Below are 144,179 nucleotides of genomic sequence, written 5' to 3'. Positions count from 1 at the left end.
TGGAAATGGTGTGGGTAGGCCTTAGCGAATCCCATCATGCAGCTGTTGCCCTTGTAAAATGGACCTTTGCCAGTCCTCGGGTTTGACCACCAAAAAGATTCAACAGTGAAGGACATGAAGGACTTTAGACCTACACGTAGGTTGGTCTCAGGCATTGAATTTTGCCAGAAACTACATTTAACAAATGGCAACAGCTGGGTTCTCACAACTCGCTGATCCAAAACTAAACAAGCCACACTATGTTTGAAGGCACTGCATTAACAAATGATACATTCTTTGGGCCTTGGATTTCATTTGGGGTCTTTCAACTGAAGTGGGACCCCATCATCCAAAACATCATTAATGAGAACATCCTTCAAGGGGAAGGCCTCCTCATTTGCTTAGACCTCCGTGTCTGTACTAACCAACATTGTCATATATTATATGGGTTCCAGGCCCTGTTTGGATGGTGCAATCTAATTTACTAGCAACATATGATCCACCCGCAGGTCGTCATTACCGGTTCACCCAAACCGGTCTGAACCCACTGAATTCCACCACTACTTTTTTTCCAAGCCTGGATCTTGGGCTTGCCATCATCAACGGAGTACACTAAGAGCAAAAGCTCGCTTGAATTTACTGGTTAAACTAAAGAATCATAGTTTCCCAGGGTCCCTAGCCCCGTTAATTAAAGCTAAGGTTACCCCTATACTCTTGTATGAAGCAGAGGTTTGGGGTCTATACTCAACCACAGTTCTAGAACAGTCCCAGCATTTGAGATGTATTTTGGTTGCATATCTAAGAACATCTGTTGCAGCAGTTAGAGCTGAATAGAATAGAATCAAATTGAATAGAATTGAGTAGAATTGAATAGGAGTAGGGTATGGTATGGTACAGTTGGGTAGGGTAGAGTACAGTAGAGTAGAGTAGAGTAGAGTAGAGTAGAGTAGAGTAACCAATTTCGTATTTATTTTGTAGAATGACAATAAAGATTATACTTACTTACTTAGGGTAGAATAGAATAGAAAGAATAGAGTTGAGTAGAGTAGAGTAGAGTAGAGTAGAGTAGAACAGAACAGAACAGAACAGAACAGAACAGAACAGAATTCTTTATTGGCCAAGTGTGATTGGACACACAAGAATTTTGTCTTTGGTGCTTAAGCTCTCAGTGTACATAAAACAAAAGATACATTCATCACGAATCATAAGATGCAACACTTAATGATAATGAATCGGGGATTCATTCAATTCATACACACTCATGGCCATGTTTGCATGTGCACATGCACGCTTAAAAAGGACTGCTCCCCCCCCCACTCCGGGCTGCCAACCCAGAAAGATTGGGGATCTCTACCCCAAAATATTGTCATCCATTTCATATTTTAACTTTACATGGTGGAAAACTATGAGGAATCATCCACCAACCTTTGAAGAATCATTTCCTTAATCCATGGCCACCGATTAACAATTTCATGAAGTTGGAATGCTATTTTTGCAGATATCTATACCAGATTTCACATACACATTTTCTATCGTGTTGCAATGGGCCTCTAAAGAGCATCTCCCATCCATGTGAGTGTTTTTTTCAACTATGCTGAGAATAGGTTTAGTTCTGGACTGACTTCTAGAACACCGGTGTGCTTTGAACTGATTCGAAGGCCATCTGAATCCATTGATGTTCCAAATCTAATGCTAGGTCCAGGAATCTGGTTCTTCCGTTACTGCTGGAAGTCAACCAGATGGCTACAATGGTTTCTCAATTGAACACAGAGCAATGAATTGCCCCCCTCCCCCAAAAAATAGTTGCACCTTCTTTAAGCAACAACATAGCTTCTCTGCCCTTCCATGCTCATTTCATTGCCAGTATATTTGTTAGCTTGAAAAGCTAATCCAGGGGAAAGCCATTCACCTTGCTGGTTTGTATTTTGCTGTCAGCTCTTCCAAATGGCTCTTCCAAAAAGAATTAATCGGCTTGATCACGTGGATGAGTGGAGAAAGCAAACGTACGTTGAGCAGAAGTGGGTTTCACGCAGCCAATTCTGAAGCCGGCCAACAAAATCCTTGGCTATTGTACAAGTCATGTCATGAGAAGGATTTCAAACTGATGCCAAGAATTGTAGCAGTATGTGTATGTGAGTGAGTGAGTGAATATGGGCACAAGCACCCCTTGGGCAAAAGACACAACATTAGTTATGATTAACTGAGCTGATCCTTGTTGGCAATATATCCATATAAGGTTGACACCTTTCTCTTGCATTGTGTACATTTCTTGGAGGACGAGGATGAAGAGGAGTTTAATCACTGGAAATAAAGATGGACATAATGTCTGTATTTAAATAAAGGGTCGTGACCTGCCAGTCGCCAGCAGAGCTGGTGGAAGACTCAGACAGTGAGGAGGTTGGGGAGGAACATAGGCCAGTCCTGGAGTCTGGGGAAGGCTCCAACGAGTGCTCTGTGTCAGAAGCAGAGATGGGGCCAGGGCCATATGACAGTTATCAGATGCCTTCAGAGTCGGAGATCAGTGGGGCAGAAGAACAGCTGGAGCCTATTCCCAGTGTGTGCATGCACAGAGCTGCCAGGAGAAGGAAACAACTGAAGAACAGGGATCGACTCAGGAGTAAAGCCAAATTCCAAAGATGCACGGAACGCCGTTCCCTTCCCACCAAAGGTGGTTCCTATTTTTCTACTTGCATTTTTTTACATGCATACGAACTGCTAGGTTGGCAGAAGCTGGGACAAGTCACGGGAGCTCACTCCGTTATGCGGCACTAGGGATTCGCACCGCTGAACTGCAGACCTTTCTCATCGACAAGCTCAGCATCTTAGCCACTGAGCCACCGTGTCCCTCTGGGAAATTGATTAGCATACGACATAACCCTATTTTCGCTAGAAAGGCAAATACTGTTTGTAAATTAATACCAACAGCATCTTGCACATAACACTTAAGCATAAAAATTACAGTATCATGGGGTTTTTTTTTTCCCCATTTCCTTTGGGACATTTTAGTTATGCCTCGTTCTTTATTCCCCACCCTTCCTCGAAGGAATATATAATGCTGGAGTTGCTTCCGCCAAAAACTTCGTTCCTTCAAGGGAATTGAGGGCTTGAAGCCAAGGCTAACCAACCGTTATTTATTTATTTATGCAAATAAATCCTGGCCTATACCATGTTGATGCAAAAATCCATAAGGGATCCCATATTATTATGGTGGGCTCCTCCTTCCAAAATAATCAGTCTGTATTAATAATAGCAATAGCGGTGCCACTTAGACTTATATACCTCTTCAGTCTGACTATGTAAACCGCTTACAGAGGGCCGTGAAGCACTGCAAAGTGACATATAAGTTTAAGGGCTCTTGCTATTTAGATGAAACTGCTCCTTCAAAGAGCGAGCAAATGTATTTGCAACCCATCTGCTACCTTCAACTTTCCTCTTCTTCATTTGGCAAGTACAGATCAACGTTCAAAGCATTTATTTACTAATTAACTTCATAGACCGTTGCACCAAGAAGTCAGCTGAATCTTCCAAGTCCTTGGACTTTAGCCCCCAATCAACTTAATTTACGTAGCAGAGGGCAAAATAAAATTAAAAACAAAAATCAAAAGCACCTTACGGCGTACACATACAGTGAGGGGATAAATTAATTTCACTTGGACATGACGTGTGTGTGTGTGAGAGAGAGAGAGGGAGCACTTCACAGGGTAGATCTTGGTAACCCAATGTGAACATTTCAAAAGAGGCCGTTGAAATTTTACGCTTTCACGGAAAGGTGTGCTAGGAGAAACAAGCAGGAGTAACTCAGCTGTCTAAACATACCACCTCTTAGGGAAAACAGAGTAAATACTGCTTACAAGGCTATAAAAGGTGAGGGGGGGGAGACATATTTTCTCTCTTTTATACATTATTCTAGATGGATTGTCAGTGAATTTCTTTTCTTTCTTTTTCTCTTTCTCTTTCTCTCTTTCTTTCTTTGTAAAATGAAGACCCAAATTGTTGGGGGCATTATGCTGCCTCTGTAAACCACTTAGAGAGGTCTGCAAAAGCACGGCAAAGCAGCCTGCAAATCTTCTATTGCTATTTCTTTCCTTCCCTCATTCCCTCCTTCCTTCCTTCCTTCCTTCCTTCCTTCCTTCCTTCCTTCCTTCCTTCCTTCCTTCCTTCCTTCCTTCCTTCCTTCCTTCCTCCTTTCCTTCCTTCCTTCCTTCCTTCCTCCTCCTCCTCCTCTCCCTCCCTCCTCTCTCTCTCTCTCTCTCTCTCTCTCTCTCTCTCTCTCTCTCTCTCTCTTTTTTCTTTCATAATTTGCTACAGGAAGATTCCCTGAGCTGCTTTCTGTTAGTGCTATCTGATTCCTTCTAATTATTCTTTCAATTATCTGGCCTGGCTCAATCGTAATTTCTCTTATTCCTCCTAACTGTTTTTTAAATTGTCTTTTAAACGTTAAATTTTTTAATTGCATATTGGGTTCTTACAATTGGGGTATTTTAATGCTGATTTTTAACTGTCTATATGATGTAATTTGTTACCTCCTCCGTGTCCGTGTCCGTGTATGTGTATGTGTGTTTTGTATGTATGTCTATGTGTTTTTTATACATCTTCTATGTTTTATATGCTCCATTGTACGCCGCCCCGAGTCCTACTTGGAAAGGGAGCGGCTAATAAATTCAAATTATTATATTATTATTATTATAAGAGCTTTCTGAGCATGGCTTATGGAAAGCAGAGGTGAACTCAAAATGCCAGATGTTAAACACAGCAGAATCACTGTAGAGGAGAATGATTTTTATAGAGAAAAACACTAATAGATTGATCTATGAGCAGCAGGCAACAATATTCTCCTTTTAGACAGCAAAACAGCCATCAATTGACAATGAAAGGATTCTGGATAAAACAATTCTGGATAAAAGAGGGACCTTGGACAATAACTTAAACATGAGCCAGCAGTCAAGAAAGCTAATGCAATCCTTAGTTGTGTAACAGAGGCATGGAATCAAAATCACGGGAAGTATTCGTAAAGGTAAAGGTTCCCTTGGCACATACGTGCCAGTCGTTCCTGACTCTCTTTTCTCTCTCTCTCTCTTTCTCTATTTCTGTCTCTCTCCCTCCATCTCTCCCTTTCTCTCTTTGTGTATGTGTGTACCACAATCAGAAGAAGCAACAAAGTACAACCTAATGCAATTGTACTGAAATCAGAAAAAAAAATACAGAACGAAGAAGTGAGCGATATTTGTAGAAACCAAAAGAATCTCCACAGAATGGTAATTTTGACAGACTCATTAACATACTATTAAATCTAACCACATAAGCCATCCATCGTTCTCCTCTTCTCCATTTAATCCAAGGTTTTATTTCAATACGTGTTTATAAAATGTGCCTAGATTTTTAAATACTGTATCTTATCAGTGCATTGGAGTATTAAAGGCAGACGAAAGAAACAAACAGCAAGATAATCTATCAATGTTAATTACAGTTTCAAACGTTCGCCCTGTAAGGGGTGTCATTGTTTAACTTTCTTTCAAAATCAAATATATTGTGTAAAAAAGGGAAGGAAGAATCTCCATCTTTGCATTTGTTTCACAGTAATAATGTTTGGTTTTGAGGTAAATTATTTGGTTATTAAATTCTCCATTCTTTTGTTGTATGGTAAGGACTATCCTGTTTCCCTGAAAATAAGACCTCCCTGGATAATAAGCCCAATCGGGCATTTGAGCGCATGCACTAAAAAAAGCCCCCCCCCCCAAAAAAAATAAGCCCTCCCCGAAAATATTGCAATACAGCAGGTGACCACGCTCGCCGCCTCCTGCACCTCAAAAATAATAAGACCTCCCTGAAAATAAGGCCAACGTGGTACTATAATGTTGACTTTTGCTTTCTGGTAAAAATAATTTCCATTGTGGTTGAAAATGCAGCATTGCCACCTACTGGGGAATACCTGAACTGCACCAGATCTTGCCACCCAGTCAGTCTGACAGCTAAACAAAACAAAGCTGAATTCTTCTTTTTTAAAAAATAAAAAAAGTCCAAAATATCTATTTTCATTTGAAGAATAAGCCTTCCGATGATGAGGCACGCAGAGTTGAACTGAGCTGCATTCAACCTTCAGCTGAAGAATCCTTTAAGGTTTCCCAGCCTCTGTTCTCCAAATGTATGAAGTGAAAACTTGAGGGTTTAACTATAAAAAGTCACTCGGTTAAAAACAAAATTTCTGAGTAATGGGTACAGATAATCCTCGACTTACAGCAGTTTATTTAATGACTGCTCAAAGCTACAACGGCACTGAAAAAAATGACTTATGACACTTAGGACCATTTCAGCATCCCCATGATCCAAATTGAGATTCTTGGCAATCTGGCTCACATTTATGACAGTTGCAGTGACCCGAGGCCATGTGACACCCTCTTTTGCGACCTTCTGACAAGCAAAGTCAACAGGGAAGCCAGACTCACTTAATGACCGGGTTATTAATTTACCCACTGCAGTGATTCGCTTAACAAATGCGGGAAGAAAAATCGTAAAACTCCCTTAACAAATTTCTCACTTAACAACATGCATTTGGGGCTCGATTGTGGTCATAAGTTGAGGACTGCCTGCCAATTGCAATGGCAACCTCTGGAGAGGTTTCATGATGTCCTTGAACATCTATATCAAATGTTTGATAGATGGCATTTTGCACCCGCAAGATTGGCCAACATGTATAAAGGTAGATCTGTTAAATGTTGGAACTGCAATCAACCGTTGGGTTCATACTATCATATGTGGTGGAGTTGCCCAAAAGCTTAAAAATATTGGATGAAAATACATACTTGGTTGGGAAAAAAATGATAAAGCAGCATATAGACTTGAAACCAGAGACATTTTAGTTGGGCATCCTACTGGAAAAATATGATAAAAAGACTAATTATCTGGTTTTAAGTATACTAACTTCAGCCAGAATTGCATTTGCACAATAATGGAAAAACGATGAGATAATGTCAGATGGGAAATAAAAAAAAAAACATTGGACAGACTAACATTTATTTGGAGGGACATGGTAGCTCAGTGGCTAAGACGCTGAACTTGTCAATCAGAAAGGTCGGCAGTTTGGCAGTTCAAATCCCTAGTGCCGCATAATGGGGTGAGCTCCTGTTACTTGTCCCAGCTTCTGCCAACATAGCAGTTTGAAAGCACGGAAAAAATGCAAGTAGATAAATAGGAACCACCTTTGGTGGGAAGGTAACAGCGTTCTGTGCGTCTTTGGCATTTAGTCATGCCGGCCACATGACCACGGAGACGTCTTCAGACAGCGCTGGCATCTTTGGCTTTGAAACGGAGATGAGCACCGCCCTCTAGAGTTGGGAATGACTAGCACATGTGTGTGAGGGAAAGCTTTTTAACGCTTATTATTAAGGATAAAAAAAGAGATTGAATATTTGGTGACGTGGGATGTGTTTTATCAATGATTAGACAATAGAAACAGATGTTAGAAAGGAGGAGATATAAAAAGAGGAAATGTTATTGTGGAGAGAATAAAAAGATGATGAAATTATGTGTTATTGCTACTATACTGTTATATAGTTATATTATTAATATTATTGTGATGAATATAACGACAAATACGTGGATTATGACTGTTCAAATAACTATACCCAGATCGCACACTGTTTGACGGAAATGGAAAATAATATAAATAAAACAAACAAAACTTAAATGTTTAGGATGTCCTTGGAAACATGGGAAGTTCACCGATTTTATCTGCTGGAATATTTTTGTAGACATTCATTTTTCTGTTTTTTTTAAATAGATTGCCACTGTTTTTTTTTTAATGTTAAATGCCAACCAGAATCCGGTAGAGCCAAATTAATTCATTCGAATTCCAAATTCTGCTTTTTCTGTTACTTATTTGGGATCCTTCTTGCTGCACGCACAAACCGCAATGAGGAATCCCAGGAACATCACGGAGCCAAGGGTTATGAGCACAATTTGGACAATGTTCAGCAACTTGATCTTGTTGGTCACTTTCGATCGGAAAAGTTCTGCTTTCTCATCATCGATAACAGCCGTCTGGAGAAAGCGAGGGAAAAAATTCAGCATCATTCCAGGAGAAGACTACTTCCTCAATACAATCGGAATAGGAATAGAATAGAATAGATTGCAGAATAAAATGCAGAATAGAATAGAATAAAAGAGTTGGAAGGGACCTTGGAGGTCTTCTAGTCCAACCCCCTGCCTAGGCAGGAAACCCTATACCATTCCAGACAAATGGCTATCCAGCATCTTCTTAAAGACTTCCAGTGTTGGGGCATTCACAACTTCTGGAGGCAACTTCTGTTCCACTGATTAATTGTTCTAACTGTCAGGAAGTTTCTCCTCAGTTCTAAGTTGCTTCTCCCCTTGATTAGTTTCCACCCATTGCTTCTTGTTCTACCCTCAGGTGCCTTGGAGAATAGTTTGACTCCCTCTTCTTTGTGGCAACCCCTGAGATATTGGAAGACTGCTATCCTGTCTCCCCTAGTCCTTCTTTCTATTAAACTAGACATACCCAGTTCCTGCAACCGTTCTTCATATGTTTTAGTCTCCAATCCCCTAATCATCTTTGTTGCTCTTCTCTTCACTCTTTCTAGAGTCTCCACATCTTTTTTTACATCGTGGCAACCAGAACTGAATGCAGGATTCCAAGTGTGGCCTTACCAAGGGATTGTAAAGTGGTATTAACCCTTCACGTGATCTTGATTCTATCCCTCTGTTGATGCAGCCTAGAACTGTGTTGGCTTTTTTGGCAGCTGCTGCACACGGCTGGCTCCTATTTAAATGGTTGCCCACTAGGACTCCAAGATCCCTTTCACAGTTACTACTATTGGGCAAGGTACCACATATACTGAACCTCTGCATTTTATTTTCCTTGCCTAAATGTAGAACCTTACTCTTTTCACCATTGAATTTCATTTTGTTAGATAGTGCCCAATGTTCAAGTGTGTCAAGATCCTTTTGTGTCTTAAGCCTGTCTTCTGGAGTGTTGGCTATTCCTGCCAGCTTGGTGTCATCTGCTGATCATATATAGATGACCATATAAAACAGAGGTGTCAAACTCAAGGCCCAAGGGCAGTGGTGGGTTTAAAAATTTTTTAGAACTTCTTATGTAGGTATGGCCTCTTTTGTTGGAGTGGCTTGCCAGCCATGTGACCGGATGGGAGTGGCTTGCCAGCCATGTGACTGGATGGGAGTAGCTTGCCAGCCATGTGACTCGCTGGGCGTTGCCAACTTGTAAACTGTGGTGAAACTCACTTAACAACGCTCTTGCTTAGCAACCAAAACGTTGGCTCAGAAACTCCGGCATTTGAAGCACGCAAGACTTAAAGCTGTCAAGTTACAAGACCCTCGCACCTCTAACCCTTTAGAAAAAAAAAACCCAGTGGTGTTCAAACTTGACAGCTTTAAGACTTGTGGAATTTAACTCCTAGAATTCACTCTTCTCACTCTTCATCTTGATGATGTGCGGACGGGCGGGGGGAGGGAGCTGGAACCGGTTCTAAACAGCACGGTAGATTTATGGAACCTCTTCTACAGAAGATGTTAGAACCGGCAGGAACCCACCCCTTCCCAAGGGGCAGATTTGGCCCTCGGGGTGCTTAGATGTGGCCCGTAGGGACAACCTGGAAACAGTGAAGGACCCACCCATGGCCCGCGGTGCCTCTGCCAGTGTGCGACCCTCCCGAGCTCCCTTTTCACTAGCAGAGGGTTGCGGGAAGCTGGCGCAGCCAAAAACGTAACTCGGGAGCCCATTTTCACTGGCACAGGTACCCCTACCCAAGTGATATTGAACTGGCCATACCCCCCCCTGGCCTCTCCCAAGGTCAAACACAACCCTGATGTTGCCCTCACTGAAATCATGTTTGACACCCCTGATATAGAATCTTCTTTCTGGACGTTCCCCGTTTTTAGTTGGTTCAATCCGCGGTGATCCCAGGTTGATCAAAGATTGGTCAAGCCTACAAGGAAGGATGGCAGCAATTGAGAAATAAGCCTACTAACCTCATTCAACCACAAAACAGGAAAGTAAAAAGGATGCTTGATGTTTTTTAGTGCTCTGCAGGAAATAAAAGTAAGGAAAAAAAGCGACATTAGAACATTAGTTTAGGCCTGCTGTCTTCTGAGAGAAATGTTTTATAGATGCCATTTGCCCTAAGCGAGATTGCTCAAAATGTACCCAAATCTATCCCCCAAATGTTGGAGATGTAGCCACAAGTCTGGAACATTCCATCATATGTGGTCGAAGTGCCCCCATCACAAGGAAATACTGGTGTAAAATTCAGAAGTGGTTGGCAGAAATTACAGAGCAAAAGATAGAATTGAAACCGGAAGCGTTCTTATTAGGAATATTAAATCCTCAATACATAATATTGCACATACTCACTGCAGCTAGGATTGCCTTCACACAAAACTGGAAACCAATCAATACACCCGCACCTGAACAAACAATCCACTTTTTCCCAATAGAAAAGAATAACCCCCAAGACTTACGTGATATCTGAGTTTGGTTTCACCGATAAATTAATCTGCAGCCTTTTGGCAAAGCGCAAGGTGAATCCTGTGGTCTAAAAGAAAACAAAAACAGTGGATATTGTGGGTGGGTGGTTAATATTTAAATGCTAGCGGCATTGAAGAGAAAAAAATAATGCATTCAGATGCTGAGCTTGGAAAGGTTTTACCAGCATTGGACAAGCCTGACCCTCAATAGCCAGGAAGCCTGTCAGAGTTTTGGCAGTCTAATTAGTATTATGAAATAAATCCAGGAGCAAAACGCAGCCCACAGCACACACAGCTTTTATACAATTAATAGTGGTTTATATACAAATATATACAGACATATACATAGTAGATAAATTCCTTACCATTCAGCTGCAGACACAAGGAGAGAAATGAGATACACGATGAGAGAGAAACCCCCTCTAGTGGCCACCTATATATAAACACCTCTTAAAAAGGTAAACGACTTTACTTTTACCTAGAGTCTTGAAGAGGCGATATCATATATTGCTGAATCATTCTCATTGCATCAGCTTACAGTTTACAGCATACAACCTTACATCAGCTGGCAGCTCTTAAATCCTCATTACCTGACAAAGCCATAGCCATCTTGCTTGTTTCAAAGGTTTTCTTGCAATTAATTTAAACCGGATTTTCATCCATTTTGAAATTGACGTTTGCTTTTAAGGTCACTGCTAACTTTTGAAACGTGCTTAGAATCATCATCCTCTTTTAACGACCCCATAATCTCTTGCGGGATGGAGTCTGGGCAATTGAATGGAGCTTGAGTGTTTACTGCCCGGCTGCCCTTTGTGTTGCCAATGTGGAGTTTTATTCAGCAGATATATTCTCATTGTGCCCAGATCGAGAAATATCTGCCTCTACCTCGGATCGAACTCACAACATCCTGATTGTGAGGCGAGAGCTCCACCTCTAGGCCTCCACACCGCTCTTTTAATGTGCTTAGAAAAAGCAGCAAAATTACAACTCACAAACCCTTCTTGAAGTACAGGCTGATGGGCCCTTGGAAAATCTACATCCCACCTGCAGACCAAATGAACTACTAGGAGAAAATACAATAATACAATACAATAGTAGAGTTGGAAGGGACCTTGGAGGTCTTCTAGTCCAACCCCCTGCTTAGGCAGGAAACCCTATACCGTTTCAGACAAATAGTTATCCAACATCTTCTTAAAGACTTCCAGTGTTGGGGCATTTACAACTTCTGGAGGCAACTTCTGTTCCACTGATTAATTCTTCTAAATGTCAGGAAATTTCTCCTTAGTTCTAAGTTGCTTCTCTCCTTGGTTAGTTTCCACCCATTGCTTCTTGTTCTACCCTCAGGTGCCTTGGAGAATAGTTTGCCTCCCTCTTCTTTGTGGCAACCCCTGAGATATTGGAAGACTGCTATCCTGTCTCCCCTGGTCCTTCTTTTCATTCAACTAGACATACCCAGTTCCTGCAACCGTTCTTCATATGTTTTAGTCTCCAGTCCCCTAATCATCTTTGTTGCTCTTCTCTGCACTCTTTCTAGAGTCTCCACATCTTTTCTACATCGTGGCGACCAAAACATCCCACTTCATTGAACAAACTCCAAAATTAACTTCAAGGGTCAAATTTCACGACAGAGAAGGCCTGGATGTGGATTTAATTTGCAGTCACTTACTGGTTCTACATCCAGAAAGGTTTTGTGTTCTTCCACATCTGGCTTCAATCCATCAACAAAATTAAAAAGTTCCTTACTCGCATGTAGGAAATGGGGCAATGAGATGTAGACTGGTTTACCTATGGAAATAAAGTGAAAAATGAAGACAGTTGACAAGTTGGATTGTGAAGTTCCATTCTAGAAGCAAAGATCATGGAGATGATCCTTGGGACGGTAGCAAACCATTGTTGAACTTATTCCCCAAGTACAAGCTCTAGTAAGCTTGGTAGATTGGACATCATCTAAATCAAAACTTCAAACTGTGTTACTCACATTCAGGAAATGGTTGCAGTGGACCTGCAGTTGCAGTGAACTACAGCTATGTCACAATAACTGGAAGTGAAAGTCATAAGGAATAGAATCCTTACATAGAATAACAGAGTTGTAAGGGACCTTGGAGGTCTTCTAGTCCAACCCCCTGCTTAGGCAGGAAACTCTACACCACTTCAGACAAAAGGTTATCCAACATCTTCTTGAAAACTTCCAGTGTTGGAACATTCACAACTTCCGGAGGCAAGTTGTTCCACTGATTAATTGTTCTCACTGTCAAGAAATTTCTCCTTAGTTCTAAGTTGCTTCTCTCCTTAATCAGTTTCCGCCCATTGCTTCTTGTCCTGCCCTCAGGTGCTTTGGAGAATAGCTTGACTCCCTCTTCTTTGGGGCAGTCCCTCAAATATTGGAACACTGCTATCATGTCTCCTCTAGTTCTTTTTTTCATCAAACTAGACCTACCCAGTTCCTGCAACCATTCTTCGTATGTTTCAGCCTCCAGTCCCCTAATCCTCTTTCTTGTTCTTCTCTGCACTCTTTCTAGAGTCTCCACATCTTTTCTACATCCAAAACTGGATGCTGTATTCCAGGTGTGGCCTTACCAAGACATTATAAAGTGTTATTAACCCTTCACGTGATCTTGATTCTATCCCTCTGTTGATGCAGCCTAGAACTGTGTTGGCTTTTTTGGCAGCTGCTGCACACGGCTGGCTCCTATTTAAATGGTTGTCCACTAGGACTGCAAGATCCTTCTCACAGTTACTACTATTGAGCAAGGTACCACCTATACTGTACCTGTGCATTTCATTTTTGTTGCCTAAATGTAGAACCTTACCCTTTTCACCATTGAATTTCATTTTATTAGATAGTGCCCAATGTTCAAGTGTGTCAAGATCCTTCTGTATCTTAAGCCTGTCTTCTGGAGTGTTGGCTATTCCTGCCAGCTTGGTGTCATCTGCAAATCATCAACAACCACTCCAGAGGTTTTTAAAGAAGAGTTAATGATTTATCATTTGCTGCATTGATATGACCAGTGGGTTTTGCGAGAGAGTCTGTCAGTCTACACTCCATCCTCTTTCGCTTCACTGCATGGATTCTTAATTTTACAGCCCAGATTTCAATTGCTAATGCGCTCAGCATTTCTTGAATATATAATTTCTCCACACAGGAAACATGGGCTCTTTCTTTTTTTAACGAGGGCCGGGCTACACAAATGGCAGTGGTAACCAACTTGCATTTTGGATCACTGTGGAGCAAAAGATAGCCTAGCCTATCAGAGATACATTTTGATCCTTTGCATCAGCTCTGAAGGTCCATAGGTGGCCATGTTGGGTGTGGATAGAAACAGAAGAGTTCAGAAGTCAACTGACTGCACATGCAATCCAAAAAGTTTGAAGTTTTGATTTTGATGCAGCCAACAGTCACAAATAGTATAGCCAAGATAGGGCTCACTCTGTCAAGATCCAGCTGGATCTTGAGCCTGTCTTCTAGGGTGTTAGCTATTCCTGCCAACTTAGCATCTTCTGCAAATTTGATGAGTTCCCTCTCTATTCCCTCACCTAAGTCATTTATGAAGATATTGAAGAGTACCGGGCCTAAGATGGAATCTTGTGGTACCCCATTGCTTACTTCCCTCTATGTAGACGTAGACCCATTGAGGACTACTCATTGAGTATGGTTTGTCGGCCAGTTATGAGTCCATCTGGAGGTGATGCAATCTATCCCACTTTTTTCTTGCTTACCAAGAAGTCAGCTGTGGTCTACTTTGTCGAATGCCTTGCTGAAGTCCAAGTATAAGATTCCAGCTTCTGATACAATTCCAGTTTGATTTAACTCCATCCCACCCTTCCACCTTTTCTTCTGTTACCTTCTTTGCAGGAGCTGATACCCAGAATTCCATCTAATGTGCAGTTCTGACTCAGCTCCATGTCAGTGCAGAAGCAACCGTTGTCAGGATTGGTAACGGGTGACCCAAAAGCCAACGGAGGGATAACAAAGCGATAAAGCGGAATGTCTTTCACTGTCTTCTCGCTATCAAATGTTGCAGAGATTGACCTGTTTCGTAAAAAGAAAAATCATGAGTCGTGATCATATGCCATGATAAAAAAGTGATGCACCAATCAGTCATACAGGTCATTTTTATTTATTTATTTTATTAATCTAATTTATATGCTGCACCCTCTCCACCAAGGGACTCGGGGCGGTGTACAATTTACATGGTTGTCCCAAAAATGTTTTTCCCCAAAAAAATCTCAACTGGACTTTGTTGCTCCTTGAGATGTTTTGCTTCTCATCCAAGAAGAAGTTCTACAGAATTCTAGAACTGTCAGGTTTTCTTAGATGAGAAGGGAAACATCTTTAAAGAAAAATAAGGAAGTCCAGATGCCTCTTGGAAAAAAACACTTTTGGGAATGACTGTGAATATAGACAGTGACGTGCAGTCAGGCGAGGCAAGTGAGGCACAGCCTCACTGCTCTCATCATGAAAAGAAAAGAAAAATGTAAAAGGAAAAAGCTGAGCTAGTTGCTGCCTCACCGTGGATGACTCTGCTTAACTGTTAAAAAAAGCCTCTAAAAAAGCGCCCTCTACTATGAGGCAGGAGAACTGCATGCTTCCTCTAGTCTGACTTTAGGCCTTTTATGATCACTCCAGCAGAGTTAAGCAAGGGTTAAAAGCCTAAAAATTCCTGACGTAGGTGAGGACACGCAGTTCCCCTGCCTCATAGTAGAGGGCGCTTTTTTAGAGGCCTTTTTTAAACAGTTAAGCAGAGTCATCCATGGAAGCCAGGCAAAGAGCAATGCTGTAGCACACACACTTTCCCCCAGCCTCTTTCTTTTGGAAGGCTCGGATCGGCTCCCCTCTGGCTTCTCTGCCTCTCCTCTCACCCCAGCCTGCTAGCAGGAGATGAGTGGGTGGGCTTTGTTGCGTTCCAGGCATTTCCCACCCAGACAGCAGGCTGCATTTGCAATGGTGGAGGTGTTTGGGGAAGGCAGCAGGGGAATGGGGGGGATGGCAGAGGAGCTGCTTTCAAGCCACTGGAAAAGATATCCAATCCAACTTTTGTGTGTGTGTGTGTGTGTGTGTGTGTGTGTGTGTGTGTTTGAGAGTGAGTGAAAGAGGGAAGGGGGTAGGAGAGATAGTCCAATCCAACTTGTGTGTGTGTGTGTGTGTGTGAGAGAGAGAGAGAGAGAGGGGGGGGAGGAAAGGCGAGAGGGAGGAAGGAGGGGAAGGGAGAAGAAAAAGAAAATGAAAAAAGGAAACTTATTTCGCAAAGGAGAAAAACAAATGCTGTCGCTTTAAATCAGAACTGAGCATGCCTGGCTGTGGAATTCTGGGAGTTGAAGTCCACAAGTCTAAAAATATTTGAAACCCACCACTGGGTCAGTGCCTCACCAGCCATAAACCTCACCGCACGTCACTGTCTATAGACATCATTATTTGAGGAGGCAGAAGTTCTAAAAAGCCATATTAAAAGCAAATAGTGTGTCTGTGTGTGTGGGGGGGGGGGGGATTGCATGAGTTTGTTGAGAATCAGTGCCAGCTCTGGTTGGCTGTGTGGTTGATCTGGATTCTACCCACCCCGACAGCAAACAGCACCAGTTTGACTGGAGCAACACAAAAATCATTGGTCACGCCACCACCTGCCATGCACATCCGTTCATCGAAGACTGGCACTCCACAAGCAATTCCATCAACAGTCATATCGACCTACAACCAGCCTACAAACCCCTCAGAATCCAAATCAGCCAAAGAGAGATGGCACCGACCCTCTACCAACTCATGCAGTTTCACCCCACTGTTCTGACCTCGGCTTCCTAAGACAGTAAAAATCACACGCTTAGTCCCCCAAATCCTCTTTTATTTCAACGGCTGTGAATTGTGTTCCTTCACAGCCCGCAATGAGTCCCCAAATAGTTTGTAATGAGTTCGACAGTAATCTGCCAAAGTCTTTCGGGATAAGGCTGATAAGCACCCACCTTTATCTCCCTTGAAACGCTGCCAAAGACCTCATTGCCAATTAACTTTGCAAGGCCAAATGGAGCACAGAGTCAAAACGGAGCTTCAGAATTTAAACCGACCAGCATGAACACAGTTGTTTCCTGCAAAGGCTCATGTGCCTTTGCTCCTCCTTTATGCCCTAAGGGAGGGGCCAATCTCCTCCAAGCCTTACTCCTGAGTCAGCCCTTTTGTCTTAACTGTTCTTCCTTCTGGTAGCTCTGCGCATGCGCACACTGGGAACAGGCTCCCCCTGTTCCTCTGTCTCACTGGTGTCTGACTCCAGAGGCTGCAGAGGCAGCACATAACTCCCAGATGGCCTTGTCCCCTTCTCTGTCTCCAACACAGAACCTTCATCTGAGCCTTCTCCAGACTCCAGAACTGGCCCATGTTCCTCCCCAACCTCCTCACTGTCCGACTCTACTATCAGCTCTGCAGGCCCCTGGTGGACCACAACAACTACATGTATTTCTGAATCAAAGGAATCCCCCCCCCCCTCTTTGTTCAAGACCATTTACCTGCAAATATCTGAGGAAAAGAAATGGAGCACTTCACTCTTTTTGATGAAAGGGTGGAACGAAGCCGCATCTGTGAGTTACAATCAGAACATCTTGTGAATTTTGAGCCTTGCGGCTCATACAAAAATCCTGCATCTGAATTCAAAGTAAAAGATAAAGTTGACAACCACATAAATAGAACTAGATATTAAAGTTTCTTGACCATGTGGAACAGGGCAAGGATTAATTACTCTGTCTGCTTCACCAAGCTAAAACAAAGGAACCAGGATATTGATACAAATACTCCCTATTGCGACAATTGAGTAAGTTGAATGAATGTCCTGTCACAGTAGGGGAGAAGGTGTACGAGGCCTACATGACACAGGAAAGAGGTCTATGTGACACAGGAAGACAGTGTACTTTGGGTTGATCGATATTCTGGTTAAATAGTATAAAAGTGTGTAAACGACTGCCCTTCGGGGTTCAGATTTTGCTTAAGCTATCACTGCTGAACCTTGCGCAATAAACCTTTCCCTTTGACAAAGAGCTGGTCTGGTCTCATTTCTGCAACATGGTTTTGAAACTGCAGTTGGGTTGGCTTGATACGCTGTTCATCCTACTCAACTGTTCTGTTTGGATTAGGAGGAGCCAAAGCAGAATGTTCAGAATTTAAGAAATGAAGAATATTTTCTCCTTTTTACAACATGGAGGTCAACACTTTTCTGGAGTTTACACATCCTGAAGGCAAATTTGGACTTATAAAGAGCTTCAAGGTGGAAGCCTATTTATCAAGCATTAAGCCATGGCTTAGGGAGCTGCCCAAGATTGTGAAGTTTCTTTTAACCTTAACAATGAATACTTTAAAAAAAAATTAAGTTGTTTTCATTTTTTTTCCAATATAAACATACATATTTTATGAACTGCACATTGACTGGCTCAACTCTTTTTCAAACCATAATAAACAATAATCATATAAATAAATATGTATACTTCAAATCTTCCAACTTCTGCAATATTGGTCTCTTTCCACAATCCTTCATCATTCTTCTCACAATTCATTTAAACATAAATAGAATTTCTTTACGCCCTATATTCATTATCCCCAGCTAAGTAATATCCTTTGATATTTTAAAAATTACTCATTATTCCATCATAGTTCAATGTTTTGAATGTGTAGGGTTACTAATGACGCCAAATGTTAACAATATTTAATCAATCCCTGGAGTGATGAAAATTGATGGAGCAAGAGAACAAAATAGTGCCTTTTTTAAAAAAAAAGTGGCAAGTTAGGAAACATAATAGTTGTCAAAGCAATATACTAACAGTGAACAAGCTTAGTATTCCTCGGGTAGATGTTCTCTCTCTAAAGTTTGGCAGAGGTGGGCTGCAGACGGTTTGGATTGGTTCAGGGGAATTGGTAGTTCTGACTAGAGGTTGGCCCCGCCCACCCATTGCAGTGCCATCCCATCCTACAAAAGTGTGTTTTTGATGCTGCGTGCATGCACATTTTTGCGGGCTCACATTTCTGATTCTGGGTGAACCTCTGGTGTTGTATGGTTGTTTTTGGTCCCCATTTAGAAAACCTTGTTAGGTGTCCTTAACGCTTTTGCTGGAAGCCCCGATGAGACCAAATGAAGACATTTGAATGGTGAAGTCACCACGCAAATCCCATCCATATGTATTTGTGTCGTGGCCCTCCAGCAGCCAGCAGAGCTGGCAGCAGATTCGGACAGTGAGGAGGTTGGGGAGGAACCTGGGCCAGTCCTGGAGTCTGGGGAAGGCTCTGATGAGGGCTCTGTATCAGAAGTAGACAGGGGGCCAGGGCCGTCCAACAGTTATCAGCTGCTTTCAGAGTCGGAGATCAGAGGGGTGGAAGTACAGTTGGAGCCTGTTCCCAGTGTGTGCATGCGCAGAGTTGCCAGACAAAAGGAACAGCTGAAGAACAGGGGTCGACTTGGGAGTAAGGCCACAGGTGGACGATGAATGTCCCCTCCCATATGCAATAAAAGAGGAGCGACAGGGGAGTGGAGTTTGCAGGAGACAATTAGTTTGCTTAATTGGTTCGTGACTCTCCGAGAATCCTTGCCAGGTTTTGCAGATATCAGCCTGGCATCTCTCCAAGCCAGATAAGATCTGTGACTATAAATCCTCCCTTGAAAGACTTTGCTGGATGTGGATGAGCAGAATTCACAGTCAATTAATAAAAGGGGTGTTTGGTCGGGACCAGGAGTTTGCTCCATGCTCTTGGGAAGCCTCGGTCAGAACAACGTAGACTCCAGGAACGTACACAAAACACAACATTTGTCCCCTTTCTAGATCCTTAAAGTTTCTTAATCATTTAGCCAGCTAGAAATTACTTATGTGAAGACTCATAAATGTGTATCTTAGCTCACTTGCTTCTCCTCCTCTTTTTTTTTCCTTTGGGATCTTATCTTACCAAGTAGACGTTAGTTCCAACCTTGCATAGGTTTTAAGGCATGGCAAAATGTGTGCTGTGTGTTGTTCCCAGAAGTAAATATTCAATGTATTCCATTGACGCACTCACCGGTGCCATTCACCATACCACAATAACTTTCCCAGTATTCAACAGTCCTTAGAAAAGAAAAGAAAAAAATATGCAGTTCAGAGGATGCCATCCATGTAGTTTTCTTAGCTGAACATTTGTCTTCTGAATCTAAGGAAAGTGTGGGAATTCAAGGAAAGGGTGCATATTCTGTTGTCAAGGTCTTTTATAATCACACTAGCTGATAATCCAGCATTGACCAAGTATTTATTTATAGGGGGGGAGGGGAATTGTCCGGACCAAATGTAATTTCTGATGTTGGATTTTCCCCCTTACCAGAGGGAGCCCCCTTGTGGAGGACTGTGAAACCATTACCATGGCAACTCCAGTGCGCTGTACAGTAGAAGCCATTTTACGGCAGTACAGTAGATGCCATTTTAAAGCACAATAGGCTGTATCTTAACAGAACACCCCCGGGGTGGTGTCTTACCCCAAGAGCATTTCTTACCTCCAGAGAGTAAGTCACCTGTGTACCAAGTTTCGTTGAAATTGCTCCAGGCATTCCACATTCCAGAGTTATGCTGTGTATGTATGTATGCATGTGTGTGTGTATATGTGTGTATGTGTACATACAAACACACACACACACACATATATACACACACACACACATGCATACAAGGAGTTGGGAAAAAATAAGCATTTATGTTAGGATACAAGGTGTAAAGAGAATAAACAGCCTCCTGGAAAAGACAATATCAGGATAGTATTTGTATAGCATACATAAATCTGACTGACTAATGTTACATGACTCTCTTAAGTGGATTGGATGCTAAAACATATGAAGAACGGTTGCAGGAACTGGGTATGTCTAGTTTAAGGAAAAGAAGGACTAGGGGAGACATGATAGCAGTCTTCCAATATCTCAGGGGTTGCCACAAAGAAGAGGGAGTCAAACTATTCTCCAAGGCACCTGAGGACAGAACAAGAAGCAATGGGTGGGAACTAATCAAGGAGAGAAGCAACTTAGAACTAAGGAGAAATTTCACAAAACAAACACCTCACTAAACTGAACTGTTGTAAAGTTTGAAAAAAAAAAGTGAACAAATACAGCCGCATCTTCCCGAATGTGGTATACCTGTTATTTTTATAACTGTGTATAGTTCCCACCTTCCTTATGTCATCTTTCCCGCTGTAAATTCGGTAAGGACCATCAAATGTTCCATTGTACTTGAAAGAAAGAGAGAGAACAGGAAGTTTTTTTTTTTTCACCCTGTTTTATCAAGAGGAACTTTTTAGTCAAAAATCTGCTGTCCAAAATCTAAATTAGGTCTAAAGTTCTTAATTTTCTGTTTGTAGCAGGTGCTTTCACCCCTGTGCCTTGGACATGGAGATCTTAACTTTGGAAGTTGGACTGGGGTGGCAAACCAATGGCACGCTTGCCCCAGGAGACTTCTCTGCAGGCATGCGACCCCTTGCCCAGCTCAGCTTCACCGCATCTCCCACTGGCCAGCTCTCTGCTGCACATGTGGATACACAGATGCATGCAGTCGGTGGGGCATGCGTGTGAGGAAGTCATGCACACATGCGCAGGGGGAAGGATTGTGGGTGTGGGTACAATGGAGGACAAAAAGGTTAGCTCCCACTGAAGTAGGGGTTGCAGAAAAATGGAATATTCAAAACCCAATTCTTTCACTTCCAAAATAATCCTGGTAAATTTAGCTCCCAGGGGAAAAAAGTGGAAAAACAAAATTCAAACACCCATAAAAGACACTTTTTGCAGACCCAAAAATAACTTGTCTGCTGTGAAGTGACTCAAGTCACTTCACAGTATCAAGCTGGTGCCTTATATGGACACGTCAGAATTTAATTTTTATTTTTTTCCGCCTATAAGGTAGATTTTTCCAGTTTGTTTCCCCCCATCCAACCGGGATCCAGGACTGACCCTTCTAGATCACCTCTAGTCAGATAGACTGCTATTACCTCATGAAAGGAAACAAGGTAAGAAAATTACTTTATTTACCCCTATCAAAACCAAATCTGTTGCTATGACCTTCATGGAAGCAATTGATACCAGCAATGCCTTTGTATCTACAATAAAAATCTGCTGACTTTTGATCAGTCAGGCTAAGATGGAAATTATTGTTCTAATTTCAATGTTGTGAACCTTCTGAATTTTAAGGAAGTATTTATTACGCTGTTTTCCTGAAAATAAGACCTCCCTGGATAACAAGCCCCATCGGACTTTTGAGGGCATGCGCTAAAATAAGCCCTCCCTGAGAATATTGCAACCCAGCAGCAGCCATGAGGTGACCATGCTCGCCGCCTCCTGCACCCCAAAAATAATAAGACCTCCCCGAAAATAAGGCCAAGTCTTATTTTCGGGGAAACACAGTATATAGAAAAGCACAGATGTCTTTCTTAGAGTCGTTAATTTTCCCTTTGAGTTTATACTTACAGGATAGAATACACCAACGACTTTATTAATGGTTGGAACTGGAATTAATTTCAGGAAAGGATCTTCATAGCCCCAAAGTATTTCTTTTATGGTTCTAGTTTGGAGAAATTTTGATTTTGATAGTTGTATGAACGCATTCAGCAAATGAGCTAGATTCGGATACAAAACAGGGGCAGTCTACGGGAAACACAAATATGTTAACCAACTTTTGAAACTGAGATGAAAACAGATGAAAACAGAACATTTTCTAGTTTCAATGCTTAATACGTGCTAAAGAAATGGATATATGTCAATGCAACAGACAAGCATCACAGTTAAGTAATCAATATTTTTCCAGTTAAGTACCGCATATTTCAGACTATAAGATGCACTGGAGTATAAGACGCGCCATGATTTTGAAGAGGTAAATTTAAAAAAAAACATTTTTGCACTCTGCAGGCCTCCCAAACCCTCTGCAGGCCTTGGTTTTTGCAACAAAAAAGGGGGACATGCAGAGCTTTGGGAGGCTTGTAGAGTGCTCCTGGGGGCTTGTCCCCCCCCCAAAAAAAACAAGCAAAAAATGGCCCATTATTTTGGCAAAAAGAGGCTTTGGGAGGCTTGTAGAGTGCTTCCCAAACCCTCTGCACATCGATTTTTGCAAAGGGGGTGGGGTTTTGGTAGGCCAAAAATGATGTATTCAGTGTATAAGATGCACCCAGATTTTCACCCTCTTTTGGGGGGGGAAAAGGTGCATCTTATAGTCCCAAAAAGACAGTAGTCAGTACTTTTGTGTATCTTCACCATCATTTCTGACTGATACTTACACAGGAGATAGAAGATAAAATCAATTTTAAAAGTTTCTGGGAATAAAATAATAATTTCTGGTAAAAAATCAGAAGGCGGGAAAGAAAACACCAATAATAATGAAAGCCAGAAAGGTCGGCAGTTTGGCGGTTCGAACCCCTAGCGCCGCGTAAGGGAGTGAGCTCCCGTTCCTTGTCCCAGCTTCTGCCAACTAGCAGTTCAAAAGCACGTAAAAAATACAAGTAGAAAAATAGGGACCACCTTTGGTGGGAAAGTAACAGCCTTCCCTGCGCCTTCGGCATTTAGTCATGCCAGCCACATGACCACGGAGACATCTTCAGACAGCGCTGGCTCTTCAGCTTTGAAATAGAGATGACTGCCCTCTAGAGTCAGGAACAACTAGCACATATGTGCGAGGGGAACCTTTACCTTTACCTGTAATATCACTTTGACTGATAGATAATATTTCCATCATTTTGATGAAAAGTTAAGATAAAGATAGAATACTAAAAGAATTAGACAGATACGATTTCCCAATTTTGCTGAGCTACCTATCCTAGTCCCCTTTACTATTAACAAATTAACAACTATTAACTATTAACAACAGGTGGTAACGCTGTATTTATGGATTGCCCAATTCATTCATCCCCACCCCCCACCCCCAAAAAAAAGAATAAGAGAGAAGATCATTGCAGAATATGGAGAATACCCAAGTTCTAATTTTGCATTGATTTATTATTACAATACTCAGATGAATCTTATGAGAGAGTTTGCTTACCACAACAGCCAGGTTGACAGTGGTAATCTTGTCACTTTCCAACCCGTAAGACATATTAGGTTGAAAAAGAGCAATATTTGGCAGCGAGTAAGACAGAGTAGCATCATCATGTTCGGTGATGTTTTCTTTGGGCTTATATCGCATCCTTGAGGAAAAAGAGATGTTACTTCAGTCATTCAATGCCGGCCAAATCAGAAAAAAAAAAATAGAATTGCCACTCTCTTTGCCCGAAGATGAATGGATATTTGGCCATCCAATACTTTGCTTTCTTTTCCTGTCTTTCATCTCTACTACACACATACATACAACATGCGCACATCAATACAAATCATATGGTAAGGCCACACTTGGAATACTGCATCCAGTTTTGCTCATGATGTGATAAAAGATGTTGAGGCTCTAGAAAGAGTGCAGAGAAGAGCAACAAAGAGGATTAGGGGCAGTGATGGGAGTCAATTTTTTTTTACTACCGGTTCTGTAGGCGTGGCTTGTTGGGCGTGGCATGGCTTGGTGGGCGTGGCAAGGGAAGGATACTGCAAAAAACCCATTCTCTCCCCACCCCACTAACCTGCTTCCCAGCTCTATTCTCCTGTTCAGGGCAAAAAAAGAAGATCAGCTGGGAGGCAGCAGGGGCGGGGCCAGCCTATTTGCCATTTCTCCAAACTACTCAAAATTTCTGCTACCAGTTCTCCAGAACCTGTCAGAACTGGCTGAATACCAGCACTGACTAGAGGACTGGAGGCTAAAACATGAAGAATGGTTGCTGGGACTGGGTATGTTAGTTCGATGAAAAGAAGGACTAGGGGAGACATGATAGCAGTCTTCCAATATCTCAGGAGTTGCCACAAAGAAGAGGGAGTCAAACTATTCTCCAAGGCACCTGAGGGCAGGACAAGAAGCAATGGGTGGAAACTAATCAAGTTGAGAAGCAACTAAGAACTGAGGAGGAATTTCCTGACAGTCAGAACAATTAATCAGTGGAACAGAAGTTGCCTCCAGAAGTTGTGAATGCCCCAACACTGGAAGTCTTTAAGAAGAGGTTGGATAGCCATTTGTCTGAAGTGGTGTAGGGTTTCCTGCCTAGGAAGGGGGTTGGACTAGAAGACCTCTGAGGTCCCTTCCAACTCTGTTATTCTATTCTATTCTATTCCAAATTCTATTCCAGTTGACATTTGGAAAAAGCACCTTTAGGACAACCACGATCTGGCTGACTGAAAATATCCATACATACACAAAGCTGAGGTACACCACAATCTGTTCTCCAGAAGACAAAAATGGGGCATCAGATTTTGTTTGTCCTTTTAGAAAATCTTCATTCCTGAAAGACGTGGTCAATGTCTTCCATAAATGTGTTCAAAGAATTATGTCTATTCTATCTTGGCTCCTTGCATGCAAAGAATAGTAGGTCGAACTCTTCCACCTGTGCTCTCTAATCCCATGTCTTCATGACATCCTCAGGTCTTCACCTACCTGTAAGTGTAAGGACCTTTCTGCTTAAGGATTGGATTAGAACCGTTCTTCATCACCTCCTCTGGGTTCTGGACATCAAAGAACCAAAACTGTCGGTAGATGGGACTCCCTGGAACGACCCAATTCTCATAGGCAGTTGTGCCCTTTTCGATGACAGCTTCCTGCAAGGAATAAGAGCAAGCAGGATACATAAAGATATCTCACTTAGACTTATATACCACTTCACAATGCTTTACAGGTCGCTCTAAGTGGTTTACAGAGTCAGCCTCTTGCCCCCAACAATCTGGGTCCTCATTTTACCCGCCTCAAAAGGATGGAAGGCTGAGTCAACCTTGAGCCAGTCAGGATCAAACTGATGGCTGTGAGCAGTGAGTTAGTCAACCTTGAGCCGGTCAGGATTGAACTGATGGTTGTGAGCAATGAGTTAGCTTGCAATACTGCAGTCCAACCACTGTGCCATGATCGTTCTTAGCAATAGCACTTAGACTTACCATATATACCATTTCCACTGAGCTACGCTGGTGCAGTGGTTAGAGTGCAGTACTGCAGGCTACTTCTGCTGACTGCCTGCTGACTGCAATTTGGCAGTTCACCAGGGTCAAGGTTGACTCAGCCTTCCATCCTTCGGAGGTGGGTAAAATGAGGACCCAGATTGTTGGGGGCAAAAGGCTGACTCGCTTAGGCTGACTGTAAACCGCTTAGAGAGGGCTGTAAAGCACTGGGAAGCTGGATATAAGTCTAAGTGCTATTGCTATTGCTTCACAGTGCTTTTACAGCCCTCTCTAAGCGGTTTTGCAAAGTCAACTTATTTCCCCCAGCAATCTGGGTCCTCATTTTACCAACCTCAGAAGGACGGAAGGCTGAGTCAACCTTCAGCTGTTCAGGATCAAACTCCTGGCAGTGGGCAGAGTCAACTTGCCATGCTGCATTCTAACCATGTTGCTATTAACCATAAGTGTGTTTTAGGGGTTCAAAATCCTATATTTATATATATTGCTTTGTACAGTTCTTTTAATTCTATTTTTAACCTCCTCCATTCCAACTGTACATATTCAATTTTTATTGTATTTTGATATATTTTGCATGGACTGTACACCGCTCCGAGTCCCTTTTTGGGAGAGGGGGCGGTCTAGAAGCATGAATAATAATAAATAAATTCATATTTTTTTTCTAAGCGTTTGTTGCATTGCACTGGCCACCTGTCCCTGTCCCATGGACTTTGCAACTATTGGCATAAAAATTAAAATATGCTGATGGTTATTGAGAAAAGTTATATCTGCACTTGCTAAAACTCAACATTGACTTGTTGGCACATAATCAATCATTGATCAATGCCATCGTTCTCTCTTCCCCTTACAATACCATAGCCTTAGATAGTATTATCTCTCCAATCACTTCTTGCAACAGCAAATGTTCTTAAATCAGAGATAGTGTCCTTCCATATGTTGTTTTATCAGAACTTATGAGAGTTGAACTTCAACCTTTATAAGGAAGATAGTTGGATGCGATTATCTGCAATTGGATAATAATCCAAAGGAAATCATTTTAGAAGATGATTTATGAACTGCTTGACTTCTCTTAGGCTGATTTTGCTAAGTAGTTAGCAAGACGTTTAAGGAGATGATATTCTCATTACCCAAAAATGAAAGCGACTTTAATTATTATTCAGAAATCAACAAGCTAAGAATCCTCCCAAGTTTTTCTTCACAACAAACAAGAACCAGACATAGAATAGAATAATGAAGAAGAATAGAGAATAGAATAGAATAGAATGGAATGGAATGGAATGGAATAGATTAGAATAGAATCTTGGATAAGAAGCAAAATGTCTTCAAAATGAAAAAAAACAAGAAAGGTCCAGTTGCCTCATGAAAAAGCACCTTTGGGACAACCTTACCTGGGTGACTGAGAATCTCTTCAGACCCTTAGCTATACAATTTGGGATGAACACCTTTGGAATGGTGTGGGAGTAGGAATGGATTTCCAGAGGGGAAAAAAACTCCAGACTACAAGAACCATTTGCACCACCCAGTTGATCCTGAGGACACAGACAAACCTCCAAGTGCCCTCAAAGACCCTCTAAAAGGGTGCAAATGACCAGCTGTATGCGAGGAATAGAAATCCTTCCATTCCCCACCATCCTGTCAGAGCTGAAGAAGCTTCTTGGATGAGAAGCAAAACATTTTCAAAGGAAAAAACAAGGAAGTCCAGTTGCCTCCTGAAAAACCACCTTTGGGACTCAGAACTTACGGATTTTAATAAAAGCGTGTCCACGTTGTATTTCCACAGGTGTGGAAATAACTGGTGAGAACTTCTGATCCAGAAAGGTGATCGTTATTGACCAAACACAGTTGGATGACAACTGATATAATTCGCAAGATAAAGACAATAAAGATAAAGCCTTATCATAGCAAATTATGCTCAGCTGTCAACATTTACTGAACTCTGCTCTTGGCGTGCCCACTCCTTCTTTTTGGGCAGTTTCAGACGGATCTTTCTTTCTGAAGAATTGTGCAAGAAAATGCCAGGAAAATCTGAGGGACCCTTTACCTCCCTTTTCCTTGACACAATGATGCTGGTATAGAAAAGAACTGGTTTTCTTTTCTTTCTCTTTCTCTTTCTCCCTTCCTGTTTTCTGTCTTTCTTGTTTAGAAAAAGAAAAAAGAAGGCCAGTTCCTGACTCAGTTGCATTTAGGGCAATGTTGAAGGCGTAAAACCCTCACATGCAACAATGATGATACAGCTAGTAGACTATACAGAGAGGAGGAGGAGGAGGAGAAGAAGAGGAGGAGGAAAAGGAGGAGGAGGAGGAGAGGAGGAGGAGGAGGAGAAAAAGAAGAGGAGGAAGAAGAAGAGAAGGAGGAGGAAGAGCAAGAGGGAGAAGAAGAAGAAGAAGAAGAAGAAGAAGAAGAAGAAGAAGAAGAAGAAGAAGAAGAAGAAGAAGAAGAAGACTTGTGTATTAATATTACATTCTGTGCATGGATTTGATCTCAGATTTAACTATTAAATTTATTTCTTTCTCAAAGCCGGACTCATTTTTCTCGGGCTGTTATTCCTGCACTCTGCCTGCTCTTCATCTCTGTTTGTTTGCACAGAATATCAGGGCCCATCTTGCTAAGCAAGAGAGACATAGACCAGGAAGAGAGAAAGAAAAGAAAGGGGATAAAAAAACTCCCACTATTCTCTTTTTTGAAACTTAGCTACAAAAGTAAGGAGAAAATTTGTTGATATTCACAAGTCCTATTCCTGCGGAGCTTTTGAAACTCAAATGAATTGCTCCTTGAATAGATGTCTTCTGAGAAGCCAAGATGTTGGCAAGAAAGTGACAGTGTGGGTCTCCACCATTTCCTAGGAAACTAAGAAGCCATGCCAGGAGACACGTTGGCGCTTGCCATCCAGATCCTATCTTCAAAACAAGGAGTTGAAAAAGGGAGCCTCACCATCACTGAAGGTTGAACTGGCAAGCAATGCAATTTCATGAAAACAAGAGCTGAGACTCGGGCTCAGAACTTGAGGCTTTAAGCATGGATTCAAGATGACGCGAGATTTTCTCAGGAAGCAAGGGGAGGGGAATCCAGAAAGTGACTGAGATTGGAGAAGAGATTGAAAACGGCTGCTTAAATAATGACTCAGGTGAGGACAATCAATGGTTGTTGCAAGGAAAGTTCAGAAAATCCCTAGGCCCCAACCTGACACCGCCAGCTCTTTGAAATCTAGAAAGCTGCTCAGTTATTTCTCCAGAATAAATTGTGGTAACAACAAATATGTTGGAATACATGTTAGAATGCATTTTGCATTGCAGCAACTACAGAATTATTGAGCCAGTAGATGTCAGTGTTTAGTGTGCACCTATGTTTATAATCTATGGTTTCTTTATGTTCTGATGAGAGTTTCCAGTTTCCTGTTACAGCAGGGGCCAGCAACTTGCAACTCTGGAGCCGCATGTGGCCCTTTCATCCCTCTCCTGCAGTACCCTGTTGCCAATCAGCTCCACAATTGATAGGGCTTTTGGTTAGGACAGGTAGAGGAAAAAGGATGCTGCACTAGGAGGAGACTCTATGGTGAGGGAACCAGACTTCCAGTTGGCTCCAGAATTGAACGGGAGGCTTCTGGTTAGGACTTTTGTGGCTCTTTGAGTGTTTAAGGTTGCTGACCCCTGTGTTACAGTATTATAGTTGGGCAGTAAAGCACATGGTGACTGTGCTCTTTATTTGATCTGTGGTGTTTTATATAATGCAGGATTTCTAAGGAAATCAGAAGCCTCCCTGAAAAGAAACACACGTTAGCAGCTTGGTTGCCATATGAGCAAAATACTTGCAGGATAACGCAACATCCTAGTGGTCTAACTCAGATTAGGCAAGAGAAGGACACCAGTTAAACCAGAAGCAACTTAGTTTACTTTTTGATGAAGCTCTTGATAGGCATCAATGCTGGAGCTCCCCATAAAAAATTATATCCTAAAAGATTATCAGCAGCTAAAGTTACTGTTTTATTACATGCTGGATTTGGGCCAAGAGAATGCCTGTAGCATTCTCAGCTGTGTCTTAAAAAATACAATACATTTTAGAATTTTAAGGTTGTGAAGGCATACACATCACATCATGCTTAGTAGATATGTACAAATGTTCCCAATACCGTATAAAGAAAACTTATATAAATGTTGTATGGGTGGCATCTCCCACCTGAGAGAATAGCTAAAATGTTTAGAAATTTAGTACCAAATTGTTGGAAATGTGATTTTGAATCAGGCACATACTACCATATGTGGTGGCTGTGCCCAAAATCAAAAGGATATTGGTGAAAAATTCAAAGGTGGCTGATAGAGATAACCGAAGAGGAAATAGAATTCAAACCAGGACTATTTCTTTTGGGAATTATAAACGATAAATATAACAAGGTGGTAATGTACTTAATAATACATATTACTATGGCAGCAAGAATGGTCTTTGCCCAAAACTGGAAAAACACAGAAATTCCACAAGAAGAGGAAGTAATTAGGAAAATTCTGATTTGTGCTGAAATGGATAAATAGATGTGAGAATTGAAGAATAAAGACGAATCAGAATATTATAAGATCTGGGACAAATGTTATCGATGGTTGGAACAAAAAAGGAAAGACCCCAAATAAGCCATGACTAAGATTTATAGAATGGAGATTAGAATTGGAATTTCTGGGGAACTATTTTAAATTTAATTCTTTGGGGTATTTTTAGGGGTCGGTTTTTTTTAAAAAAATATTGTATTTTAAATGCTTTACTTGAATGTACAGTTTTTATAACCTCCTCCATGTAAGCATTTAGTTATTTAAGTATTTAAATATTTAAGTATTTGTTTATTTATCTATTTTTATGTATTCCATCGACTGTACACCGCCCCGAGTCCCTTTTGAGAGAGGGGGCGGTCTAGAAATATGAATAAAAGTAAAGTAAAAGTAAAAGAATTATGTATGAAATCATAACAGTGAAAATGTATAAGATAAAAACAAAGCCACATGGTTGGAAATACGATATTTTTGTATTTGTAAATGCTGAATAGACCAAATGTAAATGAGCATGGGGGTTATAATATTTAACTTTGTATCTTAGTATGTATAGCAAAATCTTCCCCAGGTTGGTTACACTGTCCAATGTTTTAATTTGTGCTCAATAAAAAAAACTTTAAAAATAAAAGAAATCTACAAATGTTCCAAGCTCAAATCAGCTCTTTTGCAGCTAAAAATTAAACTCTTTATTGTTCTGGAGTTTTATCTTGAGTTCTGGATGAAATTGCCATATTTCTTTCTATGTTGTTTTGAGTGTCTTGATCAATTGCAATTGATTGCTTAGAACATACAAGGTTGTGAGGGACCTTGAAGGTCTTCTAGACCAACCCCCTATTTGAGCAGGACAGCCTATACCATTCCGGACAAATCATTGTCCAATCTCTTCTTAAAAACTTCCAGTGTTGGAGCATTCAAAACTTCTGGAGGCAAATCATTCCACTGATTAATTGTTCTCACTATCAGGACATTTCTAATTGGCTCTAGGTTGCTTCTCTCCTTGATTAGTTTCCATCCATTGTGTCTTGTCCTGCCTTCGGGTGCTTTGGAAAATAGGTTGACCCCCCTCTTCTTCGTGGCAGCGCCTGAGATATTGGAACACTGCTATCCTGTAGTGTCTACTCCTTCCTTTCATTAAATTAGACATAATGCCTAATTCTGCTCTCCCCGGCTGCAAATGGATGGTCAAAGACCATCTCAACACCTCACTTATTCGTTTACTTTTCATCCAAACCCCCCCCCCCAAAAAAAAGTCCCCCCTCCATTTGGAGAATGAATCAGCCAGAAAATCAGCAGATGTTGCAGTTGAATAGCAGATAGATGGAGAAACAGTTACGGTTCCTGGTTGCAGCAGTGGTTGACATCGTAAGCAAAGGTTGAGAAGAAAGCATTGAAAATATAAAGAAAAATGCAGGAACTGGAGGCTGTTCTTACCTTTTCTACTGTGTCCCCAATGAGGTTATTTCCAACTGGGATTAAAATTCCCCCGAGGATGGCCAATGCTGCCCCAATGATGGCTCCCGTCAGCAAGCCACACTTCTGATTGCACCCCATGCTTCTTCACACCGTTGCAGGTCCCTGCAGCGGATCCTTCTGGTCCTTTGGCGTGCTGTTTTCTGAGGTTGGCTCAAAATATGCATCAGAGAGATCTATTCACGTTTTCCACAGAGGTTAAAGTACAAGTGTGAACGCTGAGTGGAAGATCGCAAACACCAAGAGTCAACGTAATTGAACCCCCGGCAAATTGAGATTGACAAAGCATTTTCGGTTTAATATCAGAGTTATTTTTTTCTTCTTTCTTATCAGTTGATTCAGAGGTAAAGATGAGTAAGCAATAATTTCAGACGGAATTGTCCCTCTCTTTCTAAAATAACTCCACGTTTTGATCCAGAAGCTGTGTGGGTGGTATGAATAGAACAGGACAGAATAGAATAGAAAATAGAAAATAGAAAATAATAGAAAATAGAAAATAATAGAAAATAATAGAAAATAATAGAAAATAAAAATAGAAAATAATAGAAAATAGAAAATAGAAAATAATAGAAAATAGAAAATAGAATAGAATAGAATAGATATTGGAATGAAGATAATAATAGAATAGAATAGATATTGGAATGAAGATAATAATAGAATAGGATAGGATAGGATATTGGAATGAAGATAAGAATAGAATAGAATAGAATAGAATAGAATGGAATGGAATAGAATAGAATAGGGTGGGGTGGGGTGGGATGGGATGGGATGGAATAGAATAGAATAGAATAGAATAGAATAGAATAGAATAACATAGTTGGAAGGGACCTTGGAGGTCTTCTAGTCCAACCCCCTGCTTAGGCAGGAAACCCTACATCACTTCAGACAAATGGTTATCTAACGTCTCTTTTAAAACTTCCAGTGTTGGAGCATTCACAACCTCTGGAGGCAAGTTGTTGACGGCCAATCCTAACTCATATTTTTTTTTCAGTGCAATTTTCAGAACAATTTACATTGAACAGCGCATGGGTGCGCACATTTCGAGTGGGTTGTGAACTGGCAGTCACGCCGGCAGCAACCCATCCCTGGTCTGTGTGTGTGGGGGTCATGGCTGTGTGCTCATTTGTGTTTCCTGAGACTTTGAATTTCTATAACCCATGAGCTAACATGGATGTACTTTAAGTTTCGCCTGGCGGGCTTTATGTTCCTTTATTGGACTCACTGTTTGAGCAGCTTGCTGTTTGTGTTACGGACTAATTGGCCACTGTCTGTGCAATTAATCTGTGGATTCTGTGGCAACGCAGATGCTGCTTCCAACAACGCCTCCCTCTGCCTGATATGCCAAATAGCTCCCGGTGCAGCCCATCAGGAGGGGTGGGGCCTTTTCCTGAGCAATTATAAAGTTATAAAGCCCGCTGAAGAGAACTGCTTGGGGAAGACAAATAAAAACCTCCATAAACCATATTGACTTGTGAGTGGGGCAGCACAAGTAACCTATTTTTATGGCCTGCCAGCGGACAGCTGAGCTGGTAGCAGATTCGGACAGTGAGGAGGTTGGGGAGGAAGATGGGCCAGTCCTGGAGTCTGGGGAAGGCTCGGATGAGGGCTCTGTGTCGGAGGCAGAGAAGGGGCCAGGGCCCTATGCCAGTTATCAGCTGCATTCAGAGTCAGACATCACTGAGGCAGAAGAACAGCTGGAGCATATTCCTAGTGGGCGCATGTGCAGAGTTGCCAGATGAAGGGAGCAGCTAAAGAACAAGAGTCGACTTGGGAGTAAGGCCACAGGTGGACGATGAATGGTCCCTCCCAGAGGAAAGAAAAGAGGAGCGGAAGGGGAGTGGAGTTTGCAGGAGACAATTAGTTCGCTTCATTGGTTCGTGACTCTCCGAGACTCCTTGCCAAGTTTTTCAGATGTCGGCCTGGCAGCCCTCCAAGCCTGATAAGGTCTGTGACCATAAATCCTCCTTTGAAAGACTTTGCTGGAGGTGAATGAGCAGAAGTCACAGTCAATTACTAAAAGGGGACCTCGGTGGTTTTCTAGTCCAATGAACTTCTCAAGCAGGAGACCCTGTGCCTTTTCAAACAAGTGGCTGCCCAATCTCTTCTCAAAAACCTCCAGTGTTGGAGCTCTCACAACTTCCCAAGGCAACTCATTCCCAACTGATTGATTGTCCTCACCCTGTAAGGAAATTTCTTCTTCTCTCTTGGATAACTTTCCAGCTGTTACTTCTTCCGCTGCCCTCAGCTGCTTTGGAGAAAGGATCAGTCCGGTACCTTTCCATCAGGGATGGAAGAAGACCGTAAGAATAAGCTAATAAAAAGTAGAGATCACACTCAGTTTGGAAGAGTGTGAACAGGACACTTTATACAACATAACCCAAAGCAACCAACCGAATCACAAGCCGTTTCAATCTCCTTTTTTTTTATCACATCCCATTCAAGTGTGCAAAGACAGCCCTGTAGGCGAGGAGTCATCAAAAACACAGCAGAAGTAAACATGTTGTGACTAGACACGAGAACATTAATATGTTTATTAATGCATATTACCAGAGCCCCAAAATAGAATACACACTCACAAATAATGGCGTCCTGAATTCTTACTCAACTGATTTTATGCTGGCGGCAAACCATTGATTTGAAACAATAAAACTAATTAGCATTGATCCTCATTTCATTGGTACCACCTGCAATTGTGTAATGCAATCCACTCCTATATGAAAACAAACATGGCTATTATTGATTCACAATCTTGTGCTGACATCACTCTAAATCCTAAACTTCCTAAACCTTTTCTTTCCTTTAACGCTGCCCAGTTGTCAGTCCTGGAACTGACTATGGAGATTCTCCGTCATCCAAATCATGGTTGTCCCAAAGGTGGTTTTTTCAAGAGGCAACTGGACTTTGGTTTTTCTTTGAAGACGTTTCGCTTCTCATCCAAGAAGCTTCTTCAACTCTGAGTGGATGGAGGAGAATGGAAGGATTTATATTCCTTGCAGAACAGCTGGTCATTTGCATCCTTTTAGAGGGTCATTGAGGTCACTTGGAGGTTTGTCATTTGCACCACTTGGGTGACTGAGAACACCGACAAAAGGCACGTGAGCCTTTGCAGGAAGCTCCGTTTTGACTCTTTGCTCTGTGTGGTCTTGCAAGCTAATTGCCAATTAGGTCTTTGGCAGAGTTTCAAGGGAGATAAAGGTGGGCGCTTATCAGCCTTACCCTGAAAGACTGTGGTGGACTTCTGTTGGACTCTTCACAAACTATTTGGGACTCATTACGGGCTGTGAATGAACATAATTCACAGCCGTTGAAATAAAAAGAGGGTTTTTTGGGACTAAGCGTGTGCTCTTTACTGTCTCAGGAAGCCGAGGTCAGAACAGTTCTCACCGGCGGGAGTTTACATGCGAAGCAACCACATGTACCTGGAGAAAAATGTGCAGACTCAGCTATTAGGCCTTCATAATCCCTTAAGTGCTTTGTTCAGAAAGAAGAACTGGGGTAATGGCTGAACGAGAGAACAGAAGCCAAGTTACGTCTGCTGTACCACAAACCAGTGTTTTGTGGTTTGGGCAAGGTAGATTTTTCTGAGAGGCGGTTATACTGGATGTACGACTCCGATGTGCAATTTGAAATTACGTTCCCAGACAGTGTCCTTGGAAAGGTTGTTGGATGTTCTAATTCACAGCTATTGAAATAAAGAGAGGGTTTTTGGGACTAAGCGTGCACTTTTTACTGTATCAGGAAGCCTGGGTCAAAACAATAGGCTCCAACATTAGGCCAAAAATTTGGAAGAATAAATCTTTGCTCCTGGCAGCCAACACAGATAAGTCACCCGTTGGAAACTCTGCGGCTGAAGAAAGGTTAGAAGCTGGATTCCCCTTTGTTGTGACTCAACACTGGCTTTAGATTAGAATAAAATAACAGAGTTGGAAGGGACCTTAGAGGTCTTCTAGTCCAACCCTCCTGCTTAGGCAGGAAACCCTACACCACTTCAGATAAATGGCTGTCCAATTTCTTCTTAAAAACTTCCAGTGTTGGAGCATTCACAACTTCTGGAGGCAACTTCTGTTCCACTGATTAATTGTTCTGTCAGGAAATTTCTCCTCAGTTCTATGTTGCTTCTCTCCTTGATTAATTTCCACCCATTGCTTCTTGTCCTGCCCTCAGGTGCTTTGGAGAATAGCTTGGCTCCCTCTTCTTTGGGGCAACCCCTGAGATATTGGAACATTGCTATCATGTCTTCTCTAGTCCTTCTTTTCATTAAACTAGACATTCCCAGTTCCTGCCACCGTTCTGCATATGTTTTAGCCTTCAGTCCCCAAATCAACTTCGTTGCTCTTCTCTTTCTAGAGTCTCCACATCTGTTCTACATCGTGACGACCAAAACTGAATGCCGCATTCCAAGTGTGGCCTTACCAAGGCCTTATAAAGTGGTATTAACACTTCTATCCCTCTGTCTATGCAGCCTAGGACTGCTTTCCATGTTGCTGTTACAATGCCAAATTGCACAGTTTCTTGCTCCTTGTGATACTGGGAAACTACATGTCACAAACTGAAGGAAGCTCATATTTCATCTCCCAAACGACCCAACCCACGCATGACACAGAGCCTCACCTACCTTTGAAGGAGCCAAAAGCATTGCCTGTTTGAAGGCCCTGCCAAAAATATTGAGATTTGCCTATTTAAGATGCTTATCGCTAGGTTATCCCCAAGATCTTTCCACAACGGTGCCCCAGAAAACTACTTTGCAAGTTTGCAAAAGGCAGAGAGGGAATGTTCTGTTGTGGCCCGGTGGCGGCCAGCAGAGCTGGCTGCAGAGTCAAAGAGTGAAGCAATTGGGGAGGAACATGGGCCAGTCCTGGGGGCTGAGGAAAGCTCAGACGAGGGCTCTGCGTCGGAGGCAGAGAGGGAGCTAGGCAGCAGTGAGGCTGAAGAACAGCTGGAGCCTGTTCCCAATGTGCGGATGTGCAGAGCTGCCAGAAGACAAGAGCAACTAAGAAAGCAGGGTCGACTTAGGAGTAAAGCCACACCTTGGAGGTGATTGGCCCCTCCCATAGAAAACAAAAGAGGAACGAACGGGGAGGGGGCTTTTGCAGGAAACAATTCGTTCCTTCGGTCATTTCAAGAGTGGAAAGTTCTGGTTGTGACTATGAGAAACTCTGTGCCAAGTGTTGCCTTGCCCTGCATTTGGACACTAGCTATTGGGCAGCTCTCCGAATGAGATAAGGTTCGTGTTGATAAATATTCCTCTGAAAGACTGTTTTCTAAGCCTTGCTGACTGAATGAAAGGAATTCACAGTCGTGTCAGTAAAAGGGGTTTTGCTGGGACCCAGAACAGATTAGGGAAGCTCGGGGTGGATAGAAACCCAAATAACCAAACGGGCCTTTTCGGCAAGTCCTTTACTAGCAATTAATATTCTACAGTTGTTGGTCTTCCTTCCTCACCTTCAAAACAAATCAAAAAGTCACAGCTTTAGAAAACAAACACAAGTAGGGCTCCTCTCGTCAGAGGGGTGGGAGGCCAATAATAATAATAATAATTTTCTCCGTTGTGTAATTTCAGTTCGCCATTCTTCGACTCCTAAAGTGCGAAAACTCAGAGGAAATGGCAGCCGAGCTGCAGAACAAGCTCGGATCCAAAGTGAAGTTGCATTCTGAAGGGGGGCAAAATGGGATTTTCCTTAGAGGGTCCCAGAAGTTCAGGTTTCATGCCAGTCTTTCCAATGGAGGCGTGGGGGTATCACCGCTGTATCTCCGGCATCTTTCCCCCAAGATATTTACATATACAGAGCACAACCAACAACAACGCCAGGAAGGCAGGTCTATTCTCTGCTTGAAATTGGGAAAATAGTGGATGCTTTCACCCGCAGCATCTTCCTGCAGGTTGAGAAAAGAAAAGAACACAAATGAGTCTGATAAATCCAGAAACGTTGGATGAGGGGCTGGGGGCTTCATTTCTATTTGAATGCATCTCAGAGCATTTACCTTCCCCCCCCCCACTCCCGAGATTAAGTTGGCTCCCACTCTAACATTCTTTCCGAAGGCCCCGGAGCCGTGGTTTTGCCAGTGGGACTGGGGAACCCAGAATGGGATGAAATGGCTGGTATGTTATGTGTGTGGTCGCCAGGATGGGGAATTATGATTTAATGGGTTTTCTTTTTTTAATGATTGTTCCTTCTTGCACACGCTGCTTTTGTATCCTTGTAAGCCGCCTTGAGTTGCCATGTGTGAGCGGTGGGCAATATAAATTTTGTAAATGAATAAATAAGAGAGAGACAGAGACAGAGAGAAAGAGAGAGAGAAAGAGAAAGAAAGAAAGAAAGAAAGAGAGAGAGAGAGAGAGAGAGAGGAAAGAGGGAGAGAGAAAGAGAGAAAGAAAGGAAGGATGGAAGAAAGCAAGAAAGAAAGAAATGAAGGAATAAAGGAAGAGAGAGAGAGAAAGAGAGAAAGACACAGAGAGAAAGAGAGAGAGAGAGAGAGAGAGAAAGAGGAAAGAGGGAGAGAGAAAGAGAGAAAGAAAGGAAGGAAGGATGGAATCAAGAAAGAAAGAAATGAAGGAATAAAGGAAGAGAGAGAGAGAAAGAGAGAAAGACACAGAGAGAAAGAGAGACAGAGAGAAAGAAAGAAAGAGAGAGAAAGAAAGAAAGAAAGAAAGAAAGAAAGAAGGAAAGAGAGAGAGAAAGAGAGAAAGAAAGGAAGGATGGAAGAAAGCAAGAAAGAAAGAAATGAAGGAATAAAGGAAGAGAGAGAGAGAAAGAGAGAAAGACACAGAGAGAAAGAGAGAGAGAGAGAGAGAGAGAAAGAGGAAAGAGGGAGAGAGAAAGAGAGAAAGAAAGGAAGGAAGGATGGAATCAAGAAAGAAAGAAATGAAGGAATAAAGGAAGAGAGAGAGAGAAAGAGAGAAAGACACAGAGAGAAAGAGAGACAGAGAGAAAGAAAGAAAGAGAGAGAAAGAAAGAAAGAAAGAAAGAAGGAAAGAGAGAGAGAGAGAGAGAGAGAGAGGAAGGAAGGAAGGAAGGAAGGAAGGAAGGAAGGAAGGAAGGAAGGAAGGAAGGAAGGAAGGAAGGAAGGAAGGAAGGAAGGAAGGAAGGAAGTCCTATGGCACCCAGTATCTGGTGGTACCAAGAGCCCTTCCAAATTAATTAATGAATGCATTAATTGCAGATCTCAATTCCAAATCTCACTTACTTATTTAGGGCTCTTCCCTTTGCATAGGAAAAAAGCAATTAGGAATACCAGGAAGATCACAGATCCGATGACCATAAGCGCCAGCTGAAGGAAGTGCAGCAGTTTGATCTTGTTGGTCACTTTGGATCGGAAAATGTCTGCTTTCTCATCACCGATAACAGCCGTCTAGAGAAAGAGAAAGAGAGAGAGAGAGAGCATTTTTCAGCATCCTTCCAGCAGAAGAGTACAGCAGCAGGAATCATCATCTTCTTTTAACAACCCTGAATGGAGCTGAGTATTTACTGGCCAGATGTCCTTCCTGTTGCCAATGCGGAGTTTTGTTCAGCAGATCAGTGCCGGGATTCAAAAAAACTTTACTATCGGTTCTGTGGGCGTGGCTTGGTAGGCGTGGCAGGGGAAGGATACTGTAAAATCTCCATTCTCACCCCACTCCAGGGGGAAGGATACTGCAAAATCCTCCTTCCCACCCCCTCAGCTGTGACATGGGGGGGGGGGGGCAGAGAATAGATGGGGGCGGGACCAGTCAGAGGTGGTATTTACCAGTTCTCTGAACTACTCCAAATTTCCACTACCAGTTCTCCAGAACCTACTGAATACCACCTCTGCAGCAGATATATTCTCAGTGCGCCCAGAGCGAGAAATATCTGCCTCTACCTAGGATCAAACTCACGGTCTCCTGATTGTGAGGTGAGAGCTCCACCTCTGGGCCACTGTATCACTCTTCCTATTTGGGCACATGCTTCATCCTCATCCTCATCATTTAACGACCCCATAATCCCTTGAGGGGTGGAGTCTGGGCAACTGAAAAGTGCTAGCAGAGTCTTTCAATGGCCAGATGCCCTTCCTGTCGCCAGGACAGAGTTTTGTTTCAGCAGATACATTCTCAGTGTGAAATATCTGCTTCTACCTAGGATCGAACGCACAGTCACAGATTGGGAGGAGAGAGCTCCAGCCTCTCGGACACCACAGTACTCACGCAGCAGCAGGAATGCTCTTCCCAAATTAGTGCTATTTTGCAATTTGCACAATTTTTACAGCGGGGAAGAAGACGACTATGGCAAGGAGCCAACGGATTCTCTGTGATCAGTTGGAAAGCCAGCAAAAAGTGGAGGAGCAACAAAGCAAGGAACTTGAGTTCTGGAGAATCCTCACACCTGGCTTAATAGCCCCAAAGGCGCTTTTTCCAAAAGGCAACTGGACTTTATTTTTCCTGGAGGATGTTTCACTTCTCATCCAAGAAGCTTCTTCAGTGCTGACTCATTTCTGACGCTCACTTCAGCCAGAACGGAGGAAGCTTCTTGGATGAGAAGCGAAACCTCTTCCAGGAAAAAAAAACAAAGTCCAGCTGCCTTTTGAAAAAGCACCTTTGGGAGAACCCTGACCTGCATCACTGAGAATCTAATACAGAAAGGTTACGAATGCGAATAGTTTCCGTGTGTTTAAAAATGCCTCTTCTTGGCTGGGCCAGAAATTAATGGCTGCAGGGGAGTGGGGGGAAGCCACAGGGAAACACTTTGATGGCTCTGGGTTTTCAACAAATGTGTTGTGGTGAGAGACTCAGACAGTGAGGAGGTTGGGGAGGAACATGGGCCAGTCCTGGACTCTGGCGAAGGCTTTGACAAGGGCTCTGTGCCAGAGGCAGGGCCAGGGACGTCTGACAGTTATCAGCTGCCTTCGGAGTTGGAGATCAGTGGGGCAGGAGAACAGTTGGAGCCTGTTCCCGATGTGTGCATGTGCAGAGCTGCCAGGAGAAGGGAACAGCTAAGGAACAAGGGCCGACTGGGGAGTAAAGGAACAGGTGGACGGTGAATGGCCCCTCCCATAGGGAATAAAGAGGAGCGAAAGGGGAGTGGAGTTTGCAGGAGACAATTAGTTCGCTTCATTAGTGTGGAGATTTCTTCGTGACTCTCAGAGACTCCTTGCCAAGTATTTTCTTGTACAGCGTTGAGTTCAGAAGATATCAGCCTGGCAGCTCTCCAAGCCTGATACGGTCTGTGGTTGTAAATTCACACTTGTTTGCAGGGAGTTTGCTGGATGTGAATGAGAGGAATTTACATGAGCTTCATAAAAAAGGGGTTTTGTCGGGGACAAGGAGCCTGCTTCGTGATTTGGTGAAGCCTAGGTCAGAACAAAACGTGCCCTTTCCCCAGTTAGCAATGAGAGGAAACCCCCTAACCAGAATGGTTAAGTACTGGATCTTCATCCTTTCCCTGTAGCACAGAAGTCGAGAAGAAAGCAAAACAACAGCTCCTGGTTGATGGCCAGGATGACTTGGGTATCATCCAAAAGGAAACCACCCAGATGTCAGGCCTGGAAGCCATCTTCTGCATTGGGCCTTCAGGCCTGCCACATTTTCTACTGTGGGAAAATGGGAGGGGGGAATTATATAGAGTATGGGTAATATATAGTCAAAACAACATTCTTTTCTCAGAGAATCAAGGTCACCTTGTCCTGCAGCTGCAGTGATGTAACTGGGAGGCATCTCCAGTTGGGACAGTGCCTGATTGGACCATGTGATGGACATGTATGTGCTGGGCAGGGATTTGAACTTTCGTTTGGGTGTGGAAAATCTGGAAGCTTTCAGGTTTTCCCAGATGTGCCAATATGACACCTCTAATAAAATGGAACTTTGAGGCTCCTCAAGCCTCAGGGTCTTCTTTCATTGGGGGCGTTACTTGGAAGCCTGGCAGCAGAATTTTCTTGCTTCTGTATAACAAGCTTGAGAAGTTTACATCGGGGGAAGCAGCGAAGGCTTGGAAAGGAGAGAACGAGTGATCCTGGAAGTAGGTTTCTGCTGGTTTCATTTCAGAGAAAATCAGGTCCAGTTAAGGACAAGATCTCTGGATCTTCTCCCAGATTGGAGACTTGAGATGAGCTCTTAATCCCTCCATGATTAGTACTGTGTTTCCCCAAAAATAAGACTAGGTCTTATTTTCTTCCAAAATAAGCGCTTACGGGGAGGTCTTATTTTCGGGGAAACAGGGTAGATGATCATGTAGACGCAGAGTTTGGGGGGGGGATTTCCCCTTTCCCCTTTTTTTGTTGTTGGTTCAATCAACAGTGATCCCAGATTGGTCAATGAGTCAAACAATAAAGGAAGGATTTGGAGCAATTGAAAAAGGCATCCACTCACCTCATTCAGCCACAAAATAGGAAAGATAAAGTGATGTTTAATTTGTTTTAGTGCTCTACAGGGGAAAAAAAGGGGAAAAAAAGCAACATTAGAACAACTCAGTTTGGGCCAGCTGTCTTTTCTGACACTACAAGAAACGGTGACCACATTACTTTGATAAAGGTTCCCCTCACACATGTGTGCTAGTCGTTCCCGACTCTAGGGGGCGGTGATCATCTCTGTTTCTTAGCCAAAGAGCCAGCGCTGTACAAAGACGTCTCCGTGGTCATGTGGCTGGTGTGACTCAACGGCAAAGGTGCACGGAACGCTGTTACCTTCCCACCAAAGGTGGTTCCTATTTTTCTACTTGCATTTTCACCTGCTTTCGAACTGCTAGGTTGGCAGAAGCTGGGACAAGTAATGGGAGCTCACTCAGTTACACGGCACTAGGGATTCAAACCGCTGAACTGCTGACCTTTCTGATTGACCAGCTCAGCATCTTAGCCACTGAGCCACCAAGTCCCTTTACCTTACTTTGAGCTCTATACTATTTTTCTTGGGGCCACCTGAAATTGCCTGGTGGAGAAAGTGCCTGTGTTAATTGGCTCTTCTTCCAACCAGTTGGAAATGTCTACATTCATTTAGATCAGGAGGGTCAAACTCAATTTCATTGAGGGCTACATCAGAGCTATGGTTGACCTTGGGGGGGGGGCATGGCCAACTGGGTGTGGTCAACTGATTGGGCATGGCCAGCTTGACACCACTCACTGGGATGGCTGATTGAGTGGGCATGACTGACTGGGTGGGCATGGCTGACTGGGTGGGCACAGCCAGCTTGATGCCACTCACTGGGATGGCTGACTGGGTGGGCATGGCTAACTGAGTGGGCGTGGCCAACTTGATGCCACTCCCCAAACTGCTGACATGTTTCCTCTTTGCATTAGGCAGACTGGGCTGAAGCAACGCAGGCTGGCCCCTTACATTTTCCACAATGGCCCCACAGGCCAGATCTGACCCCATCTTGTGTTTGGCACCCCTGGTTTAGATTGTTACCTTTGAGAAAAAAGGCTAAATTTCAACTCATAAAATTGCCTTGGTGAGGAAAGGGGGGAAGCGCATTCCACGTATATCTTCGGCTAGAGTCTGATCTTAGATTACTGTAGCAGGCTTGGGAGGGGTGCACCTCATTGGAGAATGTGATTTATGACACAGACTGAGCGGGGGGGGGAGGGGGAAACAGGGGCATAAAGTTCAGCCATAATTAAAATGAGATCAGATCTGACTGCAATCGGATATTGCTGAAATGGTGTTCCTAATAAATGACTGGATTTCTTTTGAAACTTGGCTCGAGGCTCATGAATTAATTCTTTCGGAAACCTGACACTAATGGCATTTTCAAAATAAGCAAAACACCGCAAGGAAAACTCTCTTTTTGATGGCTGAGCACACACATTTATGGAAGGGCGGAAGAGTTCAAGAGCGCAAAAGATAAGGCCTTAGCTATAACATGAATGGAAATGTCTCAGATAATTAAGATGGGTTGATATCTTGTCGTCGTCGTCCCCCCGTTGATTTTAAAGCCTACAACCAACTGTTCTCCATCTGTCCTATCAGATTGTTTCAAAAGAGGCTTCCAGGATATTTGAAGGCCACAGTTGACCTCTATGGTCTGCCCATCTAAAGGGGGTGGAGCTTCAGTGAGGATGTCAGACCTGCCATCTTGCAGACTTCAATCCCTTCTTGAGATGCTGTTGCCCATAAGCCAGTTCTCCTGACAAGCATACATGAAGAACAAAACATCCACCTTCCCCCCCCCCCCCAATAGAAAAGTACAACCTTCAAGACTTACGTGATTTTTTTATTCGGTTTCACCAATATATTAATCTGCAACCTTTTTGCAAAGTTCAAGGTAAATCCTGTGGTCTAAAAATAATAATAATAATACAGTGAATTTTGGGGGTGGGGGGATTATTTAAATATTAGTGGCATTACATAGAAAAAAATAATGCATTCAGATGCGGAGTTTGGAAAGGTTTTACCAGCATTGGACAAGGCTGAATCTCAATAGCCAGGAAGCCATATCAACCATAATTGTGTCGACGATTTCATTGTAATTAATTGAAACCGGATTTTCATCCATTTTGAAATGGATGTTTGCTTTTAAAGTTGCTGCATTTTTTAATGCGCTTAGAATCATCATCCTCTGTTAACAACCCCATAATCCATTGTGGGAAGGAGTCAGTGGTGGGTTTCAAAATCTTTAAGAGCCTCTTCTGTAGGTGTGGCCTAGTTTATGGGAGTGGCTTGCCAGCCATGTGACTGGGTGGGAGTGGCTTGACGGCCATGTGACTGGGTGGGAGTGGCTTGCCAGCCATGTGACTCAGTGGGAGTGGCTTGGAAGTCATGTAACGGTGGGCATGGCCAACTTGTAAAATGTGGTGAAACTCACTTAACAACGCTCCTGCTTAGCAACCAAAATGTTGGCTCAGAAACTCTGGCATTGAAGCGTGCAAGTCTTAAAGCTGTCAAGTTACAAGACCCTTGCACCCCTAACCCTTTAGAAAAAAACACCCCAGGGGTGTTCAAACTTGACAGCTTTAAGACTTGTGGACTTCAGCTCCCAGAATTCCTCCTCCAGTCATGTTGGCTCAGGAACTCTGGCATTGAAGTGTGCAAGTCTTAAAGCTGTCAAGTTACAAGACCCTTGCACCCCTAACTCTTTAGAAAAAATAAACCCCAGGAGTGTTCAAACTTGACAGCTTTAAGACTTGTGGACTTCAACTCCCAGAATTCCTCCTCTCGCTCTTCATCTTGATGATGTGTGGATGGGCGGGCGGAGGGAGCTGGAACCGGTTCTAAATGGCACTGTAGATTTGTGGAACCTCTTCTACAGAAGAGGTTAGAACTGGCAGGAACCCACCCCTGGAAGGAGTCTGGGCAGCTGAATGAAGCTGGAAGTTTACAGGCTGATGGGCCCTTGAAAAATCTACATCCCACCTACAGACCAAATGAACTACTAGGAGAAAACATCCCACTTCATTGAACAAACTCCAAAATTAACTTCAAGGGTCAACTTTCATGGCAGAGAAGGCCTGGATATGGATCTAATTTGCAGTCACTTACTGGTTCTACATCCAGAAAGGTTTTGTGTTCTTCCACATCTGGCTTCAATCCGTCAACAAACTGAGAAAATTCCGGACTTGCATGCAGGAAATGGGGCAACGAGATGTAGACTGGTTTACCTATAGAAATAAAATGGAAATGAAGACGATGTACAAGCTGTATCCTCCAGTTCCGTTCTACTAGCGAAACTGAATGGAAGAATGGAGACGTTTCTATCTTTGGGGAAACAGCCAACCAGTCAGTGAAGCTTACTCACCAAGTACAACTCCTAGTAAGCTTGGTGTCAGGCCTGCAGCCGTCTTTTCTTTTGGGCCGTTGCCTGACAAACTTTCTATTATTCTACTATGCCTTTTCTATGGTGGGAAAATGGGCGGGGGGAAGGTACGGAGTTAGATGATAGGTAGCCATAACAACATTCTTTCGAGAAAGCCAAGGTCATCCTTTGTCTCTGCACCTCTGCACCTGACTGGCATTGGATGGGAGGAATCTGTCTTCGTGGCAGTGGGAGATTGGACCATGGGATGGACTTGTGGGTGTGGGGGCAAGATTTTGAACTTTCAACTGGGTGGGCAAAACCGGGAAGCTTTCAGATTCGGGTTTCTCCAGATGTGCCAACATGGCTCTCTTCATAAATTATGTGTGGCCCTCCCGAGCTCTGTTTTCACTGGCAAAGGGCTGCAAGATGCAATTCCAGCCACAAATGGAGCTCTGGGGGATTGTGCAGGGCCCTTCCGAGCTCTATTTTTGCTGGCAGAAGCACCATGGGCCGGTCCTTCACTGTTTACAGGGTGGGCCTGTGGGCCAGATCTAAGCACCGAGGGCCGGATTCAGCCCACGGGCCTTGAGTTTGACACCCTTGCTTTATTGACTTGATGTTTAAACCCATTACTCTTTTTATTCACCTCTGGATTGCAATGAAAAATACAAGTTTTGAGGAATGTCCACTGATGCATAACATTCTAGTCACCTCTATCATTAAGAAGGGTTTTTTTAAAAAATGTGCATTTTCACTCCGTTACCTGCTTTGCAGGAGCTGATATCCAGAACTCCACCCAAGGTACAGTTATTGCTTATGGTCATATCAGTGCAGAAGCAAACATTGTCCGGATTGGCTTGGGGCGACGCAAAAGCCGCCGGAGGGATAACGAAGCGATAAAGGGGGATGCCTTTCACCGCCTGCTCGCTTTCAAATGTGGCGAAGATTGACCTGTTTCGTAAAAATAATATGATCACGGCATGATCAAAAAAGGATCCAGCAATCTTGTCTACGGAAATTCTCAGCCGTCTGGGTCACGGTTGTCCCAAAATGGGCTTTCACAAAAGGCAACTGGACTTTGGTTTTTCCTTGAAGACGTTTTGCTTCTCATCCAAGAAGCTTCTTCAGTTCTCCAGTCGGAACTGAAGAAGCTCCCTGGATGAGAAGCAAAACGTCCTCAAAAAAAAAAAAAAGGCCAATTGCCTTTTGAAAAAAATCCCCTATGGGACATCCACTAATCTTGTAGTTGTCAATCAACCAACTACAGTCAGTTGCTTAACCACCATAGCAGAAAATAATAATAATCTATATATAAATGGGTCTGTGCGTATTTGTGTGTTCCAGCATAACTCTGGAACGCTTCAAACAATTTCAACCAAACTTGGTTCATAGATGACTTACCCTCTGGAAGCAAATACTGTGGGGGTAAGAGATCCCTAACACTCCTCGGGGGAGGGGGTGGTGTTCTGTTAAGATACAGCCTGTTGTGCCTTAAAATGGATTCTACTGTACTGCCATAAAATGAAGCACAGTGAAGTTGCCATGGTAACAGCTTCACAGTACTCTACAAGGGGAAAAATCCCGGGCAACGCCGGCTTATCAGCTACTAGTAATTCATAAAATCGGGCACTTAACCACCACCCCTTGCTTAGAACCAGAAATCCGCCGTTGCGGTGATAAGTTGTGGTTTACTAGTATTTGGGAATGAAAGGAATTCGAGATCATTTACCTGCAAATATCAGAGGAGAAGAAATGCAGCTTTTCCTCCTTGGTCATAAACGGGTGGAATGAAGCCGCATCTGTGAGTTACAATCAGAACATCTTGTGAATGGCGAGCCTCGCAGCGCATACAAATATCCTGCCTCTGAATTCAAAGCGCAGCTTTGCAACCGAATCTCTTTCCCTGTTCATCCAATTCAGCTGTTCAGTTCTAACTGTTGGGTTATCAGAGAAAGAAGCAGGCCGTCCAGAACTAAAGAATTAAAGAGTATTTTCTCCTTTTGACAACATCCTTCTGGAGTTGGCCGATGTGGCACCTCAAGGCAAAATGGGACTTAAAACCTGGAAAGCCATTTATCGAACAGTAGGTGCCCCAAAAATTAGAATACAGAGAATTCCATGCGGTTTTCCAACATTTTGGAAATGGTTTGTCAACATGCTTTTCTGAAGTTGAGATATATTTGTTTAATTGTGTGTGTGTGTTTGTGTGTGTGTGTGTGTGTGAGAGAGAGAGAGAGAGAGAGAGAGAGAGAGAGAGAGAAGGCAAAATGACCTATGACCTATCATTTGTTGTTTGTATTACACTGAGAGCATCTGCACCAAAGATAAATTCCTTGTGCGTCCAATCACGCTTGGCCAATAAAGAATTATGTTCTATAAAGAATTGTATCCTAAGAACTAATGATCTCACACTTAAATGAGGAGAATCAGTTTAAACAGGACCTTAAATTAATCTTGCTTTCTGTAAAAAGCAGAAACCTTTAAACCTCCAAACATGCCACTTCATTTTTAGTGTAGCATTTGCAACCAATTCCCCCCACCTCCCCCTAACATACAGCCTTTATTTTCTAACTTTAGGGAACGTGTCCTGGATATCTATCCGTCTTTCTGTTTTCATAAAGTTCAAAGTTTCTTCTTGATTTTGATAGGGTAAAGAACAAAAGCAGGGGCACTGCTTTACAGAACAGAATAGAATAGAATCCTTTATTGGCCAAGTGTGATTGGACACACAAGGAATTTGTCTTTGGTGCAGATGCTCTCAGTGTACATAAAAGGACAAGATACATTCGTCAAGAATCACAAGGTACACCACTTAATGATAGTCATAGGGTACAAATAAGCAATCAGGAAACAATCAATATCAATATAAATTGTAAGGATGCAAGCCACAAAGTTACAGTCTTGCAGTCTTAAGTGGGAGGAGATGGGTGATAGGAGCGATGAGAAGACTAATACTAATAGTAATGCAGCCTTATTGAATGGTTTGACAGTGTTGAGGGAATTATTTGGTTAGCACAGTCATGGAGTTCGGGGAAAAAACTGTTCTTATGTCCAGTTGTCTTGGTGTGCAGTGCTCTATAGTGTCATTGTGAGGGTAGGATTTTTATTGGATTTTATTGTATTTTTTACTTTATCTGTTGAAGTAGGATCTTTAGGAACTTTGCACCTTGACTTCAGTTTCCAACCTTTTCCCAGTTTAATGCAGGTCAAAATGTTTATTGTGTGTTCTACACAAAAATGAACATTTAATACTGCTCCCATACTTACCCGTGCCATTCACCATACTGCAATAACTTTTCCAGTATTTGACGGTCCTTTGAAAAGAAAGAAAAGAAAACCGAAGTAATGAACCGAAGGACAGAAAGGGGGAGTAGTGAGCTCCCTCTCATATTTGGGCATACCAGGGGTTGTAACACAAACACACACACACACACACACACACACACACACACACACACACATCTTGTATTTGTGCTGATAAATAATTCAAATCCCAGTAAGGGTATGGCTAGCTGATGAGAGCTAAATAGCTTGAAATAGATCTATACTAGTCTCCCTTTATTTATTTATCAGTACAAATACAACACATATATATGTGTGTGTTGGTGTGTGTGTGTTGGTGTGTTGTATTTGTGCTGAGAAATAAATAAAGGGAGACTAGTATAGATCCATTTCAAGCTATTTAGCTCTCATCAGCTAGCCATACCCTTACTGGGATTCGAACCTGGGCTAGCTGATGAGAGCTAAATAGCTTGAAATAGATCTATACTAGTCTCCCTTTATTTATTTATCAGCACAAATACAACACAAATATAAAAAGGCAACATTAAAAATAAAAATATGGTTTTCTGCCTGGATGGTTTTCTGTAATGAGCCGAAGGACAGAAAGAGGGAGTAGTGAGCTTCCTCCCATATTTGGGCATACCAGGGGTTGTAACACAAATACATACATACATACATACATGCATGCATGCATGCATGCATACATACGTACATACATATATATGCAAATACATCAAGAATTCACAAAACAGAACAGATTGCTAAACTGTTGTAATTTTTTTTAAATAATAGCTATATTTTCCCCAAATATATTATACCTGCTGTTGTTAAAAGTGAGGATAGTTCCTTTCTTCCTTAAATCATCTTTCCCACTGTAAATTTGGTAAGGGCCATCAAATGTTTCATTGTACTTGAATGGAAGAAAGAGAGAAGAGAAAATTAATTTTTGATACAAACAGGCTCCATCATCAAGATAAATGGGCTAGCTTTTAAAAATCTGATCTACAAAATCTAAGATACGAAAAATGTTCTTCATTTTCTGTTTTTAGTATGACACTGGTGTTCTAAACCCACCCACCCACCCAGAATAAAAAAAAAACCTGTTGACTTTCGATCAGCTATGCTAACTCAGAAATCATAATTCTAATTTCAATTTCCTGAATTTTAAGGAGGTGTTGGTAAAATGAGGACCCAGATTATTGGGGTCAATACACTAACATTATAAACTGCATAGAGAGGGCTATAAAGCCTTCTGAAGCAGTATATAAATCTAAGTGCTATTGCTATCCTTCCTTCCTTCTTTCACTATCCTTCCTTCCTTCCTTCCTTCCCTCGTCCCTCCCTCCCTCCCTCCTTCCCTCGTTCCCTCTCTCATTTCCTTTCTTCTTCCTGATGGCACAATGGTTAGAATGCAGTATAATTTGTGCTCACTGCCAGCAGTTTGACTGTCACCAGGCCCAAGATTGACTCAGCCTTCTGTCTTTCTGAGGTCAGTAAAATTAGGACCCAGATTGTTGGGGAAAATATGCTAACATTTGTAAACCACTTAGAGAGGGCTGTAAAGCACTCTGAAGTGATATATAAGTCTAAATGCTATTTCTATTCCTCCCTCCCTCCCTTAATTCCTCCCTTCCTTTCTTTCCTCTCTTATTCCCTTTCTCATTCTTCTTCCTGGTAGCCCAGTGGTCGGAATGCAGTACTGCAGGCTAATTTGTGCACGCTGCCAGCAGTTTGATTCTCACCAGGCTCAAGCTTGATTCAGCCTTCCATCCTTCCTAGGTGGGTAAAATGAGGACCCAGATTGTTGGGGGAAAGAGACTGACTCTGTAAAACCGCTTAGAGAGGGCTGTAAAGCACTGTAAAGCGGTATATAAGTTTAACTGATATTGCTATTATATCAGCGCACACGCTTTTCTTACAATCATGTCACCAGTAAATAATTTTCTCTCTGAGTTCATACTCACAGGGTAGAATACTCCTACAACTGTATTAACTTTCACCATTGGGATTTTCTTCAAGAAGGGATCGTCATAGCCCCAAAGTATTTCTTTGACACTTCTCGTTTGGAGGAAATTTGATTTTGATGACTTCATCCAGATATCCATCAAAGCCTGAATAAGTCCAGTTTTAAACAACGCTGGGGCAGCCTGTGGGAAATACCAACATGACTTAAAGTTTGGACACTTGGGATGCAAATAGATGCAAACAGCCTTTAAGTATGTCCTAAAGGTAAAGGTAAAAGTTCCCCTTGCATGTATGTGCTAGTCGTTCCTGACTCTAGGGGGTGGTGCTCATCTCCATTTCAAAGCCGAAGAGCCAGCGTTGTCTGAAGATGTCTCCGTGGTCATGTGGCCGGCATGACTCAACACGAAATGCTGTTACCTTCCCATCAAAGGTGGTTCCTATTTTTCTACTTGCATTTTTTACGTGCTTTCGAACTGCTAGGTTGGCAGAAGCTGGGACAAGTCACGGGAGCTCACTCCGTTATGCGGCGCTAAGGATTTGAACCACCGAACTGCTGACCTTTCTGATCGACAAGCTCAGCATCTTAGCCACTGATTTACGATTTACGACCACCACCGAATCCCAAATTTCTGTTGTTAAGAGAGGCAATGTGGAGTTTTGCCTCATTTCATAACCTTTCTTGCCATGGTCGTTAAGTGAACTACTGCAGTTGTTGAGTTAGCAACATCGCTGTTAAGCGAATCCGGCTTCCTCATTGACTTTGCTTGTCAGAAAGTGGCCGAAGGGGATTCTGTAACCCCCGGGGGGACACTGCAACCGTCATCAATACCAGTCAGCTTCCAAGGGTCTGGATTTGGGTCACATGACCATGGTGATGCTGCAATGGTCATAAATGTGAAAAATGGACATAAGTCACATTTTTTAGTACTGCAAGCGGCCACAGAAATGGGCCGGCAGAAGAAGAAGGGCAGGGCAGTCGGTGCCACCGTTGCAAGGTGAGTCAGTAATTAGACGGACAGACAGACAGACAGAGGGACAGAGGGACGGACGGACGGACAGATAGATATCTGAAATGGTGTAGGGTTTCCTGCCTAAGCAGGGGGTTGGGCTAGAAGATCTCCAAGGTCCCTTCCAACTCTGTTATTCTATATTTTTAAAAATAGTGATAGATGATAGATAGATAGATGATAGATAGATAGATAGATAGATAGATAGATAGATAGATAGATAGATAGATGATAGATGATAGATAGATAGATAGATAGATAGATAGATAGATAGATAGATAGATGATAGATAGATTAGATAGATGATAGATAGATAGATAGATAGATAGATAGATAGATAGATAGATGATAGATAGATTAGATAGATAGATAGATAGATAGATAGATGATAGATAGATAGATAGATAGATAGATAGATAGATAGATAGATAGATAGATGATAGATAGATAAATAGATAGATAGATAGATGATAGATAGATAGATAGATAGATAGATAGATGATAGATAGATAGATAGATAGATAGATAGATAGATAGATAGATAGATGATAGATGATAGATAGATAGATAGATGATAGATAGATTAGATAGATGATAGATAGATAGATAGATAGATAGATAGATAGATAGATAGATAGATAGATAGATAGATAGATAGATGATAGATAGATTAGATAGATAGATAGATAGATAGATAGATAGATAGATAGATAGATAGATGATAGATAGATAGATAGATAGATAGATAGATAGATAGATGATAGATAGATAAATAGATAGATAGATAGATGATAGATAGATAGATAGATAGATAGATGATAGATAGATAGATAGATAGATAGATAGATAGATAGATGATAGATAGATAAATAGATAGATAGATAGATGATAGATAGATTAGATAGATGATAGATAGATAGATAGATAGATAGATAGATAGATAGATGATAGATAGATTAGATAGATAGATAGATAGATAGATAGATAGATGATAGATAGATAGATAGATAGATAGATAGATAGATAGATAGATAGATGATAGATAGATAAATAGATAGATAGATAGATGATAGATAGATAGATAGATAGATAGATAGATGATAGATAGATAGATAGATAGATAGATAGATAGATAGATGATAGATAGATAAATAGATAGATAGATGATAGATAGATTAGATAGATGATAGATAGATAGATAGATAGATAGATGATAGATTAGATAGATAGATAGATAGATAGATAGATAGATAGATAGATGATAGATAGATAGATAGATAGATAGATAGATGATAGATAGATAAATAGATAGATAGATGATAGATAGATAGATAGATGATAGATAGATGATAGATAGATGATAGATAGATGATAGATGATAGATAGATAGATAGATGATAGATAGATAGATGATAGATAGATAGATAGATAGATAGATAGATAGATAGATAGATAGATATAGGCAGGCAGGCAGACTGACTGCCTGTGTGACTGCCTGCCTGCCTGATTTAAGTCTGTATTTAAATAGCCTCATTTCAAAACTTGGATACAGACCAAGGCAAAATCATTCTGCCCACACAGCACAAGAGGTTCTGCCCGTATGTTTTACTGGGAACTTCACCATCTCTGGAGGTCTGGATGTCCCCTCAAGAGATGCTACCACGCAGTAATAATTGGTACCTCTGTTAGGCGACTCCCTCAAAGTAGCCAAGAATAGAACGGACAAAGGGAACGGAGGCTGGGGAACTCGGTCTCCAAAGGTTTCAATGGAAAAGATACTGAAGCTGAAGTCCAGGCATGGCCAGGGTAATAACACAACCACAACATGTTTGTGGAAGAGAGGAAGGAAATGCATTGGAGTCGCATGGACCAAATTTAGAAAAGTGCCAGGTGAATTTTCTAAAAAAATCCCTTTCATTCCTCCATGAGGCTGAAGAGTCTCAAAGAGGACATCACAGTCCACATTATTGACCAATGACTACAATTCCATGCTCAGATGACAGAAATCTAACAGGAGGGTTGGCTTACCACAACAGCAAGGTTGACAGTGGTGACAGTGTCGTTTTCGGAGCCGATCGACTTATCGGGTTCAAAACGGATGATGTTTGGCTGCATGTAGGAGAGGGTGTCCGTATATTCAGTGATGTTTTGTTTGGGCAGATAGCGCATCCTTTGAGGGGGGGGAAAGGAGGAGGAGGAGAAGAAGACACCGCTTGTTAAGGGGTGAACAATTGGAATTGGCGGAAGGGCTTCCCTTCGGAAGTTGTGGGTGCTCCATCACGGGAGGCTTTCAAGGAGGGATTTGGGACAAGCCATTTGTCTGCTTGAGCAGGAGGCTGGACTAGAAGACCTCCAAGGGCCCTTCCAACTCTGTTGTTCTATCTTCTAAAGCTTGCATTCCCTGCCAGTAGAGCATTGGATATTTGACCATCAAATCTGTTCCTTTCCATTCTCTTTCCTTTCCATTCTCTTTCCTTTCCTTCCCTTTTCCCTTTTCTTTTTTCTGTTTCCTTCCCTTTCTTTCTCTCTCTCCCTCCCTCTCCTCTCCTTTCCTTTCCTTTCTCCTCTTCCTTTCCTTTCTCCTCTTCCTTTCCTCTCCTTTCATTCCCTTTCTCTTTTCCTCTCCTTTCCTTTCCCATTTCCCCTTTCTTTCCCCTTTCTCTTTCCCACTCCTTTCCTTTCCTCTCCTCTCCTTTTCTCTCCCTTCCCTTCCCCTCCCCTCCCTTCCCCTCCCTTCCCTTCCTCTTCCCTCCTTCCCTTCCTCTGCTCTCCCTCTCCTTTCCACAACACACCTATTTGCACATGTGAGGCCTCTTTCCAATATGTTTTGCATTACTCCATAGAACCCTCTATGAGAAGCCATAATTCCTCTCCCTCCCAACCCAAAGTGGCTGGTTCAGATATTGTTTCATTTTGATGGCCGTTCAGATGGCCACCAGGAAGAGCAAACCACACACAAAGAAACACACACTTGAAAGAAGCTTTCTCTAGTTATCAGCCCGAGGACACAATTCATCCCAAGACAAATAGTTTACCTTGGACCAAGCCAGAAAGCCTCTTATATAATATCCCCATGGAGACCAAAGCAAAACAAAGCTGGTTTGTAGAAGCTGGGTTAAAAGACAAAAACACCCACTGGTCAACTTGCTCTAGAGAGTTGTGTTCATGCACAACAACAAACCATTTACAGAATGCAGAATAACAAGAGTTGGAAGGGACCTTGGAGGTCTTCTAGTCCAACCCCCTGCTGAGTCAGGAAACCCTACAGCACTTCAGACACAAAATCAATTCTGGACAAAGAGGAATTATTCCGGGAGGCCAATTTTTTGCCTTCCCGGAGCCTCTGTGCAGACCTGCACTTACCTGGCATCCAAAATGGGAAGTGTGGAGACTCCTGGGAGGGGTGGAGTTTGTGGGGCCAGCCAGTCCTTGCAACTACCGGTTCGGTGAACGAGATGTAAAAGTAGCATCCGGTTCGCCCAAACCGATTCAAACCGGGTGAATCCCACTCCTGAGTTAGTCTCAATCTCCTGTCCCAATTCAACGAAGTATCTCTATTGATTCACTAATCCCTCTTCCAACTCCTCGCAACTTTCTGATCTTGACTTACCTGTAAGTGTAAGGACCTTTCTCCTTAAGGATTGGATTAGAACCATTCTTCATCACCTCCTCTGGGTTCTGGACATCAAAGAACCAAAACTGTCGGTAGATGGGACTCCCTGGGACGACCCAGTTCTGATAGGCAATTGTTCCCTTTTCGATGACAGATTCCTGTAAAGGAAAATCACAACAATATTTTAATAGGTTTTGTTTTTCTATGTCTATCAAAATAGTGTCTAGATTTTCCATTTTGTTATTACTGGTTACAGTAATACTTACAGTCCTAAGTACACAGTAGTTATCTTCAAATGATTTTCGGAGTCAGAAAGTATCTTTCTTTTGATTACAAAAGAATTCCATTACAGGTTAAATTAAGTGCTGTATATCAAAAGATCACAAGGTTGGTTCAGCATAACACCACAATCACACTATCTTTTTGCAGCAATGTTTCTACATGTTTCCTTAATTTACAACCACAACTGAGCCCAAAACTTCTGTTGCTAAGAGAGACAGTTAAGTGAATTTTGCCCCATTTTACCACATTTCTTGCCAAAGTTGTTAAGTGAGTCACTGCAGCTGTTCAGTTAGTAACAGCTAACACACACATGTGTCTGCTCGCTTCACAGGCACAAGCGTCCCTTCTGGGCATGCACTTTTCTCATGTGCTTGCCTTCTGCACAAAAATGTCCAGTATTGTTTCTATGCTCATTTTCCAAAGCTTCAGAAAGCAAGACAAGAAACCATAGATGGAAATTAACCAAGGAGAGAAGCAACCTGGAATTAAGATGAAACTTCCCAAAAGTGAGGACAGTTAACCAGTGGAATGGTATAGGGTGACGTGCTTGAACAGAGGGTTGGACTAGTAGACCTCTAAGGTCCCTTCCAGATTTATTCTGATTGATTGATTGATTGATTCATTGAGCATCTAAGGAAACAATCAACCACAAATAATTTCCATGCAGTTCTTTGACTTCAGCTGGACCGGTTGCATTATTCTTAAATGCAAAAATCCTGAGTCTTCAATTTTTAGTTCTGAACAGTAGAGTGTGCACTAAACTCACTTTGTTTTTAATAATGAAGACGTAGGCCAAAAAACCCCAAAATTTAAGCAGCATTTTTTGGAATGGCATTTCAGGCAATTTGGGTGCTTGTTTCTGAGTTGAATGCAGTTTGATTGGGTCTAGGCTGTGCAATTAGTACCTTGATTTATGACCACAATGGAGGCCAAAATTGCCATCGTTAAGTGAGACATTTGTTAAGCGAGTTTTACAACTTTTCTTGCCACCGTGGGGTAAGCCAAACACTGGGGTTGTTAAGTTAGTAACATCGTTTTTAAGTGAATCTGGCTTTCTCCAAATCCTTTTAAAATTCAAAATGGAAGAGGAAACTGTGAAGGAAACAATGGTAATTTGGGCTAAACTTTTTGGGCATAACATAGAATTGGAGCATTGGGAAAAATTGTGAGGAAAAATTATAAATTGATTATAAATTATAAGTTGTCGTCCGCATATAAGGAAAATGTTTTATAGGTGGCATTTACCTCCAGCGAGATTGGCCAAGATGTTTCCCACCAGATCTCCAAGTTGCTGGACATGAATTTTGAATTATGTACATCATGTATATACTATACATGAATTATGTATCTGAGAAAATGTTTTTTTCCCCAGATTTTTATTTTATTTTTTATCTTCTTACACAGCATTTTAAGGATACATTCACATAATCGTTATTCTTCTTTACATTTATCATTCTTATACATTTATTATTTCATTTAATAGGTTGTAATATACAGTTTGGGTTGCTTTATTTACCATCCCTTCCGCCTGTTGTAAGAACCACCTTATTTTCCCTTTCTTTTCTCCCTCCCTCCCTTCTCTACTTCCTCCCTTCCTCCTCTCCTTCCCCTTCCTTCTTCCCTTCCCTTTCTCCTCCTCCTACTCTTTCTCTTCCCCTTCCTACCCGCTCTCCTTCTCTTCCTCTCTCTTCCATCCTCCGTATCTGAGAAAATGTTAAAGGGGGAAAACCAGAACACTTTGTTCACAAAATAATTTTAAATTTGTAACAATTTTTTTTAAACTTTGTATGAAAAAAAGGAGTGGTTTTAATATTTTCAATTTTCCTGGACATGCATGGTTTTTTCCCCCCGACTAGGAATTTTATGAATATCTAGGTGTGCTTAAAAAGCAACACCGACTCACGAAGTTTCCGATTAGCAGTTACAGCTATCTAAGGTATTGGGAAAGAATCTTTAATAAAAAAAACTTGTACAAATATTTGATGGAATTCTCAATGTCACAGTCACCTGGCTGGCTGTAACTGGCGTTTTAGAGATCACAGAGAATGTGGTGTTTGCTAAGGTGGATTTCTGAATTTTCATCCCTTGTTGCCAGAGGTGGGAAGAGCTGGGCAGGTGGGGGAGGGAGGGAGGGAGGGGAAGGCCCTGGCCTGAAGAATGAATGAAGTGGATTTATTTCTAACTGTGTTGGGACCATGAAATATACAAAGAAGGCTCAGTTTTTTTTCTTTATGACAATGAAGGCAACCCTAGCGATTGGCATGAAAAAAGTCAGCGCAACCAGCTACCTATCTCCTGAAAGCAATGTTGGTGAGCTTCTCAACATTAAGAACGCAAGAATTTTGAGAGGAGGAGGAGGAGGAGGAGGAGGAGGAGGAGGAGGAGGAGGAGGAGGAGGAGGAGGAGGAGAAGTAAGAGGAAGAGAACGAGAAGGAAAGGTCACCCAGTTGGCTTTCATGGCAAAGGCGGGACTAGAACTCCCTGTCTCCTGCTGATTGACCCAAAGTCACCCAGCTGGCTTTCATAGATAAGGCGGGACTAGAACTCCCTGTCTCCTGCTGATTGACCCAAAGTCAGCCAGTTGGCTTTCATGGCAGACTAGATCTCCGTCTCCTGTTGATTGACCCAAAGTCACCCAGTTGGCTTTCATGGCAAAGGGAGGAGTAGAACTCCCTGTCTCCTGGTGATTGACCCACAATCACCCAGCTGGCTTTCATGGCAAACTAGAACTCCCTGTCTCCTGGTGATTGACCCAAAGTCACCCAGCTGGCTTTCATGGGAAAGGCAGGAGTAGAACTCCCTGTCTCTTGGTGATTGGCCCAAAGTCACCCAGCTGGCTTTCATGGCAAAGGCGGGACTAGAACTCCCTGTCTCCTGCTGATTGACCCAAAGTCAGCCAGTTGGCTTTCATGGCAGACTAGATCTCCGTCTCCTGTTGATTGACCCAAAGTCACCCAGTTGGCTTTCATGGCAAAGGCAGGAGTAGAACTCCCTGTCTCCTGGTGATTGGCCCAAAGTCACCCAGCTGGCTTTCATGGCTAAGGCGGGACTAGAACTCCCTGTTTCCTGATTACTAACTCTATTCTATTCTAAACTTTATCCCAGGATGAAACACGTAAAATAATTGCATCACAATTACATTGAAAATCAATTTGGATACTTCCCCTCTGCCAGATTTGGCAACAATGTGACAAACTCCCCCCCCCCACGCACACACGCATACGCACCAGTATGAAATATCTAGTAAGTCATCATTTTTCCTTTTTTTAAAAAAAAAATTCTCTTGCTCCCATCTGACTCTGTGACACATTTCTGTAAAAAAATCTTTTTTTTAAAAAAAGTGCATTTCTGCAAATTGCATAAAAATAAAAGAGGATGATTTTTTTCTTTAAAAAAAATGTTTCCCCTGGGGAATTTTTATGGAACAAAATACCGTAAGGAGGATAAATTGTTCCATTGGGGAATTATCTAGGTGAAAGACAAGGAAAGGAAGGAAGGAAGGAAGGAAGGAAAAATGAGAGATGAGGAGGGAAAGAAAGAAAGAAAGAAAGAGAGGAGGAAGAAGAGTGAGAGGAGGAAGGAAGGAAGGAAAAAAATGAGAGAGGAGAGAGAGAGAGAAAGAAAAGAAATATATAAAAATATAAAATTATATCCATTACAGCAATATTGCAGGGGATGAAAGGATGAAAGAAAATGCCATGCTAATCCTTTGGGAAAAGCCTAAAAGCTGGACAAGCATAATAAGACGGAGCCTGTCAGCAGCCACACCTAAGCGCTCCAGACAGATCAGATGTTCTGCAACTTCATCTGAATATGACACAAAGGGTAGAGAAGATGATCAAAGGGCTTGGAATAAATCTCCCTGGAGAAGGGATTACAATAGATGGAAATTTCCTGCTTTGGAGGACAGAAAACCAAAGACGAACCAGTACATAGATACATGGATAGAGTCCTGCAGAATGAAAAGAATAATGAGACAGTCAGGACGAGCAAAACAAAGTCTTGCTAATCTATGGAATGTGTAGGAGGCAACGGGGTGCAACTTCACATCATGTGTCATGTTGCACAATCGGTAAAAGGATTATCTAAAGGCTTATGGAAGTTCTTTGTTCTGCAATAGCTCCATCGCTGGAGAGGAATTCTCTCTTTCTTCCTTCTTCCTTCTTCCCTCCTCCTCCTCCTCCTCCTCTTCCTCCTCCTTTTGGCTCCAGGATCTACTATGCCTTTCCTTCTGGAAACTGGTGGGCCCGTCTCTCTATGTCTATTTGCCTGGTCTTGCAGTCTTTCCACTTATATTAAAAATGAAGTCTCCCTCCGAGTTGAACTGGATTAATGCAAGAATGGAGGCCTTTGAACTCTGGTGCTGGAGAAGACTCCTGCGAGTCCCTTGGACTGCAAGGCCATCCAACCAGTCAGTCCTAGAGGAGATAAACTCTGGTTGCTCTTTAAAAGGCCAGATCCTGAAGAGGAAACTCAAAGACTTTGGCCACCTAATGAGAAGGAAGAAGGACTTCCTGGAGAAGAGCCTCATGCTGGGAAAGACGGAGGGCAAAAGAAGAAGGGGATGACAGAGAATGAGGTGGCTGGATGGAGTCACTGAAGCAGTAGGCGTGAGCTTAAATGGACTCCAGAGGATGGTAGAGGACAGGAAGACCTGGAGGAACGTTGTCCATGGGGTCACGATGGGTCTTTGCAACCAACAACAAGAACAACAACAAAAATGCCTGTACGGACACCACTTCTGAAATCTTCTGGAAGCATTATAAGGAAGTGACTGATAGTATGATAAAATATATTATACAGACTGACAGATAAGGAAATGACCTAGTAGCAGTGTTAAATATTTGAGGGGCTCTCACACGGAAGAGGGGGTCAACCTATTCTCCAAAACACCCAAGGGCAGCACAAGAAGTAACAGAGATGGAAGCTTATTAAAGAGACCCAAAGGTGTTTTTTTTTTCCAAGAAGCAATAGGACTTTCGGGTTTTTCTCTGAAGATGTTTCGCTTCTCATCTCAAGAAGCTTCTTCAGCTCTGACTGGATGGTGGGGAACAGAAGGATTTATACTCCTTGCAGACAGCTGGTCATTTGCATCCTTTTACCAGGTGTCACTCAGGATAAACCTCCAAGTTGCCTCAACGACTCTCTAAAAGGATGCAAATGACCAATTCTGTCGGCAAGGAGTATAAATGATTCTATTCCCCACCATTCAGTCAGAGCTGATGAAGCTTCTTGGATGAGAAGTGAAACATCTTCAAAGAAAAAACAGAAAGTCCAATTGCCTCTTGGAAAAAAAAGAACCTCTGGGACAACCATGACCTTGGATGACAGAGAATCTCTGTAGACACTTAGTGAAGAGAGATAAGAATTAAGAAGAAATTAAGAAGAAATTTCATGACAGCGAGAACAATTAATCAGTGGAACAACTTGCCCCCAGAAGTTGTGGATAATCAACTGGAAGTTGAGCTGGAGGTACAACATTGCTGGAGGTTTTTGAGGAGAGACTGGAGAACCATTTGTCTGAAATGGTGCAGGGCCTCCTGCATTAGGGGGAGGTTGGACTAGAAGGCCTCTAAGGTCCCTTCCAACTCTTCTATTCTGTCTTCAGTCAGTGATTTATCATTGCCTTTTTTTTCCTCCAGGATGCTCCAACCCACTCAAAGTTACCATTTTTGGAATTGTCTATTGTTCCTCTTCTCAACGGGCTCATCCCTGCATCGCTTTTTCAAGTCAAAGGTTAAAGGTTGACCAGGGGCCATCACCTTTCCTGATGATCCAAATCGGCACTCTGCTTTCCCCTAGGACATGAAACTGCCTGAGATTTGTTTACCTGGAAGTTATGCAAATATTTTAGCAGCGCTACAATCATTGACTCATTTAGTCTGGACTTGTTTAGTCTTTTCACATGCCTACATTATCAAGCGCCTACTCCAGGGCAAATTGTTCTATACAACAAAGGGTTGACGGTAATTAATTCTGCAGTGTACTAAATGTTCTGACCTGGGCTTCTTGAGAATCATAAATCACAATCTCCATCCCCCCAAAAAACCTCCTTTTATTTTTATGGCTGTAAATTATGCTCATTCACAGCCCGCGAGGCTTCACAGTCTGTGAAGGTCCCGACAGATGTCTGCTTGAGTTGCCACAGTCTTTCAGGGGAATGTTGATAACGCCCACCTTATCTCCCTGGGAATGCAGCCAGAGACCAAATTGCCAAATGCAGAGCAAGGCCAAACGTAGCACAGAGTCAAACAGAACGTTTCAAAGCTTGAACCAACTAGATGAACTAATTGCTTCCTGCAAAAGCTCACCTCCCATTCGCTCCTCTTTTATGTCTTATGGGAGGGGCCTAATCATCTCCAAGCCTTACTCCCAAGTCGACCCTGTTTTCTTAATTGTTCTTGCCTTCTGGCAGCTCTGCGCATGCGCACACTGGGAACAGGCTCCCGCTGTTCTTCTGCCTTGCTGATGTCAGATTCTAGAGGCTCTGGAGGCAGCAAATAACTACCAGATGCCCTTGGTCCCCTGTGTGCCTCCCACGCAGAGCCCTCGTCCAACCTTCCCCAGACTCCAGGACTGGCCCATGTTCCTCCCCAACCTCCTCGCTGCCCAGCTCTGCTGGCCGCTGACGGGGCACAATAACAGACTTGGAGAGATCATATATGTAAATGTGGATGGAAGAACTCTCTGATGAATCCCGAGATCAGAAAGGAAAAAAGCAAAAAAAGCATAGTAATTAAAATATTGAAATGGGCAAGAGATGATGGATAGATGGTTTTACATTTTTGATGCTGTTTTAATTTGATCTGCTTTTCCTCTCTCTCTCTTTCCTTTTTTTTTTTTTTGTAGATAGGTGACATGATTAGAAGTTAAGTAGGATAGAAATAAAATATTTTTAACAAAGGATGACATGATTAAAAGTTAGAATAAGGGTTAGAATAAGAGATAGAAATAAGAGAAAAGGGGAATATTAGTGTATACATTTTTATATAACAAATCAAGAGTAACAATAAGAGAAAACATGAAATAATTGAATAATGACAGATTGTAACTTTATATAAATATATATTACCATTAGAAATATAAAAGTAATAAGTATAAGTAATAAGTACAAGTTGAAAGTAATAACTATGACTAATGCTATTAGTTTCATTTGAATTAAAATGTATGACACCCAGGTGCCACACTGTTAGCGCATTGATACGTTTGTAAAAAAAATAAAAAATTGGGGGGGGGGAGAAATGAGCATGAAAAAAAGACACAGAGATCCAGTGGGTCTAGTAGAAACAACCTCCATCCTTCACCCATCCAAATTTCCAGCCTAAAAATCAATTTTTTAGCATGAAAAGAAGGACTAGGGAAGACAATTTACCAGTGTTCCAATATTTGAGGGGCTCCTAAAAAGACAAGGGGCTCAAATTATTTTTCAAAGGCAGGACAAGAAACAATGGATGGAAACTAAACAAGGAGATAAGCAGCCTAGAACTAAGGAGAAATTTCCAAATGGTGAAGACAATGAACCAGTGGAACAGAAGTTGCCTCCAGAAGTTGTGAATGCTCCAACACTGGAAGTTTTTAAAGAAGAGACTGGACAACCATTTATCTGAAGTGGTGTAGGGCTTCCTGCCTGAGCAGGGGGTTGGACTAGAAGACCTCCAAGGTCCCTTCCAACTCTGTTATTCTATGTTTGTGTTATGTTCTGTGTTACGTTCTAGCACAGCCTGCAACAAATTGTCGAATGCAGGCACCGAGAAACGATAAGCACAGACAATTGCACTAAAATGAGTCTTAGCAAAAGTTGAATTTAAGAATTCACTGTGCCACGCAGGCATTTCCTTCACCGGGAGCCTGCTGCAAGGGCTGTTTGTGACAGGTGTACAAATGTATCTGTACTTTACAACAGATATGAAATGACCCCAGTCACAATCTTGCAAACTCTACGTCAACTGTTGACTTTTCTTTTTAACCTCTTACTGTTTGCGCACTTCCTCTTCTAGCCAAGGACAAACTTGATTTTTTAAAAAAACAGTTTAAAACAGTTTTAGTAGTGTATCCCCTTCCACCACCACCACACACAATATTTCCTTAATGTTAAAGGAAGGAAATTGCTACGGTAGTTCATTGGTTTCTTTTCCAAAGCCTCTGACATTGGAAAAGCTGAAGCAAGGAATTGTAGTTCTTGTTGTGATCTGCCAGTGGCCTGCAGAGCTGGCAGCAGATTCGGACACAGAGGAGGTTGGGGAGGAACATGGGAGAGGCCTGGAGTCTGGGGAAGGCTCGGATGAAGGCTCTGCATCAGAGGCAGAGAGGGGGCCAGGGCCATCTGGGAGTTATTTGCTGCCTCCGGAGCCTCCAGTCAGACAGCAGCGAGGCAGAGGAACAGGGGGAACCTGTTCCCAGTGTGTGTATGCGCAGAGCTGCCAGAAGGCAAGAACAGTTAAGAGAAAAGGGATGACTCAGGAGTAAGGCTTAGAGATGATTGCCCCCCTCCCATAAAGGAGGAGCAAAGGCACGTGAACCTATGCAGGAAGCAACTTTGTTCATGCTGGTCGGTTTAAATCCTGAAGCTCCGTTTTGACTCTGTGCTCCATGTGGCCTTGCAAGCTAATTGCCAATTAGGTCTTTGGCAGCGTTTCAAGGGAGATAAAGGTGGGCACTTATCAGCCTTATCCCGAAAGACTTTGGCAGACTTCTGTTGGACTCTTCACAAACTATTTGGGACTCATTACGGGCTGTGAATGAACATAATTCACAGCCGTTGAAATAAAAAGAGGGTTTTTGGGACTAAGCGTGTGCTCTTTACTGTGTCAGGAAGCCGAGGTCAGAACAGTTCTCACCGGCCGGAGTTTACAAGCGAAGCAACCACATGTAGCTGGAGAAAAATGTGCAGACTCAGCTATTAGGCCTTCATAATCCCTTAAATGCTTTGTTCAGAAAGAAGAACTGGGGTAATGGCTGAACGAGAGAACAGAAGCCAAGTTACGCCTGCTGGACCACAAACCAGTGTTTTGTGGTTTGGGCAAGGTGGATTTTTTTGAGAGGTGGTTATACTGGATGTACGACTCCGATGTGCAATTTGAAATTACGTTCCCAGACAGTGTCCTTGGAAAGGTTGTTGAATGTTCCGGCTTGAAGGAGATCGAAGAGGGAAATAAAGACGCTTGTCATATTTGCAAGTCGGCTGGAAGACAGTCGGCGTGAAATGACAGTGGAAGGGAGTGCAACTATCTGCTACAAGAGCTTGGGTGGTTTAAAGCCAGCCAGATGTGTATGTCTTTTTCCTTCGGTGGCTTACAAACAATAACAGAATAACACCTAAAGAACAACATCCAGTTTTGGTCACCACACTATAAAAAATATGTTGAGTCTCTAGAAAGAGTGCAGAGAAGAGCAACCAGGATGATGAAGGAACTGGAGGCTAAAACATACAATGAACGGTTGCAGGAACTGGGCATGGCTAGTCTAGTGAAGAGAAGGACCAGGGGAGACAGGAGAGCAGTCTTCCAATATTTGAGGGGCTGCCACAGAGAGGAGAGGGGGGTCAAGCTATTCTCCAAAGCACCTGAAGACCAGACAAGGATAGAAACTGACCAAGGAGAGATTCAACCTAGAAATAAGGAGGGATTTTCTGACAGTGAGATCAATCAATCCGTGAAACAGAAGTTGCCTTCGGAAGTTGTGGGAGCTTCATCACTGGAAGCTTTGAAGAAGAGACTGGATTGCCATCTGTCAGAAATGGTGTAGGGTCTCCTGTTTAGGTAGGGGGGGGGGGTTGATTAGATGACCTACAAGGTCTCTTTCAACACTGTTATTCTATATTCAATGGAAGAGAAGTTGCCTTCAGAAGTTATGGGAGCTTCATCACTGGAGGCTTTCAAGAAGAGACTGGACTACCATCTGTCAGAAATGGTGTAGTACGGTCTTCTTGGGAGGGTGGGTGGGTGGGGTTGACTAGATGATCTACAAGGTCTCTTTCAACACTGTTATTCTATATTCAATGGAACAGAAGTTGCCTTCAGAACTTGTGGGAGCTTTATCACTGGAAGCTTTGAAGAAGAGACTGGACTACTATCTGTCAGAAATGGTTTAGGGTCTCCAGCTTGGGTGGGGGGTTGGACTAGATAACCTACAAGTTCTCTTCCAACACTGTTATTTTATATTCAATGGAAGAGAAGTTGCCTTCAGAAGTTATGGGAGCTTCATCACTGGAGGCTTTGAAGAAGAGACTGGACTACCATCTGTCAGAAATGGTGTAGTACGGTCTTCTTGGGAGGGTGGGTGGGTGGGGTTGGACTAGATGACCTACAAGGTACCTTCCAACTCTGTTAATCTGTATCTAACCAAGTTGGAAGGGACTTTGCAGCTCACAGTTGACCTGAAGAGTTTACAAAATTGTTAACACTCAATCGTCAAACTGACCAAAGAAAACAGGAAACAGGGAAGCGTTTCTGGGAAATTCTCTAAGTTTCCTTTAATGACATTTCAGGAAACCCAACTGGCTGGTTGACAGAGTTTGTACCAGGCTGTGAAAGCTACTCTTTAAATAACGAATCTGATTATACGACCATGTTATCTATCAATTGTTCTGAGAAACGTTCAGAAAAAACTTTAGGTTCCAGTCTGACACTTGCAGCTCTTCAAAATTCAGAAAGCTGCTTTGCTTTTTCAAAGTTCTTCAGAGGAAATTGTGGTAAGAACGAATAACTTTGCGGAATCAGTAGCCTCGTGGAGAAGAAGCACATGTCAACAAGGTTTGCCACGGAAGCAAAAATGCTCGCATGGTAATGCAACATTCATATGGTCTAACTCCGATCAGGCAGGAGGGGGAAGAAATGAAACCAGAAGTAGTTTCATTTACTTTTAGATGAAGCTGGTAACTCAAAGCGCAAAACATTAGATCTTAAAAAAATGATCAGCAGCTAAAATGACTTTTGTTATTCGGTGCTGGATTTTGCCCAGAGAACAGGGCAGATCGTGCAGTAGTCTCACCTGAATTCTAAAACAATAAAAAAAAAATTAAAAAAATACGTTGCTTAAAAGATGTTCTGTTCCTTCCTTGAGCAGATGTTTCCAATCAACGTTATTGGGAGTGTTTAACGGTCCTTCCTTTATCTTGTTCTTTTTGACCTTTGCGACACCATCATGGGTGGACCTTGACTGATTCAGTATCATCAATGTTCTGATGATACCCAAAGGAGTATATACACCAGAGGAGGAGGAGGAGGAGGAGGAGGAGGAGGAGGAGGAGGAGGAGGAGGAGGAGGAGGGGTGTGGAGGAGGAGGAGGAGAAAGAGGAGGCAGAGGGGGGTGGAGGAGGAAGGAGGAGAAGGGGAAAAAGGAGGAGGAAGAGAAGAAGAAGAGGAGGAGGAGAGGAGAAAGAGGAGGAGGAGGGGGAAAAGTAGGAGGAGGAGAAGAAGAGGAGTAGGGGAAGGGGAGTGGAGGAGAAAGAGAAGAAGAAGAAGAAGAAGAAGAAGAAGAAGAAGAAGAAGAAGAAGAAGAGGAGGAGGAGGAGGAGGAGGAGGAGGAGGAGGAGGAGGAGGAGGAGGAGGAGGAGGAGGAGGAGGAGGAGGAGGAGGAGGAGGAGGAGGAGGAGGGGAGGAGAAGGAAGAGGAATGGAAAGGCGGAACAGACTCAGACTGAATCCACCCTAGAGGGAAGTGCTGTTGATGCAGATAACCTTCTTGGTTATCGCCTCCATGTGGAGTCTGCCTATCTGGTCTGGACCATGTGGGAAGGGAGGAGATCAAGGATGTCCACAGAACAGCCTTCTCAGTAAAATCACTCCTTCCTTCCTTCCTTCCTTCCTTCCTTCCTTCCTTCCTTCCTTCCTTCCTTCCTTCCTTCCTTCCTTCTTCTCTTTCTCTTTCTTTACAGAAAGGGTTCTGCCTACATTGAAGGCACCTTTAGCAGAATATCTGAACTGGGAGATGAAATTCTAAAACCAGGTTAGATGCAATTGTGGCAAGTTGCTTGTGGTTGTGTGGGTTTCCCTTCGCATATATATGCTAGCCATTCCTGACTCTAGGGGACGGTGCTCATTTCCGTTTCAAAGTCGAAGAGCCAGTGCTGTCCGAAGACGTCTCGGTGGTCATGTGGTCGGCGTGACTAAATGTCAAAAGTGCACGGAACGCCGTTCCCTTCCCACCAAAGGTGGTTCCTATTTTTCTACTTGCATTTTTTTACGTGCTTTTGAAACTGCTAGGTTGGCAGAAGCTGGGACAAGTCATGAGAGCTCACTCCGTTACGCGGTGCTAGGGATTCGAACTGCTGAACTGCCGACCTTTCTGATCGACAAGCTCAGCGTCTTAGGCATTGAGCCAAAGTGTCCCTATATATTATCCTTCTTTCTTTGGTATTGTTATGGTGATTATCATCATTCACTTTCCTTGCATGTACACGGAGCACCTCTGCATCAGAGACAAATTCCTTTTGTGTCTAATCATCCTTTATCTTTCAACTCCGTTCAACGTTGAGAAGAAGGAAGGGAGGGATCCATGCAGAAATAGAAGGAACGGTGGATGTCTCTTACCCTTTTTATTGTCTTCTCAACAAAGTGATTTCCAACCGGGATCAAAACTCCTCCCAGGATGGCCAGCACTGCCCCGATGATTGCCACGGTCAGCAAGCCACAGCGCGGAGTGCACCCCATGCTCCTTCACTCAGTCGCCAGGCGTTGTGGCTGTCCCTCCTGTTACTTTGACCTCTGACGCTTCTCTTCGTCCGGAGTTCCCTCAAAATCCGTATCGCAGAGACCTAAGCAGGCTGTCAAAAGAGAAGCGCCAAATACAGTGTCAAGAATTCCACGGCAAAACCCCATCATTTTGTGCTGATAAAAAACAAGCAATTAAACAAAAAAAAAAGGCAAGAAGAATTAGAATAGCAAACATGCAGAGTCAACAAAACGGAAGCCTGGCTAAACGAACAGAAGAGTTTGTAGACCGTTCCTTGACTTACAAAGGCAATTGGGATTGGAGCTTCCATTGCAGAGCAAAACAGCAATAGGACCGAGACTTATATCCCACTTCACAGTGCTTTTACAGCCCTCTCTAAGGGGTTTACAGAGTCAGCCTCTTAGCCCCCAACAATCTGGCTCCTCGTTTTACCCACCTCGGAAGGATGGAAGGCTGAGTCAACCTTGAGCCGGTCAGGATCAAACTCCTGGCAGAATTAGCCTGCAATACTGCATTCTAACAGGAAGGAAGGAAAGAAGGAAGGGAAAGAAGGAAGGGGGACAGGGAGGGATAGCAACAGACTTATATACCACTTCACAGTGCTTTTACAGTCCTCTCTAAGCAGTTTACAGCCTCTTGCCCCCAACAATCTGGGTCCTCATTTTACCGACCTTGGAAGAACGGAAGACTGAGTCAACTTAGAGCCAGTCAGGATCGAACTGCTGACAGTGGGCAGAATTAGCCTGCAATACTGCATTCTGACCACTGTGCCACCAGGAAGGAGAATGAGGAAGGGAATAAGAGAGGAAAGGAAAGGAGGGAAGGAGGGAGTGAGCCATATAGACATATATCACTTCACAGTGCTTTTACAGCCCCCTCTAAGTGGTTTACAGAGTCAGCCTTTTGCTCCCAACAATCTGGGTCCTCATTTTAACCCCCTCGGAAGGACGGAAGGCTGAGTCGACCTTGAGCCTGGTGAGATTCGAACTGCCAAATCGCAGGCAGCCGGCAGGCAGCAGAAGTAGCCTGCAGTACTCCACTCTAACCGCTGCAGCTCTGGTTAGTCGAATACAGTGCTGTGCTCTTTAGGTGAGTCACTCTTGATTTCTCAACGTATTTATTTTTTTGCCGCAATTGTTGGGGGCAAAAGACTCACATGGGTCATTAAGTGAATCCAGCTACTTTGTCAGAAGCTGTGACCCTGGGAAGCCAAAAACATTGCAGGTATATGGATCCGCATGACCGTGTGGGTGCTGTGTCAGTCGTAAGTGTGAGAACCAGTTATAAATCACATTTTTCAGCATTGCTGTAACTTTGAGCAGGGGTTAAAAATGCTAATAAGCCAAGGAATTCCAAAATGTGTGTGTGTGTGTGTGTGTGTGTATCCAGAAGGGAAAAAAAGTGAGCAATAATTTCAGACTGAATGGTCTCCTTCTTCATGAAATAAACCCAATTTTGGCCAAGACGTGTCAGAGGGGAGGAAATTAATTGCAGCCATTAGCTGGGAAAGCTTGATTATATTCTTTGTTTGGCCAATTCCAAACTTGATTCCCAGCCAAACATACAAACCTCCCACTCCACGGAGGAGCAAGGAGGGGACAAAGGTCTTTCTCTCCGCCTGGTTTCAAATGTTTGTTTAAAAATGCTTTTCATTACCTGTTACTTCATTAGAAGAAGCATATAGCTGCATTATTTGAATATGACTGCACTGGAATAATATTTTCTCACTAACACCAACAAATGACAGAAGGTGGAAGGTGGAAAACAGAAGGCAGAAAGTGATCGGTAAGTAGATAGATGGGTGGGCAGGTAGGTAGATATGATAAATGATAGATGGATGGATGGATGGATGGATGGATGGATGGATGGATGGATGGATGGATGGATAGATAGATAGATAGATAGATAGATAGATAGATAGATGATAGATGATAGATGATAGATAGATAGATGATAGATAGATAGATAGATAGATAGATAGATAGATAGATAGATAGATAGATAGATAGATAGATAGATAGGCAGGGAGGGAGGGAGGGAGGGAGGGAGGGAGGGAGGGAGGGAGACTGATCTGTTGAGAGCTCCGCTTCTTCACTGTGATACAATCCATTTGGTCTCTTTGCCATGTTATTCTGCATTTCCATTAACTTTTAGCTTGGGACGGTTGTCATTGTTTGCAATGCTATCAACCCTCGGTCTTTGTAAGATTACTGTATACGCTTGCCCATGTTCCTTTGCGATAGTACAACAAGGCCTTCTTCATGGACTACTTCAGCCTGTCAGTTTAGATGGCAGGTCAGGAGATTAAGGCCAGGTTGTACCCACCACCTGCAGCGGGAAAAAGTCCCATGACCTTGTAGAGCAACTACTGGTAACGTTGGCTTGCCGTGAGTTAAACATTTTGGGAGGGGAACAGATAGTCCTCCGATTCTTAGAAAGGCGCAAGTAGTCATTGGATGTCCTCAACTATGTTTTTGATCTTGAGCAAAGAGCAGCCTTATCTAAACTGCCATGGCTCAACCTGCATCTAAATGATACATGCCATGAAGAGGGAGTCACCTTATTTTCCAAATCATCAGAAAGCAAGACAAGAAACCACAGGTGGAAATCAACCAAGGATAGAACCAACCTGGAATGAAGGAGAAACTTCCTAACAGTGAGGACAATCAACCAGTGGGACAGAAGTTGCCACCAGAAGTTGTGGGTGCTTCGACACTGGAGGTTTTTAAAAAGAGATTGGACATCCACTTGTCTGGAATGGTACAGGATCTCCTGCTTGAGCAGGGGGTTGGACAAGAAGATCTATTCTGATTCTGAGGTGTCCATACCAAAGAGTGGGGGCAAAACGTACAATATGAACTAACAATGCAGCTTGCATCACAATATCACAACACACATTTTGTCCTTTAGATGGTACCATGCTTAATATGCATCCAGTTTTGGTCGCCACGATGTAGAAAAGATGTGGAGACTCTAGAAAGGGTCCAGAGAAGAGCAACAAAGAGGATTAGGGGACTGGAGGCTAAAACATATGAAGAACGGTTGCAGGAACTGGGAATATGTCTAGTTTGATGAAAAGGAGGACTAGGGGAGGGAAGATAGCAGTCTTCCGATATCTCAGGGGTTGCCCCAAAGAAGAGGGAGCCTTCACCACCACACCAAACTGGCTTTCTGATTTTAAGATACTCTGTGCAAACAGATGCGAAGAAGCTTCTTAGATGAGCAGTGAAACATTTTCAAGGAAATGTTTCAAAGCTTTTCTTCACATGTTTTCTTCAGAACTGAAGAAGCTTCTTGGATGAACAGCGAAACGTTTTCAAGGGGGGGGGGCGGGGAAACCACTAAGAAAGTCAAAGTTGCCTTTTGGGGGGAAAAAAAACACTTTTGAGACATGAAAATCTAGAGTGTCTCAACCACCCTCCATATTCCCACGCGGGACATCCTAGACGCCACACAAAGACAAGACAAGACACCGGCACACATATACTTACATGCAACATGCTAAGAAGAACAGCAAGAGTAGTACTGTGAGGTGTTAGGACTCCCCAAAGCAGCTCAGAGGTGTATCTAGCTAATCTCTTTTTCCTAAGGCTGCAGAAAAAAAGAATTTGAAACCATTGCATCATTTAAGGCAGTTCTGGAGAAGTCAATGTAGCTGCCAGAGAATGAGAAACATGGCTTTAAGAGAAAGGAAAAGGAAAACCAGCAAAATCCAAGCAGCTAAACTATTTCAGTACTGCCTTTTGGAGAGACGAAGGGATGAGCCAAGGCTCCAATGTTTTCTCCTCGGTTCCACACCCAAAAAGGCAGCTGATAAAACCTTGTTTGTTTAGGAAGATGGGCTCTCCTCCTTTCCAAAAAAACAATGGGAGTTTGCAGCTTCCACTTTGGCTGGCTGGGAAGAGTGGAAGCTTCTCATCATCTGGAATCTGTCTACGCTGCTCTCCTGGTTGTCTCAGCACATAGCATGCTGTTGACTCATCTGGCCGGAGTAAGGTCCCCCCCCCCCCACAAGGGGACTTCTCCAGTAGGAAAACAGTGAGAAATCCTTGGGTCCTTAGGCTCCTCTGAAAAGTTGGGGTGGGGGTGAGGTGGGGTGGGGGAAGGAATGATCCTAGAAGAAAACCAAGGACTTTGTGAAGTGTCACGTTTGGACTAGAAGACCTTGAAGGTCCCTTGCAACTATGTTCATCTCAACTTTTTTTTCCTTTCCTTCTTCCTTTCCTCTTTTTCCTTTCCTATCTCCTTTCCTTTCCCTTCATCTTTTCTTCTCTCCTCCCCTCTTTTCCTTCATATCTTCCCTCCTTGCCTTCTCCTCTCCTCTCACCTCCTTTTCTTGTCCTCTCCTTCTCCTCCTTTTTTCTCTTCTCCTTCTCCTCCCCTCACCTTCTTTCCTTTCCTTCTCCTCTCCCCTCCTTTCATTCACCTTCCTTCCTTTCCTTCACCTATTCCCTCCTTTCCTTTTCCTCTCCTCTCCTTTCCTTCTCCTCTCCTCCCCTCCTCTCCTTCTCTTCTCCTCTCCCCTCCTTTCCTTCACCCTCTTCCTTTCCTTCACCTCTTCTCTCCTTTCCTTCTCCTCTCCCCTCCTTTCCTTCACCCTCTTCCTTTCCTTCACCTCTTCCCTCCTTTCCTTCTCCTCTCCCCTCCTTTCCTTCTCCTCTCCCCTCCTCCTCTCCTTCACCCCCTCTCTTTTCCTTCTCCTCTCCTCTCCCTTTCCCTTCCCCCCTTCCTTTTTACCCTTCAACCTTCCATGCTTTGTCCATTGTTAACTTTTCCCTGGTTTCATCAATTCCCCCCTCAAATTCCACTCCTCCTCCAGTTCCTTTTTAGCAGAAGACCTCTTCCCCTCACCCTACAAACATCTACACATGTATTATTGTTTCCAGTGAGGAGACTCGGTTTTCCCCTTTTCCCACTGTAGAACCACCCATACAGGTGAACTGATGAAGCAAGGGCCTCTTGTTTAGCAATGCGTCGTGGTGAACAGAAAGGAATAAAAAACCCAACTTTGCAACCAGTCCTTGCACTTGCAAAGTGTGCAGCTCTGGAAAGCAACGGGAAAGCCGAACTTGTGTCGTGCCGCACTTACTTCATCGGCCATTGTGCAACCTGGGTTGAATTGGCCTCGTTCCCTGATTGCATTCCAAAAGATCCAGGGAAATAGGTCCTTTTCCCCAAAGGCTCACTGAAACATGCACCCAATAAGAACAAATGTACTCATGGAATGAAGGATTTCATGCTCCTTATCAAAATCCTGCAATAATTTAGAATGGAATGGAATGGAATGGAAAGAAAATAGAAGGGAAGGGAATAGAAAATAGAAAATAGAAGGGAATGGAATGGAATGGAATAGAATAGAATGGAATAGAATAGAACAGAATACAAAAGAGAAGAGAAAGGAGTAGAATAGAAAATAAAAGAGAAGAAAGAGAAGGGAAGGGATAGGGATAAGGATTTTTTTTAAAGAACAAGCTGACAAAAATGAACTTCAAAATATCCGTTAATGTTCTCCCACATTGGCTTCCCAACTTCTATCTCTTTCTCCTGCTTTGTTTGAAAGCCAAGGCTTTTTATTTCTATTTTATTTCTATTTATTTATTTTCGTCAAGCATGAATTAGATACCATATATAAGTATAGATATGATTATGAATACATGAAATGGATACGAAGACAAGGGAATATTAGGACAGGGACGGTAGGAATGCTGGTGTGCTTATGCACGGCCCTTATAGACCTCTTAGGATTGGGGCGAGGTCAACAGTAGACACTCTAAGGTTAAAGTTTTGAGGATTTGGGGAAGAAACCACAGAGTCAGGTAGAGCATTCCAGCCGTTGACCACTCTGTTGCTGAAGTCGTATTTTCTGCAATCGAGTTTGGAGCGGTTGACCTTGAGTTTGTATCTATTGTGAGTTTGTGTGTTGTTGTGGTTGAAGCTGAAGTAGTCATTGAGAGGTAGGACATTGTAGGAGATAATTTTATGTACTACCCTTAGGTCGGATCGAAGACGGTGAAGTTCTAAATTGTCTAAGCCCAAAATTTCAAGTCTGGTGGCGAAAGGGATTCTGTTGTGAGCAAAGGAGTGGAGGACTCAAATCGGTTTTTTTCCAGTCGCCTGGATGCATTTTAATTGCCTTTCTTTTCTTTCTGACAATCACTCCAGAGCAAATAGTTCTGGAAGCAACCTTCAGCACAGAGGACAAAGCGATGCAAGATTTGCATCCGCGCAAGGAACTCCCTGTTGCAGAAAACCCAAAGCAAGCCACAACAGTTATATTCCCGAAATGGAATCAGGACGTGAAGCAATCCTTCCTTGGAAAGTTTTCAGGTTTTTTTTAATAAACCTTCCACACATTTCCTTTATCATTGCAGAAGATTTAAGACAGTGCTGGAGCGGGGGGAAATAAAAGCTTTCCTGCTGTTTTTGGACTGCAGCTCCTGGTAGCTCCAGCAACTGTCCGGAAGGATGAGGAGAACGGTAGAACATCCTGAGCTCCACCGAATTCCTGAGCTTCCAGTTGTTCTATTTAAGCACATTCAGGGAAAAAAAAACCTAAAGGGAGAGCAGATCTTTTCTCTATCTCTTACCGCTCCATCAAGTTCTGATCTAGGCTTTATAGAATCACACAAAAAAAGGCTCCTTGTCCTGCAAAAAAAAACAAAACCCTTTTGTTTTGGTTAATGTGAATTCCTGGCATCCACATCCAGAAAATGTCCCAGAAATAAGTCTTTCAAGGTTTAATTGCAACCACAGACCTTACCAGACCTTGGAGAGTTGCCGGGCCAAGAACTTCTAGTCGCAACGCTGTACAATAAGAAAAGTCAATCTAATTGATGCCATCCCACTTTGAATGAAGCGCTTGACTCCAAATTCAAACGAGTTAAAGTTAGGAGCGCCTAATAGCTGGACAGACAATAATACACTGGATCTATTGTCTGCGCAGACAAAAGATTCTTGCAAAAATTCTTGATCTGCAGTATTTCATGATATTGAGATCTGTGCTGAGTAGCATATGGACTTATTCTATATAGAACGGAATAGAGTAGAGTAGAGTAGAGTAGAGTAGAGTAGAGTAGAGTAGAGTAGAGTAGAATAACAAAGTTGGAAGGGACCTTGGAGATCTTCTAGTCCAATCCCCCTGCCTCGGCAGGAAACCGTACACCACTTCAGAAAAATGGTTGTCCAACATCTTCTTAAAAACTCCCAGTGTTGGAGAATTCACAACTTCTGGAGGCAACTTCTGTTCCACTGATTAATTGTTCTAACTGTCAGGAAATTCCTCCTCAGTTCTAAGTTGCTTCTCTCCTTGATTAGTTTCCACCCATTGCTTCTTGTCCTACCCTCAGGTGCCTTGGAGAATAGTTTGACTCCCTCTTCTTTGTGGCAACCCCTGAGATATTGGAAGACTGCTATCATGTCTCCCCTAGTCCTTCTTTTCTCTAGACTAGCTATGCTCAGTTCCTTCAACAGTCCTTCAAGGTTGATGGATATATATATATCCTATATAGTATATCTATACTGAATACTATACTGATTTATACTACATTATATATATAGATGGCAGATAATAGATAGATAGATAGATAGATAGATAGATAGATAGATAGATGATAGATAGATAGATAGATAGATAGATAGATAGATAGATAGATAGATAGATAGATAGATGATAGATCAACTATTCAGTACAGATTCCCAATGTTATGAAATATGACAGATCAGGAATTTTTGCAAAACCATCATCTGTGCAAGAAGCAAAATGCGGAAAGAAGGCAACATATTTTCTTTTTCTAGAATTCTAAAAAAAAATCTTTTAAAAACACGTCAGTACTTGGATATCCTGACGGGGAAAAAAAGAGAGACCAATTTAAAAAATAAATTATCCCTCCCTAAGCCATCTCGAAACCATAACATTTGTTTAGAATACCAGCGGGGGGGGGGGGGGAGGAAAAAAGTGGTTTTAATTTGACATGACTGAACCGCTTCTAAATGCAAAACAGACCTTACCTTCTATAAAGGCTGTGTAAACAGATCTCTAACGCCCCGGGCTTTGAAAGGAGATTACTTGTTACTCCGATCCAGGATTTCCTTCTGCAAAGCGAAGTGTGGATCCTTTTGACCTAATAAATCCAGAAGTCATGGGACGGGCTGAGTGACTTCTTCAATTTAACTTCCCAGTTGGTTTGCCAAAACATCTCCCAAATTAACATTGCCTTAGCTATTTATAACAATTTATAACCTTCTGCTTTCACACACAAACACACACACACACACTCCCCTTTCCGATTCACAACTGCTTTGGGGAAGGGGAGGGGAAGGGGAGGGGAAGAGGTTGCCTTACAACTGTATCAAGGGTCATCCTAACTAAAAGGGCAGGCTCATGTTATCGTGTTATCGCTCCCCTCTGTAACATGAGTCAGCCTTCCTTATCGCAACGGAAAAGGGTCCCAAACAAACTGCTCACACATGAAACAGTCAAGCAAGGACGGCCTTTGGGTCTGTCCCCAGGTGACTGAACTGTTTGCTCTGCTGGCTGTACAAATATAATCAAAGTTGGATCTCTTCCTCTCTCTTTCTCTCTCTTTCTCTCTCTCTCACACACAAACCTCTCTCTCTCATGTCTCTCTCTGTCTCTGTCTCTGTCTCTCTCTCTCTCTCTCTCCTCTCATCTCTCTCTCTCTCACACACATCTCTCATCTCTCTCTCTTTCTCTCTCTCTCTCTTTCTCCCTCTCTTTCTCCCTCCCTCTCTCTCATCTCTCTCTCATACAAGCACACCTCTCTCTCCTTTCTCTCTTTCTCCCTCCCCCTTCTCCCTTACACACATCTCTCTCTTTCTCCCTCTTTCCCTTTTTCTCTCCCTCCCTCTCTCTTATCTGTCTCTCTCTCTCTGTTTCTCATCTCTCTCTCTTTCACCCCCTCTCTCTTATCTCTCTCTCTCTCTGTGTCATCTCTCTCACACACACATCTCTATCTCATCCCTCTTTCTTTTTTCCTCTCTTTCCCCCTCTCTCATCTCTCTTTTTCTCCCTCCTTCTCTCTTATCTTTCTCTCTTTCTGTGTCTCTCTCTTATCTCATCTCTCACACACACATATCTCTCTCGCCTCTCTCTCTCTCTCTCATCTCTCTTTCTCCCTCTCTTTCTCCCCCTCACTTATCTCTCTCTGTCTCTCTCTCGTCTCTCTATCTCTCTCACACACACATCTCTCTCTCTCATCTCTCTCTCTTTCTCCCTCTCTTTCTTTTTCTTTCTCTCTTTCTCTCTCTCATCTCTCTCTCTCTGGGCGATCTCTCATATCTCCCTCTCCCTCCCTCCCTCCCCCTCTCTCTCCCTCCCTCTCTTAAAAGCAGGCTTTCATCCAACAAAGATAAGATTTCATTCAGGAAAGGGAAGCATTGGCTCAGCTAAAAATTTTAATGAATGAAAAAATTTACTGGTAAGATGCATCTTACAGGCAGGCCTTGAACTTACAACCGCACTCGAACCCCGAATCTCTGTGGCTAAGTGAGTCATTGGTTGCGTGGGTTTTGACCCATTTGGCAAACTTTCTGGCCACAGCTGTTCACTGAATCACACCAGTTTGATCCCAAAATATCATTTTATCCTATTCGATTTATCTATATATTCCATTATTTTTTATTCCAATTTCATTCTAAACCTATTTTATTCCAATTTCATTTTAAATCGTATATTTTATTCCAATTTCATTTTAAGTCATATATTTTTATTCCAATTTCCTTTTAAATTGCTTTTAATCAGGTTTTAGTATTAATTTGGAACTCTGGGACTCTTCATTTTGATCTGCCCCAAGCGCGAATCGATAAAATAAACTGAAGCTGAACTGAACCACGGCAGTTATTAAGTGACTAACGTGGTCGTTAAGTGAAACTGGTTTCCCCGTTGACTTTGCTCATCGGAAGGTCGGCAAAAGGGGATCACGTGACCCCGGGACACTGCAACCATCATAAAGATGAGCCAAGCATCTGAATTTGGATTGCGTGACTGTGGGGAGGCTGCAACGGTTGTAAGGGTGAAACATGGTCATAAGTCACTTTTTCAGTGATGTAACTTTGAACGGTCAGTAAGCAAACTGTTGTAAGTCGAGGACTAGGGTTTTCTTGAAGATAGTTACTCCTTGGTAGTTAAGGGAGGAAGAATAGCTAAGATTAATTAACAGGCGTAATTTATAGCGGATTTGCATTGAGAAAATATAACCTGGAGGAGATTACAGATATTCCTCGACTTACGACCACAATTGATCCCGGAGTTTATGTTGCTAAGTGAGATTAAGTGAAAATTTAAGTGAGTTTTGCCCCATTTTATGACCTTTCTTGCCACATTTGTGAAGCGAATCGCTGCGGTTTCTTACATTGGCAACACGGTCATTAAGTGAATCAGGCTTCCCCATTGACTTTGTCAGGAGGTGGTGTGGCTCCCCGGGGATGCTGCAACCGTCCTAAGTATGAGCCAGTTGTCAAGCATCCGAATGGAAACCACGTGACCCAGGGGAATGATGCAACGGTCATAAGTGTGAGGAACGACCGCAAGTCCCTTTCTTTAGTGCCGTTGGAACTTTGAATGTTCACTAAACAAACCATTGTGCGTCAAGGACTAGCTGCATTAGAAGAATTAGAATTATTAGATTATGATTGGGGGAGAAAGTGGATTTTGAAATCAAGAGCTCACTGTAACAGCATTGCCAAGAAGGCATTAAGAGTTATTAACCTAATTTTGCGTAGCTTCTTCTCCGGTGATATTATACTGCTAACTGTACTACTATTGTACTGCTATTGCATGCAAATATTGTACTGCTATTGTACTGCTATTGCATGCAAAACCTTTGCTAGACCAATTCTCCAATACAGCTCGTCTGTCTGGAATCCGCACTGCATATTGGACATTAATACAACTGAGTGAGTCCAGAGGTATTTCAAGAGTCCTCCATTCCTCTGCTCGCAACAGAATCCCTTATGCCACCAGACTTGAAATTTTATGTTTAGACAACTTAGAACTATGCCGCCTTCGATCTGATCTAAGCGTAGTACACAAAATTATCTGCTACAACGTCTTACCTGTCAAGGACTACTTCAGCTTCAACGGCAACAACACACAAACTCAGAATAGATACAAACTCAAGGTCAACGGCTCCAAACTCGACTGCAGAAAATACGACTTCAGCAACAGAGTGGTCAACGCCTGGAATGCTCTACCTGACTCCGTTGTTACATCGTCAAACACTCAAACAGCTTCAACCTTAAATTGTCTACTGTTGACCCCACCCCATTCCTAAGAGGTCCGTAAAAGGGGCGTGCATAAGCGCACCAGTGTGTCTACCGTCCCTTTCTTACTGTCCCCACTTATTTGTACCCATTTCCTGTGTTCACGTCCATATTTATACTTATACCTGTTATCTCGTACAGGTTTAACAAACTAATTAAATAAATTAGAAATAAATAAAAGAGAAAGTGGACAGATCTCAAATCTGGACCATCGTCACTGGAAGATCTCAAAAAGTGCAAAAATAAAATGCAAGCAAGGCTCAGGATATTTTCCTTTCTCAAGGTCGGTAACCGCTTTGGCTTTTCCCATCTGCAGCAACGATTCACAAGGTTGCATTTCCACCCACCTCCAAGACACCAGCCGGCCATAAAAACTGATATTTCAGCCACCTGCAAATATTTTGGTTTTTTTGATCCAGTTTATCGCCAATGCCTCCGATTCCAATTCGTTTTCCCAGCTCAGCCAGCAATGTTTTACCATTTGCTTGTTTGAAAATGTCCTTCACTCTTACAGAAGAACTGATAGCGTAACCACAATATGAATACACACACACACACACAAGTTTAAAATACTTTCCAGTAAGCTGAAACCAGCAACGACAAACATGTCTGTGTGTGTCTGTGTCTGTGTGTGTTTCTATATCTATCTATCTATCTATCTATCTATCTATCTATCTATCTATCTATCTATCTATCAATCTATCAATCTATCAATCTATCTATCTATCTATCTATCTATCTATCTATCTATCTATCTATCTATCTATCTATCTATCTATCTATCTATCTATCTATCTATCTATCTACCTACCTACCTACCTACCTACCTACCTACCTACCTACCTACCTACCTATCCCTATATGTCATCTAAATTTATATCTATCTATCTCTATGTCTATCTATCATCTGTCTGTCTGTCTATCATCTATCTCTCTATCCTCCATCTATCCACCTATCTATCTATCCATCTATTCACCTATTCATCTATCCATCTATTCACCTATCCATCTATCCATCCGTCCATCAAATGCTTGTCTTTGCTGGTTTTGGCTTACTGCAAAGTCTTTTAAGCTCTGGAGTTGCTTAATAGGTATCAAATATCGATACTAGTCTTTTTAAAGTATGTCTGTATTAGTGCAGCCCTGCCAAAAAAGTATTTTCTGTGGTGCATTGGATTGTCTGACTTTCCCAAAATATTTTAATAAAAATCTTATAGTGATACAAGATAGAAAGAAAGAGAGAGAGAGAGAGAGAGAGAGAGAGAGAGAGAGAGAGAGAGAGAGAGAGAGAGAGAGAGAGAGAGAGAGAGAGAGAGAGAGAGAGACTGACTGAGGGAAAGGGGGAGAGAGAGAGAGAGGCAGGCAGATAAGCAGATGATAGACAGAGTCACTTTTACTTTCTTCAAACAAAGCAAGAAATCAATGGATGCAAATTCAAGGGCAGGCATCAATTAAAACGCTTCTTTCAGTATCTATTCCATCTGCATGTGCCTTCACATTCTGGAGGGCTGATTATTTCTGTTTTTATTTATTGCATCCCTCAGGTACAAAGAATCAAGGCAAGTCTCTATCCTGGAGAAATCCCATCCTGTGTCTATTGTATTTTGACAAAGGGTGCACAGATTTCTGCAACTCCCAAGACCCACCATGGATTCTGCACACTTCAACTTAAGAGAGACACAAAAGCGATCATCTTAACTCTATTACGCCTGCTTTGATTTCCATTATTTCTTTTAAACCGAGGTGAAGGCAGCGTCCCCTGCTCTCAATGCATGTAAGAAATCAAATGCAGACCCAAAATACAGTAACTAGGATGAAAGTCACAGTAACAGAGCTGGAAGGGACCTTGGAGGTCATCTAGTCTAACCCCCATTCTTGCAGGAGTGCTTACACTATTTCACTTGAAACATGCACCCAATAGGAATGAATGTATTTATGGAATTAAGAACTTCATGCCCCTTATCAAAATCCTGCAATAATTTACACCTACGCTGGCTCCCTTTGTTCTACAGATTAGCAGACTGGGAAGGGACCTTGGAGGTCATTTAGTCCAACCCCCTGCTCTTGCAGGAGGATCTACACTATTTCACTTGAAACGTGCACCCAATAAGAACGAACGAATTTATGGAATTAAGGACTTCATGCCCCTTACCAAAATCCTGCGATAATTTTATGACCCTATTAAAACTACGCTGTCTCACTTCGTTCTACAGATTAGCAGAGTTGGAAGGGACCTCGTAGTCATCTAGTCCAACCCGCTCCCACCCAAGCAGGATACCTTACACTGTTTCTGACCAATGGTAGTCCAGTCTCTTCTTCAAAGCCCCCCCCCCCAAGTGATGAAGCACCACGATTTCTGGTGGCCAGTTACTCCACCGGTTCTCGCCATTAGCAAGTTCCTCCTTAGTTCTATGTTGCTTCTCTCCTCGGTGAGAGATATAACACGAACTTCTCTTCCCTTTGTAAGGAATATGCCCAGTTTGAGGACTCTGTTTATCAACACTATTTTTGTTTGGAAGCAAAGGCTGCAACCCCAGGTCACAACCGGTATGGAGAAAAGGGAAGACACGTTCAAATTACACGTAGGATCAGTTTCAGCAGCTCTTCCCTAATCACGCATCCTACACCTAATTTAGGATCTTCCCCCCAAAAAAGCGACAAGAGTTTTCGCAGGCCACCAACTACGCTCTTGGAAGATGCAAACCAACCTGGGATGGATGGGTGGAACTCAAGGAGTCTGCCAACGGGACTGGTAGGATGGTGAAAGCCAAATCAGACCCCCCAAAATCGCCTCTGTTGAATCCTGATTCACAGAGATTGCTATAGAAACTCTGCAGAAGCTGAGGATGGAGTAAGGCTGCCCAGTGCTTCAAGAGTCCGTTGATCTTTCATCAGCCTCAGTAGAGATTTAAAAATAAAATAAAGCGATCTCAGTGACTATAGTAATCTGTCCCGGGAGAATCAGGAAGAGCTGAGGAACAAGCGGAGGACAATCCAAGTTTCTCCCTCTAGTCTTCAAAGTCAAAAGGCTGCAGGTGGCCACGAAGTTGGGAGAGCAGCTCCTCTGAAGCTCTGCACATAACTTCTACCAACCCTATATCGGTCAGTCCCGGGAAACAGGATTGAAGGCAGGAAGGAGTTAGCCAATCCCACCTAATTAAGTGCCTGATTTGCAAGCCTCCCGCAGACACTGCAATTCTCAACTCCTGTGTGTGGGAAGGCCATTGGCATGTGCTACAGACCATAAAGTGGGTGGAGGTGGTTACCGGTAGGCAGGGCGGAAAGATTAAACAGTGGATGCAGCTCGGCAAAAACAGCAGGCTGGCTCTGAAGTTTCAGGACAGGAGGGACGTTTGTTACTCAAAGTTTGCCAAGAAACTTTTTTTTTTGTCCAGTAAACTTTCTTTTCATCTTTGTTGGGCTTTGGCGCCTTCTGTTGGGAAGGGAGGGGGAGAAGAAGGGAGATTGAGGAAGGGGAGGAAAGGAGGGGATGGGGAAGGGAAACGGGAGGGAGGGAGGGAAGAATGAAAAAAAAGATTGAGGAAGAGGAGAGAAGGGAGAGGGAGGGAGGAGAACGAGGAAGGGAAGGAGGGGATGAGGAAGGGAAGGAGGAAAGGGAAGGCGAGAGAGGAGGGGAGAAGAAGGGAGATTGAGGAAGGGGAGGAAAGGAGAGGATGGGGAAGGGAGAGGGAGGGAAAAAGGAAAAAAAGATTGAGGAAGAGGAGAGAAGGGTGAGGAAGGAAGGAGGATGAGGGAGGAGAGGAGGGGAGGAGGAAGGGGAGGAGGAAAGGGAAGGGAGGGGAGGAGGGAGGGAAGAGGGAAGAGGGAAGAAGAAAGAAGATTGAGGAAGGGGAGGGAGAGGGAGGGAGGAGAATGTGGAAGGGAAGAAAAGGGAATGAGGAAGGGAAGGCAGAGGGAGGGAAGGGAAGAAAGAGAGAGGGAAGAAGAAAGGAGATTGAGGAAGGGAAGGGAAGAGAGGGAGGGAGGGAGGAGAAGGAGGACGGGAAGGAAGGGATGAGGAAGGGAAGGCAGAGGGAGGGAAAGGAAGGGAGAAAGAGAGAATAAGAAAGATTGAGGAAGAGAAGGGAAGGGAAGAGAAGGGAGAAGGAGGGAGGGAGAAGGAGGAAGGGAAGGAGGGGATAAGGAAGGGAAGAAAGAGAGAGGGAAGAAGAAAGGAGATTGAGGAAGGGAAGGAAAGAGAAGGGAGAAGAAGAGAGGAAGGAGAAGGAGAAAGGGAAGGCAGAGGGAGGGAAGGGGAGAGGGAAGAAGAAAGGAGGTTGAGGAAGGGGAGGGGAAGGGAGGGATGAGGAAGGGAAGAGAAGAGAAGGGGAGGGAGGAAAGAAGGAAGGAAGAATGAGAAAGGGAGGGTAGAAGGAAGGAAAGAAAGAAGGAAAGAAGGTAAAGGGAAGAGGAAAATTAACAACATGAACTCTAAATCCCTCAAGGCAAATGTAGAGGCCCCAGTCTCACTTCCTGAAAAAGGTTGGGATGAGTATGCTACCTTCATATTTGCATGTGCCACCTCCGTATGTTTTTCAGATTCCCTTCTATTCCTCTATTTCCTTCTCAGGAAAATACAATAATCCACGGGGGGGGGGGGGGAGAGAACTAGAGCAGGGCATGCCCGTGATTTTACAACCACTTTACTACCGTAACTGCACCAAAAACTAATTACTTCATTCTTCCTGGCTATGCAACTTTAGCTTCCTGCAAGATCCTAATCAGCACAACTCAAAATGCTAATTTTTGTGTTCAGTGTTTATTGTTTTTGCAGTTTTAAGTGGGTTGGTTTTTTTTTTAACATGGCTTTAACTCCTGATTGGCTGCCCCCCAGAGTTCCGTATAAGACGCTATGTAAAGGGTTTAAATAAATAATAAATGCATAAATGCTTGAAATAAGTCTGCAAACACCATCTCACATGCAGGCTTTAGGTCTATGATGGCAAACCTGTAGCGGGAGGAGCCATATTTGCTGGCACGCGAGCTGTCAGCTCCAACATGTGTGTGCATATCGGCCAGCTGATTTTTGGCCTTCCGGAGGATCGTGGGAGGCTGCTTTCGCCTGCCCTGGGCTACGGGAAAGCCTTCGGAGCCTGGGAAGGGCAAAAACCTGTGTGCGTATGCGCGCGCGGGGGGGGGGAGTTGCACACACATGCACAGTTGGGTGGGACACATTGCATTGTGGGTGTGGGCACAGGCACACAATTTTGGACCACCTTTGCAAAAAGGTCCATCCTCACTGCTTTAGGCTATCAAATATGTCTTCTTTTACTAATGACTGATTCATATCAGTCTAGCGCAGGCGCTCTTCCTTCTTAGAAGATTTACAGACAGAGGGAGATTGTGCCTGCCCGGAGGAGGCGTCAAGTAGGAAGTTAGTATAGACTCTAAAGGTAGAGACACAAGAGGGCCAGATCTGATCCCTGTCGAATGACTTTGAACTTTTATCTATTCCAGGAACAAACCGACAGTCCAGAAAGATTCCTACGTAGTAGGCAATAGACAATAAAGTACCTGGTTCAAACTCTTTGTGTGTGGGTTGGGTTATTTGTGATTAACACCTATCGTGCTTCTCCAAAAATAAGACCCAACTGGAAACTAAACCCTGATATGATTTTTCAGGATGCTTGTAATATAAACCCTATCTGTTGTGGTCTGCCAGCAGCCTGCAGAGTTGGCAGCAAAGTCGGACAGTGAAGAGGTTGGGGAGGAACATGGGCCAGTCCTGGAATCTGGAGAAGGCTCTGCATCGGAGGCAGAGAGGGGGCCAGGGCCATCTGGGAGTTATATGCTGCCTCCGGAGTCGGACAGCAGAGAGGTAGAGGAACAGGGGGAGTCTGTTCCCATTGCACACATGCGCAGGGCTGCCAGAAGGCAAGAACAGTTAAGACAGAAGGGGCAACTTGGGAATAAGGCTTGGAGATGATTGGCCTCTCCTATAAGACATAAAGGAGGCACATGAGCCTTTGTAGGAAGCAACTTTGTTCATGCTGGTCGGTTTAAATTCTGAAGCTCCATTTTGACTCTGTGCTCCGTGTGGCCTTGAAAGCTAATTGACAATTAGGTCTTTGGCAGCGTTTCAAGCAAGATAAGCCTTATCCCGAAAGACTTTTAGGATATTGTTGGACTCTTTACAAACTATTTGTGACTCATTATGGGCTGTGAATGAACATATTTCACAGCCTTTGAAATAAAAAGGGTTTTTTGGGGACTAAGCATGTGATTTTCACTGTATCAGGAACACTATCCCCCAAAATAAGCCCCAGTTAAGTTCCTCAGTCAGACGGACACATTTAGTACCTCATTTCCCTCCCAAATAACTGGAAAATAAACCGTAATGCATCTTTGGGAGCAGAAATTAATGTAATACCCAATTTTATTTTAGGGAAAATATGGTACTTAGTACTCATGATCATTAGACGTTTCTTCCCAAATCTTTAATAAAATCAGTGCGTTGACCAATGCTGGAGGAAGCTTCATAATATCTAAAGAACCGTTGCATGAAATTATGTACAAGATATATATGGTCACTCATCTTATAAAAATGGCTAGCTTTCAAGGGCAGAGCAAGCTCTTATAAATAAGCAGAAAATAAAAATTAGGACACCCCTCCACCAAAAAATATGAAATTTTGATGAAGGGACCATAATAATCCCATACCAACTATGCATTTGCTGGACTCAACTCTTCTCCTGGCCCAGAAGCCTTCTTCTTCTTGTGCCATATTTGTCATCGGATGTTGGCGATTACATTGGAAATCCTAATTTTTATCAACAGCCTAACGAAAAAGTGCTGCTGAGTTTTGCCCATGTTGAAGCCATGTTGAAGCCTTCTTCTGCCTGGACCTTGTTTGCTTTCAATCTTTCCTTGGAGGATTAAGTGAAGGATGGCGTATTTTTCCAGGTGTCGCATCATATGTCCGAAATATTCCAACTTTTGCTTTTTCATGGTTTCGATGATTTCCCTTGGCTTCCCTTGGCTTATCCCCTCCCCGTTTCTGATTTTGTCAACCCAGCTTATGCATCTAAGATACGATCACAGCCCAGATGGTGAGAAATCACTTGCAGATAGTTTGAAATGGATTGACATATTGGTTTTATTTGTTTTGACGTTTTTGGGATACCTGCATACAATTAACCCATTAACTATCCATTAACTATCCATTAACTATCCATTAACAGAGGGATAGAATCACGTTATAAAGCCTTAGTAAGATCACACTTGGAATCCTGCATTCAGTTTTGGTCGCCACGATGTGAAAAAGATGTGGAGACTCTAGAAAGAGTGCAGAGAAGAGGAACAAAGAGGATTAGGGGACTGGAGGCTAAAACATATGAAGAATGGTTGCAGGAACTGGGTATGTCTAGCTTAAGAGAAAGAAGGACTAGGGGAGACATGATAGCAGTCTTCTAATATTTGAGGCCCTGCCACAAAGAAGAGGGAGTCAAGCTTTTTGCCAAAGCACCTGAGGGCAGGACAAGAAGCAATGGATGGAAACAAAGCAAGGAGAGAAGCAACCTGGAATTAAGGAGAAGCTTCCTAACAGTGAGGACAATTAACCAGTGGAACAGCTTGCCACCAGAAGTTGTGATTGATCCAATGCTGGAGATTTTTAAGAAAAGACTGGACAGCCACTTATCTGAAATGGCATAAGGTTCAGTAGGGGGTTGGACTAGAAGACCTCCAAGGTCCCTTCCAGCTCTAGTCCGATCCTGATCCTTTAGAGCAGTGTTTCTCAAACCTTTTTTAACCATCGCCCCCTTAAGACACAATTTGATTTGCCACCGCCCCCTAAAGATTATTTAATTGTATAATATACAAAATGTATTAAATTGCAAAATGTATTACATGTAAATAAATTTTTCACCGGTAGATCTATGAACATGATGTCATAGAAGTATTAGGAAATTCCATTGATAACTCTATGGCTTTTTCTTCATTCTCATCGATGAATCATAGAAAGGCGACTTTGCAAGCACCTCCAGCTGCATGCAAATTTGCGAACGGCTTTGCAAGCGGATTGGAGGTTTATGTTACATTGCCAAAAGCAAATGGTTGCATTTTTTACGTTTGCGTGTGGCTATGCAAGCAGTTGCAAGAAAAGACGTTTTATGTTACAGGAATGTTTGCAAGTGCTTGCTATATCCTAGTTTGCAAGCAGCTTAGCTTTTATGTTACTAGCCCCAGAAACAATAGGCCAGCTTTATGACTCAACTCTATTAATTTATAACAAGATATTGAAGCACGGATGTTGTAATCTTGTACATCGACTTATACGAAATATTTATTTAAATTCTATATCAATAACAATAGTTCTAACGGTTAGAACGACCATAGAGGTGGTCAAACACTCACCTTATCTTAGGGTGGCTGATAGTACAATTAATTTGAAAATCCGTCGATTAACAACATCATCCCGGTGGAAAAAGCCATAGAGTTATCAATAGAATTTTACAATATTTCTATGGAAATCTATTCATAACTCTATGACTTTTTTCCACCGGGTATATGACTCAAATTTCTGAAAAATCAAAGTAAAGAAATATTCATAGAAATATCAATAGAATACCACAGAAATTTGATGAAATTCTATTCATAACTCTATGGTAGTAATTACTGGGCATCTCCGACGTCTGACACACAAATGACGGTCTGTAACGTGATTGGCTGTTCAGACAGAAGGGAAGGACGTATCCGAAACTGGCATTTTCGCTCGTCAGATGTGCCAAGGACGCCTAAACTCTAAGGAAGAAGACCCAGCAACCCCAACAGCACAGCCATAGAAATTTAAATAGAATACCGTAGAAATTTGATCACCTTTCTATGAGATTCTATTGAAATTTCTATTCCTTGTGCTACTGGGGAAGCCTCCATTCCTGGCGCAGTGAAAGGAGGCTGACTCACACAGCAGTCACTGCGCGCGGCAAACACTAGACCCCCAGTAGCACAGCCATAGAAATTTGAATAGGATATCATAGAAATTTGATCAGCATTCTATGGGATTTTATTGAATTTTCTATTCCTTGCGCTACTGGGGACGCAATGTTAGACCCAAGACTGACTAAGGAAGTGCACATTTGCTCGTATGAAAGCCATGTTTCCAACAGCAACGATCGGTGTTGCAGGTTTGCCCGCGTGCCGCGTGCAATGACTGCTGTGTGAGTCCGCCTAGTCACAGAACAAGTAATAAATAGAATTTGTTCAACTCCCCCTTCTGTACGTTCAACGCCCCCATGTAAGGCGGAACTTCCTACCGCCCCCTTACACTTCTTTAACGCCCCCCAAGGGGGCGGTATGGACCACTTTGAGAAACACTGCTTTAGAGCCTCTGAGCCAAACCCAGCTGGAGGGCATAAGAGGGTTTATTTTTAATTTCCCAGTTTAGCCATCTGAAAAAAAAAAATCACAAGGCAATCGCGACCAAGATAGGCTATTCCAGAACTTGAAACCCTGTAGTCGAGCTTATTGGGTTGCAAGCAATTACGGCCTATAATTATGGCTGTGCTTTGAAACTTTGGACACACCCTTCTGAGGAGCATGACAATATAACCCTGCCTTTGCAATGGCATAACAATATTCCCGCGGTAGTTGCCAATTGGCTTAGATTTATGGGCTCCACTATTTGTTTGTCTTCCATCCAAAAATTTACTTTGCCTTCCAATTAGAGATTTGTACACTAGGTGCACAATTCGGCTGCTACAACCACGGGTAAAATCCTCCCGGTTCGGCCTGGATCAGCTGAACCGGTAGGGATAATTGTCGTTGGTTCTGCGAACTGGTAGTAAAAAAAAAAAAAAAAGCTTCCAAGGATTGCGTGGCTCATTTTTTCCACTTTTTAAAGTATTTTTTTTCCTGACTATTCACACGAACAAGCAGGAAAAAAATACTTTAAAAAGTGAAAAAAAATGTTTCCATGACAATCAGCTGTGTCGTGTGATTGTGGGAAACTTTTTTTCACTTTTTAAAGTTTTTTTTTTCCTGCCTATTCCCTGAACTGGCAGGAAAAAAATGCTTTAAAAAGTGGGGGGAAAGTATCCATGACAATCAGCTCTGTGCAATCATGGGAATCTTTTTTTCCCCACTTTTTAAAGTATTTTTTTCCTGCCTATTCGCCCAAATCGGCAAGAAAAAAAAATGCGTTAAAAAGTGGGGAAAAAAAGTTTCCATGACAATCAGCTGTGTTGTGCGATCGTGGGAACTTTTCACTTCTTAAAGAAATTTTTTACTACCTATTTGCCCGAATCAGCAGGAAAAAAATACTTTAAAAATGAAAAACAACAAGTTTCCATGACAATCAGCTGTGTCATGGGAACCTTTCACTTTTTAAAGATTTTTTAAACTACCTATTCACCTGAACCAGTAATAAAAAAAATGCTTTGAAAAGAAAAAAAAAGGTTCTCACAATCGCACGACATAACGGAATCTCTTTTTTTCACTTCTTAAAGCATTTTTCTTTTACAACTGGTTCAGGCGAATAGGTAGTTAAAAATGTTTTAAAAAATTTAAAAAGTTGGCCACACCCACCCAGTCACATGACCTTCCCCACCAAGCCACGCCCAGAGAACTGATGGCAAAAAAAAAAAATTCACCACTGGCTTTAACCCTTCTGATAAAAGAAACTTTTCTGTTTACTGATAATGTGCTCCGAATTTCACCCATTCAACCTCAAAAATCCCATTTCGTCTGTGTAGAGGAGGAGATGATTCCTAAATTAACAATGGCAACAGCATATAAAGAGAATGTGTATAAAATGCTTTGTAGATGGCATATCTTACCAGAAAGATTGGAAAAAATGTTTAAAGATTATTCAACCAAGTGTTGGAAGTCTCACCAGATCCCGGGATCCTATTATCATGTGTGGTGGACATGTGCAGAGGCAAAAAAATATTGGACAAAAGTTCACATGTGGTTGGGAAGGACGATACAGCAGTATATTGATTTAAAGCCAAAACTGTTTTTGTTGGGTATTTTACCAGAGAAATATAGTAAAGAAAATGTATATTTAATTATCCATGTGATAACTGCAGCTAGAATTGTATTTGCACAAAATTGGAAAATGGAAAAAAAAATCCCTCCGAGGGAGAGGTAATTAAAAAAATATTAGACTATTATAGGTGTTAATACTATGTTTGTTAAATCATAGGACAAGGTTATAGTGAGAGGAAGGCAGTGCAGAAGGGAGAATTATGAAAGCTAAGGAGGAAAGTCGATAGAGAAAGCTGTAAAATTATTGTATATTGTTATGTATGTTCTGGTTTTTTTGTTACGTCTTACTGTGTTTTTTTTTCTTTGCTGTGTCTTCCCAATTGTTTTTAAAGATCAAAACATTTAATGAATTTTTTATTTAAAAAAATAAAAATATTAGACTCTGCAGATACGAACAGATTAACGTTGGCAATTAAAGAGAAGGAAGAATCAGAGGATTGTAAGATATGGGGATGTTTTTATCACTGGATAGAAAACGAACAAAAAGACAAAATGAAAATTGAATAATTTGGGGGGGGGGAATGTAAATTATAGTGGAGGAGTTGAATTAAAAGGCAATTGAAATGTAAATGTAAAAACAAGATAAGAATAGATTAAAAATGACATAACAGTTAAATAGGATGAGACAAAGACTGTACCCAGATGAGTAAGATTAATGATGTCAGAGTGGTTATGGAGAAATAAAAATAAAAAGTTTTTTTTAAAAAAAAGAGAGAAGGAGGTGATTCCTTCATCCTATGATGAAGAGAGATCTACAGTCAGTTACCTCCTAGATTTCTGGAGAAAAGGAGAGTAAGAAATCTATGGACCTCCAGATCCCTCTCCCAGTCACTGCTATTGAGCCAGGTTTCACTCAATATTGAAACCGATTACCCAGATAACCTCTGGGCTCTGCTTTATTAGATATGCACAGCTGGAATTCTACGCTGCCAGCTGGATTCTGCGCTAAACAGGAGGTCCCTTCCAACTTTCCAATCTGCAAGCATCAAGCCAACCCCCCCCCGCCAAAGCAAATCCCCCAATTCAAGTTTATATTAAAAGTAAAGCAAGATATTATATAAAAAAAAAAAATAAGATCCCCAGTTACAAGAACTCAAGAACTGCGATTCTAGTATTCTCATCAAGAGTGTCATCCAGAGTTATGCAAACAAAGATTAATTCATAGGGCAACATTCTGAGCTTTGAAAAGCTCTGATGATCCAGAGCTTTGCTTTTAAATCTCCGGAGAGAAGTAAATATTGGCCCTGAAAGGAGAGGGGTGGGAAGCTCTGTGGCAATCATGGAGACTTGACACATCAGCATAAAGAATGTTACGCCTTCATTTTTTAAATAAACATTCAGGTTTTTTCATTATGAAATCAATCTCTCAATCTTTCAATCTTTCTATATCTTCCCATATCTTTCTATATCTGTCTATCTTTCATTTTCTCTCTCTGTCTTTCTCTGTCTCCCTTTCTCTTGTCTTTCTCTCTCTCTGCCTTTCTCTGTCTTTCTCTGTCTCCCTCCCTCCCTTCTGTCTCTCTGTCTCCCTCTCTGTCTCTCTGTCTTTCTCTCTGTGTGCCTCTGTCTCTTTCTCTCTCTTTCTCTGTCTCTCTCTCTCTCTCTCTGTCTCTCTGTCTCCTTTTCTCTGTCTCCCTCTGTGTCTCTCTGTGTGTGTCTCTCTCTCTCTGTCTCTCTCTGTCTTTCTGTCTCCCTTTCTCTTTGTCTTCCTTTCTCTCTGTCTTTCTCTCTGTGTGTCTTTCTCTGTCCTTCTGTCTCCCTCCCTCCCTTCTGTCTTTGTCTCCCTCTCTGTCTCTCTGTCTTTCTCTATGTGTGCCTCTGCTTCTTTCTCTTTCTTTCTCTCTCTCTCTCTCTATGTGTGTCTGTCTGTCTCTGTCTCTGTCTCCCTTTCTCTCTGTCTCCCTCCCTCTCTGTTTCCCTCCCTCTCTCTGTCTTTCTCTATCTCCCTCTCTGTCTCTTCTCTCTGTCTCTCTCTGTCTCTTTCTCTCTCTGTGTGTGTGTGTCTCTCTCTGTCTCTGTCTCTCTGTGTCGTTCTCTTTCTCCCTCTCTGTCTCCCTCTCTCTGTCTCTCTCTGTCTCCCTCTTTCTCTCTTTCTCTTTCTGTATCTGCTTTCTCTTTCTGTGTCTGTGTTTCTGTCTCTGTCTCTCTCTGTCTCTGTCTGACTCTGTCTCCCCCTCTCTCTCTGTCTTTTTCTCTCCCCCTCCTTCTCTCTGTGCAATAAGTTCACAGGGTGCAATAGGACTGGGTGTTTGTTAGTAGGATTCCCTGGGCTAAGGATTTTTTTTTTGTCTTTCACTGTGAGTTGTATTGTGTTGGGGCGGGGCAGTGAACGAAGGGAGGCTCAGCCAATCTTGTACATATGTTGTAGTCTGACAATAAATGTTTGAATTGGATAAACTGAATAAACCGAGATGACCTCTGACGAGCTGGAATTCTCAAGAGTAGAAGTTGATAAAAGAGGAAGAAGGGGGAAAAGAGTTGCATTAGTAGATTAAAGGGGATCATAGTATGATTGGTATTGTTATGCAACTAATTAAGAAATAAAGAAAATATAGTATATTGTTAATTGTAGAAAAAATGGAAAGAAATGCTCTCTATATCAAAACATAACTAGAGGATATACATTGTTTATATTGCATTTTTGCTGATAAATAAATGAAGGGAGACTAGTATAGATCTATTTCAAGCTATTTAGCTCTCATCATCTAGCCATACTCTTACTGGGATTTGAACCTGGGCTGTTTTTACATATTAGGCAGTTATATTAACCTCTAAGCCACAGGCTCTCATCCCTTATCAGCTGAGCCAAGGAAATGATTAAGTTATGTCAAAGCACCTGGTGTGCCCAAATATATAAACATTGTTTATAGACCAATAGAGAAATATGAAACTATAATTTGGTGCAATTTTTAAAGGGGCAATTGAAGATATTGTAAGAAAAAATGAGTCTAAAAAATTGGAAAATAATGGAAGAAAATAATTTGGCTGAAAGTGAAAACCAAGTCACGAGGTAAAATGGATTAGGTGAAGGAGAGGATGTTAAAAGGGGAAGATCCAGTCAACGCTTTGTTTCTATCATATGTGTAAAGTTGTATTTAAAAAAAAAACTTTGGAAAAAAAGAGTAGAAGTTGATTTTGGAGGTTTGGGAGAACTATGCTTTTTCGTCTCAGCAGGGGCTCTAACCCTTCTCCTATTCTTTAGAACGATATGTAGTGAGCTACTCCACCTTTGAGCATCTACTAATTGGAACTTCATACGCTTTGCAGATTGTTCCCATAGAAGTTGCTAAACTTTCCGCTGTCGCCTGTTGGCAAAAGCTGCGGGAAGAGATACCGTTTCCTATCTTGTGAAAGTACGCTAACTAAGAGGAGGTAATTTTATGTCAAGCAGGATTGAGGAAACGGAGGAAGACAAACCTTAATTTCCAGGACTAGAGAGTTTTCCTAACTTTTTCAAACAGAGTGATGTCTTCAGGCCCTGATTCTCAGCACTGTTAGCTTCTCAGAATGTCTGCATTTGCATAAGCCTATGGCAATTATCTTTCAAAACCAAGATCATTGCCTAGCTGTGCTCTATATCTTTCTTTTTCTCATTGTCTCTCTTTCTCCCTCTCTCTCCCTCCCCCATCCTTCCGAGATCGATAAAGTGTCGATTGTCGGGGGCAATAGGCTGACTCTATAAACTGCTTCAAGAGGGCTGTAAAAGCACTGTGAAGCGGTATATAAGTCTAAGAGCTATTGCTTTTCCTCCTTCCTATCCCTTCCCCTTGTATTCCCTTTCTCATTCTCCTTTCTGGTGGCGCAGTGGTTAGAATGCAGTATTGCAAGTTAATTCTGACCACAGCCAGGAGTTCAATCCTGACCAGCTCAAGGTTAACTCAGCCTTCCATCCTTCCAAGATCGGTAAAATGAGGACCCCAATTGTTGGGGCAATAGGCTGATTCTGTAAAACGCTTAGGGCTGTAAAGCACTATGAAGTGGTATAGATCTCTAAGTGCTAGTCCCTTCTTCCCTCCCTCCTTCCCTCCTTCCCTTTCTCTCTTTCTCTCTCTCTCTCTCTCTCTCTCTCTTTCTCCCTTCCTTTCTTCCCTCCCTTCCCCTCTCTTTTATTCCCTTTCTCATTCTTTTTCCTGGTGGCGTAGTGGTTAGAATGCTGGATTGCAGGCTAACTCTGCTGACTGCCAGCAGTTCGATCCTGACCAGCTCAAAGTCAACTCAACCTTCCATCCTTCTGAGATCAGTAAAATGAGGACCCAGATTGTTGAGGGCAAAAGGCTGACTCTGTAAACCACTTAGAGAGGGCTGTAAAAACATTATGAAGTGGTATATAAGTCTAAGTGCTATGGCTATTCCTCCTTCCTTCCCTCCCTTTCTCTTCTCTCTCTCTCTCTTTCTCCCTTTCTCTCTTCCCTCCCTTCCTCTCTCTCTTATTCCCTTTCTCATTCTTCTTCCTGGTGGCGTAGTCGTTAGAATGCAGGATTGCAAGCTAACTCTGCCGACTGCCAGCAATTCGATCCTGACCAGCTCAAACATTGACTCAGCCTTCCATCCTTCCGAAGTCAGTAAAATGAGGACCCGGATTGTTGGGGGCAATAGTCTGACTACATAAACCACTTAGAGAGGGCTATGAAGCACAGTGAAGTGGTATATCAATCTTAAGTGCTATTGCTATTTTTTTTTTAGCACCTTATGATTTTCTTGCTATCTCCAAAGAGCTCTTCAGCCATCATAATATGGCATTTCAGGCCAATGTTATCAAACATTATTTAAGTAAGAAGAACTGGTATAGCAGGGTACTTGTCCCCATCTGGATGAATGTTTAATGGAGATGATTACATTTCAATTATCCACAGGTAAACATCTCTTCCATGTAGGACTCTGGAGTTTGCAAAGACTTCATTAGAGTTATCACGAATAACCCAAATCAAACAGCGTTGCTCGTATTGATTTCACTCCACCAAGAATGCCGTTTGGTCTGGGGCCATAATTCAAGTTGCATTCAATTTGATCTGTGGAAATCTCATATTTCAAGCCAACTTATATGTGGGGTGGCTATAAAAGTCCATTTATTACATATTAAGTTGTGTACATGCCAATAAGCCTGAGGTTATGGGGTAGGGTGGGGTAGAGAGAAGAGAAGCAGCTGGAAGAAGTATTGGACTTACACTGATTTCTCAACCAGAAGTAAGGAAGATAATTTCCCTCTCCCCTCAATAAAACCAAAATTAAGCAACAACTTTCCCAGATAAGCAAATGAGGAGCAGGGTTTATGAGACCAATATACTCTGGATAAGGTGTTCCTCCTACTTAGCCCTTCAGCTTGTGGGGAGTAGGGTCCTACTTCCTTGTTAGTCAAACATCTGGATTGGAATCATCAAGTACTTTCAGCCTGTCCAAGATCCCACCGAAGGGTTAGAAAAGGACTCCATCCTGATTGGGCGTGTGTCAACCCTGAAGCCATTTTGGAGCATCTTCAGGGCTACACCACAGCAAGGCTGGTTGGAGCTGTGGGAATGGGAGGGGTGCGTAGAGATAGCTGGAGACTTGTAGCCAACATAAAATTTGTTCTCCTGGGAAACAAGGACGTTCTCACCAGATGCTGGGGGAGGCATGGACTGAAACCAACTGGAGTTGGGATGGTGACCTGGTTGGACCATGTGGTGGACATGTGGACTGGGGGAGAAAGAACTTTGATTTTTAATTGGGTTGGGGAAAACATCAGGACCTTCAGACTCAACATGTAGTCCTTATTGGGTCTAAATCTACATGGAGAGAAGTACGCAATGAGGTACCACAAGGTTCATCTTAGGCCCAGTACTCTTCAATATCTTCATAAATGACTTCGATGAGGGAATAGAAGGGGAACTCATCAAATTTGCAGATGGCAAATTTGGCAGGAATAGCTAACGCCCTAGAAGATAGGCTCAAGATTCAGATGGATCTTGACAGACTTGAACACTGGGCCCTATCTAACAAAATGAAATTCAATGTAGAGAAAAGTCGAGTCTTACACTTAAGCAAGAAAAACACATACAGACAGGGTGAAACCAGGCTTAATAGCAATGACTGGGAGAGAAATCTTGGAGTCTTAGTGGACAACCAGCTAAATATGAGCCAGCAGTGTGGTGGTAGCCAAAAAAGCCAACACAATCCACGATGCATTAAAAGAGGAATGCAATCATGATCAAGTGAGGTACCAATACCACTCTATTAAGCCCTAGTAATACCACACCTAGAGTACTGCATCCAGTATTGGTCACCACACTATAAAAAAAGATGTTGAGACTCTAGAAAAAGTGCAGAGAAGAGCAACCAGGGTGATTAGGGAACTGGAGGCTAAAACATATGGTGAACATTACAAACCATTAAGTAGAATCATGTCAAGAGGGATTGCATTGAAAAATCTCAAGTACCTCTTACCGCCTTAACACAAAGAAATAAAGTGCAAAATTTGTCCCCATGTTAAATAGATTATACAATGTTTCTCGGTCTTGGAATGCAACTGTTTTTCCATTGCCCACTTTTTCTCCCTTCTATATTTCTCCCCTTGAATTAATTGCCATTTTGTACAGCAGCTGTTAAGTAACAAATTGTATAGACAGCTGTTACACCATGCAACCACAGAGGTTTCACCCCTACAGTTATACAGCCCACAAAAAAGTTGACAAATCCTATTGTTAGCCTTACAAACCCCCAAAGAAAAGAAAGGAGCGCAGGAAAATATTTTGGGATAGATTGTGATTGTCTCGAGCAATTTCAACCATACTTGGTACACAGGTGACTTGCTCTCTGGAGACAAATATTGTAGGGGTAAAACCCCTCACGGGGTTGTAGGAGAGAAGCAACTTAGAACTAAGGAGAAATTTCCTTGAAGTGGTATATAAGTCTAAATGCTTTTGCTCTCCCTCCCTCCTTCCTTCCTTCCTTCCTTCCCTTCCTTCCTTCCTTCTTTTCCTTACCACCTTCCCAGTGGTTAGTATTGCAGGTTAACTCTGCCCATTGCCAGGAGTTTGATGCTGGCTGGCGCAAAGGTTGAGTCATCCTTCCATCCTTCTGAGGTGGGTAAAATCAGGACCCAGATTGTTGGGGGCAAGAGGCAGACTCTGTAAACCCTTCAGAGAGGGCTGTAGAGCCCTGTGAAGTGGTATATAAGTCTAAGTGCTATTGCTACTATCTTAAACCCTGCAGTGATTCACTTAACAACTGTGGTAAGAAAGGGAGTAAAACTGGGCAAATCTCACTTAACAAATGTTTCACTTGGCAAATTAAATATTTGGCTCCGTTATGGTCATAAATTGTTGATTACCTGAATGTGAATCACTCTTCTTGGCTTTTCTAACCCTTCTTGGCTATGTATGCAAAGAAATATTTGTACAGCGGCCAAAAGCAGCATGAGATTCACTCCCGTGAGACTTTTATCATCATTTTATTGCCATTGCGATAGATAATCCATGGTTTACTTCAGAAGATTCTTTGCAGCGTGCAAGTTCTTCATTTGTTGCATCCCAATGGCTGGTGGGGATTTTTTTTATTTTACACACCTAGAGCTTTGGAACGTGGTGGCTCAGTGCCTAAAATGCTGAGCTTGTCGGTCAGAAAGGCGGTTCGAACCCCTAGCACCGCATAATGAAGCGAGCTCTCGTTCCTTGTCCCAGCTTCTGCCAACCTAGCAGTTCGAAAGCACGTAAAAATGCAAGTAGAAAAATAGGAACCACCTTTGGTGGGAAGGGAACAGCGTTCCGTGTTCCTTCGGGGTTCAGTCCTGCCGGCCACATGACCACGGAGACGTCTTCGGATAGTGCTGGCTCTTCAGCTTTGAAATGGAGATGAGCAAAAACCCCGAGAGTCGGGAACGACTAGCACATATGTGCGAGGGGAACCTTTACCTTTACCATAGAGCTGTGAGTCTTGCTGTGAGTCCTGATAAAACTGATTTCGACATTGTTGTTGCTTGTAAAAACAAACAAACACCCCAAAAATATGAAGTGAGTCATTTGGTGCAGGGATTAATTATTGTGGATTTACAGCAGAGAGAAGGCGAGTTCTGTGAGACATGAATTTGTTTAGATATCCTTGGGCCAAACCGCATCCCAGCCCAACCCACCTCACAAAGTTGTTGTTGTGTCAATGTAAGAGAATGTTTATCGTTGCAGAAAACAAAGGCAAGGTGTAAATCTAATAAATAAACCAGAAACTACTTTTAAGTGGGTGCCAACATATCACCTTTTTTTAAAATATCATTTTTATTCAGCATTTTTAAACATTAAAATCACAATTACATACACTTTTACAGCTTTTCACTATCGGTATCCTTTTTTCTAATTTCTAATTTTCCATTCTACGGCCTATTGTTTCATACATATCCCTCCTTGTTTCACGATTATTATTTTTAGGATATATACAACCTATATGCAACATTTACATCTCTATTGATTTCTGAATGTATACCATCTCCTTTTGTTATACTTTCTATACAATCATTATGCATTAATTTTACAGCTCTTTTCGAGCCAATTATACCATCTATTCCATGTATTATAATACTCTGTTTCCTCTCTATCCTTTAATTCCATCGTTAATTTATCCATTTCCCTGCATTCTAGCACCTTTTTTTTTATGATCTCTGCATTTGAGAGGACGGTTTTTTTGTTTCCAACTTTGAGCGAATGTAATTCTGGCTGTGATAGTTATGTGGAGCATAATATATTGTATTTCTTTACTTATACTTCCTTTTATTATTCCCAAAAGAAACAGCTCAGGCTTCAGGTCAATTTTTTGTTCCGTTACATCCTCCAACCATTTTCGAATTTTTGCCCAAAATTCCTTAGCTTTGGGACAAGTCCACCACATGTGATAGAAGGTCCTTTGTTGATCGTTGCATTTCCAGCCACTTACAGGTCTGTTGGGGAACATTTTGGCCAATCTCGCTGGGGGTGAAGGCCACCTATAAAACATTTCACCTTTTATTGTTCATCAGAATTACTTCGTGATTTTAAAATGCCTTTGGGGTTTTTCAGGTAGGGCCTAAAATTCTGAGCTTCGTTTACTGTACATGCTACAGTGCAGCGAGTCCTTGACTTATGACAGTTCAGTTAGTGACCGTTCAAAGTTGGCACTGAAAAAAAGTGACTAAGGACTGGTTTTCACCCTTATGACCGTTGTAGCATGATCAACATGGCGTCCTTTTTCCTCTGCCAACCGAAAGTCGGTTCCCCCACCATAGAGTCTCCTCCTAGTGTGGCATCCTTTTTCCTCTGCTGACCGGAAGTCCAGTTCTCCCACCATAGAGTCTCCTCCTAGCGTGGTGTCTTTTTTCTTCTCTGACTGGAAGTCCGGTTCTGCCACCATAGAGTCTCCTCCTAGCACGGTGTCTTTTTTCTTCTCTGACTGGAAGTCCGGTTCCGCCACCATAGAGTCTCCTCCTAGACCGGTGTCCTTTTTCCTCTACCTATCTTAACCGATAGCCCTATCAACTGTGAAGCCCCCCAGCGACAGGGAGCCGCAGCAGAGGGAGGAAAGAGCCACATGCAGCTCCAGGGCTGCAAGTTGCTGACCTCTGGTCTAGTCCATTTCAAGTGTTAGCCTAAATCTCTAATTATATTTAAATAAAAATTGTGTGGGCCTTAAACATGAGCAATATTTGCACAATATCTTTCCACCTACACTATTCTTCTATAATTTGCTAGATTCATTCAAGGAAGCATTTCTGCAAACGTTGATTGTTGGCTGAAATTAGCCAAAAGAGAAAGGACAAAATAGCACATACTTTCCTGTTGCCTCATAGACCTTTGGACAAAATCCCTTAATCATTTTTTAAATGTGCCAACACAATGCCTTGACACTTGTTTCTTTTCACAATGCACAATCATGTGTGTATGTCAACTGGTCTCTGTTCCTCTTTTCCTTTTCAATTCCTTAAAACTTGATGAATCAATTCCGTTTTAATTCCTGCAGGAACTGGGTTTGTCTAGTTTAGTGAAAAGGAGGACTAGGGGAGAGATGATAGCAGTCTTCCAAAATCTCAGGGGTTGCCACAAAGAAGAGGGAGTCAAGCTATTCTCCAAGGCACCTGAGGGTAGAACAAGAAGCAATGGGTGGAAACTAATCAAGGAGAGAACGAAGGAGAAACTTCCTGACAGTGAGGACAATTAATCAATGGAACAATTTGCCTCCAGAAGTTGTGAATGCTCCAACACTGGAGATTTTCAAGAAGAGATAAATATAAATATTAAAAAGATGTGGAGACTCTGGAAATAATGCAGAGAAGAGCAACAAAGATGATTAGGGGACTGGAGACTAAAACATATGAAGAACAGTTGCAGGAACTGGGTTTGTCTAGTTTAATGAAAGGAAGGACTAGGGGAGACATGATAGCAGTCTTCCAATATCTCAGGGACTGCCACAAAGAAGAGGCAGTCAAACTATTCTCCAAGGCACCTGAGGGCAGGACAAGAAGCAATGGGTGGAAACTAATCAAGGAGAGAAGCAACTTAGAACTGAGGAGAAATTTCCATAAAGGAAAGTCACTGTGTGCTTTTAATATGATATATTACTGCTACATGAAGAAATGTGTCTTCTCTAGCCAAGTGACAGTCAAATTCTATGGAAGGGATAATTTCCCAAGGCCCAGCTTCCACCCTTCTTCTCAGTTTCATCACTGCATATTAACTACTGCAAACAAATTTCCATGTCTAGGTTTTGCATAAGCATTTTCCTTCAGACTTCTGTTCAGAATAACAAAGCAACAGAATTACAAAATAACCACAGAGTTGGAAGGGACCTTGGAGGTCTTCTAGTCCAATCCAATGTAAGACTCCTGCTTTGGGTTGGCGGGTTGGACTAGAAGGCCTCCGAGGCCCTTTCCAACCCTATGATTTTAACTATGATTCCCTGACCTCTTTCTCGTGAAAATGTAAAACTTAGATCTAGATTGTAAAAGGAGAGACAGTTATTTTCATTCCCTCGGTCCCAGCAGAAAGCACAGAGCGCAGAAAGCAAAATTACAAGCTAGTCCAATTCTTCCCCAGTTTTTTTTCTTCTTCTTCTTCCTCAAATTCTATGGAAAAGCATCTCATGTATTTTCTTCCAATATGGGCCATTTTATTTCAAAGATGAAGCAACATGGAAAGTCAAAGCCAATGAAGAGATGGCCAATGCAATCAAAAAGAATAAAATGATGCAACATAAGCCATTAATTGAACAGATATTCTGAGAAGAATAGTCCTTCAAATTTTTGTATTTGTTTGTCTGTGTGTGTGTATTATGGAGAGAGGGAGTCGGGAAAGAGGGAGGGAGAGAGTGGTAGAGTGAGAGAAAAAGAAAAAGTTGGAAAGGATCAGTGGTGAAATTCAACAATGTTTACTACCAGTTCTGTGGGCGTGTTGGTGGGCGTGGCATGGCTTGGTGGGTGTGGCTTGGTGGGCGTGGCAGGGGAAGGATACTGCAAAATCTCCATTCCCTCCGATCAGCTGGGACTCAGGTGGCAGAGAATAGATAGGGCGGGGCCAGCCAAAGGTAGTATTTGCCAGTTCTCTGAACTACTCAAAATTTCCTCTACCGGTTCTCCAGAACCAGTCAGAACCTGCTGGATTTCACCCCTGGAAGGGACCCTGGACATATAGTGCCATATCCTGCTCAGTCAGAAGACCTTATACCATTCCAGACAAATGGCTATCCAGTCTCTTCTTAAAAGCCTCCAATGATGGAGTAACCATGATTTCTGAAGGCAAGCCGTTCCACTGGTTAATTATTCTAACTGTCAGGAAATGTCTCAGTTCTAGGTTGCTTCTCTCCTTGATTAGTTTCCACCCATTGGTTTGTGTCTTGCCTTCATGTGCTTTGGAGAATAGGTTGCAAATATTGGAAGATTGCTATCGTGACACCCCTTGTCCTTCTTTTCACTTGAGGAGACATTTCCAGCTCCTGTAACTGTTCTTCATACATTTTAGCCTCCAGTCCAGAGGTGGAATTCAGCCAGTTCTGACCAGTTCTGGAGAACCGGTAGCAGAAATTTTGAGTAATTCGGAGAATTGGCAAAGAGGCTGGCATTGCCCCCACTGCCTCCCAGCTGATCTTTTGTTGCCCCAAGCAGGAGGACAGAGCTGGAAAACAGTTTAGTGGGGTGGGAGCTCAACTGGCTGCTGGCGGGCGACAACAGCTGCTTGGAAGGAGAGTCATGAACCAATTAAGTGAACTTATTGTCTCCTGCAACTTCCACTCCCCTTTCGCTCCTCTTTTATTTCCCCTGGGAAGGACCATTCATTGTCCCCCTGTGACCTCACTCCCAAGTCGACCCCTGTTCTTTAGCTCTTCCCTTCGTCTGGCAACTCTGTGCATGCGCACACTGGGAACAGGCTCCAGCTGTTCTTCTGCCTCACTGATGTCCGACTCCGAAGGCAGCTGATAACTGTCAGACGGCCCTGGCCCCCTCTCTGCCTCTGACACAGAGCCCTCATCAGAGCCTTCCCCAGACTCCAGGACTGGCCCAGGTTCCTCCCCAACCTCCTCACTGTCCGAGTCTGCTACCAGCTCTGCTGGCGGGCCACAATAAGTTTTACTTCAACATTACCATGCAGCATGTTCAATAAACAGTAAGACTTTGAGAAATGGAATGCACCTGGAGTTCAAGCTGGATGCTGACCCCAATATGTCCTCTGCATCTTTTTCAAGTACAAGAGCACAAGAGATAACAGCTTCAACCTCCACCTTAGCCCAGCAAGACTAGCAAAATGGAAGAGTTTGTAAACCATTGAAATACCCTTCCTCCCCCCCCCCCAAAAAAAAAATCTGGTTGTGAAAGAGGAATGCGAGCCGCCTTCCACCGATGAGCTTGATATTCAAACAAAGGAGGTCAGAATTGCACAAAATTCTTGCACACCCATTTGGTAACCGTATCCAACACGTGAACGGAGATGATTGATTTCGCCTCTGGGCAGAAAGTCCTCATTCACACTCTCCAGGCTGCCAATTCATGGCTACCTGTTTGTTTTTATAAATCCGAAAATTATACAGGAATTGGCTATTCCAGTTCAGCAGCCTTGGAAGGGATCAGAAAATTTGTCTTGCCTATTATTATTTCATCAGTGTATGTGAAATTACAATGTGTCTCAGTGAGTTGTGCTTTAATTAATATATTAATAAAATGGGGAAACAGATATAGGCTAAATTGTAGTATATATAATAATAGACAATATATATTTACTACAACCCCACTAAATTATGATTAGTACATGGGGACTTTAAGTAAAGGTGCTAATTATTCTCGACTCTAGGGGGCGGTGCTCATCTCCGTTTCAAAGCCGAAGAGCCAGAGCTATCCGAAGACGTCTCCGTGGTCATGTGGCCGGCATGACTCAACGCCAAAGGCGCATGGAACGCTGTTACCTTCCCACCAAAGGTGGTTCCTATTTTTCTACTTGCATTTTTAAAGTGCTTTCGAACTGCTAGGTTGGCAGAAGCTGGGACAAGTCACGGGAGCTCACTCTGTTAAGCAACGCTAGGGATTTGAACTGCCAAACTGCCGACCTCTCTGATCGACAAGCTCAGTGTCTTAGCCACTGAACCAATGTGCCCCATAGGTGGGAATTTAGGATTAGGTAATTTATTACATTAATAATATCAATAATGTGTTAAAGTATATTGTGAATTTAAAATAGTAAGGATTTGAAGTTGTAGGGATTTTGAGATGCATTCCCAGAACTGACTAAATATTGTTAATACTTTTATTAGTAACCCTGCACATTTGGAATTTCGAAGCTTTGGTGGAATAAAGAGTAATTCTTAAAATATTAAATGATACTACTTAGCATAGGATAATAAATAAAGGGCACAAATAAATGTTATTTATGTTTAAATGAATTATTGGAAAAATGATAAAGGATTATGGAAAGAGACCAATACTGTTGAAGTTGGAAGATTAGGTAAAGGTAAAGGTTCCCCTCACACATATGTGCTGGTTGTTCCTGACTCTAGGGGGCGGTGCTCATCTCCGTTTCAAAGCCAAAGAGCCAGCGCTGTCCAAAGACGTCTCCGTGGTCATGTGGCCGGCATGACTCAACACCGAAGGCGCACGGAACGCTGTTCCCTTCCCACCAAAGGTGGTTCCTATTTTTCTACTTGCATTTTTACGTGCTTTCAAACTGCTAGGTTGGCAGAAGCCGGGACAAGTCACGGGAGCTCACTCCATTACGCGGCGCTAGGGATTCAAACCGCCAAACTGCCGACCTTTCTAATAATCGACAAGCTCAGCGTCTTAGCCTCTGAGCCACCCTGATAGAAGATTAGAACTATGCATATTTATTTGCATTATTATCATTAATGCTATTTTAAAAAGATTTGACCCAAAGTCAATATACTGTTTGCAAGATTTCCATTTTTATACTGGGAATTTTTAAAAAAACTTACAACATTAAAAAAAAGCTTTAATTTCTATCAACACATTCTTATATCAAGATCCCAACTTAAATATAACCTTGATAGGTGTCTAAGCTGCTTTTGAATTTGGAGAGAACATACATTGTTCTTGCTCTATGCCAGGATTTATTTTTTCTGTTTTCTTTGGTCTGGCTAAGTATCGCCAACTTTAATTATGCTTCCTTGTATAACCCATAATAACATGGTTAAGGCATCAGCCATGTCTTGCATAATGGGCAATTTTGTTTTGCAATCATATGAGGCCATCTGATATCAGATCCCAGAAAAAAAGTGTATACATAGGGCCATTTGGTTTTCAAAAGTATTATTTACTATTTATTTTCTCCTTGTTGCAGAGAACTAAATTGAAATTCAATGTAGAGAAAAGTCAAGTCTTACACTTAAGCAAGAAAAACCAAAAGTACACATATAGACTGGGTGAAACCAGACTTAATAGTAGTAACTGTGAGAGGGATCTTGGAGTCTTAGTGGACAACCGGTCAAATATGAGCCAGCAGTGTGCAGCGGTAGCCAAAAAAGCCAATGCAATCCTAGGCTGTATTAACCGAGGGATACAACAAAGATCATGGGAAGTATTAGTATCACTTTATAAAGCTTTAATAAGACCACGCTTAAAATATTGCTTCTAGTTTTGCTCACATTATTATAAAAAAAGATGTGGAGACTCTGGAAAGAGTGCAGAGAAGAGCAACAAAGATGATTATCTCTGTTATCTTTTAACAGTTATTATTTAACTGTTTTATGTATGTATTTTATAACGCATTTTAGTGACTGTACACCGCCCCGAGTCCCTTCCGGGAGAGGGGGCAGTCTATAAATATGAATAATAAATAAATAAATAATAAATTAGGGAACTAGAGGCTAAAACATATGAAGAACGGTTGCAGGAACTGGGTATGTTTAGTTTAAGAGAAAGAAGGTCTAGGGGAGACATGATAGCAGTCTTCCAATATCTCAGGGGTTGCCACAAAGAAGAGGGAGTCAAACTATTCTCCAAGGCACCTGAAGGGAGGACAAGAAGCAATGGATGGAAACTAACCAAAGAGAGAAGCAACTTAGAAATAAGGAGGAAATTCCTGACAGTGAAAATAATTAACCAATGGAACAACTTGCCTGCAGAAATTATGAATGCTCCAACACTGGAAGTTTTTAAGAAGAGACTGGACAGGCATTTGTCTGAAATGGTATAGGGTTTCCTGCCTGAACAGGGGGGTTGGACTAGAAGACCTCCAAGGACCCTTCCAACTCTGTTATTCTATATTGGTACCATTCTCTGTCTCTCTGTAGTTTGGCAATTACTCGGCTTCTGTCCAGCTTGTGTTTTGTTATCATGGTGTTCGGAATCTGCATGATGCAACATACACAGCACAGAGTTTACTCCTTAATGAGGGAAACTTAATCTTCTGACTCCAGAAGGTTAAGATAAACATCAAATGGGTGCAGTTTTCATGCTCAGAGGTATCAGGTATTCCACGAAACCTCCTGTTTTAGATGCATTATCTCCCAAGGTGGCTCAATGGCTAAGACACTGAGCTTTTCGATCAGCGGTTCTAATCCCTAGTATAGGTCTGCTGCGTGAGCAGGGGGTTGGACTAGGTGACCTCCAAGATCCCCTCCAACTCTGTTACTGTTAGGTTTAAAGGCACTGGCTGGTTCTACCGTCCACAGTAAGGGTTAAACATTGCATTCCATTTCACGGACCAACCCTTAACAACATAGTGCATTGCAACAGTACAGATAAAGTCCTCAGTGTTGTGGCCCACCGGTGGCCAGCAAAGTCGGAGAGTGAGGAGGTTGGGGAGGAACATGGGCCAGTCCTGGGGGGGTTGAGGAAAGCTGAGACGAGGGCTCTGCGTCGGAGGCAGAGAGGGATCTAGACAGCAGTGAAGCAGAAGAACAGCTGGAGCCTGTTCCCAGTGTGCGCATGCGCAGAGCTGCTAGAAGACAAGAACAACTAAGAAAGCAGGGTCAACTTGGGAGTAAAGTAGGGTTGCCAGGTCTGCTTCCAAAAAATAGCGGACAAGCGGGGGAGGAGGGGGTTAAGTAGTAAAAAAAAATTACAATTAAATTATATATTTTCTTACAAACAGCAAAATAGTATTTACATAAAAACAATGATTAACTTTTATGTTTATAATGCTTCAATGAAATCTTTGGTTTGACAAATTCGCGCTCTACATATTGAGGCTAGTCCTCATTGAACCTCAAATGATGAGACGTTATGGAGTGTTCCAAAACATACCTATCCAACTAAGAAAAAAGTATAATATAAAAATAATAGGTAAATGCGAGTTAAGAAAAATAGCACGTAAATAATTTTATATGCTTTTATTAAATGTCTTGTGAAACAGTTGAGTATGATTAATGTTTTTTTTTCGGAGAATCGAGTTCAATGGATATTCGATCTTTGTCTCATTCTAACATGAAAAAAAAAAAAGACAAAACGCAATTCTCCTATCCTTATTCTCTTAGACTGCACAGCTTTAGATGACGTACCATTTCATCATAAAGCTTTTGAATTAAAAAAAATGTCCACTATTTTGTGGAAAAAAATAGTGAGCATAATGTGAAAAAAGTGGACTGTCCACTCAAATATTGGACACCTAGCAACCCTAGAGTAAAGCCTCGTCTTGGAGGGGAATGGGGAGTAGGCTTTTGTAGGAAACAACTCATTCATTCGGCCGTGTCAAGAGTGAAAAGTTCTGCTTGTGATTATAAGAGACTCTATGCCAAGTTTTGCCCTGCGTTTGGAAACTAGTTATCTGGCAGCTCTCCAAACGAGATAAGGTTCGTGTGGATAAATATTCTTCGGAAAGACAGCCGTGACTTTACTTCTTGCTTTTTAAGGAAGCTGGGTCAGAACACTCGATTTACGACCGCAAGCCCCAAATTCCTGTGGCTAAGTATTCTGACCCAGCTTCCCAAGTACGACAAACCCTGTGATGTCCTGAATTACTGACCTGGATGGCCCAGAATTACTGACCTGGTTACTGTGTCTAAGATAGGACTCGATCTCATGGTTACCTAGTTACATGTTTTAGCCACAACCACAACTCGTTCCCTATATTTATTTAGATGGGGCCAATGAGGGCACAGAAACTAAACCGATGGTGGAATTACTCTTCCAACAGCTTTCCCCTAACTTGTCTTCAACTGGGACGTGGTGGCTCAGTGGCTAAGACACTGAGTTTGTCAATCAGAAAGGTTTGGCAGTTTGGCAGTTCGAATCCCTAGCACTGCGTAATGGAGTGAGCTCCCGTTACTTGTCCCAGCTTCTGCCAACCTAGCAGTTCGAAAGCACGTAAGAAATGCAAGTCAAAAAATAGGAACCACCTTTGGTGGGAAGGTAACAGCGTTCCGTGCACCTTTGGCAATGAGTCATGCCGGCCACATGACCATGGAGACATCTTTGGACAGCGCTGGCTCTTCGGCTTTGAAACGGAAGTGAGCACCGCCCCCTAGAGTCGGGAATGACTAGCACATATGTGCAAGGGGAACCTTTAATTTGTCTTCATGCCTTTGAAATATTGTAGTATGAACCATCAAACATAACCATTGAAAGACAAACTGGATGATATTTGCCTTAATTAGCCAGCAGCATCAAATATATATTCGAATGTCACCTTTTTAATAAAACCCCATTGTTAGGCAAACTCAGCCTATCTTTACTATTACTTGCCTCCAGAAGTTGTGAATGCCCCAACACTTGAAGTCTTTAAGAAGATGTTGGATAACCATTTGTCTGAAGTGGTGTAGGGTTTCCTGCCTAAGCAGGGGGTTGGACTAGAAGACCTCTAGGGTCCCTTCCAACTCTGTTTATTCTATTGTTCTCTGACTCTAATGAGAATGCAGCTGTATTTCAGTTGCATTTGGAAATGGAGCTGAACAATGCATGGCTCTAAGAGACTCACAATAGAAAGGAAATCACATAGAATGCAACGCAAGTAAATAAAATAATAATCCAGCCAAACAACGCACGATATAAACAGAAACATGTCTAACAAGACCACATTCACACCCTACTCCAGGACCTTGGACAATAGCCATCTCCCCCCCCCCCCCATGAAATTTCCTCCCTCAAATGGGAGAACTCACCCACAAATTTATACCACACACTACTCACAATTAAGTATAACAATATAAGTATCAGAGTTCCGAGTAATTCACCCATTGTACTTTAGGAGAAACCCTACCATGCTACCACCTCTTACAATATTAGATAACACAGTATCACCAGTAGAGACCTTCAAATTTCTAGGTTCTACCATATCTCAAGACCTAAAATGGACACCTAACATCAAAAATGTCATCAAAAAAGCACAACAAAGAATGTTCTTTCTGCGCCAACTCAAACTGTCCAAAGAGCTGCTGATTCAGTTCTACAGAGGAATTATTGCGTCTGTCATTTGCACCTCCGTAACTGTCTGGTTTGGCTCTGCAACCCAACAAGACGGACACAGATTTCAATGGATAATCAGAACTGCAGAAAAAACAATGGCTACCTACATGCCTTCCATTGAGGACCTGCACACTGCAGGAGTCAAAAAGAGGGCCGTGAAAATATCAACAGAGTCCTCACATCCTGGACGTAAATTGTTTCAACTCCTACCCTCAAAAGGAAGCTATAGAGCACTGCACCCCAGGACAACTAGACACAAGAATAGTTTTTTCCCCAAATTCCATCCCTCTGCTAAAAAAATAATTCCCTCAACATTGACAATGTTCACTAGGTCTGCGTTACAATGGTGGGATTCAATTTTTTTTACTACCGGTTCTGTGGGCGTGACTTGGTGGGCATGGCAGGGGAAGGATACTGCAAAATCCCTATCTCCTCCTGATCAGCTGGGACTCGGGAGGCAGAGAATAGATGGGGAATGTGGCAAGTCAGAGTTGGCATTTACCAGTTCTCCGAAGTACTCAAAATTTCCGCTACCGATTCTCCAGAACTGGTCAGAACCTGCTGAATACCCCCTCTGCTGCATTACTATTAATCTTCTCATTGTTCCTATCACCCATCTGCTCCCACTTAGGACTGTATGACTATAACTTTGTTGCTTGTAGCCTTGCTATTTATATTGTTTCCTACTATGATTCAATTGCTTATTTGTACCCTATGACTATCGCTAAATGTTGTACCTTATGATTTGTGATGAATGTATCTTCTCTTTTTATGTACACTGAGAGCATCTGCACCAAAGACAAATTCCTTGTATCTCCAATTACACTTGGCCAATAAAGAATTCTATATTCTGTTCTGTTCTGTTCTGTTCTGTTCTATTCTATTTATTCTATTCTATTCTATTCTATTCTTTATTTTCTCTTCTCTATTTCCTATTCCCTATTCCCTATTCCCTATTTCATTCCTATACTAACCTATCCTATTGAAAGCAGAGCTCAGAGGCATGTTGATTCCTCTAAGAACATGTTTGTTGGGTACATCATATCAGCACAGCCAGTGAAAACCAACTCTGAAAGTTCCCACGGTTTTCACCTAATTAAAAGATTAATACTTCCCCCACTCCCCATCAGTCACACTGTCCAATGAATTTGGCTGGCAGGCTCCTCCTTCCCCAGCTACCTGTTACAATGACCTTGGTTCCCACAGGAAAATGCTTTATTTTGACTGTAAGATGGGCTATCTACTCTCCCCCGCCCCTTCTTTCTCAGGCATTGTGGCCACTGTGAGGCAGGACAAGATGGCTTCAGCCAGGCTCGCTTCAGAGTGGACACTAAGTATAATAGAGGGATAGAATCAAGATCCTATGAAGTTCTAGTACCACTTTAGAAAACTTTAAGACCACACTTGGAATACTGCATCCATTTTTTGGGTCACCGTTACAGTACAAAAAAGATGAGGTCACAAATTGAAAACTGCCTGTACAAGAAAAGTCATTATAACCCAATTGTTGGCTCTTCTACTGGTACCCATTTCCCCTACATAAATATTAGGGAAATATGCTAAAATATTAGGGTGGTGTAAACACGGCTTATTCAGTTAACTCCCTTTTGAAGATTCACAAGACCAATGGACAACCGGGATTACGTTTGGCCAACCTGCCATGCTTTAATGTGATTGACATTTTGGTTTAGGATATCACACAAACACATTCTAGACTAGTGAGAGCTCCTGAAACACTCAGTAACTTAGTTACTAATAAGGTAAGTCTATCATGCCTCCTCCCCACAAAAAATCCCCAAAATAGAAAGAAGCACGGCTATAATATTATAATAAAGTTATTATCAGCTATTAGTGATAACTATTGGTCTGAAGTGGTGTAAGATTTCCTGCCTAAGCAGGAGGTTGGACTAGAAGACCTCCAAGGTCCCTTCCAACTCTATTATTCTATTCCTATTCCTATTCCCATTCTATTCTATTCCCATTATATTCCCATTCCCATTCTATTCTATTCCCATTCTATTCTAACCCTATTCCCATTCCATTCTATTCCATTCTATAATAATCCTGGAAAATCCTAAAATCCTGGCCAAGTTTGCTTAATAAAATTGGCAAAAACATGGCTGCCCAAGAGGTTGCTGTACAAACACAGCCTATTTACTTAGGGTAGTAGTTATGGATACACTGAGGGAATTAGTTTAGCTAAATGTAAGCCATAAACCAGGATGTTATTCTGACCCAACCATTGCCACAGACAGTAGTTTACTCAAGAAACGTTGACTAATGTTTTCTTCTAACAAGATACACTGAAGAAGGAAGGTCACTCATAAACTGTGAGGAAATCTCAGACACTTACAAAAATATTATTGCTCTAATTACACCCATGTTTCCCATCAAACGTTATCACTGATACAATCTTTAAGTACAGTATACAGATGTTGTAAGCCTACCTTTGCTCAGCTGAGTACCTGACACACAGTATAACCGCACTAATCCTCTCTTTCAGTGTATTATGTACCTAATCTCTTGCAGTTTGGTAATTTGTGAATTCATTTTAGGCCTCACTCTGAAACAACTTAGCAATAGCAACTTATCAATAGACTAGGTTTCATCTACCACAGGGTTTTCCCAGCCTTGACAATTTTAAGTGGTGGGGACTTCAACTCCCAAAGCTTCTCCCTCCACCCTCTAGTCACGCATGGAAGTTGAAGTCCACATGTCTTCAAACCCTCTTCTGTTTTGTTTTGAGCTCTAAGAAAATCCATCTCTGAATCACAACATTATTGGACTAAGCAATTATCTCTTTTTTTAAAAAATTTTTTTTAATTTCTCACATATGCATTCACAAATATACAATCTCAAAACTATTATTAATAATGTGTGGTATCTTTTATAATAATTTTTATCCCCCTGCAATTAACAATATGATGGAGATTTCTTTTTTACCACTATATACACTCATCTTATTTTACAAGAACCTTACCACTTCCTTCCCTCCCTTCTCTCCTTTCTTCTTTCCTTCTCTCTTTTCCCTTCTCTACTTCCCCTTCCTCTCCCCTACTCCTCCCTTCTTCTTCCCCTTCCTATCCTCTCTCCTACTCTTACTTCCCCTCCATTTCTTCCTCTCCTTTTCCCTTTCTTCTTTCCCTCTCCTTTCTCTTTTCTTAGCCTTTGGACTGAGTAATTATCAAAGGGATGTCGTGGCTCAGTGCATAAGATGCTGAGTTTGTTTATCAGAAAGGTCGGCAGTTCTGCGGTTCAAATCCCTAGCACCGCATAACGGAGTGAGCTCCCGTGACTTGTCCCAGCTTCTGCCAACCTAGCAGTTCGAAAGCAGGTAAAAAATGCAAGTAGAAAAATAGGAAACCTCTTTGGTGGGAAGGGAACAGCGTTCCGTGCGCCTTCGGCATTGAGTCATGCCAGCCACATGACCACGGAGACGTCTTCGGACAGCACTGGCTCTTCAGCTTTGAAACGGAGATGAGCACCACCCCCTGGAGTCTGGAACGACTAGCACATATGTGCAAGGGGAATCTTTACCTTTACCTTGATCATTGCAAACCATGATTGCTGAGACACTATACCTATACCAGCCGTAACATGATGTGATGGATGAGGCTAACAAAAAACTCAACAAGATACAGTTAATTAGAGATTAGACCACTATATCATAGCTAGCAAGTTGGGTTGATGTAGATTCTGTGTCACGTGAAATTGATCTTATTTTTGGGGACGCATTATTATTCTTGAGGTGCAGGAGGCGGCGAGCGTGGTCACCTCATGGCTGCCGTTGCATTGCAATATTTTTGGGGAGGGCTTATTTCAGCGCATGCGCTCAAAAGCCCAATTGGGCTTATTATCCAGGGAGGTCTTATTTTGAGGGAAACAGGATATTTATTGAGCTGGTTCCAGGACCATCCACCAGGATGGTCCTGATAGTTAAACATGAAAACAATTTCTTGTTTTACACCTGGAAGATGGAAACTAAACAAGGAAGTTTTGGCCTGCAGGGAAAAAAACAACAACAATCAGAATTCTTCCAGAGAGAAAAAAAGGCAGGGACCACTCTTGGCATACTCTTCTGGAATTTCATAAGTAATCAGGCAGGAGTATCTTAAGATGGGTGTATCTCCTGGCCCTTCCTAAACAAAAACAAATCAAGCTGTTGGCTTTTAGGACCATCTTTAGCTTATTTCCTATCATCTTTGCTTCCTGCTTCCCATCGCAGGAATTTGAAGTCACCCTGGGATTTCTTGATTTTATATATTTTGGTTTCTTGCCACACAATTATTATTATTATTATTATTGTGTTTTTTTTTAATTTCCCAGAGATGGTCTGTTGCTTTGGCTGGATTGAAACCAAGTTCTAGATGAGCGAGTCCAGAGTTATTTCACGAGAAGAGTCCTCCACTCCCCTGATCGCAACAGAATCCCTTATGCCACCAGACTTGAAATTTGCAGCTTAGACAACTTAGAACTTCACCGTCTTCAATCCGAACTAAGCGTAGTACATAAAATTGTCTGCTACAATGTCCTACCTGTCAATGACTACTTCAGCTTCAACCACAACAACACATGAGCACACAATATATACAAACTTATGGCAAACTGCTCCAAATTTGATTGCAGAAAATATGACTTCAGTAACAGAGTGGTCAACGCCTGGAATGCTCTACCTGACTCTGTGGTTTCTTCCCCAAACCTCCAAAATTTTAACCTCAAACTGTCTATTGTTCACCTCACCCCATTCCTAAGAGGTCTGTAAGGGGTGTGCATAAGCACACCAGCATTCCTACCGCTCCTGTCCTAATCTTCCCTTTTATTCGCATCCATTTCACGTATTCATAATCATGTTTATACTTATGTATGTTCTCTCATGCATGCTTGATGAAATAAATGAAAAGTAAATAAAATAGATGCCTCTCTTAGTCCTTCCTCATTTGCTTTTTTGTTTTTTATGCCTCCCATGTATGTTTCTAGGAGTAGCCTTTTTGCATTTTTATTCAACCAGGATTTGAAAACTCTTTACAATGCAAACTCCGCCTTAGCCTGAAAGGCAGGAATAGACACATTTAATAAAGGTTAATCTCTTCATCGAATCGATCCGCTGGAAAGCAACTCCTAGAAACCAGTGCGCTGAAAACATTGATACTGACATAATATTTCCAAGTGTTTAAATAACATGTTCTATCACCATGATGCCAAACCTATGGCGTGTGTGCAGGTGGCACACAGAGCACTGCCTGGGGGCACATGTGCCGTCGCCCCAGCTCATCTCCATTGCATGCGTGCGTGCCTCCCGCTGGCCAGCTGGACTTCGGGTCACTGCCACATAGGTACGGGCTGTGGGGTGCAGGCAGGGTGCAGGGGTCACATGGAGGGTGCGGCACATGGGGGAATTCATGTGCAGTGGCTGGGCACATGCGGGGCCCACACACATGCGCAAGGCGTGCAGCGCAAGCATGTGGGCTGCATGTCCATTGCATTTTGGGGGTTCGGGCACATGTGCACTTTGGGCTAGGTCCAGAAAAGGTTAGCCATCAATGACATAGACTATCAGAGTGGGAAGGGACCTTGGAGGTCTTCTAGTCCAACCCCCTGCCTAGGCAGGAAACCTTACACCACTTCAGACAAATGTTTATTTAATCTGTTCTTAAAAACGTCCAGTGTTGGAGCATTCACAGCTTCTGGAGGCAAGTCGTTCCACTGGTTAATTGTTCTCACTGTCAGGACATTTCTCCTTATTTCTAGGTTGCTTCTCTCCTTGATTTTAGTTTGCATCCATTGTTTCTTGTCTTGCATTTTGGTACGCCTTGGAAAATAAGTGGACCCCCTCCTCTTCTTTGTGGCAACTCTCAAATACTGGAAGACTCCTATCATGTCTCCCTTAGTCCTTCTTTTCACTGGAGAAGCCATCAGAGTTAAATGCCTTGTACCAGGAGAAAGTTCACGTCAGGAAAAAGAAGGAGTGTTGGGTTGTGTAGTACAACGGTTGATGCATTGTTACACCCCGATGGTATCATCGACACATTGTCTCCTCGGGAACCGCCCACATTTTCTGAATTCCTGCTTAGCCAATTAGCTGCCTTCTTTTGGAGAGGGAGGGTTGTATTCCCGGAAGTGATTATCTCGACTCCGTGGCCCGTGCTATTTTGGTGCATGTTGGAATGGCAGAAGCGATGGAGGAAATGGCCCTTGTGCTTTAGAGAACAAAGGTTTTCTCACCCATGTCAGTGTATTAAAGTTCAGGCTTTCTGGAACTCAAGACAATAAATGTAAAAATAGCTCTCCAATATCGTGCGAGTCTAAGGAAATGGCTTTAGCTGTGGTGCCTAAAAGGGCAGACACCAAGAGCTTGAGGAATGGTCTTCCATGTCAATGTATCAGAATAGAGCTGGAAGGGACCTTGGAGGTCTTCTAGTCCAACCCCCTGCTCAAGAAGGAGCCCCTATGTCATTCCAGACTCTCCAGTCTCTTCTTAAAAGCCCCCAGTGATGAAAAACTCCAGTGAGCCAGCCATATTCAGATCTGTACATCGGGGAAACAAAACAACCACTTCACAGATGCATGGCACAACATAGGAGAACAAACCCATCAGGACTAGGTTCAGCAGTCCATCTGCATTCAAAGACAAAGTCCACTCTTTGGAAGACAGCAAAGTCCACGTTTTGGACAGAGACGTTTTAAGGAGGGGTCAAAGAGGCTATCAATGTCAAAATTGAACATCCCTCTCTCAACAGATGGAGTGGGATATGACCTCGTCTATCTCTACAATATAGTCCTTTCGGCAGTTCCAAGAAGGTCCCACACCCATTTGCGCCACTCAGGTGACCCTGAGGACATGGATAAACATCCAGGTAACAGATTAACAGAGTTGGAAGGGGCCTTGCAGGTCATCTAGTCCAACCGCCTGCCCAAGCAGGAGACACCCTACATCTGCCTCTACCTAGGATCGAACTCACAACCTCCTGATTGTGAGGCAAGATCTCCACCTTTAGGCCACCGCAGCTGACCATTACGACTCGCCAAAAGGATGCAAATGAACAGTTGTCTGCAAGGAATATAAATCCTTCCGTTCCCCACCATCCAGTCGGATCTGAAGAAGCTTCTTGGATGAGAAGCGAAACATCTTCAAAGAAAAACCAGAAAGCCCAGTTGCCTCTTGAAAAAAGCACCTTTGGGACTCCAGTAATGAAGCAGCTACAACTTCTGATGGCAAGCTGTTCCACTGGTTAATTGTCTTCACTGTTAAGAGGACAATTAACCAGTGGTAAACTATTCTTGAGTCTTCTTCATAAGGTAGCCATAGTATGCAAGTATGATATTAGTAATTTGGCAGAGGGCAGGACAGGATAGCGGGTTACATCTTAAAACCTGAGAACTACAAAGATTCTCCTTGGACTTGTTTATCTTTCACAGCTTTTCTAGTTTAATTAAAAGAAGGACTAGGGTGGCATGATAGTCTTGTTTCAATCTCCAAGGAGGTGCCATGAAAAAGAGGGAGTCAAACTATTCTCCAAAGCACCTGAGTGTAGGACAAGGAGCAACAGATGGAAGCTAACCAAGGAGAGAAGCAACCTAGAACTAAGGAGGAGATTTCTGACAGTGAGAACAATTAATCCATGGAAAGACTTGCCTCCAGAAGTTGTGAATGCTCCAACATTAGAGGCTTCCAAGAAGAGACTAGACAGCCATTAGTATAGAGTCTACAGTTGGATTAGAAGTTCTCCAAAGTCCCTTTCAACTCTGTTATTCTATCATGCTGCTAGGGACAATATCTTAGTCTTAACTCAGGAGAGGGTCTTATCAAATTGCATCCTTGTTGGTTTTGGTGGCCGCAGCGCCTCGGATAGAAGGTCTGAGGGCTTACAGAGCATAAAACATAGAACATGGTACAACAGAAACATGGGTAAAAAGTGGATACAAGGGACAGATTAAATGAAGAGGATAATGTAAGGCATACAATGTCATATTTCAGAGTCACCCCTACTGTTTACTTCCTCTATAAACAAACTGCATTAATTTAGGATTATAACAGAATAACAAAGTTGGAAGGGACCTTAGAGGTCTTTACTCCAACCCTCTGCTTAGGCAGAAAATGCTACACCACTTCAGACAAATGTTTATCCAACATCTTCTTAAAAACCTCCAGTGTTGGAGCATTCACAACTTCTGGCGGCAAGTTGTTCCACTTGTTAACTGTTCTCCACTGTCAGGAAATTTCTCCTTAGTTCTAAGTTGCTTCTCTCCTTGATTAGTTTCCACCCATTGCTTCTTGTTCTACCCTCAGGAGCTTTGGAGAATAGTTTGACTCCTTCTTCTTTGGGGCAACCCCTGAGATATTGGAAGACTGCTATCCTGTCTCCCCTAGTCCTTCTTTTCATTAAACTAGACACACCCAGTTCCTGCAACTGTTCTTCATACATTTTAGCCTCCAGTCCCCTAATCATCTTTGTTGCTCTTGTCTGCACTCTTCCCAGAGTCTCCACATCTTTTTTTTTAACATTGTGGCAACCAAAACTGTTTGAAGTATTGCAAGTGTGGTTTTACTAGGGCATTATAAAATGCTATTAAGACTTCTCGTGATCTTGATTTTGTCCCTCAATTAATACAGCCTAGGATTGCACTGGCTTTTTTGGCAGCTTCTGGCTTATATCCAGTCTTCAGCAAAAGCCTGCATTGAAATTGAGCATTCGTGTGTGTTCTGGAGATATTAGAAAAGAAAGAAAACTTTCCTAAGTAAGAAGCAGAGTTCGAATTCAGAAGCAAATTAGGTTGGCTTGCTTAATTACACCTCTATGTTCATACACTTTTGCAGCAAACAACCTTATGCAAAGCACAGAAAGGAAATCAGAAAGCAAAATAAATCGATTGAAAATAAAGGCATCACATAAGAAAAGAAACATACTTCAATCTAGTTTGGTTATTTGTTTGTTTGTTTGTATGGTTCTCCATCTCAACTTTACAACTCAGGGCAGCTAACAATAATTACAAACTACATGTAAAACAACATCAAAGCTACTCACCTATTGCTTCCTAGCTCTTTGTTCTTGCAAGCTAATCTTGTTCTCACTACATCTGTACGCTAATTATATATTTGAGCGTTCTTTCAAATTCTCACCTGCCACTTTTTGAGGAGCCTGTCAATCATCTAACCACACCTTTCTTAGTCTTTCTTTTCCTTGTAATATGTGTCATATCTGCTGCACACGGCCGGCTCCTATTTAAATGGTTGTCCACTAGGACTCCAAGATCCCTCCTCACAGTTACTACTGTTGAGCAAGGTACCACCTATACTGTACCTGTGCATTCCGTTTTTCCTGCCTAAATGTAGAACCTTACTTTTTCCACACTTGAATTTCATTTTGTTAGATAGCGCCCAATTTTCATTTATGATTTTCTATTTCTAAGAATACATGTATCTATCAATACAGGCTCAGGGTTAAAATTATTTTTTTAAAATTCTTTTTAAATATTCCTTAGGTGTTGTTTTGCAGTTCATTAGGAACGGACAGTGGGTTACACCCATTTCTCGTGTTTTCCTGTGATAATAGCAGCATGTTTTCTGTTTGATAATATACACAGTTATATCCTGCGTCCCTCAACCTTGCAACCTTACATTTTAATAACATCCTTTTTCTTTCCTCGCTATTTATAAATTAGTCAGCAGTTAGGAAGCCTTAATATGTTTGACAATATAAACTTCCAAAATCCAATTCCCTCCCCTCCTCTTCCACCTCTGATAATAATAATAATGATGATGGTGAGAGTTATTTGTTGGCACCCAGAATCCATCAATATATTTTAAATGATAAGATGTATTCACTCAGGATTATAAGGGTTTTATAGCATAGTTTATTTTTCAACATAGATTATTTCAAATCCAAAAAATCATGTTGGACTTAGTAGAGTAGAGTAGAGTAGAGTAGAGTAGAGTAGAGTAGAGTAGGAGAGGGGAGGGGAGGGGAGGGGAGAGAAGAAGAGAGGCATTAGAACATAGTAGAAGAATGGAATGGAATGGAATGGAAGGGAAGAGAAGAGAAGAGAACTGAACAGAGGAATGGAATGGAACAGAATGGAAGGGAAGAGAGGTCAAGAAGAGAGGAGAGGAGAAGAGAAGAGAAGAGAAGAGAAGAGACAATAGAACAGAATAGTGGAATGGAATGGAACAGAATGGAAGGAAAGCGAGAAGAGGAGAAGAGAAGAGAAGAGAAGAGAAGAGACAATAGAACAGAATAGTGGAATGGAAGGGAAGGAAAGGGAAGGGAAGGGAAGGGAAGGGAAGAGAAGAGAATTCTTTATTGGCCAAGTGTGCTTGGACACACAAGAAATTGGTCTCTGTTGGTCACTTGTAATGTACATTTAAACATTTAAGGTCATCGGTCACACGCCATAGTTACAAAAATTAATCATATGTTAGAAACAACAATGTATAAATCATAAAAAACCAATAGGAGAAGATAGTAGGAAAGAGGAGACATGAGAGGGTGCTGCGGGGAATTAAGCATTTAGCAGAGTGATGGAACAGGAGGAAAAACCCTATCTTTGTGTCTCGTTGTTTTGGTGTGCAACATCCTATAGTGTCATCCTGAGGAAGAAGTAGTTGAAACACTTTATATCCACGATGTGAGGAGTCTGTAAATCTTTTCCCAGCCCTCCTTCTGGCCCATGTAGTACACAGGTCCTCAGTGGCATGCGGGATGGTTGAAATTGTTTTTATCTGCATTCCTAACTATTTGTTGAAGTCAGTGTCTGTCCTTGTTTGATTGCTGTTCCCATTCATAATTCACAAATTAGCTCTTTCACCTACTAAGTCATTAGCGCCATCAATTCGCCTTTCCAATTTAAAGGGGAAATCTCTTAACCATGCCATGGGTGGAGGGAAAGCCATTTCCTTTATCCAGTAATCAATTTCCATGTTCTGGACATATCCTCCAAATGACTACGGATGTCTGCAAATATTAAACTCTGTCTCAAAGTCCAATTAATGCAATTACTTCTTCCTCAAATGTTGCAACATCAGAACATTGCAAAAACATATGGCACCAATGGTAACTCAGTGCCTTGAAGAGGAGTCAAGCAAGGACATAGCAACTTTTCTACTACAACCCTGGGTTGTCTGAATAGTGGCACGGAATCAAAACCACATGAAGTATTAGTACGGCTTGATAAAGCCTTAGTAAGACCACACCTGGAATACTGCATCCTGTTTTGGTCACCATATTGCAAAAAAGATGTGGAGACTTTGGAAAAAAAGTGTTAGAACATAACAATGGGCGATTAGGGAAATATACAGTATAAATATATTAATCTAAACATGTGTATTAATAGTAGAATTATATGGATTGAAGAACTGGAAATAAATATGAATAGAAATACCCTAAATGTATACGTGACTGTGGTTGATACTAAAAGTGTATAAGGAGATATTGAATAATGGAAGAATGAAGGATGGAATTTTGATTTAATTAAGGAAATATGAACAGCAAAAGAGGTGGAAAACATGTATTTGAATATTATAGCGATATGAAAAGGGGGAAAAGTTAAAATAGGGATAGAAAATAGTGGGGAATAATAATAATTATTGTTAAGATATTAATATGTTAAGAAAGGTGATAATAAAAGTCATGTATAAATAATATGAAATAATGGAAATGAAATGTAATATTTAGGAATAATAAGACTGTTTACATGTACTGAAATGTATGTTATCCAGTTACCACAAAGTTCACACATTGATATGTATAAAGATTATAAAAAAATAAACATTTGATTTAATAATAATAATAATTTATTAAATTTCTAGACCGCCCCCTCTCCCAGGAGGGACTCGGGGCGGTGTACAGGAATAAATTTAAAAACATACAAACAATCATATACATAGCTAAAAATCAAATTAAACAACCCCTGTATGAATTTATAAAAATTAAAAACATTAAAAACAGACCCTAAAACCAATCCTAAAAAATTTAGAAATAAAACTGAGGTGGGAAAGATGGAATTAGGCCAAGCCGGCTAGCTGGAATAGGTGGGTTTTAAGTTTCTGACGGAAGGAGCGGAGATCCGTAGTCATTCTAATGTCGGGGGGAAGGTCATTCCAGAGGGTCGGGCCCATCACAGAGAAGGCCCTTCCCCTAGGCGTCGCCCGCTGGCACAGCCTAGTGGACGGCACCTGGAGGAGTCCCTCTCTGTGTGAGCGAATCGGCCAAAGGGATGTATGGGGCAGGGTACGATCCCGCAAATAACTAGGTCCTGTGCCATGGAGCGCCTTAAAAATGATGGTCAACACCTTGAAACGCACCCGAAAAGCCACAGGCAGCCAGTGTAGCCCGCACAGGAGAGGTGTTACGTGGGAGTAGTCAAAGACTCCCGAGACTGCCCGCGCGGCCGCATTCTGAACCAGCTGCAGCCTTCGGGTGCATCTCAAGGGGAGCCCCATGTAGAGAGTGTTACAGTAGTCTAGCCGGGATGTCACAAGCGCATGAGTGACTGTGCGAAGGGTGCTCCGGTCCAATAGGGGACGCAATTGGCGCACCAGGCGAACCTGGTGGAACGCCCCCCTGGCCACAGCTGTCACATGGTCATCCATGGACAGCTGGGTATCCAGAAGGATGCCCAAATTGCATACCCGATCCACGGGGGCCAGACGTTCGCCCCCAATGGCCAGTGATGGAGTAAGCTGGTTGAACCGGGGCGCCGGTAGCCACAGCCACTCAGTCTTGGACGGGTTGAGCTTGAATCTGTTACTTCCCATCCAGATCCGTACGGCTTCCAGACACCGGGACATCATTTCGATAGCATCGTTGGGGTGGTTTGGGGTAGAGATGTACAGCTAGGTATCATCCGCGTACAGATGGTAATCTACCCCAAACCCACAAATGATCTCGGCCAGCGGCTTCATATATGTATTGAACAGGAGAGGCGAGAGGACCGACCCTTGTGGCACCCCACAAGAGAGCGGCCTCGAGGTCGACCTCTGCCCCCCTGCCAATACAAATTGCACTCGGCCAGAGAGGTAGGAGGAGAACCACCGCAAAATGGTGCCCCTCACCCCCAACCCCTCCAATCGATGCAATAGGATACCATGGTCGATGGCATCGAAAGCCGCCGAGAGGTCTAATAGGACCAGGATGGAGGAACAACCCCCATCTCTGGCCCTCCAGAGATCATCCACCAATGCGACCAATGCTGTCTCCGTGCTGTGGCCAGGCTGGAAACCGGACTGGCGCGGGTCCAGATAATCATTTTCCTCCAAGTGGCGCGGAAACTGTTGTGCCACCACACTCTCTACAACCTTCGCCAGAAAGCAAAGGTTGGAGATGGGACGGTAGTTGGCTAACAGAGCTGGGTCCAGGGAAGGCTTCTTGAGGAGGGGCCTCACCACCGCTTCTTTCAGGGCGGCCGGCAGAAACCCCTCACTCAAGGAAGCGTTGACTAACTCCTGGAGCCAGCCTCGTGTGACCTCCCAGGATGCCAGTACAAGCCAGGAGGGACACGGGTCCAATAAACATGTGGTGGCTCGCAGTCGCCTATGAAACCTGTCCATATCTTCGGAAGTAACAGAGTCAAACTCCTCCCAGAATGGGACCTCAGGACCCGCCTCCGACGTCTCTTCCAGACCACTAGTAGGGACCAACTGGCTTCAAATCTGAGCGATTTTGTCCTGCAGATACTCCCCAAATTCCTCTGCTCTGCCCTGCAGAGGAGCTTCCCGCCGCCTCTGTTGGAGGAGGGAGCGGGTCACCCCAAACAGGGCAGCAGGGCGGTTATCTGCGGACGCAATAAGAGTGGCACAATACTGACGCTTGGCCACTCTTAACGCTACAAGGTAAGTCCGTAAATGGGCTCTCACCAGAGTTCGGTCAGATTCACGGGTCCAATAAACATGTGGTGGCTCACAGTTGCCTACGCAACCTGTCCATATCTTCGGAAGTAACAGAGTCAAACTCTGTTTAAAAAAAAGAAAGAACAAAGTGTAGAGAAGAGCAACTAAGAGGATTAAAGCCTTAGTGACTAAAACATAGGAAGAACGGTTGCAGAAATTGGGTATGGCCATTCTAGAGAAAAGAAGGACTAGGGGTGACATGATAGCTGTGTTCCAATATCTCAGGGGCTGCCACAAAGAAGAGGCAGTCAAGCTATTCTCCAAAGCACCTGAAGGCAGGACAAGAAGCAATGGATGCAAACTAAAATCAAGGAGAGAAGCAACCTAGAATGAAGGAGAAATTTCCTGACAGTGAGAACAATTAATCAGTGGAACAACTTGCCTCCAGAAGTTGTGAATGCTCCAACACTGGAAAGTTTTAAAGATGTTGAATAACCATTTGGCTGGACTGCTATAGGCTCTCCTGCTTGAGCACGGAGTTGGGTTAGAAGACTTCCAAGGTCCCTTTCAGCTCTATTCCGAATTTGAAATTTGAATTTGGTTATGACTAACTTGTTTCAATGGATTTTAAAAAATGAAAGAAAGATTTCTCTGTTAAACAGCTAGTAGTGCAGTATCTTAGAGCTAAGAATCCTTCTTTGTGAATGGAGTTTTGCTATGCATGGCGCAGATATCTTGTAGTAGTCTGTGTAGAGCTGAAAAAGATAAAACGGCCCTTCCCTCATTGTTTGGCCTTTCCAAATGTTATCTGTCTGAGGAGGAGGAATTTGTGTTCTTATATAAGTAGAAGTAAAACAATCCATCTGAGAGGCACCTGTTGATTAGAGAACAATGCAATAATGATTTGTTTAGACTGGTATACAGTTCATTCTGTTCTCATTTTAATCTTCCTTTGCATTTCATCCAGTTTGTACTTTTCTATCAATGCCCAAAGCGAAACTTGCTTGGCATTTTTGTCCTGCCACGTACCTTGGGACGTACACACTTAATGAAATAAAGACTGTCCCAGCTATTTTAGGTATTTGCGTACTTAAATACCTATTTATCACCTTATGATTAAAAATATTCAGGAAGGCTGCAAAAGAAAAGTGGATTTAATTAGGGAAGATGTGCAAAGCCTATGAGGTACAAGGGTGTGCAAAATTTGACTTTATTAAGCAAAATGGGATATAGCAATAGCACTTAGACTTATATACCGCTTCATAGTACTTTATATCCATCTCTAAGCAGTTTGCAGTGTCAGCCTCTTGACTCCAAAAATTTGGGTCCTCATTTGACCCACCTCGGAAGGATGGAAGGATGAGTCAACTTTGAGTCGGTCAGGATCAAACTGCTGGCAGTTGGCAGAATTAGCCTGCAGTACTAAATTTTTACCATTGAGAAGAAGAGGAAGGAAGGAAGGAAGGAAGGAAGGAAGGAAGGAAGGAAGGAAGGAAGGAAGGAAGGAAGGAAGGAATAACAATAGCACTTAGACTAATATACACAATTCTTTATAGCCCTCTCTAAGCAGTTTACAAAGAATTGTGCATATTGCCTCCAACAATCTAGGTCCTTTGGGAGTAAGAGCAATAAAAACAGAGGTGGGGGGAAGAATCGGCATTCAGAAATGGAGAGGGAGAAAAGGCCACATCCTGAAGAGGAAATACTTTGGGCACCTAATGAGAAGGAAGAAGGACTCACTGGAGTAGAGCCTCATGCCAGGAACGATAGAGGACAAAAGAAGAAGGGAATGACAGAGAAGGGGGTGGCTGGAAGGAGTCACCGAAGCAGTTGGTGTGAGCTTAAATGGACTCCAGGGGATGGTAGAGGACAGGAAGGCATGGAGGAATGTTGTCCATAGGGTCACAATGGGTCGGACAAGACTTTGCAACTAACAAGAACAAAATATGAATCTCTAAAGAGATGCTATTCTAAAGAACAGCCTTTAGTCTAGATAGAAAGGCAAGGGTGGTATGATATCTACAGTGATAAATATCCCGCTTCTTCATATCATCTGAAGTGACAGGCACAAGCAGACCATAATTTATGTTCTCTTTCAGCTAACATCTCCCAGCATCTACCGCTTAAAGTGAGTACCTTGTTCTTCTTAACAGTATGCCCAACCCAATCCCTAACTTTGTTCTGTCATTTGCTACTATTTCCACAATCTGACAGCAATATTGTGTGTGTGTGTGTAGAACAATGAATAGTTTCTGTTGTGGCACCTGCCCTGTGGAACATCAACACACACACACACACACACACACACCGCCCAAGGTGAGATGGTCTCCATCTATGCCAACCTTCCAGAAGTCCCTTAAAACCTAATAGGGTCCCTTAAAACCTAATAGTGTCAACAACTCCCTAAGGTGAGATGGTCTCCATCTATGCCAACCTTCCAGAAGTCCCTTAAAACCTAATAGTGTCAACCTGAAGGTCACAAGGGAACGGTGATCTGATGAGATGATGCCCCAAAGATGCTTTTTTCAAGTGGCAACTTGACTTGCTTTTCCTTGAAGATATTTTGCTTCTCATCCAAGAAGCTTCTTTGGCTCTGGTGGTGCCATTGTTTATAATCTGATCCTCTCCTCTTAGCCTTTTATCATAATAACATCAGTTCTTGGACTTCCTGAATGCTTTCCGTTTTTAAATTTTTTTCTTTTTAATGGTTTCTTTGCACGCCACTCAAAATCACAACACATGAAGTGGGAGGCCATAACAATATGATAAATACAGATTTAACTATCCAGACACCAATGCTCTCAAATTCTCCCTGTTTACTTTCTCAGGTGATCTTGACAGAGTAATACCTACAGTTGTGGGATTCATTTTTTTTTTACTACCGGTTCTGTGGGCATGGCTTGGTGGGCATGGCAGAGGAAGGATACTGCAAAATCCCCTCCCAATCAGCTGGGACTCAGGAAGCAGAGAATAGGTGGGGGCGTGGCCACCCAGAGGTGGTATTTACTGGTTCTCTGAACTACTCAAAATTCCCACTACAGGTTCTCCAGAACTGGTCAGAACCTGCTGAATGCCACCTCTGAATACCTACCTAGGCGAGGCTGCTGAAAATTTGAATTAGGCAAATCAACTAATGGAAGCCAACTTTACAGAAGCATCGGGAGGATGGAAATAACTGGGGGAAATCATGAGATGGGATGCAGCTTCCTCAGCTGAACATCTGGTTCGTGAGATAATCACTCTCTTTCTCTCACTGCAGGTGTCTAATGGATGCTCTTTGTTCCTATTCAAAAACCATTTCCTGCAGAATTTGGAGGGGCGTATATCTAAGAAATGTGACTAAAAGTGTACAGCAACTTGGGGCAAAAAATAGATCATCAATCTTTCAGGTTGGTGGCATGAGGTCTACACATGGCATCTGGGCAAAAACTGCAGAAAAAAAGGGAGAATTATCTCACCGTTGGAAAGATCAATGGTGTCAAGATTCTTCTGCGTTACTTCTGAGTTTGCAACCTCTTGTAGACCCATCTTCTTGTTTACTAGAAGCTAAGATGCATTTAAAGTTTCTCTTGACACTCAGCTATGAAGCTATCGACATGAGTCTCAGGAGAAACTTTAAATGCATCTTGAAGGCCTAAGTGACAACTTGGTAATATAACATATATTTGCAGAGGGGGCTAAAAAGTATTAGAAAAGGATTAAAAATTGGCTAGAGTCAATTTCTCGGGTGGAATGTTTTTTTGGGGGGTGGGGTGGAGGTTGGACAGGAGTAATAGCTTTCCTGTTTTTCCAGCTCCGGTGGGGCACAAGCCCATGTTCGTTTTTGTTTTCCTCCTGACTTAGAACACAATGCCATAATCAACTATACCAGTGAGAGGAAATGTTTGCGGTATAATGAGTTTTTCCAGCTTCTTTAAAGAAAGAAAAAATTAGGATTTTCCTGGCTTGTACTTCAGCTTTTGGCCTGGGAAACTTGAACAAGTAAGAGGAGCAAAGTCATATTTGGCAAGCACTCTTGAGAATGTCACACTGTCCCTGCTGGCTCTGGGGACAGAGCATTATCCAGGAGGCTGACATAATTTCCCCAGGAATAAATAGCGTCTATAACGAAAGGTACAGACATTGGTACATTGTCCGACACGCATTACCCAGGAGACATTTTGCCAACACAGTGACAAATGGTTGAGAGAACTGGATCTCAGATCTTCAGAGGATGAGGCCAGGGGACTGACATGATAATTTGGGGTGTCTGTAGAAGAGGATATTGGTAGCTCAGAGTTGAATTATGGCGTCCTGGGTGCCAGAGGTGGTATTCAGCCAGTTTAGACTAGTTCGCCAGAACTGGTAGTGGAAATTACCCACTACCCATCCCCCCCCCAGTTCTATGCTGTCCTACTTAGGCACATTTTCAAGCCAAAAGATATGCATGAATGGCCGAGTGCATGCTTGCATGGCTCAAACCGGTAGGGAAAGTAAGAAATGGAGGTAGTGACAGATTTCATTATCCTGGGCTCCAAGATCACCGCAGATGGGGGCTGCAGCCAAGAAATTAAACAATGCTTGCTCCTGGGGAGGAAAGCGATGGAAAACCTAGACAGCATCTGAAAAAGCAGAGACATCACTGCCAACAAAAGTGTGTTTAATCAAGGCTCTGGTTTTCCCAGTTGCAATGGATGGCTGTGAAGCAGTGGTGGTTGCAGGCGGTATGCCCCAGTATGGGCATCTGCCTGGAGCACTGGATACCATTCTGGTACGGTGCTCCGGAGAGCCCACTCGCCCACCCGAGCTCCTTACCATGCTTTAAAGCTTTCGGTGCTTCCGTGCACATGAATGGCACATACAGTGCCTGTGCGATGCTCCACCAAGCAGCTGGAGTGTTGCGGAAGTTTGCTAAAGCGTTGTTTGCAGCTACAACGCATACGCGCGCCACCATGTGGGCGACTCCAGGCCCTTTCCAACCGTACCGTTTGGAACGGGATCCAGAACCCACCACTGCTGTGAAGGTTGGACCATAAGGAAGGCTGAGCGCCAAAGAATGGAGGCCTTTGAACTCTGGTGCTGGAGGAGACTCCTGCATTGAGTCCCTTGGACTGCAAGGCCATCCAACCGGTCAGTGCTAGAGGAGATCCACCCTGGCTGCTCTTTAGAAGGCCAGATCCTGAAGAGGAAACTCAAAGACTTTGGCCACGTAATGAGAAGGAAGGACTCTCTGGAGAAGAGCCTCATGCTGGGAACGATGGAGGGCAAAAGAAGAAGAAGGGGACGACAGAGAAGGAGGTGGCTGGATGGAGTCACCGAAGCAGTCGGACTGAGCTTAAATGAACTCTAGAGGATGGTAGAGGACAGGAAGGCCTGGAGGAACATGGTCCATGGGGTTTCAAAGGGTTGGAAAAGACTTTGCAACTAATAAACAACAACAACAAGGGAAAGTAAGTGAATACCACCTCTGCTTGGCTCTCTCTGAGCTTGGTTGTTTTCTTGCAAACGTTTCACCACCCAGGTAGGTTACTTCATCAGTGCAGGACTGAAATTACCTAGTTGGGGATGAAACATTTTCAAGAAAGCAACCGAGCTCAGAGATCACCAAGGGACCCATATTTGGGGGGGGGGGATTAGGGATGAATAGAATAGAATAGAATAACAGAATTGGAAGGGACCTTGGAGGTCTTCTAGCCTAACCCCCTGCCTAGAGAGGAATCCCTATACCATGCCTTCTTTGCCTTCTACTTCTTGCAGAGATCATCTTTGAGAGGCTTGCCTTCAGACGTTGTGGGTGCTCCATCATCTGAGGCTTTTAAGAAGAGACAAGGCAGCCATTTGTCCGGAGTGATGTAGAGTCTCCTGCTTGAGTAGTGGGTTGGACTAGAAGACCTCCAAGGCCCCTTCCAACTCTGCTTTTCTCTTATCTTGGTTTCCAGAAGAATAGAGACTTATCTGGCATTCTAAGGTCATTCCGTGAACCTCCCTTAGCATGTTTTCCATCATGGTACCTTTCGGGAGGAAATTGTGGTCTTCTAATTACAAGGAACTGCACTTTGTATTTTTAGGAGTTTCATTCCATTTATCTCACTCATTTTCTTTCCTTCCTTGATAATCCGAGGATGCACACATAATGGGCTGAAGAATTCAGCATTTTATCTTTTATCCAACCCTGTCGGAAATCACCCTGACCATTGAGTTACAGTTACAATAATAGCAACTGCCTTCTTTTCACTCATCCTGTTTTCACCTTTAGCTTCCGTGACCTTTGCTTTTTAGGCCAAGTCTTCTCCCTCCCTCATTTCTCTTACTGTAAAAAATGTGGCTTTATTCCCCTTTGTGCTACTTCTGATGAAACGTTGCTTGTCTTGTGAGCAGAAGACTCTGGAATATGGAACAAAGGCCATCACATCATTTCTAAATTCCATTTTAGTACAACCTCAAGCCAAGTAACGCAAATGTCACTCCTGAACTCTTGAATCTTCTCTCTCTGTCTATCCGTCTCTCTGTCTCTCTCTCTCTCTCTGTCTTTCTCTCTCTCTCTGTCTGTCTCTTTCTCTGTCTCTCTATCTCTCTGTGTGTGTCTCTGTTTCTCTGTCTCTCTCTGTAGGTGTGTGTGTCTCTGTCTCTCTGTCTGTCTCTGTCTCTCTGTCTGTCTCTGTCTCTGTGTGTGTGTGTGTGTGTGTGTCTGTCCCTCTCTGTCTCTCTGTCTGTCTCTCTGTCCATCTCTCTCTCTGTCTCTCTCTGTCTCTGTCTCGCTCTCGCTCTCTGTCTCTCTGTCCGTCTCTCTCAGTCTCTCTGTCTCTCTCTGTGCCTCTCTCTCTGTGTCTCTCTGTCTCTCTCTCGGTGTGTCTCTCTGTCTCTCTTTGTCTCTCTGTCTGTCTCTGTCTCTCTCTTTTTATCTCTCTCTGTGTCTGTCTGTCTGTCTCTCTCTGTTTCTGTCTGTCTGTCTCTCTCTCTTTGTCTCTTTGTCTCTCCTCTCTGTCTCTCCTCTCTGTTTCTCTCTCTCTCTCTGTGTGTGTCTCTCTTTGTCTTTCTCTCTGTCTCTCTCTCTCTAGTTTGACCCAACATACAATATATCTAAATTATCAAAAATCACTTGGGTTGGAGTTTTTAGCATCATGGCCCTCAACCTTAATTCCAGGTTGCTTCTCCCCTTGATTAGTTTCCATCCATTCTTTCTGGCCTGGCCTTCAGGTGCTTTGGAAAATAAGGAGGGGGAAAAGGTTGGTGACTTGCATTTTGCTATTCCCCAGTGGGCTTTTTCTTTTCTTTTACAAAGATGCATATGGGAGCCAGTCTTGATTTTATGCTCCAATTGGAAATGAAGTTACTCAAAGGGAACAGAGTGTTCTCTTTTTTTTTCCCCTCATCCCTTGTAAATAAACTCTTAACTCAGATCCCAGTTGAGGGCTCACACCCAGTTTCTGTTAATGTAATATAAAGTTAAGTAGACTAAGGTCAGGATGCCTTCAGAATTTCCTTCATCTAAAAATAAGATCTCCCTCAGGAAAACTGGTCTCGGGTGCCACAGAGAAAAATCAGATAGATAATCCACACAGTCGTTTACTTGAAAAGTTGATGTTTGTTGGGTTTTTTTCCCTAGTAGGCAACCACAAAGATATGTCATAGACAAATTAGGAAAAGAAAATTAAGAGTTACACATGGAAGGGGAAGATATGGGTTTGTAACCAGTTTGGAACCCACCAATCTGCTGGGCAGTGTTGGGGCCCACCAACGGCCAGCAGAGCTGGCAGCAGATTCGGACCGTGAGGAGGTTGGGGAGGAACATGGGCCAGTCCTGGAGTCTGGGGAAGGCTCTGAGGAGGGCTCTGTGTCGGAGGCAGAGAGAGGCCCAGGGCCGTATGCCAGTTATCAGCTGCCTTCAGAGTCAGACATCGGTGAGGCAGACGAACAGCTGGAGCCTGTTCCTAGTGTGCGCATGCGCAGAGTTGCCAGACGAAGGGAACGGCTAAAGAACAGGGGTCGACTCGGGAGGAAGGCCACAGGTGGACGGCAAATGGCCCCTCCCAGAGGAAACAAAAGAAGAGCGAAAGGGGAGTGGAGTTTGCAGGAGACATTTAGTTCACTTCATTGGTTCGTGACTCTCGGAGACTCCTTGCCAAGTTCTGCAGATATCTGCCTGGCAGCTCTCCAAGCCAGAGAAGGTCTGTGCCTGTAAATCCTCCCTTGAAAGACTTTGCCGGATGTGAATGACCAAAATTCACAGGAAATTAATAAAAGAGGTTTGTTTGTTTGTTTTTTGCCGGGACAAGGAGTTTGCTTCATGCTCTTGGGAAGCATCGGTCAGGACAGCAGGGGAGAATGCTTGAATTTGAATTCTTGACTTAAACCTTTTCCCAGATGGAGATTCTCACGGACCTTCAGTCTGCAGAGAATGAAGAGGTTGACCTTGAAGAAGAGAAGGAAGATCTGTTACTAAGTTAACGGGGGAGATAAATACAGCAGAATTTTTCTGATTCTTGGCCTGGTCTGCATTGTAGGACTGACGAGATCCTTCTGGGCGCTTTCCAGTACAATCATCATTGTGTCGAGACATTCACCTACATTTTGCTTTGCTCTCAGCTCGACATGACCCCCCGGGAGTTGAGACACCGTCGTAAATATGAGTCGGTTGCAAAGCGTGCTGCAATGGCCGTAAGTGTGAAAAACGGTGAGAGGGGCGTGGATGGAACGCACATGCCTGCTAGCCACACGCACGAATAAAGCACATGCACAGAAGGCCAAGTGCATGTACACGCACTCACGTTTGCAAACCGGTAGGGAAAACAAGGGAATACCTCCCCTGCCAATGTGGCTGAATGTTTCCTATAACGAAATGAACAGAAGCGATTGGTGGATGTATTGGACTGTGGGTGTCCTGTAAGGAAAAGAGGGAATTAACTACGCTTGCTTTTCTGCGGGAAACCAAGAGCTGGTTTTGCTTCTTCTGTGCCAATGTGCTTTATTCCGTAAAGTTTTATACTCTTGGTAAACTAATGTCCTGGGAACCCTGCTTTGTTTGTATAACTCGAGGTGGTATCTACACCATACTCTCCCCTTCTATTTCCCTCACAATAATGCTATGATCCAGCCGGCTTTCATGCCCAAGACAGGATTAGAATTTAAAGCCTCCTAGATTCTACTCCAGCCATTTCTCCACTGCCCCAAATGGATCCTCAGATTAGAGTAACAGCTTCAACAATGCAGCAATAATTTTCAGTCAATCAATCAATCAGAATAGAGCTGGAAGGGACCTTGGAGATTGAACTGGATCCAAGTGAAGAAACAAACAAGAGGCAACCTGTGTTTTACTCCATGTTTACTCAGGGTGTAAACCAAATTCTGCTTAATCGCTGGAAGAGGATGTACTGGGTTGATCATCGGAAAGAGTCAGAAAAATTATTTGAAGTATAATATGGCAGAAAGGCAGAATTGTGCAAGGATTACCCTTAATCTACCAAAAATTTAATCTCAGCCTGGGAAATAGTTTAGTTTGCCTTATGTTTCCCTTGGATCCGTTTAAAATTCTTGAATGCTATTCAGGGAAGAATTTCACCATTCTTCTGTCTAACATGGGAAAAAATATAGATGAACAGCTTTCACTTATTGTTTTTTTAATCAGAACGGAATGACATTTTCAAGGAATTCAGAACATTAACAATGGAGGAAGAAAGCCAAAATCCAAAGAAGTTAATAACTTCAAAAGGAGCTTTTAAAAAATGCCCATACCATTTTCTTTCCTTCTTTCCTTCTTTAATTCTTTCCCTCTGTCCTTCTTTCTTTTTTTCTTTCTTTCTTTTCTTTTGGTTTTTGGCAAGAAGACACTTATAGAAAAGCTAAAATGTGTTCCATGTAATAGAAATTGGTTCAGCAGTTTTCAAATTACATTCATTTAAATTCTGAGAAAGAAAGGAAGGAAGGAAGGAAGGAAGGAAGGAAGAAGAAGAAGGAAGGAAGGAAGGAAGGAAGAAAGAAAGAAAGAAAGAAAGAAAGAAAGAAAGAAAGAAAGAAAGAAAGAAAGAAAGAAAGAAAGAAAGAAAGAAGTACCCATGAGTCCATTTTTTAAAAAAATTAGGATATAAAGAAATCCGGAGGGAAAAGAAAATTTTGGTGCACTAAATGTAGAAAAAATTGTGTCATAGGATTATCAACAAAATTAATAACACCCTTTTTAAAATAGATTGGTTCGCACTCTTGGAGGTAAAAAATAACAGAATAACAGAGTTGAAAGGGGCCTTGGAGGTCTTCTAGTCCAACCCCCCGCTCAGGCTGGAAACCCTACACCACTTCAGACAAATGGCTATCTAACATCTTCTTAAAAACCTCCAGTATTGGAGGATTCACAACTTCTGGAGGTAAATTGTTCCAATGATTAACCATTCTAACGGTCAGGAAATTTTTCCTTAGTTCTTGCTTCTCTCCTTGATTAGTTTCCAACCATTGTTTTGTTGTCCTGCCTCCTGGTGCTTTGGAGAATAGCTTGACCTTCTTCGTTGGCAGCTCCGAGACAAATTGGCCAAGATTTCAACATTGCACCAGGCCGCATGAAACTCAAAACGTTGCTCAAGAAAATGCAGCCAGGCCCTGCCGATGCGACAAACTGAAGTGGTGCATACAATGCAAAACGGTGCCCCCTCTTCCTGATAGGACGAGAATAACACAAAGAACAAGAAGTCTCCCCTTTAACCACTGTGCCTACCGAGGTGCAAATTTTATGTGTTATCCAATGAGGTCTTGATAATTTAATCTGGTAAGCCTCTTAAAGCTACCTTAGCGAGCGAGCTTTACACCCCCAGCTTTCCCATATCTGTCCAGGGCCCAGCTCAGATTTCCTTGTTTCACGATCGTGATTTTAGAAAACGAACTGCTTTGCGCTGTGGTTTGGAGCAGCAATCACCCACTGGTAGTCCATGAGAAAATGTTGGTGGTCCTCAGAAAAATTATTTGCATTTGTTTTATATCGCGCTAAATCAGGGGTCCTCAAACTACGGCCCCTTGGCTGGATATGTGCAATGGACGCTTGTGTTGCTGCAGAGAGTCTGCCCGTTTGGGGTCTTTTTGTGGGGGTCGGAGGGGGGCAGAAATTGGGGTCTGCTTCAGCCTCCTTTTGGGGGGCTTTGGGCGAAGGATGGATGGAAGTGCCGCTGGTGGTGAAGAGCTGGAGGGCCTCGTTCCAGTGGGACTGCATCATGGCCTGGAACTGGCTGATCATCTCAGCCCGCTGAGCCTCCAGGCGCCGTTACCTGGCCTTGCCCTCCCGCAGGTCTTCCCTCTGCTTGGAAAGTCTATGCTCCTAGTTCTCAGTGAGGTGCTTCTGCTGAGCCTCCTCCTCGGTCTGATCCAATTTGAACTGAGCTGTTTTGCCAACTTGTTCTCATGGTGGCTGCTTCGCTTCTGCAACTACTTCCTGTTGGGGGCCCTAAGGAGTCCGGGCGGGCAGGCGAGGAGTGGCGAGTAGAGGATGGCAAGGCGCCCCTCGACGTGAGTGACATCCAGTTGGCCATGCCCACCCAGTCACATGACAACCTAGCCACGCCCACCCAGCCAGTCATTAGGCAGATCATATTAGTGGGTCCGCGGGATTTAAAATTATGAATTTTGTGGTCCCTGAGGTCTGAAATGATGGTGACCTCTGGTATGGAGAGAGCCAGCTAGCAGGTTTTGCCCAGGTGGGGGCAATTTCTGAAGCAAGAAAGGGAAACTGCTTCCGAAATCGCGACTTCAAAGATCTTGGGGCAACATACCTCCTGGCTGCTTCCTTCTGTCAGAAGGCAAATTCCGAAGGAACTTCCCTACATCTGTAATCCAGCTGCTGTATTCCTGTCTTTTGGCTTCTGGGCTGGCATTTGTCTGCAACAATAAGCTTGGCAAAGGATCATGTTTAGCAACGCAAGCTGCGGGGGAAAAGCGCAAGGGATAAGAGATGCAATTATCTAGATCTATCGGATCTAAATCCGTAGGACTTCTGCGGTGAGACCTAGAAGGGTGAAACGCGCAGCTGGGCTCGGTTCCTTGGCTCAGATGCCAGGAAAGAGTCTCCCCTGAAGAAGACATGTTGAAACAGGGCTGTCATTTTTTCTCCGCAGCATTGACATGATCGTTTTGCGGGCGTAAACATGACATGAGCCAGGGATGGTTAACCTTTTTGATGCCAGGTGCCCAAAGCACATGCACAAATGCATATGGGCGCGAATGCACACGGGCGTGCCCCAATCCCCCAAATGTAGTGTGAACGCTCCTCACGCATGTGCCCTGCCCCCCACCAGCCCCCAGTTGTGGATTCCAGGTTGGTGCAGGAGGCTTTCTAGGCCCAAAATGGAGCACGGGGGGGGGCCCTCGTGCACCACCCCCGTACCCCATTTTGGCTTCCCCGATCTTCACAGTTTCTCCACCCAGCATGCTCCAGCTTTCTCCTGCATTTCTGCTGCCTGTGTCTTCCCTGATCTCCGCAGGTGTCTCCCCCCCATCCCACCCCCGCACACCCTACCTTTCTCCAGCATTTCTGCCACAGAGAGGCACCTGCAGAGAGGGGAATCTGCGGAGATCGGGGAAGGCACAGGTGGCATAAATGTAAGAGAAAGCTATGGCACACTGGGGGGGGGATTGCTGAAATCGGGGAAGGTTCTGCCCCCCCCGACGCATGCACGGCAGAGAGCTGAATAGCAGCTGGGCGGTAGGAGTCATGTATGCATGCAGAGTGGAGCTGGGCGGGGCCGACGGCTGACGTGCCCACAGAGAGGGCTCTGCATGCCACTTATGGCACGTGTACCCTAGGTTTGCCATCACGGATATAAGTCATGTTAAAATCTTGTGAGTATAAGCTGCTTTTTTATCAATATATAAAAAGTATTTCTAGCAGGATTGCCAGATTCTGTAACAGTTTTATTCCCTTTGCCATCCATTCCTCTGGTAAACTCGCAAGATTCATCCCCCACCCCACCCCAATGGACACACATACATCCGAACCGGACTGTGTTGTCATATAATATATGTGGGTCTATCCAAAATTTTGTATTTGTTTATTTATATTTTTGCCATCTTTATGTACTGCATGTTGGAGGTGGTGACCCTTTGAGAGCTGTATGCAATGAAGTTTCATTTTAATGTATGCCAATTTGTGTACATTCAAAGTGACGTTATTCTGTTTTGTTCTATTCTGTTCTGTTCTGTTCCGTTCCATTCTGTTCTGTTCCATTCTGGAGTTTCCATTCCATATTATTCTGTTCTGTTCTGTTCCACTCCATTCCATTCTCTTCCATAATTTCCATTCCACATTGTTCTGCTCTGTTCTGTTCCATTCCAGAGTTTCCATTCCATATTATTCTGTTCTGTTCCATTCCATTCCGTTCCATAGTTTCTATTCCATATTGTTCTGTTCTGTTGTATTCCATTCTGGAGTTTCCATTCCATATTATTCTGTTCTGTTCCATTCCAGAGTTTCCATTCCATAGTTTCCATTCGATATTGTTCTATTCTGTTGTGTTCTGTTCTGTTCCATTCTGTTCCATTCCATAGTTTCCATTCCATATTGTTCTGTTCTGTTCTGTTCCACTCTGTTTCATTCCATTCCGTTCCATAGTTTCTATTCCATATTGTTCTGTTCTGTTCCGTTCTGTTCCATTCCATTCTGTTCCATTCCATTCCGTTCCATAGTTTCCATTCCATATTGTTCTGTTCTGTTCTGTTCCATTCTGTTCCTTTCTGTTCCATTCCATTCCATAGTTTCCATTCCATATTGTTCTGTTCTGTTCTATTCCAGAGTTTCCATTCCATATTGTTCTGTTCTGTTCTGTTCCATTCTGTTCCATTCCATTCCGGAGTTTCCATTCCATATTGTTCTGTTCTGTTCCATTCTGTTCCATTCCATTCTGTTCCATAGTTTCCATTCCATATTGTTCTGTTCTGTTCTGTTCTGTTCCATTCCGGAGTTTCCATTCCATATTATTCTGTTCTGTTCTGTTCTATTCTGTTCCATTCCGTTCCATAGTTTCCATTTCATATTGTTCTCTTCTGTTCTATTCCATTCTGGAGTTTCCATTCCATATTGTTCTGTTCTGTTCCATTCTGTTCCATTCCATTCTGTTCCATAGTTTCCATTCCATATTGTTCTGTTCTGTTCTGTTCCATTACAGAGTTTCCATTCCATATTATTCTGTTCTGTTCTATTCCATTCTGGAGTTTCCATTCCATATTATTCTGTTCTGTTCTGTTCTATTCTGTTCCATTCCATTCCATAGTTTCCATTTCATATTGTTCTCTTCTGCCATTTGTCAGAAATGGTGTACAGCCGTGATGATGAACCTATGGCACTCGTGACACAGTTGGCACACAGGGCCATTTGTTAGGGCACACGAGGCGTTGCCCTGTCAGCTCCGGTGCGCATGCGCGTGCTGGCCAGTTAACTTTGGCCTTCATTTTTGGCTGTTTTTCCACCCTCCAGAGGCTTTCGTGAAGCATGTGTGGGTGGGGTCACATGCATGGAATTATGGGTGCGGGCATGCCTGCACATGACCCCCGTGGGCTCCCCCCCCGCTTTTGCCACTCAAATGGAAAAGGGTTAGCCATCACTGGTGTAGAGTCTCCTGCTTGGGCAGGGGGTTGGACTAAATGACCTCCAGGGTCTCTTCCAACTCTGTTAATCTGTTAAATGCGGGTGGAACCATCAAAGTTTTCTAAATGGAAGAGATTGCCAGGGAAAAAAAATCTGTAAAATTGGAAGATTACAGTCAAATATGTGGAAGGCTGTTATGGCACACCTCAAATTTGACAATGCAGCTGCTTCAGCTCAGATTCCTCGACATGCTTAAGATGCCAAGATGCACATTGCTAGGGGCATATGTCAAGCGATGAGTTGCAGCTTTTAATTGTTCTGCCAACTTTTCCGAACTTAGTGGCTTCCAGGTATAAAGGTTAAATTAGCCTGCAAGACAAGTATCTCAGAGAGCAATTTGTTAGACGCTGGTATCAAACAATCAAGCACAGTTCAAGGAGCCAACCTAAAGGCTATAGTCAACATTTCGGGTGATTTATGTTTCTCGATGAAATCAGAATATGAGAAGAAGCAAAGCACTATCAGAAAATGAAAGAAGAACAGCTTTTATCTGATAAGATGAAAGCTGATTTGAAAGTGAATTTAAGCACGACAGGCTAAAGGAATGTTACGGAAATAGATATTACGTTAGTCATATACAAGAAATCAGTAGGTGTCTTAATAATTAGGATATGCAAACAACTAACGAAGGGACTGACCTGGATAATCTTCCCTTATTAACAAAAGAGGCTTGTTAAAACTGTGAAGGATTTTGTAAGAAGGGACAAAGAAAATTTGAGGACATTGTTTGAAGGGACTAAAGGCCAAGATTGTTTAAGTAAAGGGAATGAATATGAAGTCGGTTTATTTGATCAAAGACAACAGATATCTCATCAACTCTGGTAATCCTTAATGGACTTTTGTTGATATCGGATCTGAAATGACAAGGTTTATGGATTAGTTTATAGATAAGAGATGGGATATGGGAAAAAGGATAATTTGTATTTTAAGACAAGGTGTTAAGTTACTAAAATGAAGACGAAATACTTTCCATATATATTTGTTTTTCTTTACTATATTCTAATTCTTTAAAAATTTCTTTTCCTTTTTTCATCTTCATTTCTTTTTATGCATCTTTTAGTTTTTTCATTCTTTTTTTTCATTCCTATTCTTTTTTATTGTTGTAACACTAATTTTAATATTTTTAAAAACTTTCATATGGCTTTTATATTTTCTTTATTTGGCTGTAACTTCCTAATAGTCTTTCAAAGAAGCATTGAGAAGTTTCAACCATGCTTAGCATTTTGAGATTGGTCAAAATATAACTGAAATGTTCCTTCTTTTTAAAGGTGTATCTTTTATTGGCTTTATTCCCCTGCTGCTGCCATATATCTGTTACTCTTCAGGAATGGAATTTAAGGTACAATGCTAAACAAATCTCTGTCTGTCTGTCCGTCCGTCCGTCCGTCCGTCCGTCCATCCATCCATCCATCCATCCATCTATCTATCTACCTCTGTGTTTGTGTGTGTGTATGTTCCAGCATAATTCTGGAACGCCTCAGGCAATTTCAACCAAACTTGGTACACAGATGACTTACTCTCTGGAAACAAATACAGGGGGGGGGGGGGGTAAGACATCCCTAACATCCCTCAGAGTATGTGTTCTGTTAAGATACAGCCTATTGTGCCTTAAGATGGCTTCTACTGTACTGCCGTAAAATGGCTTCTACTGTACAGTGCAGTGGATTTTCCATGGTAACGGCTTCACAGTACTCCACAAGGGGGCTCCCTCTGGTAAGGGACAAAATCCAACATTAGAAATTGTGTTTTCCCTCTATAAATAAATTGTGTTTTCCCCCCTATAAATAAATACCCGGGCAATGCCAAGTTATCAGCAAGTATAAAATAAACTCAGTAAAATTTCAATTTCATTTGAACAACTTGATTTGAACAATTTGCAGCTTAATAAGACCACACTTGGAATATTGCATCCAGTTTTGGTCACCGCGTTACCCCCCCCCCAAAAAAAAAGATTTTGAGACTTTGGGGGGGGGGAGTGCAAAGAAGAGCAACTAGGATGATTAAATGCCCGGAGATTAAAACATATGAAGAACAGTTGCAGGAAATGGGTATGGCTAATCTAGAGTAAAGAAGGATTAGGGGAGACATGATAGCAGTCTTCCAGTATTTGAGGGTCTGCCCCAAAGAAGTGGGAGTCAAGCTATTCTCCAAAGCAGCTGAAGGCAGGACAAGAAACATGGAAACGAATCAAGGAGAGAAGAAACCTTGAATTAAGGAGAAACTTCCTAACAGTGAGGACAATTAACCAATGGAACTGCTTGCCACCAGAAGTTGTGGCTGCTCCATCACTGGAGGCTTTTAAGAAGAGACCGGACAGTCACCTGTCTGAAATGTATAAGGTCTCCTGCTTGAGGAAGGGGGTTGGACTGGAAGACCTCCAAGGTCCCTTCCGGCTCTATTCTGAATTGAAATTGATACTTTCCCCATACCAATATCCTCACTAACTGGAGACCTAATAAATCTCTTCTATTTATTTTTATTTTTTTCAATTTTTCAATTTTATTAACAAACATGTAAAATACACACACACAAAACTTAGACGTCCAACACATTTACCCAATGCAATACAAAGAGGAGCTTCCTGTTCTTTCTAGTAGCAATTATCAATCGATAACGCTCACCTTATATTATTTCCCATTCAATTGTATTTCATTTGGGTTTCACCATTCTTAACTTTCTTATTTTACTCCTATTATTTTTGAGTTTTGTTACATTCCTTCATTGATTCTTGTTTCTTTCCTCCATCCACCTATACCATTTATCCCATATCTGGTAGAATTCTGATTCTTCTTTTCCCTGAATTTCTTTAGTTAGTTTGTCCATTTCAGCACAATCCATAATCTTTCTCATTATTTCATCTTCGCTTGGGAGTTAGTTTGTTTTTCCATTTCTGGGCAAAGGCAATCCTTGCTGCCGTAATTATAGGTAGTATTAAATATTGGATTTCTTTTTTGTATTTCGCAGACATTATTCCTAATTAAAAAATATATATTCAGGTTTCCATTCTATTTTAACCCCCGTTATTGCCTCCAGCCAATTTTTGATCTTTTTCCAATAAATCTCTTCTAATAAGTTTCAGGATTCAAACCAACAGGAAAAAGAAAAGAAAAACCCCTTTCCTTTTTTTTTCTTTCCTTTTTTTTCTTTTTCTTATTCGGAGCAAATATTTCTCCTCCGTGAAACAAAACGAACGTTTTGGTTCAAAGCGTTTTGATTATTACAAACTACGCCCCCTACAGCCAGACCCAAGCGCAGTACACCAAATTATCTGCTACAATGCCCTACCTGTCAACGACTACTTCAGCTTCAACCACAACGACACACGAACGCACAATTGTTAGAAACTCATGGTAAGCCACTCCAAACTCGTTTGCAGAAAAGACGACTTCAGCAACAGAGGGGTCAATGCCTGGAATGCTCTACCCGACTCCGTTGTTACATCCTCAAACCCCCAAAACTTCAACCTTAAACTGTCTACTATTGACTTCACCCCATTCCTAAGAGGTCCGTATAGGGGGCCTTTATAAGCACACCAGCGTGCCTACCGTCCCTGTCCTACTATCCCCATTTACTTGTAGTCATTCCTTTTTCCGTGTTTATACTTATACCTGTTATCTAGTACATGGCTGACCAATTAAATGAACAGATAAATAAATCTCATCCCCATCGCAATGTGGTGCAAAATTGTTCCCTAGTGTGTGAATCACTATTACACTGTCTCCGTTTCACAACAATGGGAGCGCCCTCTAGTGTATAGTAGCAATCAAACATCGACACACCATCCTACGCATTCGTTGTGTCAAGAATAACTTAATAAAATGTTAATTAATTGTACTGTAGGGGTTAACTGCCCCGATGGGTATCTCCAAGGGATTGTCTCGATTGCTGTGTTCTTTTCTTCTTCTTCTTCTTCTTTGAAAATAGGATGATGCATTGAAAGGTGAAGCTTCTTTAGACAGCAACAAGCTTACCCTCTTGAGGCGGGTGAAGAAGGAGAGTGCAAACGTTGGGGAAAACTCTGGTCCCAGGGATTGACCCAGATTGGATCCTGCAATACATTTCTCAAGCCCAAATCTTGCTCAACCTTGGTTAATGAGACAGGGTCTTAATTTTTTTTGACAACCCCCCCCCCCCCGAAATAAGTGCTCGGCCTTATTTGGGGGAGGCCTTATTATTATTATTATTATTATTATTATTATTATTATTATTATTATTATTATTATTATTATTATTATTATTATTGTTATTATTATTATTATTGTTATTGTTATTATTATGTATTAATTTTTTTCTTTAAAAAACAAGACAACACATACAGAACAGAAGCAAGGAGAAAAAAAACAACTTTCCTCAATTTCATCAAGCCTGTCGTTTGGTTACAAGTTTTTGTGCAACAGTTTTCACAATTAAAAATAAAGTCACTGGTTATCCATTGAACATAACTAAATATTTCGTTGAGCATTGTGTGCTCAGATTACCATGAATATTCTTTCATTTGTGACAGCCCTTATTTCCTTGAATCCATAATTATCTATTAAGTAACAATAAGTCTTCACAGAATTATAATATCGCCTATCTCTAGAGAGTAAAAACAAAGATTGGAACAAAAGATTCCCATTAATTCATATTGCACATTTATACTTTCAACTAACCATAATGTCATCAATCATCCACAACTCCAAATATAATTTTCCGTTGTTAATTATTCATCCATATGGTCTTTAGGTATTTCAATTCATATATGTATCCATTGTTCATTACATCATCATTAGTCCATTTAGTATAGCAAATATCTTTATAAGATAGAATGATCACTACCTACAGTTATACCTAGACGTTCAAATCATCCCACTCTTATACATTAGGTTCATTGTTTTTTTATTATGCAATAGAGTACTTATCTATACGATATATGAGGGAGACCTTATTATTTTTGAGGTGCAGGAGGCGGTCCCCGCATGGTCACCTCACGGCTGCTGCTGGATTGCAATATTTTGGGGAGGGCATATTTTGGGGGAGGGCTTATTTTAGCGCATGCACTCAAAAGCCCAATTGGGCTTATGATCTGGGGAGGTCTTATTTTTGGGGAAACAGGGTAGATGGGGTGTGTGTGGCATGTGACTTAGTGGGCGTGGCCAACTTGACATCACTCATACACGCTCAGTCACATGACCCACCCCCTCACCAAGCCACGCCCACTGAAATGGTGGTGAAAACTTTTGACGAGGCCTTCCATCCTCGCCGGAGCTAAGGGAGCGTCTGCAAGAGTAAGAAAAAAAAAAGTTTTTGTCCTCCCTGGCCCTCAGAAACACTCTGCGAGGCTTCATCAGGGTTGGGGGAAGGGAAAAGTGCCCCAATTTTCCCCCAAAATGGGCAGAAAATGGGGGCATTTTCCCCTCCCCCCAGCCCTGCTGAAGCCGCCAGTTTTGTGAAAAACCACCCATCTCTGGGACCTCTCTTGGACTGGCATGCGCGCACCATTAAAAAAAGGGGAAAAATACATTTTTTCAATAGTTGCGCCGAGGATAGAAGTGGGATGGCCATGTGTCCACTGGAGTTACTACTTATTCAGCCGAACTGTACTGTACTGGTAGGAACCCATCTCTGGTACAGTAAATATGGAACCTTCATCCTTCCCATCTACTCTCCCTCCTCCCCCCAAAACTTTTACAATCTGGTGGGGCCACCTTACTAGCCATCCAGAGGTGCAGGTTAGACACTCCTGGGCTCAATCATCCCACATTCGTTGAAGAAATTGGAAATATTTCATTTACCTCAGGTCATACTTTCCTATCAGAGAAAGGACAACAAAATCCGGATGGGATGCCCAAAGTTTGTTCCTGCTTTGCCTGGCTTTTAGGCAAATGTTCAAAGGATTTAGGCAAATGTTCAAAATGACATTAACATGTCTGATGTGATAACAAGCAGATGACATAAGACGCCTGACCTACCTTCTTGGCCAAAGTCAATGAAAGCAAGCTGAAGAAGAAGTTGGATGAAGACCTCCGAGCTTTTTTGAAACGTGGCTGCTCCATTATTTGTCCGAAGTGTACATTTGTTTCTCAATTAAGACACCAGTTTCCTTGGGCAAGAGGCCACACCATGGGGGGCAGAATCAGTGCTGAGTCTAAAGAATCAAATAAGAGATCACGAGAGCTTGAAAAAAGACTTCAAGAAGACGCCATCAAAAATTCTAAGACAGTCAAGTTGCTTCTTTTGGGTAAGTATTAGCTATTTACATTTGATCTTCACCTTGATTTGCTGACAGCTAGTAAGAGCTGATTGGTCTGATCTGCTTATTTTAAAATCTAGTGGAGCTGAAGAAGGAAAGAATAATAGTAGTAGTAGTAGTAGTAGTAGTAGTAGTAGTAGTAGTAGTGATGATGATGATGATGATGATGATGATGATGATGATGATAAGCAGCAAGAAAAAATCACAAAGTACCAGGACTTGCAAATTGAAGTTGAGCGACTGTAGAAAAAGAAATCATGTGTTGTCCCAATTGTAATTGGAGCCCTTGGAGCAATACCTAAAGGGCTACCTCGCTATCTGGAAATTCTAAATTTACCTGACTTGAACATTCTGATTCTACAAAAAACCACCCTACTTAGAACAACTTATATCCTCCGACTTTACCTTAACAGTTCCTAGGTCCTTGGTTAGGAATCGAGCTGTTGAGCTACCAACCAGCCCCAAAGGCTGTGAATCTCACCAAAGAT

General features: G+C 42.6%; 3 protein-coding genes across 7 annotated transcripts in view; 1 reads left to right on the top strand and 2 right to left on the bottom strand.

Moving 5' to 3' along the window:
• Positions 1-7,627: 7,627 nt before the first annotated feature.
• LOC309394424 (platelet glycoprotein 4-like) lies at positions 7,628-25,527 on the bottom strand. The gene is made up of 12 exons (XM_081957565.1): positions 25,431-25,527; positions 24,940-25,100; positions 23,470-23,614; positions 21,909-22,085; positions 20,589-20,680; positions 19,493-19,539; positions 16,969-17,038; positions 14,322-14,509; positions 12,146-12,264; positions 10,474-10,547; positions 9,985-10,039; positions 7,628-8,016 (listed from the first exon to the last, which is right to left on the bottom strand). The coding sequence occupies exons 1-12, from the start codon at positions 25,440-25,442 to the stop codon at positions 7,852-7,854; spliced, it is 1,305 nt and encodes a 434-aa protein (XP_081813691.1). The 5' UTR covers positions 25,443-25,527; the 3' UTR covers positions 7,628-7,851.
• An 11,305-nt stretch (positions 25,528-36,832) lies between these two features.
• LOC309394421 (platelet glycoprotein 4-like) lies at positions 36,833-111,602 on the bottom strand. Of its 5 annotated transcripts, XM_081957557.1 has the most exons (16): positions 111,492-111,602; positions 75,954-76,066; positions 71,438-71,537; positions 67,805-68,037; positions 54,991-55,151; positions 53,409-53,550; positions 50,373-50,555; positions 49,227-49,318; positions 48,394-48,440; positions 46,856-46,925; positions 45,890-46,077; positions 44,871-44,989; positions 43,597-43,670; positions 41,769-41,823; positions 38,636-38,800; positions 36,833-37,324 (listed from the first exon to the last, which is right to left on the bottom strand). In XM_081957557.1, the coding sequence occupies exons 4-15, from the start codon at positions 67,922-67,924 to the stop codon at positions 38,636-38,638; spliced, it is 1,416 nt and encodes a 471-aa protein (XP_081813683.1). In that variant the 5' UTR covers positions 67,925-68,037; positions 71,438-71,537; positions 75,954-76,066; positions 111,492-111,602; the 3' UTR covers positions 36,833-37,324. The 5 variants fall into 5 exon arrangements, with proteins under 5 accessions (XP_081813683.1, XP_081813684.1, XP_081813682.1 ...); XM_081957558.1 differs by lacking the exon at positions 75,954-76,066 and having other exon boundaries at positions 111,492-111,533; XM_081957556.1 differs by lacking the exon at positions 111,492-111,602 and having other exon boundaries at positions 75,954-76,201.
• Positions 111,603-143,561: 31,959 nt separating this feature from the next.
• Positions 143,562-144,179, top strand: part of GNAT3 (G protein subunit alpha transducin 3) — a gene marked incomplete at its 5' end in the record, with an annotated part of 14,137 nt that continues 13,519 nt past the window's right edge. Inside the window, one exon of the mRNA XM_081957574.1 lies at positions 143,562-143,679. Within this exon, the coding sequence (XP_081813700.1) occupies positions 143,562-143,679 (118 nt within the window). The remainder of the gene's footprint in view (positions 143,680-144,179) is intronic.

Source organism: Natrix helvetica, assembly GCF_964273705.1.
Source record: "Natrix helvetica genome assembly, chromosome: 6".
NCBI classification, from domain to species: domain Eukaryota; kingdom Metazoa; phylum Chordata; class Lepidosauria; order Squamata; family Natricidae; genus Natrix; species Natrix helvetica.
The sequence above is the reverse complement of the archived record's forward strand: the minus strand, read 5'-3'. Positions and strand labels throughout refer to the sequence as shown.

Coding starts and splice junctions, on each gene's coding strand:
- LOC309394421 (XM_081957557.1), bottom strand. CDS start 67,924: ATGGGGTGCACTCCGCGCTGTGGCTTGCTGACCGTGGCAATCATCGGG. Junction 48,441..49,226: donor CTCACTTTTAACAACAGCAG/GTATAATATATT, acceptor TTCTTTTCAAAG/GACCGTCAAATACTGGAAAA. Junction 43,671..44,870: donor CCTTTCTGGATGTAGAACCA/GTAAGTGACTGC, acceptor TATTATTTTTAG/ACCACAGGATTTACCTTGAA.
- LOC309394424 (XM_081957565.1), bottom strand. Junction 14,510..16,968: donor TTTTCCTCAGATATTTGCAG/GTAAATGGTCTT, acceptor TTTACGAAACAG/GTCAATCTCTGCAACATTTG. Junction 10,040..10,473: donor AAACCAAACTCAGATATCAC/GTAAGTCTTGGG, acceptor TATTTCCTGCAG/AGCACTAAAAAACATCAAGC.